Here is a 144179-nt window from a genome sequence, read left to right on the forward strand (position 1 = left end):
ACCGTGTTATCAACATTATTTCAAGAATAAATCCATCATCAGCCTATAAATGAAGATAGCTCATGTTTAGTTTTTTTGCTAAATGTAACTTTCGGGAACCTCAAATACTTTGGCTGCTAACTTTACTGCCCAATTATGCTAAACTTTATCCCGGTTATATGTCCATAAATTAGACTTTTTCTTGGGATCTTTGAAGCCCCTTAACATTCCTCCATCGTTAATGGGCTCTGTAGCTGTTGTCTTTTCGGACTCCTGAGGCCGGCTGTGAAGGGAGGGAGGGTGCCGTCCTTCTCGTTAGCACTGGGGCCATTTAGAGCTGATTATATGGAGCTGGCTGTCCCATAAAGCTTCCCTTCATGGTGGGACATCACTCGGACAAACCACACGTCCGACTGTCAATATGAGGGCTGTTGCCGGGCCCGGCCAAACACAGTTTGATGGAATGTGTGTGTTTAATCAGAAGACAAATGCCATATTTGGAGCGGTTTGTTTTCACGGCGCAGCAGGAGTGTGTGAGTGTGTGAAGTCGCATGAATGAGTGTGTATGCTCCGTTGAATTTGTACTAAGTTCATATAAACACGGTATGTCTCTTGTTTTTGTGCAATTACATTTCGCAAACGTGCAGACGTGTGTGTTGTCGCAAAGTGGTGTGGGAGACATTTTGTGTGTGCTTTTGTAGAAGTTGGAGAAAGTTAATTGTATATGTCAGAACGCAGGGAATTTGTGCTCATGCAAGACGATTATAATTGTGTGTGGGTGTGTTTCTATGTGTGTGTGTGTGTGTAAGAGAGAGAGATAGATTATATGTGCATTGGGCACATTGGGATTTATGTTTATATGCACTTTATGTCCATATACGCTGTGCCAAGGGCCCGGTGGGGCCCACCCATGATGATTGTGGGGCCTCAAACTAACACAGCTTGAATCAACAGCAAGACAAAACACATTTGAACCCCACTGAGATTCCCTGTAAGGAGCCAGTTAATGGTCCTGTCTTGGAAGTACTAACAGCAACAGCAACACAAACGCATGGCTCAACACACACAGTAGCAGCCATTGTGTGAGGCTGCCTTCATGCATCTATCCTGCTTTGACACTTGTGTCTTCCCCTCAGAAGAATGTTATTAATAATGAGAACTTGGGCATGAAGCAGGGCCTTAGAGGAACGTGTGGGAAACTGACTTGCTTCTGGAGTCAGATGAGCTTATGTTGCACTTCCCACAAAACTGGACCTGTAACTTTTAATATACCCCCCCCCACCAGGTTCATTTATAACATGTTCACCTTGATCTCCCATGGTTTTCTATGGTACATAAACAGCGAATAGAGTTGAAAATGTTAACTTTTTGCATATGAGGGCGAAAAATTCCACAACTCTGATTAGTTTGCAGCACGTTACCTCGTTTCTAAGCTGTAAAAAAAAAGTCTATATTAAACCTGTGTTATTGACCACAAGTTTCATACCTGCTGAGTTTTGTATGGAATTAATTAACTGTACATTACTGTCTGTATTAGCAATGCGCATTAGCACAAATAGCGAAATGCAGACCTGTTTAATATGGATGTGATCCCTCGAGATAGTGAGCTGTAGCATAAATACCACTAAACGCAATCCAATAAAAAACAGATGCAGCACAGTCAGAGACTCGAAGCTGCAATCAGTAACTTTCTAACTACAGTAAAGATGCGAGGCAGTAATATGACAAAGCTGAACTTAAGCTTATCACATTGCTTTAAATCACTGTATTTCATCTCTTAAAGTCAACATTGGTTCCAGTCGTGTTTTGTGGCTTCAAAATCTTTTTTGCTCTGCATCTGCACCAGGAAAAAATGGTAACTCTGAAATTATGTTTTCAATTTGTGGGGGATTACCTTTAACAAGGGACATCTGTCTTCAGCGAAATGAACAGGGCCGTTTGCACTCAAGTCTTTTACCGAACAAATAATAAATAAGGCAGATTTGCACTGGATTAAAATCATACACGACCGCAGCAATTACAAAATAATAGCAGGGGCTTCTGGCAGGGAGATTTACAGGAGAGTGTAGTTTTTGTTCCAGTGCTTATGTGTGATGGAGGATAAATAAATGTTAGAGGGTTTTTCATGGCAGTTTTTCCTTAAACACATTTGGGAGTCTGGGGCTGGTGGTGCCAGGCATCCTGCTAGCTTCTGTGGATCAGAGGGGGGCTTGTTATGTCTTCCATACTGTCATATTCAGACTGTGTAGCTACATTTTGTTCTGTAATTGATTGTTGATTAGTTTGATTTGAGACAGGCTTGGAATCAAGGCCTGCAGAAATAAATAAACTTGAATTCCAAGGAGAATTTCAACAACAGATGCAGCCAGGGACCTGGAGAAAATATGCATTTAAATCAGTTCCACGCTGAACATATAAACACTATTTAGCATGATTAGATGCACTAACCCAGGAATGGATGTGGATAACGCTTGGCTTCAACCACAGAGATTTTGTTCAGCGTTGTCCAAACCCTGAAGTGCACAGTTGATGTGTTTCTACACCCTGATAAGGGCTGATCCGCTCTCAGAGACGACTTTTACTCGAATATCTTCCCTGGAAATGATCCGGTTGAGTCCGTCTTTATCTGGGAACATGGCCCAACACACTCACTAACCACCACTCTGTCTCTAAAGCAGGAAAATAAATACCCATCTATCGGAAAGGTTGTGTCCTCTTTGTCAAAAAGTGCAAAGAGTTTACAGGAATGGTCTTTTCACTTCCCACTTGACATGAGTCCACTCTGATTGTGTGTATACTCGATGTGTGTGTGTGAGTTAGTGCATATTGGATGCGTCCAAACCCACAGCCCAAGGTCAGTGTTGCTCCAAGCCATGAAAAGCATGAATCACAAACCGCAGGAGATCAGTCACATACACAGTAATGCTGACCGTAAATATCAAGATGAGGACACGGCCCAGAAACACTTTGAATACCTCGTGCCTCATAGTGTTTTGAACAATAGATAATCCTGGTATTGTTCACAGATTTTTGTATTCTTCTGTCAGAAGAAGCCATTTGGCTCCTTTTGATTTTTGCCCACTTTGAAAAGAGAAGGATGTTCCATCCGTTCACCAGTGAGAACATAAAAGCATCGCTTCACTGTGCTGAGTTGACATTACACTCTGCTTCCTGCCACTAACCTGATGCCCTCAGGAAATGATCTCTCAGATTTTTTGCTTTATGGATTTTGGCACGTCAGAGATTTAGAATATCCTTACAAACTTTGTCAGGCCGTAAAAATGGGTCTCTGCCCAGATGCTGCGGAGACCAAACAGTTGGCTGTAGTTGGTTCTGTACTTGGTGGTGTGGCTAACGACTCTGAATGCAGTTATCAGCAGACTTATGTGTTGTGTTTACTGCCACTGTAAAGGAATAAATCGTGTGACGCACAGTGTTTCCACCAGCATCTATCAGGTTTGCCAATGCTAACACAACCAGAAGCTCTGTGAGAGAGGCGTAAAGTGGGGCTACAATGTTCTGCTGGAACGAAACAGCAGAGGCAGCCTTTTAATCTGAGTTTCTGTCGCTAACTGATTGAGCAGGATGGCGTTCGTTTCTCCAGTATTCCCACAAGAGGAACAATGTAGCGGTGGTTGTCACTTAGGCAGAAATCCTCTTCTCCGGAAGAGAATGGTAGGGTTGTCATTTGTGTTTACTCGCATAACCTGCACAAGTAATGCAAGTAAACACAAATGATCCTGCAGCCAAACACTTGGAGGCAACGTTACACGTTTGTTGTAAAAATTGCACAAGAGGCCACACTTTACCTTCATAGGCACATCTCTGTATAAATTCACTTTAAAGCATAGATGAGAATCATCTTCTACTTTTCTCTCTCAGTGATCATTTAACAACAACATATGTCTTTGACTAATGTGAAAGGTTTATTGTTTTGTCAGATGACGTCATGGCTACAAATTCAGAGTTTTGCAGTGCGGAGCAGCTCGCAACTGACTGTCAACATGCTGCTATAAGTCAATCTTTTATACTTGTTCCATTTTCTAGTGACTTTGGTTTTACCTACTTTTTCCATAGCTGCTATATTGTGGAGTGAACTTTTTTAGGGCCTATGTTTTACACTGAGCAGCCATATATGAACAATGTCAACACTATAGTATTGGATGTTTACTTTTTTCTAGTTTGGTCCCTGTTCCATCCACCAACATGGAGAAGATTGAATTGGTTGAATGTAATATTAATCAATGGCCTGTTTGTTTCACTTCCATTTAGTTTAAATTTTGTTACTGTGTTATAACAGAAGAATTAAACATTGTTAAAACATATTTTGACTAATGATTAAAAGAATCAACCCTTATATTTCTAAAGTTGTATCCACCATTATGCTTTATGTACATTTTTTAACGTCTCTATAGTAAGGGCAGCAAAATGATCATGGTGTGTTTAATTTCATTTTCAAAACCATGGAAATAATGTGAATGAACAAAACTATGTGTTCAAAAAAAGTGGGTCTAACGTAGAAAAGCAGAAGTACAGTAAATGGGCTGTAACCCTCACCGACTCACTGATTTCCTCCAGCAACGTAAAATGAATGCCTCCGCTATAATGTCTATTCAACATTTCTCTGCTGCATTTTCACAGAGCCAGGAAAACCACATGCACACTCTCTCCGAACTAGCTCATATCTAAAGACAATACAGGCCAGCCCTCTGACTCCAGCGCCAATAGGGCTTTTGAATGGCGGTCAAAAGAGATCATGTTTTGTATCCTATTTAGCGGTTTTGGGGAGGAAGGACGCTGGTGGAAATCAAAGAAACGTCTTTGTGGTAACAACGATCGTCTGTCTTTTCTCGCTCGACAGGGAAAAGAAGTTCTGAGGGGCTGTGATTGATGAAATTATGACGAGCGTGCAATAAGCCGGGGAACACGCTTGCACGTATATACACACACTCTCTAACACACACAGTCGAACAAAGCCCGGGCACCTGGAGGAGGCATGAATATAATATCCATCATGACACGTTTTTTAGGCTGTGTAATGTTAGCTCTCACCAGCCGGCTCAGCTGTGTGTCCCGAGGCATTTGTCTCTGGCAGGAAAACACACACACACACACACACACACACACACAGACACACACACGCTGGAGGAGCTTCAACTGTCATCAGAAGTCGAGGATGGAACCTCCGTTAGTGAGAAAAATTGTGTTATTACAGTGAGGTAATGGCAGATGGAGCAGCAACACACACTCTATGCCACTGTTCACCTGTTCACAGAGACATGGATACACGCACACAAGCAGAACTTTTTCCTGCCGCTCACGTTTTTTGTGGAACTTCCAAACGTCCAGAGAACAGAGCAGCAGCAGCTTCTGAGGGACGCTCGGTGAGGGTCTGCAGGAAATCTTCATTTCTCAGGAGCCAGAGGCTGAGTGTAAATCTGACAAAGTTCTACTCACCACTCTGTCATTACTCAAGACTAAATTGTGTTGATGTTGGAAGAATTCAAGGCCTAAACTCTTGTGTAGAGCCACAGATCTTCTCATTGTGGGTAGAACCACTGAACCACAGGCTGCTCTCTCCTTGTTGATGTTTCTAATGTTCCCTGGTGGTGAGATCAGGGAGTGGGCCACAGGTGGCATTTTGGACCTGTACCATCTGACGCCCAAACTAATTCATACAAGCTGTGCATTCAAGTCAACTTGTCATTTTAGACTGAAAGGATACTCCTGCTGGCTGCAGGTTTACACGCAGGCTTTCATTTCCCTTTGGAACCGAAGCCCTGACAGGAGTTTGGATCGGCCGACCAGCTTGTTTGAACCGCACGTCCACAAGATGAGATGTTGAAATTTGGGAAGCGTGCATGTCGGCTCCTCTTTGAACCTCGGCCACCTACGGTTACACACAACGCTCTCTACTGCGTAGGTCTGCAGACACGTCTGTGTGAGCATTCGGAGAGACGATCAAATTTTGATTTAACAATAACTCAGACCAAAGAGTAGAAGGTTTGGATTCTGAAGGTGATAATGTCGTATCTTAACCCTTTTGACTAAAAATATCATTTTGACAAACATGGAGCATCTATTTATCACCTTTTGTCCAAGATTCCAAGAGATGCTTATTCTTATATCATTTAGGAAGGAGGGAGAATCTCCCAAGATTGATCATCTAGAATCATCAATATCTGGACCAAATTTGTTGTGCCAAAGTTGCAATATCCCCCAAAACTAACGGGAATGATGATATGGGTGTAATAGAACTTTATTAGTGTGTCTTTATTCTTGTGAGCAGATGTCGTACTAGTCCCAGTCAGTAGACCAGGGAAACAGATTTAACTCTGTGGATACACACAATCACATCACTGCACTTATAATGGAGGTCTAATAAGAATGGCAGACTGTCTGTGTCTGCCACATCTGTCTGTGTACACACACACACACACACACACACACACACACACACACACACACACACACACACACACACACACACACACACACACACACACCACACACACACACGCACACACACAGACATGCACATTCTAGAAATCTGATGGTCTGTCTGCTTTGGTAATGGCCAAGTAGACACTGATGAGGTTAGATGGATAGCTTTCAGCATTTATCATTAATGGCTCACACACACACACACACACACACACACACACACACACACACACACACACACACAACCACACACACACACACACACATACATTTGGAGTTTTACTTTTTGTATATCTGGAGAAAACAATAAGTTTAGTTTGAGAGTAATTCCAAAGCCTAAAGAAATGTAAAAGCATTTATGATCAGATCATTTGCAGTTAGTACAAAAGCTAAAGTTCTGACTCCAGGCTGAAAACCACTGATCTATACTTGAAGCAGTGGAACATGACATTGACACCAATTGAAGCTCTGCGCTGCCATCTTCTGGTTTTACACATTCTATCATAAGAAATGGCATTTACATGTTATATGGAAGCACTTCATTCATGCAACGAAGTGTAAAAACTGTGAAAGTAAATAGAGAGACATCAGAGAAGCATAGAATGATCATGCACCATCCATCATCAAAGAGTGAATTTCAATCTCTCTGCAGTAGCGTAAACTGTTCTGGCTCCTACTCAGGGGTGGACTGGGACAAAAATTCAGCCCTGGCATTGTCTGTCCAGACCAGCCCACTACATTATCAGCGGACACTACATAGAAGTCCACAAATCTCGCGGCGTCTTCTCTCATGCATACTACTGTTACCACCTAGCTCAAAGATGGCAACAAGAAGGGAGGCCACACACAAACCTCTCAAGCCAAAAGTAAATTTATTTAACCCCAAATCAAGATAGCTCTAACTACGTAGTGGGATGTGTAAAATATGTTACGCGTCAGTGGTGTTAACAGTGTTTGGATGTGTGAAAATAAGGTGTGATGTATGTTGTAAGGTGCAGAAGCAAAGAAAAACAAAGGCTGAGGGCCCCATGCCCCTGGAAGCAGCCTTTAGATCTGCAGCTGAAGCCCAGCCCAAAAGGGCAGGCCCAGGGTGACGCCCCTGTTAGCTCTACCTGTGTCTGGAAAACAACTCCTCAGGCTCTCACATGTCAAGTGGTCAACCTGAGAAGGATATGGATACATTATAATATCTGAAAAATAAAGAAAATGTTTTCCTCTGTCCTGCACCTACAGTTGAGAACTTTTTGGATGTGTGTTTCTTTTAAAACCTTTTGAAAATTATTATAATTATGAAGTATGAACTTATACATTAAAAAATACATGATAAACTTACCAAATTATAACAGTGGTCCCAAATGTCCACATATAAAACAGAGGGAGAACGACTCCTCAAATATATCACAACAACCTGTAATGGAGAATGATTGATAATTTAGTGTACATGATCACACCATTAAGGATCAACACATAAGCACTCTCTTCTCTATTTACAGCTCAGAAAGTTTACTGTTGCTATGGGAACAGTAAACGACGTTAGCAGCTCTTAGCTAGCTTAGCTAAATCATCTGAACAATAATAACCCATAATATCACAATTCGGCATATTAAAACAAAATCAAAAACGTTTTCTACTTTGTTTTGGACATGTCTAAAAAATGTAGCCTAGCCAGCCCCAGGCCAGCGTTACTTCCCATGTCTGCCTCCACTCGCTCATCATTGTCGAGTCCTCCTCGCTCGTCTCCCGGCGCACCTGCTGCTGCTGGGCTGGTGAACCCGGCACCAAACAGCTCCGTCAGTTTGGCACATGTAGCAGCCTCCACCTCCAGAGACTTCAGCTTTTTTTCCGATGCTTCTCAGCGCCACCCGGGCGTTTTTAACTCTTATTATCCATTTTAAGTTTCTGTCTCAGCAGCAGCCCGTCCCGCGACTCCCCCCGCCAATGCCATGAGGTCCCGCCCCACCCTGGTTTGTGTTGTGATTGACAGCACTGTCAGGGCTCTCTGAGCCTGTCAGCCCATGATTGATTGACAATGACAAACAATAGACCAATAATATGTGTCAATGCTGGCAACACATTGCCAGCCCTCTGTAGCCAATTGGCCGGCCCAATTGGAGGGAATTTAGAGAGGAAGAAGAGAAAAAAAAAAAAAAAAACTGAGCGGACCGGACCGGCCCACATTGGGTCAACGGCCCACCGGGACGATGCCCGGTATGCCAGATGGCCAGTCCACCCCTGCTCCTCCTACTACTGTATTCAATATGGAGCATTCCTGATTGTGGGAATATATTCAAAAGTAAAACATAATGTGAAAAATGTCATGAGTTAAAGAGATGTTGAGAAGGAGAGAAGTCAAAGGTAGACTGCGTGGGTTCTCTCCGGGCATTCAATCTGCAGTCCTGCATGCCATCCCTTTCACATATTGTGTGTCATATTATAGTCAGTTATAAAACTTTATTTTATAGTTAAACATTGCATATATTACATGTAATGTTATTATATATTCCAGCTACTTTAATTTGAATCACAAATTGTCTATGACCTGACTGAAGCCAAAGTGTCTTTGCTGCCAAAACATAATAATGCGCAATATATTGTGATGTTAAGCCCACTCCCCATTTCCTTTTGGATACTTTACGATGGGCCACAATGTATATAAGTGTAATTTCTGCAGCTAGTTCCACTTCACCGACCCTGTTCCACCCCTGATCTCCCCAAAAGATAGATTTCCTACTCTTTCATCCAAGTTCCACTGTCAAGATTCATAAATGATTCACAACATGTTGAAAAGATTCATTGTAGCCCTAAATTTGTCAAAAAGGAAAAGCAACAGGAATGTCTGCAGGGACAGAATAACCGGTGGAGACAATTTGACCCCATAGGTCAAGATGCATTATGCAGACTCAATTCCTTCATACTTGCATGTGCGCATCCATCCTTGATTCAGGCTCCAGTCCACCTTGCAACAATCTGTGCACGCTGTGCATCGAATCATCCATTCCGAGCGGTGATTGAAACAAGATGGACATCGTGCTGGGAGGACGATTTGTAAAATACATGGCAACAAATTATTAACAGGGATCCTTGCCACCCAAAAACACATTTACAGGGAGAGAAGCCGGAGTTTTTACTGGGATGGAGAGGACTTTTATGAGATGTGATGGACAGATACAGAGCGGAGATTTATTGCTCTGGCATAAACCTGCTCGTCCACAGGGATGCATTAAGGAAAAGATGGGAAGAAGAGATAGACGAGGAGTAAAGGGTGAGTGTGGTGGAAAAAGGGAAACAGAGTGCAAAACTAGAACTGAAGTGAGATAAGTGCAGTTGGGAATTCCTCTCATTCACTGCCATTATCTCAACTTTAAGTAAAAGAGGCAGTGAGGAGGGCTCACGGTACATTCCTCTGCACAATAGAAACACCACCAACATCTTTAATTGGCCCTCCATCACTTGACACTGGTGTAGGAACTTGCACTGAAACACATCCCACATTGTACAGTTCCACACTCTGTGGAGTTATTGGACCCTCGCTCTCATTCTCTGCTACACATCTCTGCAGGGTCGAAACGCATTGTGATCACAAGGAATGTGGATATCCATCCGTTTTAAGAGGAAGTGAGAAGCACATGATTTTTATAGTTGTGAGTAAATGTGACTGTAGCAGAACTGCCGTTAAAAGCAGAAAATGCTCGTGTTGGCTCGGTTAGCGCTCAGTGGGCGATCACATCATTTTTTTTAAAGAGAGAAAAGAAATATATGAAGATAGTTGGGAATAGGGCGGCACGGTGGTGCTGGGATTAGCACTTTCATCTCACAGCGAGAAGGTTCTTGGTTTAAATCCTGGTTCAGCCGGGGTGTGCATGTGTTTTCTCCTGGTACTCCGGCTTCCTCCCAAAGGACAAATTGGGGCTTTCTGAAAAAGCAAAATACCAATTCTCTAAAACAGAGCCAGAAACTTAAAGCTTTTAGCAGCTTCAATTACAAATCATTGGCAGACACCTCATATTTATGATGTGGTCACCATTAGACCATAGTTCCTTCTTTGTTGGTTAAAATTTGAGGCTCGCCAACTTCCAAAATATTGCTGATCTTTGGCTCCTGCCCACTGCGATGATTGCTGCCCCTCTGCCCACAGGAACAATTTCCCAAAGTAAAACCTCAAGCTGCGAGTGTTAATGGGGCCCGGGGGAGTGGTTCGGGGGTGGGGAAACAGGGCCTTTGGGGGGGAAATGGCGGGCTGATTGAGGGGCAGCACAAGAGAACGAGCGGCTCGTAAAAGTTGCCTCGGGCCGATGCGGTCTCGCAGCGTTTCACAGAGGCTGATGTTAACTGCTGCAGCGAGGTGGAGGGTCCAGGCTCGGGGTGTTTATCCTGGACAAGGAGGGTAGCTGGGCGCATGAAGAGAGAGACGAGTATGGATGGTCCAGGCGCTCAGTGCAGATGGGTGGGCTTTACAGTGCGTGTGAACGTTATACCGTAATGTGTTCATGTGGCGGATGCTCATGCTACCCAACTCACAGAACGGTTATGGCCTTACGACTCAGTTGCACATCCATAAGAGACTTTTACATAGGACCTAAATCCACTCCTGCACTATATCAATCATTTGCTAAGTTTAATGCACTGCACATCATTCTTCATGCATCTCAGCTGGATGCAAACCCGAAGCCCAGCTCTGTTTTCCAGCTACAGCCGCCTGAATATGAGTAGGGACCCTAGAAGAGTGCTTTCTGGCATCTCTGTATTAAAGGGACACAATACAAGCTTTGCTATCGGCTCTACTCCCCCTACAGGTGGCATATGCCTAGTTCAATGTGGTAAATACCAGTGTTGCCACAGTTACTTTACAAGTTACTTGATTTTAAAAGTAACTAAGTTAGATTACAAGTTACTTTATTAGTTTCATTCAGCAGCTGCCGACAACACCCCCGCCGCCTCAACATAAAAATGACAACCGGTTTTGCGAACACTCACTTTATTAGAAACCGCCGGAGGGGGCCCCCCCGCGCGAGCGGAGGGTTCCCCCAGCGGGCGCCGTAGCTGAGGTGATCCGCGAGAAGGGCCCGACACGCGTCCAGAGTCGCCGCCGCCGACAAGTCACTTTAATCTGATTACTGGTTTGGAAATGGTAACGCGTTAGATTACTCGTTACTGAAAAAAGTGGGCGGATTAGAGTAACGCGTTACTGGCATCACTGGTAAATACAAGCTCAGTTTGAGCTTGACTACCCTAAGCCTCATGCGTAACAAAACAAATAGAAATGTTCTGCTAACTTGCCTTGAAATTGGTTTACCTGTCCTCTGATTATGAATAACAGAGTGTGCACAACTGCAACGTGAGAGGGAAAACACAACACCTTCCCCATCTTCGGATATTTTGGATATAATGTACGTGCCAACCACGAGCAGAAGTCAAAATCATCATAGTACTTGTAATATAAGGGTTATTTGATCACATTCAATTATTTGGCTAACTTGCTAATCCTTCTCATGATAAACTATGAAGCAGTTCCAGGCATCCAGGGTGTGCTGTGGCAATGACAGAGGTGCAATTCTCGCTATTTTAGTTTTTTTTTTAACATTAAAAATATTGTTGTAAAGAAAAAGAAAAAGAACCTACCTGCAGTACATACAGTGTCTTTTTTCTCCTACTGTAAAACAACAATCCTCACCTTGATCTAATTCCCTCGCTCATTTTCTCATGCATATCTGGGTGGTGCGTTACATCAGGTTTCGAACCATTAAGTTCCAATGGAGCTTGTTTCATTCAACAGCACAGCACATTTTGCCCCATTAACCCAGCCGGCTCAAGGTCCCTGTGTGGGGGTTCCTGATTTCCTGCTGAGAATAAACTTTTTAAATGCACCCTCGACTGAAACGTTTTAACAAGGGCAACCCTAACGCAGCCATCAGAGGCTGAGTGGTTTGTCTCTGCGTTAATTGTCCTGGGAGAGTTGACTGGTGCTCTCATAACCAGTTCTTCTTACATTAGATGGTATTAATACCCTGTCCACACTAATTAAGCAAAACAAACTTTTACTTCTGTTCGTCTGTTTCCCCTACGAAAACAACTTTAAGTCACACCAACAGAATTGTTTACAAATACGTTGGAAACTTCAGATTATTTGTGTGTGTAAAAAGTTAGTATATGGGAAACAATGACATCACAGCTTACTCTGCGTTTGCCTTCTGTTCCTTTGTGGAATGAGCATGAACCAGAAACAACAATGGCAACTATAACTCAGTTTCTCTACGCTTGATTACCACTGCTATGTGTCATTACAAGTTTGCAGCTAAATGAAGCATCACTGAACCATATTACCGACCTTCACAAGTGAAGTGTCTGCCTCTCCCAATATTAATGGGACCACAGGATTATTATTGGATATTAGATGGATATTTTATCTTTATCACCACCCACATGCTTGTTTGAGCGTTTTTAGTTTTTTTTTTGCGTCTCGTCTAGACGGAGATACAAGTCAAAGGTCACGAGGATGGATATTTTCTGGTGGAACAATAGAAGAGGGGCCAAGAAAGAATCCAATACATTTTTTCGTAGTAATTTATCTAAAAGTGTGGCACCTTCTACTGTGATTATAGTTTTTGTACTCTGAGCTCCTTCCCCTTACGTAATTCCTCATTAAGACTGTTGAAAATGGAGTCCTTCTGGTCTCATCATCACTGTAAAGGGATTCAGGGACATTAAAGTCTAATCACTCCTTTGTTCAGTTCAGTTACAAGTAAATTTCCTCTCTCATTTACGTCCATTACCAGTTTTTTTTGGCCTCGAACCATCCAGATTTTCAGGCCCTGGCCTAACCTCTGCTGCAGGGAGACCGTGACTCTTTCATTGTGGCCGTTTGATCCTTTGCACAGATGGTTTTCTTCAGGCAAAGGTGCTGAGTGAGAGATGAAAAACCACATTAATGCTATCGGAGGAACCCGAGAACGGCTCCAGCTAACAGGGGAGTGAGGAAACCAAACGATTCTAACTCAAGATCAGGATAATAGTTGTTTTTATTGAGGGACCTGAGCCATAGCAGCATATAAAATGTTTTTTTTATAGCTTGACATTTTCCAAATGACACTTGCATGAATGGCACTGATCGAGGGACATTTCATGATAATGTCACCACCTGTCACGATGTCATCACTTCTGTCTTTTATGACGTGATATGTGATTCATGATATTTGATGGTCCACTGGCCAACGAGTTTATGTAGATAACAAACGGCCGGACTCGTGACCAATCTTCTTATTCCAGGACTGGCCTTGGTTCAAAGCTGGAATTCTCTTTTTCAAATAAACTTTAGTAGCAATATAACGTCTTCACATGGCCTTCTACTCATATCCTGACAACACTCAACTGTTCATTTCCTTCCTCTAAAACTGACATCTGGACTTCATGGCTGGCAGAGGAGATCTTAATGACAGCTCAGCAGTTAAAGCTAGATCCAGTCAGAGTGCGTTTCATACCAACACGACTGAGCTCTTCATCTCAGAGCTACCACGACTGTTGATGTGATTATGAATGATCGCCCGCCACTCTCAAATCAGACATTAGGTCGTCCCAACACTCCCACCCAAAATGTGGCCCAGATGCTGGTGTAGGCAGCGGCCATCTTCACATCAAAGTGCTGACTGGCCTTGACCATGCTCACATCAGCCTCCCCCAGTTGACTCTTTGGAGGTTTCATAAGATGATGACGCTACCATATCATGACAAGAACGAAGAGACACCTGTCTGCTCCAGGCTATGGTAAAACCATGTGCTGTAACTAAATCTCTCTGATCCACTCTTCCAGTTTCCAGTACAGACAAGGGTCGGGTTGAGCTACAGACGTTCATATATACATCGCTGCTTTTTTAATTAAGTCCTTCCTTAGTAATGGCTTAAACGTGAAATAAACCTTTTTCTGTTTTTCTTTCCTCTAGTATGTCATAGTTTTTTTTGTATTTAAAAATTCTGCAAATTTAGAAAATAAAAGTTGTAAAGGGAGCTTCTCTCTTCCACAGAAAACTCTGCTGCTGAAACACAACAAAAGCTGCACCTGGCAGTTACCGATTTAAATTAATGCAAACTAATACTTATTTTCTAATCCTCCCCATCCATTTAAAATATTTTCTAATTTGCTTTTTAGGACTGACTCTCCTTTATCTCGATGGAAAGAATTTAAAGTTTAACAAACTTGCTTTTAAGTCAGATAGCTGACTACCCTCAGACAACAAGGGAAATAAATTAAGTTAAAGTGGTTGCTACTGTATTACAATATTTAGTAATAAATAAATGTCCTCAATTAAGGTTTCAACTTTGAGCGGCAAGCAGGAGAGGGACTATTAAAGCAGTGTGTGACTCCCAGATGTAAATGGGTGTAACCACGGGTGAAGAAGGGTGTTACTGAGAAACAGCATATGCATGAGACCCATTACAGCCACCCACCTTCACCTGGATAGTTGGAACCTGTCAATATGTCTTATATTGAAACTAATAAGTTCCTCTGGGTGGAACTGAGTGTTTATTTCACTGAGAGCAGGAGAGCTGTAAATCTCATTTAATGAAGTAATCACTAAACCTTTGGCGTCAATCAGAAAACTGTTCAGCCTCTGGCAGCCAGTCAGTATCCCAATGACTTTGTTCTTTGGGGGAGCAAACATGAGCCAATCTAACCGTGTAATAATTGTATCTGTTTCTCCTGTCTGACACGTTAAGTATCAGATTCCTGTCGTCTAAACGGGTAAATCTCTCAGCATCCTTTCCACCTCGTCGACTGAGACGACCACAGCTCTGGCCCCGGCTCAGGACTCCATGGTCCTTGTTTTGCTTTCGTAAAGCTGCAGCGAAGTATGATGAGGATTTCCGCTGACAGAGCTGTTGAATTTCTCCCTTGTGAGTTGGGCGGCGTGCCCCCGGGGGCGACCTCCCACGCCGCACAATGTTGACATATTCCCAGCTAGCTGTGCAACTCTCCCATTTCTTTTTGATTCTCACACTTCACCTTAAACTGTGTGTAGGTATGTGTGTTTGTGCGCACATGCGACTACACACACACTCACTCCTTCGACCTCTGTTCATCTATTCAACATATTGAACTTTTATTCTCAGTTGACTGCTGACTTTTCATTGACGCCCCTCAATTACCTTTTCAATCTCCCCTGCCTTTGCCTCTGCTCCCTCAGAAACCGGGAATTCTCTGGCTGCACTGCTCCCTTAAAATGTGCAATTACCACTGTTTTCATTTTTAAATATCGAGTCATTTTGGTCAGGATATAATTATAATTAGGATATCCTTTTTCACTTGCCAGTAATAAGTCCGACTTGACGAGTTCCCCTCCACGTTTCACACAGAGCTGGAAGGCTTTTTCCAAAGCCTGCAGTTTTGTGTCGGTGGATGCTTGGCGTCGCAGCCATGGTGATGGATTTGAGGCCCTTCTCAAAAACAACACGGCTTACCTTTAATCGCGGCCGTCCACTTTGCACATTAGCACAATCAATTTAATTGGGGAAATAGTTGAGCGAGAGGTGACATCAAAGACGCAGGCAAATAGCCCAACGCATGCAATCCCCCAGCATCCATAGCTGCCCCTTGACAGGGCTGGGCGTCACGGTGGCTGCAGTGGAAACTGTGAATCGTGCACAATACCTTGTAATGCACAGAGAGGTCTCTGAGGCCTGTCAAACTGCATCACTGTGCCCATTCGCTCTGCTGCTGTTTTGCATGCTACTTTGGGGGTCAGGGGACATCAGGAGCAGATTTGTTTGTCCAGCTCCACCTGTTAGAGATGCAGTATGAAATAATACTCAACTTGTATTGTTTTGGGAGCCAGATTCTCCTTGTTTACATCCAGGGATGGACACTGACAGACCTGACTACTGGTCCGAGCTCCATATACTGTACTCTTTGGGAGTTTTTACACTATACACCATGTCATGCCATGTCACACCAGTCTACGGACGGGAAGTTTTCACACTATGTGTGCTCTATATTTGCCTTCAGAACTTTCTGAGGTATAAGTGCAGGTACTTACACTTACACAAACTTCATATGTTTTCAGGAAGCGGAGTTGATCTGGAGTAAAATCGGTATGACACGTATTTGTTGGCTTCCTCAACAGAAAGGAAGCTCATTCACTTTGAATGGGGTGAGTTGCCGGACATAATTTTGGTCAATAACATTGTTCACTCTTCTTGTCCCTCCTGTTTTTCTCTTCACCAACTCCTGAGAAAAATATCGGGCACTTTAGCTGCAAGGTCTGCCCCATAGACTGCATGTGCAAAGGAGGGACGACATGCTAGCTCTAAAAGTGAAGCCAAAGCATTTCAATTCCCCCCCTGGTGGCTGGCTGCAGTATAGGCAGCGCTCGTATCCAGTATATTTTGGTGTCATTACTGGATAGTAGTAGGAAGAAGCGATCGGTTGTCCATCTTTATATACTCTTTGGTATCCACCGTCTTTATCAGATACTTAGCATACATTTGAGTTATTAGAACTAAGAACAACTGACTGTGCTGTCGAAAACAAAACTGGTGAGGGGGAAAGTTGCAGGCTGCAAAACCAAAGCAATGAGCTAAGAGGTGTTAAAACCATCTGTAGGGGTGAGGAAAACAAGTGACCTTTTGCAAAATAACAAGTCATACAGGACATCAAAAATATTTAATTTAACTGATTAATGCTGCTTTAGTAAGCGGCAATTTGTAATGCTAAGAAATGAGCTCAGCAGGTAAATAAAGATGAATAATGTCATGGCGTCTGGAGCAGGTAGCCAGAGCACTGCACCTTTTATTACCTGCATGGAAATTCAGAGAAAGTGTCCCAGAAAAAGAAAACTGTGATAAAAATGACTTAAGGCTCCACTTGATTGGCTGATTAACGTGTGCCTCAAAGAACAACAACGTTTTCTAAGTAGAGCAGGAAATGGCTAATGGCCTCCTTTCCTTTTTTAAAAGTCGTGCTTTTTGTTGCACGCCGTTACAGTCTCACACAACACTTGGCACCATTAACGATGGCTCGATTCCAGCATATATGCATCTATGAAAAAATCCCCCATAATGCTGTGTTAGCACTTAATGAAAGGTTCCCCAGCGAGTTCAGTCAAGCATCTGCAAGGTTGTTAGGACACAATGCAAGTGCAAAATCCTGTGCATGCTTTTTATGCTAAATCCAAACTGAAAACCGTTCCCTCCACTCCCTTCAACTTAAAATATTTACATGTATTAAACACGATGCAGGCCTAAGAAGAATCGAAAACACAGGACGTGGTTTTGTTTTTGATTCCTCATTCTTCTCACTGCTCGCCTTAAAATATGGAAATTGCTATGATTTCAACTGTGGTTACTCAAAAAAACTGCTTCAAAATCCCGATCCCACCTGTAGGGGAAACCTGTGTATAGCCGAGGGCGAATCTTGCATTGTCTCCCTTTAAAACCTCCCAACCCCTCACTTTAGTGAGACAGAGATGCCTGCAGAGACAACTGGTGGAGAAAATCCATCTCCCCTCTGTGTCTCACTCATCAGTCATCACCACATGCACTGACCCAAGCTGAGGCTGCAGAGGTCAAGACCACGCTGTCCATCTCTGTTACTCCCGGTCATGAATAAACAGAGGCCAGTGAATGGGTGTGCATGTCCGTCAGGGCGATCACATACACACAAAGACACACACACACACAAACACACGCACACACACAGCCTCGTGCCGACTCCCCTGACATAATTAGAAACATTTGGGATCATTTGCAAAGGGAACACAAGCTTTGATGGGATCCAGATGCACTACTGGGTTTCACCGAAATACAGGAACCCTTATTTACAAGGGGCCATTACAGGCTTCTCACCCAGGGAGGCGTGTGTTGTGTGTGTGTGTGTGTGTGTGTGTGTGTGTGTGTGTGTGTGTCTGTGAGAGAGTGTGCGTGTGTGTGTGTGTGTGTTTGTGTGTGCGTCTGAGTGTGTGTGTGTGTGTGTGTGTCCAGATACTAAATGAGTGTTTGGACGTGTGGATCATACATTTTCAGGTCAGACTCTGTTTAATTACATTTTTTGTAAGATGTCATTTCTAGATACAACTGAGGTGTTTGTGTGAATTCATGACTCTCTTGGTGGCGTTCTGCACATCTTTATTTTTATGTTTTTGTGTCTTTTCTTTTACAATTGTTTTCCTGTCTTCTCTTTTATTGTCATCCTTCTTTTGTTGTTCTGTGGAGGAAAAATAACGGAATATAGTTAAATGGCAGACAAAGAGCACTGAGCATTTCTGATTGCAAAACAGGGAGGACAAGGGTAGTAGCTTTTAGTGAAATGCTGCCACCTTGTGGTGAAGATAAAGAACAATTGATAGGGTTGAGGTTTAGGTTCACCTAAGTCGTTGGGTCAGTTAAACCTTGGCTGCATATCAAACTTAGGATTTGGTTTTGCTTATGTGACACAGGGTTCAACTTGTGATTGAAATCAAATTTAAGTGATATCTGTCAATATAGCAGATAAATTGGGCGTCGGTTTTATGCAGGATATTTTAATACTAATTTCCACATTAAACCAACACACAAATCCAAGAAAGATATAAGTAACACATCCGAACTAAGTCCGATACAAAGCAATATCATTAAATTGTCACTTCATCAAGTCACTCGCCTTTTTGTCCAGTTATCCTCTTCACAAATCTTCACTTTCAGCCCCCGACCTCTGTGCTTTCCTGCTCCATGTCGGGTTCTTCAGCGCGCCTGAAAAACAAACAAGACAAAACTCCCCCTGTTATTTAAAGCCTCCTGTGTGCTGCCCCACCCCTCATCTGAACACTGTGTTTCTCATGTGTGCTTGGCTGTGGTGTTTGGTTTGAGTCGACTGAAGACATCTCCGTGGTGCACTGAACACCACTAAACAGACGTCCCACTGTCTTTGTGACGTGAAGGTGAAATACGATCAGACACAGTGAAGAAGTGTCACTACAAATCACATCATGTCCCATTAGCGAACAGCACTGACCTTTCTGTAGTGTCCATGCTGATTGCTGAGATCAGTTGATAACGCCACTGTCCACTGATCAGAACAGCCTCCCCAGCCTTGTTTCATCAGTCCACCACTGTGGTGTCACTCATGTGCCAGTGAACTGATCGATGGAAGGAAGCATCCCTGCGGAAAAAACAACTACAGGTCAATTAAGTACTTTGGGTTTGTGTGTGTGTGTGTGTGTGTGTGTGTGTGCGTACGTGCGTGCGTGTGTGTGTGTGTACCGTGGGCAGGCCGATAGAGAGTCAGTCGAACCTCAGGTGGTGAAAGCTTGAACAGCCTCAGCACTTTCTACAAAAAAAGAAAAACTGTTATGTTAGTGAACCTGCAGTTACAGGAGCTGCTGTTCAGTGTAACTAAAATAAAATAGAAAATGATATAAGAAGAAGCAACTCCTGTTAGCTTAAAGTGTTTATATCATATATATAGTAAATAAATGTAAGTAAGAATCTTATATCTCCATTCATATTTGAGTACAATATTGGATATAATACTGAGCCAATTTATGGAAAAGGTACAAAGTCTACATGAGCTTATAAAACACTGCTTAATGGCTCGAGAAAAAAAATACACAATTGACTGTATATAAAGATGGACGACCCATCCGTGACGTTGTGTTTGACATCACAACATGTTCCGTTAATCAGACTCTGCATGTTCCCTTGCCAATGGATAATTATTTAATCCCAATGAAAGGTTTGTTTGTTGTAATCCTATTGTTAGGCCTGTTAATTCTAAACCTATTCTTCAATTACAGGATGTCGATCTCGTTCCTCACCCCACATGACTCCCTGCCATGCCACAGCATCACATACAGACAGTTTGTGGCCATTTAATGCTTCCCCCCTAACCAAGACCCTCACAAAGCTTCACTTTTTTTTAAACAGTCTCCAGAGCCCTAAAATCTAAAAGCTAGAATGATGCATACACCCACACCAAGGCCCATATTTTACGCTTTCTCGAAATATTAAAGAAATTGATAAAAAAAAAAACTGGACACACCCCTTGATCCGGATCTATACCTAAATGTAATGAGTTCTTCTCTGACCCACCAAGTTTTGTGGAAATCTCTCTTTTAGTTTTAACATAATCTTGCTTACAACCAAACAAACCAACCATCAAACAAACTGACAGAGGTGAAAAAATTTGTCAGGGTAAGAACAATCCAAAATGTTTAACCTTCAACTAAACAAATATGAAACATGAACTTATAGTAAAAGAATAGCATACATATCGATCACATTAGAGACACCATAAACCCTAAAATGAATAATGGTCCATAGAGAATTAAAGTACTAAATAAATGAAAGAGAGTTCTACACTGACTTGTGAAGAAACATGTCCAAACAGATGAGTCAATATGAATGAATAAAAATGGACTCAATTTGAATTTTGCTCATACTGGATAGGAGAGATCCTTGAGCGATTGTCCGTTGACGGCCAACAGGACGTCTCCTTCCTTGATCCTGCCGCTCTGCTCCGCCGGCTGACCGGGGAAAAGCTGCTTTATCCGCACCAGGCTGCCAAAGTCCGGCGTGGGTGGATCCAGCTCGCACATGACGAAGCTGAAACCCAGGCCTTTGGCGCTCTTGTTCAGCGTCACCTCCTGGGTGTTGTCTAAAGGGTTCAGAGGTGGGAGGGGATGGAAGAATGAGGAGGTGGAGATGTGTGGAGGTCGAGAGATAAGAGTAATAAGAGACAGGGGAGTGGAGGGGGGGAGTGGAAGACAGGGAAGAAAAAGCTGTTTGAGATTGTTTTAATTTCGTTTTGTCTTGTTGAGCTCTAAACACATATTTATGCTGAGCACAGCAGGACAAAGAGAGTCCCGACTCGGTTTTGTGGACGTCCTCCAGAGGTCATGTCCAAAAGCAGCCTTACTGTGACAGGATTTTGATGTACTTGAGCATGGCATTAGTTCAGGCAGGTCACAAAGCAAAGCTCAACCACAATCCAGTACGTCAGTTGACAGCAGCAGATCTCTACACCAGCCCACATCAGCTGATTAATGACTGATCTGTTCTGTGCAGGGATCTTTTGGATGTTGCTCTCCTTGCCTCACTTTCCAAGGAAGCTCATGGAACGACAGGAAAGTGTGCTCTCCCTACCTTAAAGGCATTATGCTTATGATGACCTCCACCCTTGCATCCACTTGTATGAGTTGAGGTTCTTGGGTGGGGAGATATTATCACAATGATTATCATGACTCCACAATCCGGGTGACATGACCTTGTTCCATTCTTGGAGGAGGTCTGTTTGTCCACTTTCCTTCAAATATGACCAAATCATGTTTGTTTTTTCCCTCGACAAAATTATAATTCCGTCATCAAATTCCAGGCCTTTTCTTTTACGATTAAAAATAAGAATTTAATTGTGATAATTTGCATGTGCTCTTCTATGGATGTGATGACACTGACCACAGGTGTGAACAAGTGTTCATGCGGGGTCATTCTGAATAATTAAATGGCAATGGGAAAACTGTCCATTGTTGCTTGATCCGCTGTGTGGGATCAAGCGAGTGTCAGCGACGAGGACAGAGGACAGACGTGGGATGACAGATATAGAAGGACAGGGTGAAGGATAAGGCCAGAGGGATAAGAAGAGGTAGGTCAGGGTCAAGAAGGAAGATCAGGATGAAGGGGAGGAAGTGTGTAAAAGTTCACCTTGAAGCAGTCCGACCCGCCTGCTCAGCTATTAACACACAAAACGGCTTAAAGTCGACAGGCTCTCTCACGAACGTTCTACCTCACATTGAGACCAGAGCTGCGTGTGTCAGCTGACTTAACACAGTAACGTTTCTACCCTCGCTCGTCACCAGCAGAAACAATTTGGTAATATAACATAGGGCTAGTCGTTTTTAGACATTTTGACAGTTAATCGTTACATATCATATCTTTAGAACTCCATTGGTGTGGCGTGCTACCATCAGTCAGGAAGCTGTAGTCTCTGGGCTGGTCGCTGACCGTCCTCGTAGGAGTGCTGTTGGACGAGCGGTCTTTGAGTCCCCGCCGACTTGTGGCTGGACTGAGGCTCTGATTGGACGCGCTGCTGCTGGTGTCTGCACTGAACGAAACCCTGGGCAGGTTCACCAGCTCCCGCTCCACAACCATGGTCACCACCTCGAGAGGAGACAAGGGTTTGATTGAGAGAAATACAAACATCAACATTAGCCATGGCCGGCATCCAGGTTTTTTTCCTAAGAAAAGTACTAAAATGAAGATCTCGTTTTCCCTATTAAAGCACATATGGCAGACAGAACATTCATTATAGATATAATTTTTAATTGAATTTGGGCAAAGATCATTAGCGACCACAGCAACCACGCTGCCACCATTCATAACAAAACCTCGTCCAATAAATATAATTATATTTATACTATTCGCATAACAAGGCAAATAGTATAAATGAAAATGGAGTGCAATGTGTCCGGGGAAAAAAGCTATCACAAAATCAGAAATTAAAGCAACTGTGCTCACACACTTTTAACATACCAGTAAACTGGTTATCATCACAAGTATATATCTTTTGGAGACAAGAATAACTTTCACCACTGACTATATTCAGACACACTGCGAGGCGTTGATTACAATGTTACAGAATTAATGTCCATCACAACCTCAGATGTAAATGAAAAATATCCACAGTGCACGCAGTCTTGGATCGGGTAGGGAGCGAGTAACTGTATGTTTATTAACTTTTATGTAGTCTTTATTATTTATTTATTCAAAAAAGTACACTACTAATATGCGAGGGGGCTTGACTGGGGCTGCATAGATTTGTCACATGACTATAGCCCACCCTATAGTTGTATTGTGTATTGCTTGAAAGAGCCATCACTTAAGAGAAGGGTCTTACCTCTCCAGTCTGACTCAGACGCTCCACAGCCTGCTGGTAGGTGAAGCCCTGGAAGCTAATCCCATCCACCTCCAACAGTCTGTCGCCTGTAACAGACAAATATACAAAGAAAAAGATGAATTACAGTTTAACTATCCTATGTGTTTTTCTCTATTCTTGTCTTAGTTTTATATTAAGTTTGTCTCAGCTTGGAACCTTCTGTTCGTTTCAACTTTGTCTTGTAAAATCCATCCATTCTGCTTTGAAATATACACACCAATATGAATGTTGTATTGTTGTATAGAAGTGTTGTATATCTGTGTCACAGTGTTAATCAGGATGTTGTTATTGTCAACTACCTGAAAATGTACCATATTAACCATTGTGGTCAATCCAATGTTGGATTTGTTGTTGAGCTGTCGTACCTGTATGGACACGTCCGTCCCTCTCTGCAGCCCCGCCTCCTATGAGACTCTTGATGTAGACTCCTCCGCTAGGAAGGTTAGTGTTGACGCCACCCTGAACAACCAGTGACAGAGGCTTTCAGTGTTATTATTGGTAAAGAGAGATCACAGAGTGTGATAAATGTAGCAAGCTCAGGGTGGTAACTTTACTTGATCGCGACAAAATAAAAGCATGGATAACACCAAAGAAAATTATCTAATTTTGGTTGGCCAAGTTAGGCCAAGGACCAAAAGATGCTGTAGAATAAAAAAACTCCTGTGTTAATAGACATAGACAACAACTACCCAAAGATAATGTTGTTAAAATCACTTCACACATCACTCTACTGCAACTTCAAAACTTTGGGTGCTTTTTTTTTAATAAGGGTTACTGCATGCGGGGTTTATAAATTGTACCTGATAGTTTAATGCATCTTAAACCAATTCTCCACTGTAAGACTTCAAACAATAATCATTTGACTGGTGACTTTTTCTTCCCAAAGACTTTAACTGTATAAAAAAGGAATGCTTTCAATAGTGGAGTATTAGAATACTTCTACCACCAATGGCTGCCGTGCAGCTACCATGCAGTGGTGATCAGTGAGGTGATCTCTCTCTCTCTCTCTCTCTTTTTCTCTCTCTCTAATCTTGTCAGACCGCAGATGTTAATTAGATTGAGAGGTGCAGACTCTCTGACCCACTGCTGAAGATGAGTCGCTGCACTAATACTTCGTCCTTCCTGACTGTTCATTCCTAATGATTTTAATCAAATCACTCCAGTGTAAATACATTGATCATATGAATACAAGAGTCCATAGACATACAGCTATTGTTAATTGAAGACTCTAAACTGCCTGTAGGTATGAATGTGTAAGTACTGCGATACTCTGGAGCATTTGCATATACAATTCAAATTTTATATGGGCAAAATGTCCATGACAACCTTAACAATGACTGAACTGTGGTTTGTTTCAGCTTTGCGTCTCAGTGGCGGATCAAGGATTTCTCCACACAATTCCTGATTCAGTAATGTGCGCATTTAAATCATTCCTTGTTTACTGTTTTCTGCAAAAATTTCATCTACAGTGTCACTGGAGTTTAAATGTTTTCCGAACTCACCGAGATGCTGATGCCCAGACTTCCTGCTATCTTCCTCAGCTCCACGGTGATCTCCTCCTGCCTCACAGAGTTCAGAGAGGTAGACAGAGATGAGCCGTCCTGAAAACCACACACACAGAGACAAACTGAGTGAGTTAACTGCCCTCTGGTTAAAAAACCATCCCAGTGCAGTGTATTTGTATGGGTTCTTTTAGGTTATCACTGTTTTTCCAAACCTTATATGTATTTGACATGCCACTATAATTTAATGACAATAGGACTTACTGGAGGTAGATGTTTTTACTGTTTTTATCAATTCGGACCTCCCCTATAGGCTGAAATGCTACTGATTTCTCGTTTTATTAAACCATCTGAACCATCACCACGATTCTACCTGTGCACTGAGGAGTCGTGGTCCACAGGGGACGTGCAGCCTGTTGCCGGTCTTTGGTGTCATCATGACCGAAACTATATCATCCAGGCCGCTGTCCTGTGATCGGCCGCCAGTCATCAGTGTGGTCTGGGATTCGTAATTCCTCAGCACAGGAGAGCGCAGGCTGTTGTGACTGAGGGACGCTGGAGACAAACAATAATAAAGTAGCTTAAATTGCTTATTGTCACCTCGGAATACTGAAAATGTTGATGCAGTATCCAACTTTTACTTTGGTAACAATTAGACATTGTAGAAGAATCTGTAACAGACATTCAGAACAGTTCATCCAGAGACCCAACAACCAAGTCAATGTTCATCACTAGGAAATGGAGGTTAGCAAAGATCTAATATTTACATTTTATTCATATGGAGCAGGTAACTCAATAGGCTAATTACTATGTCAGCCTATTTTGCTCATAAACAAAGAAGGGTAAAGGGTCACAGCCACACACACACACATACACACACACACACACACACACACACACACACACACACACACACACACACACACACACACACACACACACACACACACACACACACACAGAGAGAGAGAGCAAGCACCTTTTGGCTGTGAGATAATGAGCTGCACCTCCTCGGGGCTGCTCTGCATGACCTCTGCAGCTTCACTGAAGGTGACGCCCTCCAGGCTGATGTGGTTCAGAGAGATCATACGACCACCTGAGGGCAAAGGTCACAGTGAAATGACGCTGGTGTCCAGTAACAGTAAAGAAGAGAAAGGCCCCCCCCCCCACCACTTCTGAAACTCTATGTGACAGCCCCAAAGGTCCACAGATTCCCACCCAAACCTCCCATAGCCTCTCTGCCCTCATTTGCACAGTGACACATTTGCTGCATCCAGAGAGAGATGCTGGATGAAGTCAAGAGAAAATTTATCACCATTAAACTCAAAACAAATCTTTTAGCTTAAATTTTCTAAGGGAAAAAGGAGAAAGCAATAATGATCCACGTGATTATTTACCTGGTCTGATGCGTCCATCCTTGTCAACTGGTCCACCAGGAATAATGGAGGCAATGAAGATGCCCAAGTCATAACACCCCACTGTGTCCTCTCCCACTATCACTATACCTGGATGGACACAAACCACAGGTGTGTGAACAAGAGAAGAGAGAGCATTTCTTCAGTCGCCATCGTGGAGTGTGGTGGGCTTACCAAGGCCAAGCTTTGGGTCTTTCTTTAAGGAAACACAGATGACTTCTCTCTCTGATGACAATCCCAGCTTAGGCCGAGTTTCTTTGAGAAGTGAAGTGAAAGAACACATAAACATGAACATACACCGTATATATATGTAACAATGACAATCCCCAAAGCAGTAAAGCAGATTGTTTTAGAGACCTTTGGAGGGGGCAAAGCATCCCAGGCAACTTCTGATATTAAATACTTTCTAGTCCTAACTCAAGATTCAAGATTCAAAACAGTATTGTTCAATAATATAGGCATTAACAGTATCTAATCTGATTTTAAACAATGAGACTCAATAAATTACCCTGGAATAAAATGTATTCCAGCCCTGAACAGCTAAGATTATTTAAAGTTAGGGTTGGTAAACCTGAGGAAACAAGTAAGAGCAGGCTACAATATTCACCTGTTACATACCATCACCTCCCATCAGCCCACTGGTCAAAGCCCTACCCTCAAAACAAATGAACCGGAATTTTTTGTCATGTGTCATGTGTGGGTTATCAGTTATGCTTGGGTATTCTGTACCTCTGGCTGCTGGCGAACCAGAGGGGACCTCAGAGCCACTCCTCAGAGAGAATGCTGGGGAATGCATGCCAGTGCTGCTGGGCTGACTGCTGGAGCCGGTACTGCAGAAGAAACCCACAAAGAGAAAAGCTGAGAAAAACTTCTTCAGTTGTATTTTAAACACTTTTAAAAAATATTTCTTTTTAATATGGGGAAAAAAATACACAATGACAATGAACCTCTGCTCGTTGAGGCTCTGTTGCGGCTGTTTGACCCGAGCCTCGATCCTTGCTGTGACGTCATCACACAGCTTGGTTAGGGACTCCTCCTGAGGTGTGGTCAGACCGCTTTCATCCTGTGGCGTCTCGGAACAGGAGAAGGTCTTGAGCCGGCTGCTCTGGGCACGACAAACTGCTGCATACTGCACAATGTTAGCTTCTGGAGGTAAAAGCAGATACATATAAGTCTTCAGTTATCGGAAATAAGTTTTGTTGGTTTATCTTTTCGCCAGTGCTCTCTCTCTGTTGAGTCGAAAGGCTGACCTGAGTTCAGGCTGTGGGTGAGTTGGCGGGAGCTCATCTCGTTGTTGAACTTATGCTGGGCGGAGCACAGGTTACACAGATACTTGGCTACCTTCGACCTTTCTGTGATGAAGATGTTCTTCTTCTTGCTGCCACGGCTCTCCACTATAAACTTATGCCTCTGCAGGGACATGCAGGAAAAGTTTTAAGAAAATGGTTAAAAGGTAATTTAATTTCATACACGAAATGGGATTAAACTAGGCGTTTTTTTTTAGACATTTTAACGAAGAATTTTTACACATTACACAAATATCAACATTACACTCACATTTGAAGAGATGGTTGCGGTCTCCCTCCAGAAGAAATTCTTACTGGTGGACCTGCAGCCGTCTTTAACCTCATAGACGATGACTCCTTTGGCACAAACCCCGAGGATGATCTCTCCTTCTAAAGGCTTTTTTTCACGCGTCACACGATGGAACAACACACCGTATTCAGGCAACTGCTGACAGACCTAATGGGACAAACAGAAAGTAGCAACCATATTTCAGATGAAAGAAATGGTGCTGGACTTCCACAATCAACAGATATAGATTTCAAATTTTTCCCTACTTTGAGGAACTCAAGCTCTGATTCGTCAGTGAGCATCTGGGCGTTGTTGGTCTGAAGTCGGAGCAGCTCGTCTTTAATGTAAGGCAGGGCACGTTTCTCCATCACACTTTTGGGGATGTACTGGTCCGGGCGGTAGTAATTCCTACCATACACCTTAAACAACAAATCAAAACCTGGTATTTACACAATCCGTTACATGCTGTTAGTTCATGTAGATGGCATTGTTCAAATTATAAAGTTGAATTTTAATGCTAAATCATATCAAATAATTATCAAATCATAGTTAAAGAGAGAAGGAAAATTCACATTGGGAGGGATAGAAGCGCTTTAATCTCAATCTCAAACAGTAACAGATTCATAGGAAATATAGACTGAAAGCACAGTAGTAACACCATAGACTGTATATAAAGCATATCGAACGCTGCCATCTCAAGCCAGAGTCAGTGCAGTAGCAATCGGAGGATGATTGATATCGAGGTCCCTATGATACGTGCGCTAGACCAATTGGGAGTCAGTCTCAGCTGTCAATCATGATGTTTATACCCCATTGTTATTGAATCAAATTACTAATTAAAACCAAACTTAACAGGAAAATGAACAATCAAACCAACACCAGTGGGATAAGAACTACCAAAAGTAACAAAATAATTATTTGATGTTTACTATACTTTTTGGTCTGGTCCTTGTCCCACTACTAACATGGAGAAGGCAGGGTTAATGGCCATATTGCAGCCAACCACGATCGAGATGGTTTGGCTTCACTTCTGGGGAGCTTTCATTTCATCTGTGGTTATATACAGTCTATAGTTTTTCCTCTCAGAGAGCGACAGGCCTAAACTAAACTGCTGCTTTATCAGGCATATTGTGAATCACTCAACTATAATGGAAGTGCAGTACAACTATACTGGAGGGCCCCTTTAACAGCATCTGAGGAGACCACTGCCCCGACTAACCTCAGGCATGCAGTCTCCATACTCCGTCTGCAGGGCCAGAGCACCCAGGTACAGAGCAGTCTCCTCGTGGCAGGACAGCCGGTCATCCAAAAGGTCTCTCCTGAGCTGGAGGTAATACTGGTGGCGGGTCTGTTTGTGCCTGATAGAGAAGCCAAACACATCTGAACAATTAAACACTAACGTCCGTAGTAGGTATATTGCTTGAAAAAAGAAAGGAGGAGAAAGATACTTACAAAAGAAGAGACATGTCACTGACAAAGAATTTGACCCTGAAGAAAAGAACAAAGTTGGTTGTAGGCACTTTCTTCCAGCTATCTGGAGCAACTTTGGAAATCTTGGTATCGTTGTCCACAAAGAAAAACTCATTATCTGAAAAGAGAAGTGAAAAAATCCAAGTGGATACATCACGGGGAGAGACAGAGTATTTGATTCACTACCAGGGCAGTTAGTCATTTATCTGTTATCCTGTGCTGCTTTACCATCAAGGTAGGCGAGGCCAAAGTAGAAATGTTCCATCAGGTTGGAGTGAGCCACAATCATGTCAAAGACGTCTCCTCCTCGGGACTTCACCTCACACTTGACCAGGATGCTCTGACCATTTGGCATCACCACACTCAGCTCTCTCTGGGTGGTTGAAGATTTCCCTTTCTTTGACTATCAAAAAGAGAACATGCGTTCGAAGAGGGGATTTCTGTTGCATTATCTTTAAGAGCCTTAAAAGGGCAACGGGAGGGACCATTGAAACAGTTAGTGGTATGGTTTATAAAGTGTTGCATAAAATAGAAAAATCTGATTTTTAACAGATCACTAAGAACCACATTTTTATTCCTTGCAATTTCAAGCCTTTAGTCAATGAGGTGTTGTATTCTAGTCTTTTAGGACTTGCATCATTACAAGCAGGTTGTGCAACAGATTAATCACCAACACGGACCCTCCTCGGCTTAAACAGTCAGCTTATCATATATGAATGAATGACAGGTCACTTGGTTGAGTTTAATAGGAAAAATTTGTGTTAAAAGTGAATTGGTTTCAAAACAAATTTGATGGATCTCGCTTTGAATTTTAAAAGAATGAAATTTGAAATTTGAAAGGAAAGGGTGTGAGTCACATTATCTATATATGTATATCACTGGTCAGTACAACTTCCAGCTGCTGGTCTCACTGAGTGTCGTCCACACAAATTTTTTTGAGATATGTCATTTAAATACTTTTAGAAATAAAATAAAATATATGTACTGAATTTATTACATTTTTTCTACAACTCACCACAATGGATCCAGGCAGCTCCAAGACGACAAGAGGCTCATCTAAAATTCTCACAAACTCAGGACCAAGGTCCTGCAACAGACAAGGAAAGAGAAAGAAAACAGTTAAAGGGGACATATTATGCCCATTTTACCACAGTTGATATGGTTCCTTGTGGTCTTAATGAAGTGTCTATAACATATTTTGGTCAAAATACCACAAGGATCATTTAAAACCGGACCCATTTTACCCTGTCTAAAACAGCCCTCCTCAGAATGACCTGTTTTGAGTGCCCCGCCCTCCCTAGCGTTGGCTCACTCGTCCAAAGCCATGTAGCGAGACTCCCTACATGGGCATGGTGTGACTATGACGTTTATTTCGGTCGTAATCCCATTCGACGAACTCTAGCGTATCATTTCTGAAATAGAGGAACCACAACAAATCGCGGGAGTTGTTTTTTTCCAGAAGTTTTTGGACGGTAGACATGCCAGATACCCAAATTAACGTGTAGAAGCACTGCAAAAGTGGAATTTTCATAATATGTCCCCTTTAATCGGTTGTCGTCGTGTCAGTAACACAGATGATACCTCGGTGTGTCTGTGAGGTTCTAAATGCTGGAACCCAATGGGATGTATTAATGGATGTCATAGAAGAGTTGGCATCATTTGGCTCACCTTGGCTTTCTTGTCATTCAGACTCAGGGTGGAGTCAAACTGTGTCAGCGATCTTAAGTTGGCAGCTCGATTACCGTCCCTGTACGGACTACATGGGCTGCGGTCCAGCTGCTGCCAGTTGCCGTAACTCTCTCTGCGTCGACCTCCAGAGGGGATCCTGGAAAAATTTGAGTTTGCCATTCTCAGTCTGATGAGAGTCATGAAACCACCGCAGGTGTGTTTATGATTAATGTGCACATTTTATATATTGCATCTATATGCCTGTCACACCTTTTCTTTTTTCTTATTCAAAATTCAAAGGATATGAACACATCAAAGTAAGAATGACGACTTCAAAACTGTGGAAACCTGACTTTTTGACAAGCACGTGAACGCACGGATCATGCACACTTCATACCCTGTATGCTCGGATGGATAAGACGCTCCAGAGAATGTTCTGGAAATCTTCCTCTTCATCGCCCATGTTGAGTAACTGAAGGAGCCCACTGGAAAAAAGATGGTCCATGATACTTATACAAAGTTTACACAGTTTACGTCCCTTTTTCTTTGCTGAGAATTGGATGAGAAGATTGATGACATTTGTCCGTGTGCTGAACATGAAGCTACAAGCAGACGTTGGTTGGCTCACTAATACATTTGTTTTGTCCCGTCTTAAAGATTCCTACAAGTACCCAAATGTAGCTAACAAATACCTTAGCTGTTGCTAGGTGAGCGTCTCATTTTCGTTCGGATGAGGCGCCTCTAAATCTCACAATTTATGAATACAAAACAAAAACTTAAGTATATGCTTTGCTCTGAGCTTAAGATCTGCTACAAGTGGTTTTATTGGCTTATGCTAAGATAACCAGCTGCTGGCAGTAGCTTCATATTTAGTGTACCGACAAGAGAGTAGCATTTATCTACTCATGCAACTCACAGCAACAAAGTGAATATAACCAAAATATATTGTTTCAAATCTGACAAAAGGCATCACGTTCTTACTGTGTAATCTGTCCCTGACCATTTGACTGCGGTCTGTTAGCTGGGATCCATTTTCAGCTATGGACACATGATCAACCTGCAAAGACATCATTGTCCAGCTCAAGGAGCAAGCAGAAAGTGGGTGGTATCAGTAAATTCAAAAGAAAATTGAAGCAAGCTAAATGAAAACTTTTCAGAGCTAAGCAAGAGCTGAAACCACACAAGTCAACCACGCCCCACTTGCTTCACACTCACTGAGTTCCTGTAGACGTCTTCCACCAGCTGCCTTACGAGGCGCTCAGCAGGAGGCAGCATGGCGGCCTTGTGGTGAAGCTCACACGTCTCCAGCACCGTCAGGAGGTCGGTCCGCCTCACCACCAACTCTTCACACATACTGAGCAGTAAACCCTCCAGCCCTGCACTCAGCTGGACCGGCTGTGAGGAAACAGGTGACGGGAAAAGAGATGATGCTAAAAAACATTCAAGAGTACGTTTAAGCAAGAGAAAGTATGAGGGAGGAACGTACCTGGTTATGAGGTAGATGATAATCAACGCACCAGTAAAGAGTCATCCCCAGTGAGTACACAACCATCTGATAGAAGGCAGAACAGGCAAACACTTATTCCTGCTCATATAAAAACGATTTGTCTCAATTCCTTTCCTGGGAGAGTTATTGAATAATGACGCTAATTTTTATCAACTGATTACTAACCATTTTTGCATTGATTAAAGGGTCATGGTCACAAACAAAAACAATTTTAGAGCACATAGCCAATTACAGCTTTTCTTCTGTCCTAACCAACATGTTAAGTTAACCCTGGGTCAGTTATAGTTCTACATACATTTTGTATCAGATGTCATCAAAACAACTATATTAGTATTTTTCCAACCTTCTCAGCTGGATTCCTGGTTGAGGCAGCATAAGCCTGCTGGACCTCGGGAGCCGTGAAGGAGCTAATATCTTCATATCTCGCACAGCTCTTGAAGGCCAGACGCCCGGTGGCTGACAGTAGCACCGAGCCTGGGCTTAGCACGCTGCACATGTTGCTAGAACCTGAGCAGAGAGCAGAAGAGACTTGGAACACACATAGATGTGGGCCTCTTTAAGAAATTATACGGCACTGCAGGCCTTCTAGTGGCCCGAGCAAGATGGATCCAAGCCTAAATGTGTCCCTTATATCCACCAAAAAATGTATGTCTGTTTTGGAATAAGGTATAATCTGGATATGAACAGCTGGCCATGGCTTACTTGTGGCCTAGATCTGGCAAACAGGAGCAGACTGCCCATCATTACAAGCAGTATGTGGGCCAGGATGTGGGATATGAGCCATATCTGGGCAAAATTATATTTTGCAATGTGGAGAAACTCGTTATATTGACCAGCTCAAAGGATTTGATAGCCATCACTGGATCTATATTCTCTGTTTGTTTTATAAAAAGTCTCGGATAGAAAGGATGATGAGCTCAGTGCAAGCAAGGAGGATACTACTACAAAAAAATCTCCATGGTAACCAGCACCACATTCTATTTGAATGCATGCTACCTTAGAATAGGAGCCCTGTAGCCAGGTAACATGTGGATCTAGAAGGAAGTGTAACTCGTAGCTTTGGTTACTTTTGTTTGAGATGTCTAGTAGGGCCTCAGTGGTGGCGAGCAGCAGACACCACACCTCATCCTCGTCCAGCGGTGACCCCCGGGCCTCCAACACTTCTGCCAGGGTCACAAACGTACCCATCCTGACAAGGAAACACACATACACTGATTTTCTGGAAACCTTTTCTAACCTTAACCAGAGTAACTTGCCTTACCCTGAACCTAAACTTAACCTAAACCAAACCTAACCTTAATCTAACCTGTTTTACATTACCGGGACTTGTTTTTTGTCCACATAAAGAAGACAAGTCCCTTCAATGTGACTGTATTAACAGATTTAGGTCCCCACAACATTAGGAATACCTGCACCACACACACACACAAGCAGACACAAAACATAGTCATTTACCGCTAAAGATTGATCGTACTTTTATAAATTCCATAAATATTGTGCACTACATTTTGTTGCAGTATCCAAAGCTTATATTTTCTTTAAAGTTGCAATACAACTTTTGTGTGTACAACTATATACTGTATTTTTTTCAAGGTGAGAGTTGACAGCAAGGATATCCTGTTGAACCTTTGGAGGTGAGAGGTTAGCGTTTCAGACAGACAAGCTTAGGGGTTTAGTGGCATTAGATCTAATTGGAAACAAATCCCACACTTATGCTAACTGCAGTCATATTTTCTTGAATCCTCCAAAATAAATTGTATATATTGCCATCGTCAAGCTTCACCTAGAAACACACGGAATACAAAAATCTGACTGCTTCAATGGAACTTCTTTTAGTTTTTCTTGATTACAGTCTTGAACAAGAATATATGTTTAATATAATATAATATATTTGTGCAGTATGTGTCTTGTTTGTTTGTTAAATTGTATTTTAGATTGATTCAACTGTGCCAACCTGCTCCACCTTTGTTCAGTTGAGTCAGACTTTGAGCAATTTTGGAGTACTTGTGCTTCCGTTAAAGGTCTCATACCTTGAGAAGATTACAGTAATTGAAAATATCCAGTACACTGATGGCAACACGTCATTATATCCTGGGTAACTACACAGTGTAAGAGGCTTCCGGTTGGAAAGAAGAGGCGGGAATGCAAGTGGCAGTTAGATCTTACTCTGTAGTGAACAGCCTGTTCAATTCCGAATGTAAGATTTTAAGTAAAGCTTTAAAGGGACCTCATGTGAGTTTATGCTATTGCTACAGAGCCAATGTTAGCATTAACCACTGTTTACCTCCGAATCTAATAGAAACGGATAAAGGTCAGCATCAATGGTGTATTTAAGAATTGTAATCACCATGCAAGACAATGTAGTATGTTTGGCTACATGTACACCTGTGCAGATAAAATACAATTTTTGAAGAATCCATTTATGGTGTGTCAGCATCCAGGAAGTATCTTACTAAAATCACTTCATTCCTCCTCTTCTAATAAGAGAATGAATGGAAAACATTTTTAAGAAGATGTAGGAGGTTGCTGTTCTAACTCACTTGAATCTATTGCAATTTCACTGGACAGAACTGCTGTCATTATTTATGCTATTTAGACATTGCATTGATTTCATCACTGACAGAAACCAGACCACAGCTATTTGGGAGTTTGCCAACCGATCCTGCTCCGCTAATCAGGTTATGTTTATCCTGATTCAATTGCACCATGATAACCTCGGGTGAGGCGTCTGCACGGTTGTTGGAATAGTAAGTATTACGTCAGTGTGTTGATGATCACATAGGATCACAGGAGTGGGGATGGAAATCTAACGGATGGCAATATTGATGTCAAATACAGACTAACAACCAAATGAAACAATGATTATAATAAATTTACAATATTTTGTCTGCTTCACATTTGTGTTTGTTGTCTTTATATGGATAATTCCACTGCCACCTCCTTCACATTGAGCTTTTCACATTGATTTAAGTTGTAAATCACACGTCAACACAGTTGCATTGAAACAATTCAACACTCAAAAATACCATCCTTTACAATGCATCCAGGGAAATCTAGCCGAGGCTCTTTTTCATCAACACTCTGCTGTGTGAGTTTGAAGCCTTTCTCTGACCCTAACCCTGAACCATTTCAGTGTCGATTTCCTGAGCCGAATCGGGTCGTTACAGAAGCGCAAATGTAAACCAGAAAGGGAAAGGCATGGTGACCGTTTGTAGTATGTCTGCAAACAGACATTTCTAGGCCCACAGGTGGTCTGGTGAGTCATGTTGGAGGCAAACAATCATTATAACTTGGTTTTGAGACATTTGTACGGCCTACCTTATTTCATCTGGCATCTGAGGAGATTCTTCTTAAGGTCCTTCAGATATCCGCCACTCTAATCCTTTCTCTTATGCATCGCCTGCGGCCATTCTACCCACCTCTTCCTGTCCGGAGGGCATCTGTCCGTCATGGCAGTTGGTCAAACATGACAGATCAATCTACTCTGCAGGCAGGACACATCAGCTCCATAGTATAATTTCCTCTGTGCTATCAACTACTGACGTGCTGTTTCTGCGTTTTCCGTCATTTTCGACTATTTTTAGACTGGGCGCATAAGAACATAATTGGATTTGCAGGGCAAGCTAATGGCAGATGGGGCAGCAAAGGACCAAGCCCTTGTAGGAGGCACTGTGTTAATCTGATGTTTCAACACAAGTGACACAGTGTCCCACTTTCTTTCCGTGGCTTACACAGATTTACACACAGACTGACTAATACAAATGATTTTCGAAATTTAGGCAAAACATGCAACATGCTTTGAAACATTACGCCATTCTTGGTGATGGTAAAGCATGTGAAATCTTCCTTAAGAATAAACACTATGCAAATTTGATGGATATAAGAATAATTTATATTAAATCTCAAATATAAATGTTTAAATAAAAAAAAATACATGTCCTAATTTAACACTTATGCAAGTAGTGTATGAAGTATGTTTCCGGTCATATATCTCTTCAAAAACATGCAAAGTGATCTGTAATGGAATAGCCTGTTGAAGCTGCGGTGGCGAATAAGGTAGAGCAGGTGGTCCACTAGCCACACAGTACGTGGTTCGATCCTCAGTGTCCCTGGGCAAGATATCTGCATTCTGTGTGTGAATGGGTGCCTGTGACTTATTGTAAATCACATTGAAAGAAAGCAATATATGGATTGCACATATCACATATTTCAATAAGTTAAAAAGGACTGTAAGGGTAATGGGAGCTTGAGCCACCACAGGGAGGCTTCAGCAAATTTTTCCTCCATTAAGTCCATTTTCCTCCATTAAGTCCATTAATCACCGCCTGCACTCTCCAGCTCCTCCTGCCTGTTTGCACAGAGAAAACAGGAGACATACACACATGGAAACCACAGAGCCTGGTGTCAAAGCCGGGGCGTCACATTTGGCAAACATCTACCAAGAACCAGTATAGGTCCAATACATGGGAATTTAGAAATATCTAAATAAATGTGTTGCTACTTTACAAGAGTAATTTAAGGGAAATAACATTTTGTGTAAACTAACCCTAATAAAAATAATACAAATCTTAAAAATCCTAATCGTCATACAATTTATTTCACAGCATCTATCTAGACACCCAAGGAAGGACACCATATATTATAAAACATAAAAAAATATTATTATATCATTATTATTTCTCAATTTTCAATAATGATTCTGATATGTAAGAGATTAGTGTACCTATATTAATGGTGTTTGAAATAGCAGAATTCAAGTTATCTATGTCCTTTATTAGAGAGACACAATTTTTTTTTATATCTGACCAAACCTTCTTGGTATTCAATTCAATTCAAACTGTTTCGATTTACAGATCAGAAAAATAATACAAATCCCATTTACACAAACTATAACGCGGAATTAAACAGATAAACGACGCAATGAGTTATATAGAAAGCTCCACATGAACAAACACAAGGTGATTTAATAAGATCAAGTAGAATATAGATGATATAAACATGTATTTATCCTTTCAAAAACGTTGCGAAAACGTCGCTTCCGCTTTCCCGGCGCGGCTGCCGGGAACGCGCAGGCGGTCTTGAACGCGCCCCTGGTGCCTCATTGTGCAGCCGAGGGAAACATCGGCAGCTTCCGACGACGTCGCTGTGAAATGGCAGAAAGTGCTGGTGTCACGGAAGCGCAGAGATTAGGTTACGTGTGAGCCACACATGCAGATCTGCGGGTGATCCCGGCCTGTGAGTGCGAGGGTAAAGGGACTACATCCGGAGCAGGAGAGGGATTACTCGGCTGCTTCTACAGACTAACAAGCGGGTGGAAGACAGACGCGGCCCGGGTTGTGTCTCCAGCAGCGGACTGACGGCGGCTCGATACTGCTGGAATCCACCGGACAGAGGTGAGCACCACTCGTGTTTTTTTTCCTCCCCTCTTTCGCAACGGGACATGTTTTGGTGTTGTTAACCTTCGCCGGGGAGGAGGGTGGAACCAACACATTTTGCGGCCACACACGTCCCCGGGTGGAGGTGTTGCTGTTACCGCACACGGGGCTGCACAGGTCCCCGGCCTAACCCGACGGAGCAAGCGGCTACACCGGGGGGGGGGAGCTCGCCGCTGTTACCCCGTGTGCCACCCGCATTTGCCCCGCGTTGCACTGTCAATTGTGAACGGGGTGTTACCGGTCAATTCCCCGGGCTACGGTTCGACTGGAAAAAAACATCGTGACCTCGGTCTGCGTTCCGCTACAGCGCTTGTAAACAGAAACCACCGCGAATGCACCATGTTGTTTTTTCTAGCTAGCGTCTGTTTACTGCCCGGGTGCTGTAGCTAGCTCAGGAGGACAGTTCACTCCGTGTCTGCACCGTGAACGCACCACGGCTGGTTGTTGTTACCGAAGCAGCATCTCTGTGAATTCAGCAAAAGCACTGATCAGGTCTGATTTCAGCATTTGGCCGCACAGGAGGCTGCAGCCGTGTGTTTCATTTAGATGAATACGGATGCTCGTGTCTCACCAACCGGTTTTAGCTGTTGCACAATGTTGCACTCAAGATTGTCGTTGCTAGTTTAGTCGAAAGGACATTATGTTTGGACCATATGCCCAAATCTATACTATTATACAATTGTTCATATCAGTAGGTATTACTCATTGAAAGGAAGTTTCCCCATTTTCTCTCTCCATTGACTTTTAAAGAGTCTAAAGCAGGTCGAGCAAGTATGTAATTCTTGGAAGACTGAAGGAACTCCGTATCCCAGAAATCATTGCAAAGGATCCCTTCCCAATGATATCCAAATCCTCTTCTTGAATTTGACCTTGTTGTTGTTTTCATTCCCTTGGACTCTCTACAAACAAACTGCAGTGTGGGAAATCGTGGTTGTCTGTGGTGAACGCCATGCAACGCTGAACGGTCCGACTGCAGCCAACAGGATTTTTGCGATTGTGGTCAATCATTTCCACGGTAACAGCGAGCTCAACCAATCACAGCTGTTGTCTTGTGGATAGTGTAGTACGCAGTTGATATCATACAGACGTGCGGCTTCTACAGGAGCATACAAATATAATTTCACCATCTAGTAGCTTGTGGAAACTACTACCTCGGATGGTTAACATTTTATGGCTAATCAATATCTCTATACAGAAAATAAATGGGTTTTTTACCTCTGGAACCACGCGTTAGATCTCTTTTTCTTTCAAGTTTAAAGAGAGATTTTGTTTAAATACTCCTGAGTGAATGTTTATGAGCAGAGAATGACAAACACTTGATAAACTTCAAAATATTTTACAAATTTGAGGTAGATCAATAATGTGTTATACATACTCACCGTGCCTGCATTATACATAAGAATAATATCAATATACATTGGACTTATATTGCTATTGATGGAAATTATACTGAGATGATCATTGATATTTTTTTATTGCCCAGCCCTAATAGAGATGGCCACGAGTTGTAGCTTGTGTGTGTGTCTCACGACGTCCTCTTGGATCATACAATCTAACTACCTAACTTGTTCTTTTGGTCATATTTTGGTGATGAAGCTCCCAGAATTCATTGCGCATTGCTTTTACGGAGCAACCTGCCAAGAAAACATTAATGGTGGGCCAAAAGCACCAAGAAATCTGATTCCTGCACCAAACATAAAAGGTGGCCTGCAGGGAGAAGGGATTATGAGTCCTGGCTGAAGCGCGATGAAACCACATTCTTATCAGATGGTCTTATTGGTACGAATGAATTTTTTGGACAACTGGTTGTAAATATGAAATAACATTCATTTATTTACACAATCTCGGTTTCAGTTGATTTCTCACTCTATTCTTGAACAGGCAACATGACTCTGTGTCCAGATTCAATTAACTGGTCAAATTATTGTGGTGTATACTATAATTTGCCTTTGTAGTCGGGTTTATCACTTAATTTAAAAACAGGCTACACTGCAGGTCGCGCTGACCTGCTCGAACATCGCGGCCAAGATTGGCTGGAAAAAGGGAATCAGCACATCACAGGTCAAATGGTCATGGGTGAGAGTGGCTGAGAAAGAATCATCACTCTCTCTCATCTTTCCACTCTTGGATCACGATCAAAATCTATCCTGAGAGATGCAAAGTTCTAATTTCAATGTTGTCGTTTTTTCTATCGCAAATATGTGTTATGCTTACACCTCACAGAGCTGTTAAATAAATCTGCATTAACAAAGCCAGGCCGTTTTTGAGATTGTTTGCACTGTGAATTGGAATTCGTAAAAAAAATATGGCTCATCTCTTCACGTCTTCGTCGCTCTTTTATCCACAAAAGCCTATTGAATAGAAGGATGTTGTGATCGTTGACCTGACAATTGCGTTTGGCATGAAAAGGCTTCTTAAGGTGGATTGATCCCTGTTATTTGATGCCTATACAAAACCCCACTCCTGTCAACAATTCTGTAATTGTACATATGAATGTAAGGTAGCAACAATTATGTTGTCCTTTTAAATCTTCTGCTGTGATTAGCACATTAGCTGAGATTCTAGCCCTTGAGTATCCAACCAGACGATCACAAGAGAATGGTGGCTTACGGCCTTTACTGGTATTAAACATTTAGCACAGAATATGCCCTTGTGGGCTCTTTATCAGCAGCCATTACTTTGTCTGAATCCGAGGGGTGTCCTGATAAAATCTAACTGTCCTAAATAGCCAGTGTAGTGGAGCTGCCCAGATAATATAAATCAGTTTGGTATTGGCAGGAATGTGGCACAGTGGCTGAGCTCTGAGTGAAAGAGGAGCAGACCTGTAAAAGCCAGTAAGAGACAGATCGGCTCCCAACAGTGACCGTGTGATGGACAGCTGTGAGGGAGAGGGTAGAGGAAATCTGGACAGGACGGCCAAGTTTAATTTGTCTTTAGTTGTTTAAAAAAACAAGCACACACATTTGACACTTCGGGACACAGTAATCTATCTTCTGTCTTGTTGTCAGAGGCAATATTTACTTACACATGCTTTTCTGTCCCGTGGAAGGAACCGATCTGTGATGCAGCTGTTATACCTCCACACGCAAACATTAGAGCCCGACCAATCTATCAGATGATTTCAGCCTTTCACCGTCATGTATCTCGTTTTGTGTTTTGGACATTCTGGACACTGTCGTTAATAATGAGGTTTCAGTTATCGGGTATAGCTCAATGACGGTAAGAAAACAGCAGAGGCTACACACACATACACACACACACCCCTATAAACTCGAGAGCAAAGTATTGAACATTAAAACTGTTTTTTTTTAGCAGCATCGTTCAAAAAGTGATTCTGCTCCTCTGCTCTTTTATAAACCCTCGCACCTAGAACTGATCTTTATAAAAACCTGCTGAACTCAGATTTATGTTGCTGGATCAGCGGAGCAGAGCTTCTGCTGCAACAATTAAGTTATAACATTGTGTTATAATCTGCAGGTGTGTGTGTGAGATCTCTGTCGTGCTTCACACAGACAATCGCATTTATTTAATTATTGATCAATGATGTCGGATCATGAATCCGGATCGTTCTGGTCATTTTAACCCTGATGTCTTGTCCAGGAGCTGAATGACCTTTGACCCCTGGCTGTGTTGTTGCAGTTATATGTACAAACCGTAGACTCTATATAAAGATGGATGACACGACTGTTACCCAATAGTGAGGCCAAATATAACACAGCTTTCACACATCCAGTCATTTGTTTTTGTGCAGCTCGGCCTGTATAACATGGCGTGATGGAGAGTTCTCTGCCTCCCAACAGCTCAATTGGGTTGACATACTCTGTCATGCTGCTCAGCCCCATTTGTTCCTCCTCCCGTCTCACCCGGATATACGTCTTTTAACCAAATGGAAGAGGACGTGGAGTCGCCATACGCTGAAGCTCAACATTAGTTTAAACATATTCTAGATAGACATGCATGTATTTGGTATGCCGTGATTCAACACTCTCTCCTCCAGTGTGGCCTATATTCTTTTCACCAAGTGACATTCTCTGAAAAGCGTGTTAGCGGTGCTCAAATGTTATTCCTCATCTCTTTGCTGCATGGGGCTACGTGCAAAATCAAACTTATTGTGATAATACAGGATCATGAGAATTTTATTAATCAAGGTTATTTTAGCAAACATAACCCTGCGAATAAACTCTGCTAATGTGTTGTAACAACATGACATGACTTTGCTTTGTTTGATCTGAATTTACCCAATAAGATCTTTTGTGGCTCTCTGCCTTTAGCCCATTAAACCAGGTAACGATAGCAGCACAGCTTAGTTAAGGAGAAGTCTGTGGCCCATTTTTAGTTTGTTTATTTTTTACACTTATCGGTCCAAAGCCGTTTATGAGACACAACTCCAGAGGACATCGGGAGAATAAAGCCCAGACTTTCTCTGGAGGTTTCTTTTAACACATGAACAACGAAGCAGGAGATTTTTTTTTTGCTCATTTACAACAGACTAGAAATCTCTGGAGCGCTGCAGCAGGCAGATTCAGGACGTAGCATATTAATTCTGCTGTGGAGACCACATTTTGTTTACAGCCCATCGATGCTGACATCAGCCCATATCACCCAAAACTCTCTTGACATCTTTGTCGGTGTCTTCTATGTGTATGACACCACTTTGTCATCCTGAGATATGTGGTTTCTTTTTGTTTTTTATTTTTTGCGTCTGTCATGTGTTAGAATCATCTTCAACACACCCACTCGCTTGTGGTGGATCCTTTGGAGGACCCCCTACTGTGTTCTCACATCTGCTCTTACAAATATCCTAGCGAGAGTCTCCAGACTTTCTGAGGCTCTCGCTAGGACATTTGCATTCACACATGCAGCCCCTCAAAGAGAAGAGGGCAGGAGAAAGGAGGAGACAATAATGAGAACTAGGATGGACGGAGCGCAGGAGGAAGGGGGAAGGAAGAGAGATGAGCAAAATTGAGCCCAACATAAAGATTTGACTTTTCCTGTGCATATGAAAACAAACCTAACTCATAGCAGAGCAAACAACTGATACGTTTTTTTTATTTTATTCTACTCCCTTCTGGACCTGGTTTCTGAAATGAATGAGAATTAGCTCAGGCTGGTTTGAGCTAAGCCCTGCGAGGAGGAGTGGAAGAGGAGAGGCAGAGGAGGTGGAGACTAACTACTTCTGAACGGTTGGGGTGGGCTGGCAGTGTTCAGAGATGTCCATAGGATAGGTCATGGTCCGTGGAACGTGCAGCCATCATCACCACAATGCTCCAAATTCCACTAATGATTCGGTTGCCTTTATACCCAGCGTGAAACCCAGCATCCTTCTTCCTCTCGGTCCCTCTCTCTGCCTGAATCATCGCTCCATGGCTCTGACCTTTGGGATTTATATATACACAGCGTGCAAATCTCCTCCGGGCTATATGATGCAATTCAGAGCCTCATTACTCATTAGATCTCATGGCTGGTTAAAGTCGCTGATTCATGAAATGCTTTAGAGATGATTCAAGGCTGTGATTGATGATAACAGAAGCAGTGAGATGAGATCTAATGTAGCCCAAATTAGCTTTGACAAAGAAATGAAATGAGCTAGAAAACATGTATTTTATTCTTTAAACCGATTTTTGTCTGACACAAAATGGTCAACTTTTCTATATAATATTAAATGTCAAAATAATGAAAGAAATGTATTATTTGGCATTCAAAAGTTGCAAAGTCATGTTTCTTACTGATCATTTTGACAATCTTGATTCTTCAAATTGTTCAAATCCAAAGTTTTTTTAATGGCTTTTATTTAGGTAAATATTTAATGAATATGCCCCTTTGTTGCCCTTTGTTTGTTTGCTGTTATTCTGTCTCTGGAAATAAGCTCAATATCATAGTAAATGAGTCACCCCTCAATTATTTCTCAAGTATAAATAAAAGTAGTGCCCTACACTTAAAAGAAGAATGGTTCCCAACAATAATCCAAGAACACTTTGATGAAACGCCTGTATCTAAAGCTGTTGTCAGACACGCCTGAGCCAGCTCAGTTGCGCTGGAAATGTTCATGTTGTTGTGAACGTGTCTGACCCAGACAATCTCCTGTAAACTTGTACATGTTTGAAAACAGATTTAGTCCCGTGTTGTTGTTGTTTTGGCTGCTGCATGAAGGTTTAAAATTGGTGATGCATAAAAGACTAACTTCTCTGTCTCTTACTCTGCAGGTCGTGAGAGGAGAGCTCCACTTGGATGCCTAGTCAGTGTTTCTGCAAGGCTTCACCATGAACCGGAATAAGCGTGAAAAGGAGTACTACAGTATAGATGTTGGCGATTCAACATTTATGGTTTTAAAGCGCTACCAGAACCTCAGACCCATCGGATCTGGAGCCCAGGGAATCGTCTGGTGAGTCAAAGCACCTTCATCCAAAACCAAGTTCCACATTTAGCTCAGATAGACCAAATTAAAAACATTGCTCAGTTGTCATGGACCTGCTTAGGTCACCTGCCCTTGAACATTTTTAATGAATGTCTTAACGATGAAATCCAGAATAAGGGCAGCTGTATACATAAATACAAAAGCCTTGTACAGTGTAATTTCGACCTTATCGTGACAAGTGCTAAAATAATCTAAAGCAGCAGCTTCCATTATATGTACAGGTATGAACAGCATTATATTGTAAGATGTTTAACATTTTTCTTTTAGTTCAACATGTGAAGGGCCCCACAAATTATTTTGCTCTTGCAGCTCATAGAGGACAAATAAAAGCGTCCGTGGGTCTGAGAGTACAAATGGTTAAATGATCAGTGTTCAAGTGTGAATAAAAGCTGTGGTTTTTAAAGAAGTGTTGTTGGGACTGTTGACTGAGTTGTTGCCCCCCCTCCCCCCCTCTCCCACCCAACAGCTCGGCGTACGATCACAACTTTGAGAGGAACGTCGCAATTAAGAAGCTGAGTCGGCCCTTTCAGAATCAGACCCATGCCAAACGGGCCTACAGAGAACTGGTGCTCATGAAATGTGTCAACCACAAGAACGTAAGAGATCAACTTTTCTGTCCTCTTTGCGCTTTTTTCTTGTATGTTAATATTGTATTGGGGTTGTATATTTGCAGCTGTGATACCTTAACTGGCCCGCTATGGGTTTTTCCCGATCTTCATTCAAGAGTGGATGTATGTATGGTTATGTAAGATTTCCCAGCTCCAGCTCCAGTTTTCATCTGCGCTTGGATTTTTATGTTTAACAAATTCTGTCAACTAATAAATAGCCAGGAGTGTTGACAAATGTCATTTTATGTAAGGACGGTTACTTTAACCAGGTTCTTGCAGTCCAGCCCTCCACGGCTTTATTATTACGCCAGCTTCCCATTGGTGTGCTTGAAGAAAAACTACGAGGATAAGAACTTATGCTTGAGCTCAGGAAATCTGTCCAAGCAAAAAATAACTGATTGCAAGTGCAGAGTTTGAGCAGAAGCAGAGCACATTTAGGCACAAGCAGTGGCTATTTGAGTGCAAGCAAAGGGTCTTGACTGGGAGCATTCAAAAACCTGAACATGAGACAATTAAGTTCAGCCCTCATCTAAAAGACCACCCTCTTGAATAAAGATTGGAAAAAATAACATATCTCACAGGCTTTATTCATTCATTAGGGTTTCAGAAAGCTGCCCACTGTGTTTGATTGGCAGTTCTTTAAACCAGGAATCCTGAGGATTACCACAATGCTTCTCTGCTGTGTCATGTTTTTTTTAAGTGGTGCTGTGAAGTAGAGAATATTCTGTTGTTATTCATTATTGATGCTCGTGTTGCTGCAGTATGAATCTTGTCTAAAATACACTTCGCCCTGCTGGTTCAGTAATGCAGAGGCAGCGATATAGTCCTTCATTACAACCTGTTTGTCTCTCCTCTGGACCGGAACATTGACGACCTTGTGTGTTTGTTTCTGCAGATTATCGGCCTATTAAACGTTTTCACACCACAGAAGACACTGGAAGAATTCCAAGATGTGTGAGTATACCTGAGCCAAAAAACATCTGCTCACTGCATGTTGGGAAAATCAATACAGGATGTGGCATGCCGGGGGGCTTAGACCACCTTCTGACTTAAAGGGGGCTTGTGCAGCTTAGCTGAGTCTCTGCTGAGTGTGTTATCCTGCTTTACTCCAAATACATAATGCAGAAAGTCAGAGATGTATTTTAAGGAATACATACAGTATATTTATAACACACTGCATCACAGAAAGGGACTTTAAAAAATAAATTCAATGAGTTCAATGTGAGGTAGATTGTAAAAAAAAAGACAGTAAATCATCACAATTAATATGATGGTTGGGTGTCATCACACACGTCCACAATTTACAAAAACTAACTCTGATGGTCCTGGTGCAGTGCTGATCCCCTAATCTCTCCACACATTCACAAATTCTGTAATCTCGCCTTTAACACGAACATCAACAACATATAAACATCGAGGTATATTTAGCGGTGTCCTGGATGTATTGTAAGGTCGACTTCCATGTGAACGTAAACTGGCTGTTGAATCGCAGAGATGGGAAGAGGAGCCCCAAATGTGGGGGAAGTGATGGTTTCACTGAGTATGATGGGAACAAATATGATTAATGCCATCCTCTCGAAGAAGCTCTGTGTGTGTGTCTGTGTCTGTGTGCGCGCATGTGTGTATGTCTGCAGTGCTGTGTCTGCTTGATTGGAGCTAAAAAGGAAACTGGACAAATCATTGCCTGAGGGCTGCAGAGCAAACACACAGTTGGAGGAGGAAGGAGAACACTCCATTTTCCATTTATGTTTGAGTACTTGGATGCATACTTGGTGCACAAATAAAAAATTAAATGCGAAATTTATTTTATAGTGTATAAATGTGTACTTACTCAGTCTGCAGTCAGTGAGTATAAACAAATACTTCCCTACCTCTTACAGTGTAACCTGCACACTGTGACACCAAGCTGTGATGGCTTTTTATTACATAAATAACTTAATGAAATAAAATCAGTCACAATTTCCTTTCTCGATAGTAGATGTGATGATGTAACCGCTGCCAGAAAACATCATCACTGTTTATAGAAGGAGAATCCTCACTGTCACTTTCTAAATGTCATGCAAAGCAAGTGCTGTGTGGTTAACATAGTATAATAAAAAAAAAAACATTACTGATCCAGCCAAGTAACTAGAGTGTGGTTTTATTGATACTACCAACCCCCTTTAATCTTATCTGGAATTATTTATTCATGTCAGTAGCATTACACTCTCATATAAGTCATAAACATATGTTGCATTCCCTGGTACTGCATATCAGCCTGCCTAGACGTTTTACCCTCTGTGGTTTCCCTGCAGGTATATTGTGATGGAGCTGATGGACGCCAACCTCTGCCAGGTGATCCAGATGGAGCTGGACCACGAGAGGCTGTCCTACCTGCTCTACCAGATGCTGTGTGGAATCAAGCACCTACATGCCGCAGGCATCATTCACAGGGTGAGGCTTCCTGAGATACTGCAGTGGTTTCTCATTAATATCCTGACTGCTCAGAACTCAGCAGCTTAGAATTTCTTGGAAATGCACTCATTTGCTTAGAGGACAAGATTGGATAAGAAGTCAGACCCGTCGCACTATAAAACCACCACCACCTCTCATTTTTAACTCCTTTAATGACTTAATTAAGGGCACATTTATCTAGGGTGGTAACCAAATATTTTGATTAATGATTAAAGTTCTTCTTTGATTAATCTTCAAAGATTTCCCGAGGTCTCATCCTCACGTCTCCTTGTTTTCAACCAACAACTCAATCATCTATCATGTGCGTCAAAGAAAACCATAAAATCCTCAGGTTAGAGAAGCTAGGAGCAGCATATATTGCACGCGCACACAAACACACAGGCACACACTGGCAGCACTTTGTCAATCACCCTCAGTGGATGAAGCAGCAGTAGATCAGCGGAGCTCCTCCTGCTCTGCCAAGCAGAACTAATTTAGCTACGGGCAGAGCTAACCAGCCTCCCTTGCTCTGCCGTCACTTGGCACGCGAAGCTCTCATAAGGTGAACAGATGCAACATGAGTCATTGTCACCAAAGATTCACTTCTCTTGTTTTTTGGGACTTTATCTCTGTGATGAAACCTTTTCAGTATGTTAAAGATGCTCACAACTGCAAAGCTCATACATTATAATATGTGTCTTTGTGTGATCAATCACACGATCGACTGTTAGATCTATTGGATCATCGTCAGTCTCATAAGTGCAGCATAAAATGCATTTGCTTCAAAACACAGAAGTCTGGGAATAGATAATTAAAATAAAGTAAAAGGTTGGATTAGCTAAATAGAGATGAATAAATGTGGGAAACTCTGTTGGAGACAAAAAAATTCTGTCAAAACAAGTAAAATAAATGGAAATGTTTGTTACATAAAATCCGGTTTGTAACTGTTGTTTTTGTCTTCCAGGACTTGAAGCCCAGTAACATTGTGGTGAAGTCTGACTGTACTCTCAAGATCCTGGATTTTGGCCTGGCCAGAACGGCCGCCACAGGCCTCCTCATGACGCCCTACGTGGTCACCCGCTACTACCGTGCTCCTGAGGTCATCCTGGGCATGGGCTACCAGGCCAATGGTGAGTGGAGGACGCGGCTTCATGACAGCGATTGGCCAATGAGGAGCTGCTGCCTGGCCTGCTGCATGTCCCTCCCCTTTTTGAGATGTTTCAGCGGCACCTCCCAAACACACTCTCTTTCTCTCTGTTACACACACACACACACACACACACACACACACACACACACACTCACACTCACACTCACAGTCTCACAATCCCTGTTCCTGTAAAGGTCACACTTGGGGGAGGCTGGCATGACAGGCATCAGTGCTGTGTGTGATATGTCTTGTCAGGAGGCTCCAGCCGTGCTTTAGCATGCGTCTGATGTTTTATTAAGAGGTTGCCTGTCCTGAGTTCGATACAGCCTGGCTATAAAAACAAAACAAAAAGCACCAGTGTGTATTCATGCACATGCTTCTTCAGTTTCCCTAGGTGTTGCTGCTTTGAACGGATTATAGACTACGCAAGATTGTCTTAAAGGGATATTTCAGCATTTTGGGAAAAATGCATATTCACTGAATGTTGTATGGGAAGATTGATACCACTCTCATATCTGACTTTTAGAACCCAGAGCCAGAATATATCGTTAGCTTAGTTTAGCATAACAATCAATAGCTTTGTTTCTCTTTAAGCTAAGCTAAGCTAACCAGTTCCCGGTTCTAGATTTTTTTAATTAAATGTATAGACACAAGAGTGGTATCAATTCACCCATTTAAGTATTGACTAGGAAGCTAACAATTCTTATTGATAGAAATATATAACTGGAGCGCCATTAGCGTAGCAAATAATTCGACTTTCATCTGGTAAATTCATGTCCATAACAGCCGCTGAAGCTAATGACAATCCTTTTACATGATTATCTTCCCTTCATGAGGTGGATTCCAAAAAATGATGATTCTCTGTTCAAACAAAACTTAAAAAATAATATTTTCTCATCTTTAGCCTTTTGACCAAAATACTAACTTTTCCTGCTGACTTGTTGCCTTTTTTTGCTTATTCTCTTCTCCCTCCTTTTATGCTGCGCATTTGTAGTGGATATTTGGGCTGTGGGCTGCATAATGGCAGAAATGGTTCGCCACAAAATCCTTTTTCCAGGAAGGGATTGTATCCTTGAGCTGCTTGCAGCAGTGCCTGGCATTCCTTGTGAAACAAACGGCACAAAAAAGTCTCTTCAAATTATTATTTTTCATCAAAGGGCGCCTGCATGGAAATCATAACCTGTGAGCAACTGTATAAATTCTATTTCTTGCATTCGCATGACAACCTCCTCTTTGCATCCACCCACCTGCTGTTCTTATAAATACAAACTCACACAGCTCCCTCCTTTCTCACCTAAGCAGCAGCACTGCTGCGTCAAGCTCCATTAATTAAAGAAAAACCCCAAATAGAAGTTATGAGTGAGTACTTCTATAGCAGAGAATTGATCTGCATAAATAACAGTGTCTATCCTCAAACTGTTTTCTATACGTCTGTATAGATGTGATGGCGTCAGTCACACAAAAAGATGGAAGTTGTTATCCAGATGAAATTGCTGCTGAATATTTATGAGGCTCTCAGTGTGTGACAAGAAAACGCAAAACTAATTATTTCAGACCTTATTGATCAGAATATTCTTGTTTAACACACACCAGGTATTGCAGTGAGGATATAGTGTTAACGTTATGCAAAAAAGCAATTTCCAGAAGATATTGCAAGTCTCTCTTTTCTAAACTAATACTTCACATTTGTCATGTGGATAATGTTATTGCTGATCCTGCAGAAATATGCAGTAAACGCAGTTATTTCTGGCTAAAAAGAATAGTAATAATAGTAATAATTTCCCGTAGCTTTGTGGGACGCTGACTCAGGTTTGTTAGTGCCTTCGACTGCATGCAATTCATTTTTGCCATGTTTCACACATCACCTGGCATGTACATCATGTTTTATTTTATACCCTTTTGTTCTTTTGATTTGTTTATTTTTGTGTGTTTTCAGTCCTGCATGTTAATGCGGGGGTTGTCATTTCATTTTTCAGTTGATGTCTGGTCTGTTGGATGCATCATGGCTGAAATGGTCCGGGGTAGTGTGTTGTTTCCTGGCACTGATCGTATCCTTGAGTTGAACCTCCATCAAACCCCCAAAAGATCATGTCTTGTCCTTTGTCTGACATCTTGTTCATATCTTTGAGAGACTTTTTTAAAAGCTACATTTGGTGTTTAATCAACAATGTCATAATCTTCTTAAGTGTCAACATTAGTTTTTCGTTCATGTAGTGAGCAGAGTGAGAAAATCTGGCAGAAATCAGAACGCTTTCAGGGCTTGACTGTGAAACCAATTTACTTTGTCTTTGTCCCGAAATTTTTTTTGTATTTTGAAATAAATTTGAAATAAATTTAGGAGCATGTGTCCGAAAAACATGCGTTACAAAATTCAACAAAAAGATTGATAAATCATGTTCCAATATTGGGTAGAACTAAGAAGATATACTTTATTGTAGAGGTCTTCATAAAGTTCAAACTGTTAATACTCTCCAGTGATATGCTAGTGAGAAGAAGTGGATTTTACTGTCTACGGTAAGCTATGCTAGGATGAGCTAGCTTAATGTTAAGGGTTGGGCTTTGCATCTCCTTGTTGCTCATTCATGCTAAACCATGAACAAAGATGTGAACAAGAATTTCTGCGTGTCCCCCATGTTGATGTATACATGTTACATCTGTGTTATGTTTGTTATTGTCCTCCAGAAATAATGTTGCATATACATTTGAGCTATTTAAGTTGAAGATCAACTGCCTCCCCTTACATGCAGTAATGTGTTTTTGAAAGTTTTGAAACCCAGTTCATAGTGTATGTGTCCCACACTGTCCATCCTGACTTATTTTCCACAGGTTTTAGTTTGATATAAATCTGTACGAACCTTTTCCTTCAAGTGCCCCCAGACTATCTGTAAAATATGGTCTATAATCTTAATCCATCAGAGGTTACTGTCTTCTGTGCAAAGTAACAGATTTGACATTTTCTTTTTCAGCAAACTTGCACAAGTCTCTTAGGATCAGTCAGAACAGTGCAGTACAAGACATAGCAGCTCCCGACAGTTCTCTTTATACTTCATCAGTTTCAAATAATCCTCAAAACGACGCAGAACAACTTCAAATCCAGCCGAGAGCTTTTCTTAACTCTTAAACTACTAGATATCGACCAGTGGAACAAGGTCATCGAGCAGCTGGGGACGCCAGCTCAGGAGTTCTTGTTGAAGCTCAACCAGTCTGTGAGGACGTATGTGGAGAACCGGCCACGGTACACCGGCTACAGCTTCGAGAAGCTCTTCCCCGACGTCCTGTTCCCTGCAGACTCTGAACACAACAAACTCAAAGGTGAAGATGGGGTCATTTCTCTAAACACCCATGTAATATAAATAGCCGTGTAAAGGCTTGCTGAAGCACAAGAAATCTTGTTTTGAGGTTGTTAATGTATTTTCCTCTTAAGAGTCAAAACTATTTAGGTTGTTTGGCTGATTGTCCAGCCTCCAGGCAACCATTTAGAAAATTCAAATAACTTTTATCGCATGCGAGAAGGTGGCAGGAATAATGATGCAATCAGCGTTTTTACAGCCACAAGTTCAATGCCAAACGACACTTCTATTTATCTTCCTGACTTTTTAATTTTTTTAGAGCTGGTTCTTTTTCATCTGCGACTTTTCAAATGACTGTTTTTGTAATTCAAGGATTAATATAATGAGTCCACGGTGGTTAAGCGTGTGTGCATCCAAACACTTACAAAGCAGAAATTTCAACATTGTCTCCATATATCATCCGCTTGTGTTGTACCATGTGTGACAATCATATGCTCCCAGCAAAGTGACAGCTGCAGTTTCAGTGGCTGCGTTAGATTAAGCACTTATTAGCGAAGCTGACAGTTCAGGGACCAACTTGTTTACTGCCGAAGAGAGAATGTACCTTGAGCGTGTGCTAACGTGTAAGTGGAGGGAAAATGACAGGAACACTCGAAGCAAGCTCCTGCCGAGCTGTTGCAAGATGTCGCAGGAATAAAGTACCTCATCCTTCTCTGCCCTCCCTAATTCACACAGGCTGGAGCATGAAGCAAACTGGTTAACTACATGTGTTAGTGCTGTCAGGGCTTTCCTACAGAATGTGACAATCAGTCAGATCACGATTTGCCTAATGGGTTTTAACAATCTGTGCAAGGTGGAACATCCTATGTCCTTAACCCTCGACAAGAAGGAGGAAACTACCCCCAAAAAACGATTATACAAGAAAAGAACGCATGTGAATGTTCGTATGTCAAAGGCAAACTCTGGAGCAATGTATCATTTACAAGGCAGGGATGGTCAAATCAAGAGATCCCATTGAGTTGTATTATTGGAAATGTAGATTCATGTCTGAAATCAGCTTTAGTGCGATACCCTGAATGTAAATAATCTATTTCTACAATAATAACCCACAGACTACCTGTAAACAAACGTGGGATCCTTTATTAATGACATCATCCTGTACCAACCAATGGAACTATTTGATTGTTGAAACATCCTGATTAAACAGGAAATGCGTCACATATATGAAGCAAGACTCTCACAACTGGAACAAATTGCAGAGGGAAAATCGTTGTTTTTAAATTTTTTAATTTACCTTTATTATTTTCTGCCACAATTGTTTTCACAGCGAGCCAAGCCCGAGATCTATTAGCCAAGATGCTGGTAATTGATGCGTCCAAACGGATCTCAGTGGACGAGGCTCTCAAGCACCCCTACATCAATGTGTGGTACGACCCGACTGAAGTGGAGGCGGTAAGTACTATTTTTATTTTTCCATTCAGTTTTTGGTCAAAATCCCAAGAGCTTAATTTAATTGCATTGCCATGAATTTTAGGGTCCGGTTGATTTAATAGATTAGTCACATCTAAATTATAATAAACTAGTTTAGATGCTTAAAATGAAAAGTAACCTTAGCCTTCCGCAGATTCACATGTTCATGGAAAAGGAAACGCAAACAGGAATTCCTGATCATTCCTTTTAGAGTAAAAGACCATCTTTTCAAAACAAACCTTTTGTATCCATTTTAGAGAGATTTAGATACATTTCTCTATGCAATAGAGGGTTAGTGGCAATTACTTGGATAATTTACTTATCGTTTTAAATCACTTTATATATTATATATATAAACTGATGAAGTTATTTTTCAACTCCTTTGTTTTGGTTAATTGGTTATGGAATTTTCCAAATTTTTCTAGCATGTAATAACATCTTATTAATGAATCATTAAATAGTACATAGTGAAAGTTATTTTCCGCTGCAGATTTGATCGACAATTTATTTTCTGAGCGAATAATCCCTCATTGTCAAATTTAGATTTTTTGGTAGAAGAAGGAAGAAGTAGAAAGGAAAGAGTTGTTTTTTTATATATGACGAGAGCCCATTTGTCAAAGCTAAAAACTAAATTTTAGCTCTGAAGGCTACAAATTGTAAAACTCTGCTGCTCTTGAAAACGTGTTTGTGCTGGGATGTCCTCAGAAAGTCTGAACATGTCGAGACATCATGTTTGGTGACAATCCCGTGTGCTCTGCTTGGAAACACAATGACTCAGCCAGTGCAAATTGATTCTGCCTGTGATCGCACTGACAGGGAGATGAAGTGAATTGTTGCATTCAGTATGAAAGGATTCGTCAGAACTGAGAGTTCATCTTTGAAGGGCTGTGCACAGATTCGAGCCCTGACACTGCACAAACACATCATGTATAAGTTTGACTGCGGGGGTTGATGGTTCATCTCTCAGCCGGCTTTGAGGTAGTTTGTTCCAACTCTGCCAGCGATCCAAATTTTAAGTGCGTAGTTTGGTGCTGGAAATGATTGTGCAGCATTAAGATGGGTCTGGTGGAAGTTTAAAACAGCAGTTTTCTATCCATCATCATTAGTTGAGTGTGTAGGTTTTCAGTTCAACCTGGGAGCTGCAGCAGATGAGTTTTAATGCCGTAAGTTAACAGTGTTCAGCTCCTTTACTGTTTGGTCAAAGGAGTTTTATCCTCAATACTAATGATGGTTTGGTAAAAATGATTCGCTGATTAAAGGAGGTGATTGATACCAAATTTTCTGCGGTTACTTTAATAATTGAATGATAGATTAAGATCCTATTAAAGCAAAAATCCCAAACATTTGCTGGTTATATACATTTAAATATGATGTTCTTTTTTGTACATGTATGTTGAAATTGTCCTTGATCCCCTGGAACTGTTGCTGGTGAATGTGTGAGAGAGAATGAGTGAACTTTAAAGTTCTTTAATTTTTATACATGTTTTTATAAATGCATCCTATTTTATTGGAATGTGTGATATTATAACAGCTAATTATTTTACCGTTTTCTGATCTTTTACAGACAAAACGAATAATAGATTAATTAATAATAAAATAAGTTGTTAGTTGTGGACCTAGTAAAACAGGCTTTGTGTTGGGTCGTAAAATGTGATCATCTGAATTCTAGGCCATAAAAAGTCTTGAATACATTAATTTCTATTTTAGATTTTTAACTACTTGTAGTGCATTGCAGTTTGGTATTGGAAACAAAAAGACACAGCACAAAAGAAGAAGGGAAACTAAACTAATAAAGATTAAACTAATACATTTTGTCTGATTGTTTGTTTACAGCCACCACCAGCGATCACAGACAAGCAGCTGGATGAACGAGAGCACACAGTGGAGGAGTGGAAAGGTATTAAAGATCCTCTCCTCTCTTCTCTTCTCTTCTCCTCTCTGATCAGCTGTCATAAGTGCTTAGCTTTATGCAGCGTGTTGCATAAGGTCTTTCTATCTTTATGCTTTTGCAGCCTGTGGGACTTTTAATCTTTTAATGTTCCTCTGCAGAGTCTGTCTGAATTCATAAATCCTGTTCTACTGTAACTCTCCTCTTGGTTTCCTGTTCTCACTGACTTAAACGTGTATGAAATATTATGCACATATGCATACAAATACAATTGAATTTACACTGCAACAAGTTCACGCTGTAGAATATCAATCTGTGTTATTGTTATATTAATAAACCACCCAACTTTGAAGAAGTAAACCTGGAAGAAAATTGGCAAAACGAAAGAAATGAAGTAAAAACTCGAGACAATCTAAGGAAAGAGAAAGAAGATGTGATGCTTCCTTCACGTAGCTGCTCCTTCCTGTGGTGATGGAGCGATAATAACTGCAGGGAATTCACACCTGAAGTGTGACATGTTGGTGTTACCGCTCCTGGAGGACACATCACCTCACGTCTCACTCCAGATAATCCTGTAAAAATGCCTTATGAAAGTAACACGTTTTTTTAACGTGCTTAATTTGAGATTTATTTGAATTTTTTATTGGAAACTGTTTTGTCTGTCTCCCTCAAATTTTTTAGAGAACGTCATAATAAATTTATTTTCCTACTAAACACTCAGATTTCACAGATTTGATTGGAAAATGAGATGATTTACAAACACGTGCACTGTGAGTTTCCTGGACAGCGAAACCAGTGCCTTTAGAGGCTAGAGAGTTGCAACGGCTTAAACATAAATCTTTCTCGAAATTTGAAAAATATAGGATTGTGTCAGGATAGGAAGGAGTTTCAGTCTGGATCCCTGCTCCGCCTGTTAGACAGCATCTCTTTGCTCCAAAATTCAGAGAAACGATTGTGAAATGATCTAGTGTTTGTGACCTAAGAACAAGTAGACTAAAAACTTAGATATAGAATGCACCTTCCTGTATTATTGCACATCATCATTTCTACCATTTTACGCTTTCTCTTACAACTCAAGATTTTCACAACTAGATTTTACAGTACCGATTCCTCTGCTTTTCTCTCGCCTCCTCACTGACTCAAACCATCGCATTTGTTTGCTGCAGATTTGATATACAAAGAGGTGTTCGACTGTGAGGAGAGGACAAAGAACGGCATCATCAGGGGACAGCCAGCGTCCATAGGTGAGTGGATTTTATCATTTGTGTGAGACTGCATGTTCAAATGAGCTTTTACCACGTCAGAGAAGGACAATGGACCACAACATAGGCCCATAGAGCACTATGCTAAAACTGGGTACTTTTCTTTGACATTCTGAAAGAGCTCCATCCCTCTAGCATGACCCATACAGCCCCTCTCTTGTTTCTCACAGCACAGGTGAAACAGTGAGCAGCAGCCCCAAGCCTTCCTCCTCGTAGACACACCCCCCTCCTCCATGTCCACCCACCTGACCCTAACCGATGCTGACGGCAGCCTGGAGATTGGCCCGCACCGCCACCGTCGTCGCCACCGCTGCTGCTATGACCACCGGCCTCCTGGGCTGCTGCAGATGACTATCGTCTCCTCCTGCCCCTGGTCCCGGCCTGGGCCACGCCCCCCTGGTCTCCTCTGACCGCTCAGCCTGACGCAGGCTTGAGGCCCCGCCCCCTTCACCTGAGTCCTCCCACCTCCTCTCTGTGCTCGTCTCCAGTAGTGTAGTGATTAGCCAGCTAGCTGTTTGAGAAATATATCTGAAAGGACAGATCATTTTTCTTTTATTTTTATGAGTTATAGTCCTTTATTTTTAAATTAGGATCTTTTTTTTTGTTTGTCCTAGCTGTAATTTATTGTGGCATTTCTTAATTTTTCAGAAACCTAAGATGATGATAAGAGAATTTTTATGATTTTACTACGTTCCGGTTTGTATTAACCGACAGTGAGAGTTTAAAGAAATATCTGTAAACTGTTTAATGTGATTTATTTTTTTGTTGAAAGTCGTTTTCTTCACTTGCTTTTACAACATGCCATATAAATGTAGACAGAGTTTGTACAGAATTTATGGTAGATGTAGTTGTATCTATGAGTTTGCAGTGAGCCATTGAGACATCATTTTATTGACAAATGTACGGTCTAAGTACTCCCCTGACCTTATGTCGCGTCATATGGAAATTGTTTTAAATGCATATGACGTATGCTTTTATTTGAGTAACTGAGGTCACTTGGATTTATTTGTAAAACTATTTCTTCTTGTGAGTCACTACTACAGCCTACATTGTAAATTTCAACTAAACGAAATCTTCTTAATTTTGTTCCTTCTTCACTACTTGATTAGTCCAAATTTGAAAAATCTGGAGATATTCTTTCAGCAAGTGATCACACTTGAGCTATGGGATCGATGATGGCAAGCTACTTTGGAAGATTTTGACAACTGTGTTGCGAGTTTTTAAGTGCTTTAAAGTACCTCCTTTCTTGTCTGCAACAGGCAGTGGGATGTTATGGAAGTGTAGTGGTGGTGTTGCTTTGGAGAACTGGCTGCACGGAGCTGCCTCACGTTCTCCTCCGGCTTGCTTTGGCAGTGAGGGATTTTGGAATGTTTTATTTTTTTGTCGTGCTTCGGGAGGTTTGTTTGAGAGGTTTGAGTTGTGCGTTGGATTTCAAATCGGTGACGGTGTTGAGTAGAATGTGCTTCAGTCAAGTAGGGAATTGTGATATTGAGAACGCGTGTGAACATGTGGGTATTAAGTGTCTCGGCGGAATTAGCGATTATGCAGCCTGGTGGTGTGAAAAGATGTCTGCTTCCTACTACCACATCCTGTTATTAGTAATGTACTTTTGTGAATTTGAAAAATCAAAAAGTGATCCTTTTTGTTTTTTCTTCCAGAAATTGGCCAAACACTTAGCTTACCAGACTTGCCTGCAATTGTGAATTAAAGAACCTAAAACTTTGCATGTTAAATCAGCAGGACAAACGAGCCGAGTAGAAGGAAACGTTATTCTTACTGTATGCAATAATAGTGCCCTTGTTAAGTGTTTTTGATTTGTTTTGAAAGGAAAAGTGCCTGTTTGTCATTCATTCCTGAGTAGGTGGGAGGAAGTGTTTCATCACGTGTAGGTTTTAATGGCATTTGGATAATAACAGGAGTAGTAGTGTCCATATCAAACCAATAATGGATGATGGGGTTGTAGTTCTCACAAATGTATTGTATATTTTTCTACTTGTTTTGCTTTTGACCCTTGGGCAGGGAAACTGTTGTCTCGCAGGGTAAAGAAAGTGGCGATGTATGCGGCGGGATGCTTAAGCATGTGTTTGATTCATTTCAGAAGAAAGGGCAGTTTTATCAAGGTCTTTCATCAAAGTAATAAAAATAACAATTTCCTCGCAGGGACAGCAACTGAAATTCATTTTAATTGTACTTTTTCGGCTCCTTTTGATGACTAATTAAATGTGGTGATTGTAAAAGAGAAAACGAACCGAAAAGTTCAGATTTGACGTTTAACTACTGCAGCAAATGAAAATGAGAGAATTCTTATCTATTGTCAGTATTTTGTGGATGTTTATCGTTAAAGGAGAGATTTATATTCTCTCCTTTGAAGATCGTGATCGTTTTGGTCATAAATGAGTAAATCAAAGGAGTTGACGATATTTAGTAATTCGCTCTGTGCGCCATCTATCGAGACGTTACGTAGCCGTTCCGCCTGCTCAAAATGTTTGCGCATTTGTCACGGATCGTGAGCTTGTGTGATGGATTTTTGACAGAAGAGGCATAAGAGTCACTATGCTAAGATTATCTTAACATGTAACACAGAGTACATCCGTCTAGAACCTGTCTTGGTCCCTGACATGGACATGTACCCACTGAACTCTAAGTTAACTATGGGTTTTCTGTAGCTTTGTGCTGTGCTCAGCGTTGATGACTTGTTATTTCATGACGGCTGTCGGGCTTAACACAGACGTAACCATTCACATACATCTGGACTTGCACCAGCTTTTTGGGAATCCGTTACCAAATGGGAGAATGCTTTATTTCTTGTAATTTACTAAATCGGGTTGCACCTCTTAAAACTGGCGCCAAAAGTACTTTGTCACACTGTAGCAAAATCAGTGGAAACATTACAAAGCTTAACTCATTCTAACATAATTAATGTAATAACATTGTTATTACCTAATAATTATAAACATCCTGGCATTTATAGTAGCTACAACAGTTAATCCTTACTTTATTGGCAAGCTTATGTTATATTTAATAGTTACTGTAGCTACACAATAGTTCATATTTAATTATTAGCCAACTATTGTTAGCTTTAAAAGCAGTTACTGGGTGTAAATATTTAATAAAAACTACATGAGAGCTAGTTTTTGTGGTGCAACCCATTTTAATTCTTCACTGCATCTCGACTTTCTTAACACTATATATTATATAACTCCGATAATTTTAAACTTACAAAGAGCTGGTGCAACGGCTCCTTCTTTCTTTTCAGTGACCAGAACTGAAAACAAATCACATCATCAACGGTCCGTTAGCTAAGTTAGCATTAGCACAGCACAATGCTTCATTTATTCCAGACTACAACAGCAAAAAATGTCAAATTGTTAATGCGCTGCAGGAATCTTGACAGACGAGGAGTAAAACCTAGGACAGGGTCACATCCTTACGAAAGGCAGCAATAGCAGGGATAAAATTTACGTATCCGTTTGTCTTATTAGCACATTTGTCAAATTTGTGAAAAATAATCATCAGAAAAAAACACTTTGTTGTCTAAAGTGCTCTTAATTTTCTACCCCAACATTAGGAGCTTTTTGCTTTTTTTTTTTTTTTTTCATCCTCTTCTTAGGTCGTTGTTGCTTTTTGATATGATTACTGCATCTCTCCAAACAATGTCATTCTGATTTAAGTCGGCTTTGATGAACTACCTCACACTGAATTTCTGCCAGTTCTTGCATATATTTAGTCGCCTGCAGAATTAGCTATCGAAGACGTGTGAATAACAGATTCCATTATTTATTTATTTGAAAGTGTACTATTTGTCGGTTTCAGCAGACTTCTAGTTTTGTACATTATGTATACTTCACCTAGAAGTAAGAGAATTGTTATATGTTTTTTTTTTTCTTTTCCTTTTTTCTTTTCTTTTGTTTTTAAACTAAATGTGCAATACCTTCAGCAAACTGTGCTAGTAGTATGTGATGGGCCTAGCCTTTGTTAGCTGTCTCCTGAAGGTAAAGAAAATGTTTGGTACTGTCAATCCATGTTTTTCCTTTTTTTTATGAATAAGATCAATTTTTATTTCTGTGACTTGTTTATAGTCATACTATTATGTAATCAGTCTTACCCACCGAACAAATCTGTAAACCAGGGTTTGATTTAGGGACAGAGGGTTCTTTGAGTCAGAACATGGCAGACAGATTCATTTTATGGGATGTGGTAAGGACAATAATGTTAGTGAACACAAAAAAAAAAAAAGATGCGTAAAATACCTACAATAAATCATTAAATGTGTGGTGCTGGTTTGTAATGTTTGCTAGTGAATCCAGCCATGCAAGTAGTTTTAAGAATTCCTGGATCTGCGCGTCCCCAAAAACCGCAGCCAACGAAGAAGTGCACTACTAGAATACACGCACTGGGATCTGATGATGCCACATCTTTAAAAAATATTACAAAATAAAAAAACATATACTGCAAATAAAAAAAAAAATACACTTTGATGTGTGCTTGTATGACTTCCTCTTTCTTTCTAAACGTTCATGCATACTGTACAATCGTCCCAATCTTTGGTTTGAAATGTTTATCGATAAAAGTATGTGTATCTGTCCAGTTTAAAAATAACTAGATGTAAAACAAATTATAATCTAATTCAGAATTTGTGGAAAACTGCAGCCTCCTTTAGCTCCTAGTGGATTTTTGACTTGCCCTCTTCAGTGAGTAGACCACAGACCAAGCCTTTTACTGAATCTGATAACAGGTCAGTCTTCTATTCATCTATTTGCTTCTGATTTGTAAAATCTTCGGGTAAATGGTAGAACCACCAAGTTGGACAGATGAGGGTTTTGGTTTTGAGCTTTTCCTCTTTTTTTCATTTTGACAGAGGTTGATTTTGGTTCCATCTTCTTTCTAGGTGTTCCAGGAGATTTATATGTTGTGGTCAATCATCTAATGTTATTGCAGTGAAATTATTTTGATCAGTGACAAGGAATCATATCCGCCTACGTCCTGGGGAGCATTTTTGACTCAGGAAAGTTGTTTCTCACAATGTAGATCAAATCGTCCGCATAAAACTCTTCGGTGTGTTGGTTCTTTTGCATTCACCAGCTGAAATAATAAACAAGATGGGATGATCAGCTCTTTAAACAAATATGCCAAGGTCACGAATGATCTTTGTCACTTTTATTCCCATACATGTCCATTCATTACAATAGTGGAAATCCATAATAAATAAGCACCATAGATGACCAGCAGAAAAGTAAAAAGCACCTTCAGTCGTGAGACGTATATAAGAGGAAAATTATTGTCTCTTTTGGAATCAACGAACCTGCTTTAGACTTTGTGGTGTGGACGCTAGTGGTGGTCGTACATAGGCCTCAATGGAAACAAATGCCTTGTCAGCCTGTGCAATTAACTAGGGTAGTGTAATTTCACTGGTGTCTTTATGTAAAAAAGTCACATTATCCAACTAAAAGCACACTTTCACTTTTAATAATATATACTGTTTGTGGCGCCTTTAAAGGAATAAGTGTAAATTGAACCACTTGCGGACATTCTTCTGATTCGTGATAAGTTGCTAAAAGACATTTTCAGCAAAGTAACAACATGCAATTCTCCGAAAACCAATATCTGCAACCTTTTCATTGTGGAAATATCAAATAATAATCCCAAGGACTAGATCTATAAAGCACATCACAGCCACCTGGATCTGTTTAATGCATCCCATAATACATCACATGTTCAGTATTACAGAGAGTTTATCCGATTTTTTCCCCCTCTGTTTATCGTTTCCTTTTTTCTTTTTACATCGGGCTGGTTTCATCGACAACACGTTACATTCACTACAAGTTTACATTCTCGATTCAAAACTTCCATTCAATTCACAATTCACTTTCACAAGAATTGGCACCTTCTGGGGAGATCAAGGTATTCGTCTTCAGCAGTTTGTCGCCATATATATATATATAAAAAAAGAAACAACAATGCAGCCACTGTGTGTACTATGGGCCAATATATGCACTACATCTCTGGACAAGCAAGCAACACTCAACTTTTTTCCTATTTCAAAACACTTCCCTGAAGGCACAACCAGGAAATTCCATTGTTTTTTTGAGGGCAGTGTTCAGCTTCATGTGCCAAAATCAACACGTCTTCCAGGCAGGCCATCCTAATGTTTAGTGAGCGAACAGCTGAGAGGCGCTCCAGCTTTGGTATTTACTGGGCACCGGTAATGGTCTCCACCAACTGGGCCACACTGAGGCAGCGTGAGCTTAGTGGAACATTCTTGAGGAAAATGTGTTCATCATCCCTGTTGTGTTTGTCTGCACATTAAAGGTATATTGACATCTGTGAGGATCGGAGTCAACCGACGACTGAGGCTTAGCCATCAAAGGGACATGGAAACCATGTAGATGGTGACGAGAGGCACTGGAAGAGGCGACTGCAGAGGTTCCACTGGCTACTGCTTCTGATTGGTTGTGTGACCATACAGAATAACTTGGAAAAACCTGGATTTCTGAACCCGCTCCACAGTAAAACAGCATCATGCGTTTGCAGCACAAATACAGGACAGCAGGAGAAAAAACCTCTGCTAAAGCTGTTGTTCGAGAGTCTGTTCACTCAAATCACGCAAACACATGAACCCTAATGGTCTCTAGCCAAGCTAATAGCTTTAGAGAGATCAGCCCGACAAATGTGGATCCTTTAACTTTCATTTCTGCTGCTTATTCCAACTATAGGTCCAGAAACAGTAAACCTTTTGTTACTCTGTATAATATACAGCAACAAACACTTCTGTGTCTTCATATCAAGCCAAAGAGAGTTTGATTTACTGGTTAGCTACCACTTCAGGCTGAGGGAAAAATATGTGAATAAAACCAAAATTGTGATGGGTAATGTGGGCCACCTAAAGGGAAATTAAAACATACAGATATCTTAAGAAAAATGAAGGCATAATATTACAAGGATAAATGTGAAATATGACATGAAAAAGGTTGTACTAATACGAGAATAACTTCGTAATTTCAGGCTTTTACAGGAGGAATATCAGAAGATCAGCTGTGTTAAAGTGAGGAACGTGGAGCATTTTGTTAACTTACAGTTTAGTAAAGGCTTCATAATTAACTAAATTAATCACAAGTTCTAAGACTTAATAATCAATAAACGCTGTTTGTTCTGAAGAAAGAACCACACGTTCCTCTTGTGGAGGAGGAGATGTTCGGTGGTTGTTGTTGGTTACATCTGTGTTTCATAGTTTGTCAACAAACAATGAGATTGATAATCCTGATGTTGGATCCAGAGGAACTGCAGCGACCATGAGTTTAACCTGACTAAATAATGTCTTTCTCTTTATTCTCATAATATTATGCCTTTTTCCAAATAAAGTATGATTTTTTCGTGTTAAATAGCGACTTTCCTCTCAATTACTAATTCATTCTTAAAACTACAACTTGATTCTCAAAATCTCAGATTTTCTTTTTCTTCAGTTTGGCCAAAATACATCTTACAAAACATCTCATTCAAGATAAGTATCAGATTGAGACAAATTTCAATCAGACTGAGCATCTCCAACATAATTCACTTGTGTCTATGTCATGTAGTGGTGTCAGAGGTCAGTGCTCTACAGGTCAGAGAGTGTCAGAGAACAGGAAGTTCCACCAGTTACATGTGATCATCCAAACTGTTAAAATGCTGCTTCACATTTCCCTGGAGTGTGATCCCAGGAGCCCCAGCTTAACGTGAAACAAAGTCACAACTGCCTGATGCTTGATAGAGATGATTCTGAAACGGACTGCACAGTCAGTCCCGGTTTGATTTTTACTTCCTTCACGATGTCCTCTTCCATCTGAGTTTGTCCTGAATGTATTCAAATATGGCCAGTTCCATTATTCCCTTGCTGTGTTCTTCTTCTAAAGGAACGTCCTGACGCACAGAGGAAGGCTTGAAAAAAACAGCCCCCAAAATATAAACCCTGATGACAGCCACAGTTTTGGAGACAAGACGAACGAGTGGCCCGGACGTATCAAATGTCGCTAGTCCTCGCGCCCAGGGCCAGATCTCCCAGCGTGGAAAAGAAATCCTCCATCTCCTTCTCCAGGAGCCGGTTGCGGTTATCTGCATCCTCTCTTGCCCGTTCGGAGTTTCGCAGTTTGATCTCCAGCATGCGTTGCTTCTTCCTTTCCTGCTCCATCTCTTGTTCCAAACGCTCCATCTGCGCACACAGAGCAGTGCTGGACTCTTCCAGTCTGAGGAGATGCAAAACAACAAAGGCAAAACACAAAGGTCATTGAAATTCACCTTTTCTCCCCAGTAATGTAAAAGACCAGTTAGAAAATATGTTTTTTTGTATATTTGTACATAGTGTAACAGAAATGGTCTGTATCAATACCACAAAATACCAACTTAGCAGTTGACTCCATTGTGTTGTAGTCAGCACTGCCAAGGACCCTTGATAGTGAACTAATTATTTGACAAGCAAAGTGTACACACCTATTGAAGAAGTTTCAGAAATGCTAGCGTACAGACTTACTTTTCTATCCTTGCCTCGTAGGAAGTCTTCTGTTTCATCAGCTCGTCCTTCAGTCCTTCCACCAGACTGCTCAGCGTTGAATTGACCTCGTCTCCATCCTCGGACATGATAATGGACGGCACGCCAGCTGCCGCGACCGTGTTTCCATTCTCGCTGCAGGCCGCACTGCTGCTGCACAGCTCCATCGCCTCGCAACTGTCCTGCTCAGAGCTCGGGTCCGTCATCATCCCTCCATCCCTTCCTCTGTCGATCTCCCTCTGGCTCTCCATCCAATCCCCCTTCTCCCCACTCTCTCCACAGTTCTGGTTTACTGAAGGCTCGCTCGCCGAGTCTGGAACGGAGATCTCGCAGGAGGAGGTGGACCACGGGGTGCTGGACACGCTCGGTACGCTCCCCATGCTGGAGGAGGAGGTGACATTGTCATAGGTGGACAGTCTTTGCGAGGAGCCGGTGGAGTCGCGGTCACGGGCGGACCGCTCGCCTGAGGATGTGCGCCGGTGTCCCCTCAAGGAGGACAAACCATTCATGAGCCAGTTACCCCCACCACCACCTCCACCTCCTCCCCCACCAGGAGATACACTAGTTGTATCGGCCACGGAGCCTGCGCCGCCACTGCTTTGCTTGGCTTGTGGCTGAGAACGTGGCGCTGAGGAGCTTTTGAACGAGTACTTCCAGGAAGGAATGGTCTTGGATTGTTTGCTGGGGCTGACCACTGTCTCGCCCTTCCCAGACGAAGACCCCAGTTTTGGTCCAGCGTTCGGGCTTTGGGTGGGTGTGACCGCCGCACACAGTTTGGCGTCCAGGGACGAGGCACTGCTGTCTAACTCTTGGTCGGGGATGGAGACTGGGCCGCTCTGAAGGTCCTCCTCAGAGATCCAGGCTCCCAGGCTGCGATGTTGCAGCTGATGCCCCTGGATGGGGAGCTCTGTTTGAGGTACCGTGAGTCCCTCCTGGTCCCTCCCTGAGTACAAACGGTTGTGTTCCCTAATGAGGATTGTCATCAGGTGCTGGACCAGAGAGGTACCTGGATGATATGAAACACATTCAGACAGGACAATGAAAGATTGATGTATTTAGTATGTTTAATTGTCAGTACGTCCAGCTTCATTGCAGCATGGGATTTTACGGTAGTTCGTGGTGATCCTCCATACCTTCCATGATGGTGACTGGGTCCTCCATCTTGGGTCGAAGGATATTTGGTCCAAATACTGTGGCGAGATTCTGGACACTCATTTTGTTGTGAATGCAGTGGGACTGGACCTCATCAAGGAATCTAGACAGATTAAGAGTTAATTACTGAAGTTGTATTGTTGTATTGTTGTGTTATGACGAAAAGAAGGCAGTGCACTTACTTGCATATGTACTTGAGGAGATTGAAGTTAGGTAGAGGTAGAGTGCTAACTTGATTTCCAAGCTCCTGGACCCCCTGATTAAAGAGAGATCAGTTTTAGGTACAACATTATACACACACACACAAACACAATCATTTACTTATTCTATCATAGCGTTGACACTCATTGCTCTGTTAAGTCATGGCAAATCATTTTCTTTACTGTGTGTGTGGCTATAGGCTCTAAGAAGACCAAGACTCAGGGAGTAGAGGCGGTTGGCAGTTTGATCCCTGTCTCAACCCTTTCCACACACCGAGTTGTCCTTGGGCAAGACACTGAATACCAAGTTGCCCCTGACGGCTGTGACAGCAGTTTGTGATTGATGTTTGATTGAGAAAGTGCAACACATAGATGCACTGTATGAATGTGTTTGGATGATTGGAAAAACTGTATATTGCACCACAGTCCTCGGGCAAGAGAGGACTGTGCCTTTCCCAAAATTTCATCACTCTGTAAGGTCTATACTCAAAGTCAATAGTCCTATAATATATAAGTACCATTACACAAACAAACACACACTTCCACATACCTCCTCCTCGTCTTTGGCCAACAGCTGTGCACAGGTTAGAAAGTCTTCATATTTGGAGAAGGGAATGACTGGTTCAGGCAGCTCCCGCAGGTACAACTTCAGCAAGGATGCCACCGTGTGGATGTCTGTGTTACTACAAGAGAGCACAGAAAAATAATGCTCACTCTCCTGGATGTTGAGAGTTCAATGATAACTCTTAAAAAGCTGCAGCACCCCCACAGCACCCCATTTTGCCTACCTGTCAAACAGAGGCTTGTCACCGCAGTCGAAGGCCTCTTGCAGATCTTTGACCAGGTTGGCCTGTCCCGGCATCCTGAAGAGACCCTCCTCATCCAGACCCCGCTCCCTGAGGAAGTCCACACACTGCTCCACCAGCAGGGGGGCCAGCCGGGGGCCAAACTTCCTCTCATACTGCACTGTGTCTTCTAGACGCTGGCCAAATATCCCTGGGGACAGATAGAGGAAACATGAAATATCCATGCATATGAATGATTTTTTTGTACTCTCCTCGACAATCGAAGGTTATAAATATTTTGTAACTGTATCTATCTTAAATCTGAGTTTGTCTCGTAGCAACAGTTACTGATTGTTTCATGTCATGGCCCATGACAGGCTTTAAGGACCCCGAGCCACAGCATGGCCAACATCAACCTATTGTCCTGTCCTCTGCAGGCACGTAACTTGGTGCAGAATTTAAAGCAACACTATGTCACTTTTACTGAGCAACAGCACCCCCTGCAGCCGCCTCAATTGTGTCAGTGAACAGAAACACAACTCAACCGTGGATATTTCTTGTGATCCCCGTCTTCCTGAACCTGAAGAGCTGCAGGTGTAACAAATACAACTATATTTAAAATTATTTAAATGACTTCTAAGTCTTTTGGACTGATGTTCAGTTCAGCATTACCTGAACTTGCTGGTCCTCATTCTAAAAATGCATATTTCGACTATCAAGCTTCTCTCAAACATGCACTGGACAGAACTGTGTGAATGCAAATTTCAGAGTTAGACGCTTCATAGTTTCTGCAGAATTTTTCCGCTTGACCTCCTGGTATAAAGTCTGTAGATATCCAGGAAAAGTGAATGGGTGAACACAGCAGGGGATCCCACGCTGGATTTACCGCGATCGAGTGGGGGCAATTGATAGCGCTTCTAACACTCGACAGACGCAAAAAAAAAAAAAAAGAAAAGAAAACACATGTCTCCCTGTGAAAAAGCAACGTCCTACACATAGAAGACACCGACGAAGATGTCAAGAGAGTTAGTGGTGAGTAGAGCTGACCACGGTTTTTGGGTGCATCACGGTTCTTTCTGCCTCTGGCTGCTCCACCTCTCATCTGAATAAGGTGGAAGGTAAACTAAATTTGGCCTGTAGGTCATGTCCTATAAAAAGGCTTCAGTCAGTTCCACACAAAGTCACAAATTTACAAGGAGTAAGAACAGACGTTCACGGTGAGGAGTGGAGATGAGGAAACTTTCTCCATATTCGAAGTCAGCGAACCATCAAATTAAATTTGAAGCTGCTGTTTGAAGGAAAAAAGTTGCACAACGTTGCTTTGAACTGGTTGAGGAGAGTTTCAAAGAATGAAAAGTGTTAAACTGTTGATCTTTGTTTAACACATTTAGGATGGAAAATGGAAATTATTAGCCAAAATAAACAATATGCAAGAAAGATCAAGGTCATTTTCAACACATTAGTAACACATGGTTAAACCAACTAAATATTATTCCTTACTGTTTGTTACCTGTTGACTGACTGCAGCCGTCGCAGCTGGTCGACAGTTCGCAGTAATCGTAGTAGTTCACCGAGCAGCGGCTGCACAGCAGCAGAGAATGCTTCTCATACACTCCAAACCCACATTTCACCAAGTTCATCCATTCCAGTTCAGGCATTTGACTGCTCCGGTAGATTAACCTCGCATTTACAAAGTCCTGTGCCTCTGAAGCGAGCTACAGTCGAGGAGTAGCACGGACGAGCAGCAGCAGACAGCAGCTGATGGAGCAGAGAAATGTGGCCAGCAGACGGGGGTCAGTCTGCCGTGACCATAGTCCTGCCATTAACGACAGGTCTATGAGTTGGCGACAGATCTATTCTGGACCGTGAACTGAGAGACAAGACCGCCCCCCCCCCCCCCCCCCCACCATGATAATGTGAGAGGGCTGAGAGAAATGTGACCGAGCCAACATGGATTCACAGATTACCACTACACTTTATAGATAAATGTGATGTTTCTTTCTCCATGTGACAGCATTTTTATATGTATAACATATCTGGGGGGGGGGGGGGGGGGGGGGGGTATGATTTAGGGGTCCTAAGCCCCGTCACAACCATAGACTGTATATAAAGATGGACGATATGACGGCTCCCCAAAAGTGAAGCCAATGCGTCTTGATCGCCCCCTGGAGGAGGGGTAAGGCATAAGTCTTAAACCTGCCTCTACAATGTTGGTCGATGGAAGATGGACAATACTAAAAAGTCAAAGTACATGTCCAAAAATTATTCAACAATGTAAATTTGATTTTAATTACTTATTTAATGCTATAAAAAGTTGTGTTTGAAATCTGAGGCATTTACACCGTGTGTTAAGCCTAAAAGTCCGCTACCGGAAGTGGCGATGCTAACTTGCAAACCGCACTTGCCCTTGGGCAACGAGAATGTTTGAGTTGAATTTGAATGTCGGGGCTTTGATGAGACTTGGATGACACCACAGGAGCAGCATGGAGGCGTTTTAAGAATCAACCCCCAGTTTATGTATTTATAATTACACGTATAATATGTAAGTTTAAATTATATTGGATTTGGCTGCAACGCTGTTTTACCCTTGAAACTCCAAAATTGTTTTGTTGACTCAAACTCAAAACACTTTTTCCATCGGCATAGTGGTGATTAGATAATAAGTGAATTTTCCTTTTTCTGTGAACTATGAATTTTTGTAGTTTTTGCTTAATCTTGGTAACTAACAAAAAGCAAAGTCAGCAGACAATTCTCAAGAATGAAAATTTGATGCCTTTTATGTTTTATGTATTTGTAGACATTTTGATTAAATGCAATAACATTTTAAATCCTTTTAAGCCAATCATCATTCGAGTCTAGCCAGCAGGGGTTAAACCTAGCTGCTGAAAATGTAATTTTAAAAAGAGAGCACTGAGATCATACACTAAATCATCGGTGTGTTATTCGACATATATCACCCTATTAATACACAGCCCCTTTGTAACACAACACCGTGCTCTTCAGCTGCTCCTTATGGCCCAGTTTACATCCAGAACGGCCTGCGTATATTTCTGGCCTCCTGTTTAGTAACACTGGTCAGACGTCCAGTCCGGAGCAGACAAGCTGAGAATTAACCGCAGGCTCACCGCTGCACTTAGAGAAGACGCGGCAAACCACTCCACAGGCTGAACTGCAATCACAATTGTACATTTACTTTAATGAAGCCTCAACAGGTGCCACCACCAAGCAGAAACCCCAAGAGACAGTTCTCTATTTTTGAATTCAATCTCACACTCGACTTGAGGAGATGACAGCGAACTGTGATCACATTTCTCCTGTCAGGTACGGCAGTATAATAGTGACATCGGGGTGAGAATTAACTGCTGGCATAGGAAATGAGACACAGTGGAGGGGTAGGTGATACTTTGCATGGCTGGGCTCATGTCTGTAACTCATACAGCATAACATGGACACACCAGGGTCTTTTTCCGTTTGAGCAGCGATATCTGTTCCATGTAGCAATGTAAATATGTCGCAGCTAAGCATTGAAATCAACAGCCTCAGTCCAAGTTAAAGAGTTGTTGTAACTATCACAGATGAGGACAAATGAGGAATGTTTCTTCAGAACGGCTGGTGGTTGTTTTCAAACTCAATGAGGAAATCTGGATTTTGTTGAATTATACTTGCTGCTCATTGTTATGAGGTTGGATCATAGACTGTATATAAAGATGGACGACATGACAGCTCCCCAAAAGTGAAGCCAAAGTGTCTTGATCGCCCCCTGATGGCTGGCTGCAGTAAAGGTCATAAACCCCTCCTCCTCCACATAAGGGCCAGGATATACTTGCTATTAAATACGCATTGGAAAAATCTTGCATCAGTTTAGTATGTAGGTTGTGCACACTCTCAGAAATGAAAGTGCAACATGTATGTACATGTATGTAGAGAAGCTCTTCCATGAGAGAGAGATTTGCAGCTACGAGCACACAGCAGACTGCTATACAATCACAGCAGATCTTATGTTATTATGAGACGTGTCAATGTTTTTTGGTTGATTATCAAACCGATTTGACTTTACCTCCTCCAAACGGCGCCCAGATGACTCGCCGTATGGCCTTGACCCAGTCATCCATGTCTGTCTGGGAGTTCGCCATGAGCAGGAAGGATTCATGACTGATAGGTGCCCGGTCCTTCTCTCCTGTTCCACCTACAGGGGCAAACAGAAGGGACAAGCAGACGGAAAGTAAAGGTTAGTACAGAACAGGCTGCAAATGGTATTTACTGACTTTATCCCATAAGTGGTTGTTGATTACTTGATATAAAATGTACTTTTTCCTTATTATATTATTTAAATGTATGCAATATCCCATATTAATTACTTATTTTATTATTTATACTTATTGCCCCTTATTAGTTTCAATGTCTTTTTTTTAAATCTCAGTTCTATTCTATTATTAGCTATAAGGCACTAGTTCGGTCTGTGTCTTTATACTTTTATTTTAGTTTTGACTCACATTTTTTAACTTAAAAACATTGTTTTATTCAGTATACTCTATTCTGTATATTGTTGATACTTTAATCTGAGAGCAAGCTGGCAAAGGAATTATTTCTCTTATCTTATTTATCATATCAGAAAAGCGTTTTGTCTGGGATTGACAGTCTAATGTGCTATATGGGCTTTTCACCACTAGGTGGCACATTTGCTGCACTTTGAGTGTATTTGATTTTTTGCTATGACCCTCCCTTACCGTAATTATTGTACCAGTCACTTCAGTTCCCTTTTCATTATGAACAGAGACATTTAAAAAGAGGATTGTTCTCGACACATCTTCAACATTTTAGCTTTTCCATGATTTCAGAGACACTAAATGTCTAAATACTTAAACATGTATTGAAATACAGCAGAGAGGAGTTCAGCTGCTACAAATAGAAACCACATTTACACAATACACAGTATTGCTTTCTTTCTGCTACACATTTACATAAATCGGGAGAGAAGGTTGTGTGTTTTCTGTTTGGCCCGAGCCGTTAGTGTTGAAAGATGTTGTTGCCACAGTCACAGTCATTGTTGTCGCAGTCATTTAGCCGTGAGGAGGGAATCCAAATACAAACAGTGGTGCCATAAAGCTAAGTGCCATTGTCACCCAGCTCTGCAAACTCACACTGTCCTGATGAACAACACACCACAGCCTATCTTCACATGTGCTCAGTGTGTGTGTGTGTCTGCCTGTGTGTGTTTGTGTGTGTGTGAATATGTACAATAGAATTTAAATTAGTCCTTTCATTTGTCCACAGGAAAAAAGTCGCACTTATCGGCTGAATAAAGATACAGAGAAAAAGTATTAGACGTTACGGAGCCTGCGGGCACGTCCAATACTTAAGTCGTCAGTGAATCATGACCTGATAAGACACACACACACACACACGCAGAGCCACTTAAAATCAATCCCGAAAACCATTGGAACATCCAAGGCTGAAGGGATGAGAGCCCCAAAAGGTCCCTTTTCTAGAGCCAATGAAGATAACACTAGCTACAGACTTTACAGAGACACGCGCAAAACTGAGTTGTTCTCTCAAAGTCCCGGTTCTGAATTTGATATTAGCCCTTCCACACGCCGATCAGACAGAGGATGACATTTGAGTCTGAATGTTCAATAAGCTCCTGCTGCGTTTTCAGCGTCTGAGAATGGAAGATATATCCTTAACAATTATAGCTGCGGTTCTCAAATGTCAGGCGGCTCATAGACACCGTTGAATGGTAGATAAGTGGACAGGAGTGAGGAAGGGAGACAGGCGGTTTTGTCACTGCAAAGGAAAAGCCATTATCTCGCTGGTGCCACTGTTTGAACTTATTAAATTGACAATACGGGGTGTGATACTCAGCAGGAGAGAGTGGAGGGGCTGCACCGTCAAAGCATCAATAGTCTTCACAGGCCAGTCTGGGTAATGTGTTTCTCCAAGAGGTGGTGATTGTGTGTCAGTCATTGCTGCTGTAAACCTTGTTACTTTTAAAAAAGATGAACACTGTTAGTTAGCTTCCAAAATAATGAGACGTCGCTCTTGTGTGAGTGTTAAAGAACATTATCGTGCAAGAAAAACGTCATTGCATCTATTAAGCGTCGAAAAAAAAAATCACATTACTCCAAGTCATTGAAAAGCAAATTTGTTAAATTATAGATAGATAATCCTAGACCGTATATAAAGATGGACGACAGCTATCCACTTCCCCACCATATCCAGAAGCGAAGCCAAAACATCCCAGATACAACCACGGCCATGTTGCAGTGCAGAACCAACCAGGGGATGGAGCTGCAGGAACAAGGTCCCACCAAAACATTTGCTCGGCAAATGATGAGTCGTTTCTTAATGCATCAAATAACTAATCAAAACCAATCTTAACAGGAGTAATAGCGCTAGCACAAACACCAGTGTGATTAGAACTGCCCAAATGACAGAAACCATCTTTGAGAAGAATGTATTTGACGTGTGTACTTGGACTTTTTATTTTGTCTGTATCCCATCCACTAACATGGAGGAGGCAGGATTTATGACCTGTGCTGCAGCCAGCCACTAGGTGGTGATCAAGACACAAGGAGACTTTTCTTCTTTAGCTAACACAGTTGGCTAGTAGCCACTTAAGTTGATGCTAAGCTAATGTTTTTCCCATAGCCACTTGCTAAAAGGAATAACTCGTGTGTCACACACTCTGTGTAAGTATGAACGATATGACAGCTCCTTAAAAGTGAAGCCGAAGCTTCTTGATTGACACCTCCAGCCTAGTGGCTGCTTGCATTGTTAGTCATAAACCCCGCCTCCTCCATGTTAGTGGATGGAACATGGGCCGATCAAATTTTAAACTTTGATTACTTGCCTGATGCTATACAAATGGGGTGAAAAGTCATGATTGACAGCTGAGACTGACTCAGGATTGGTGAAGAATGTGCGTTGTCGAGACCTTGATCGATACTGCAGATTATATTCAACACTATTAAATGTGTTGATGTTACTTGTCCCTCAGGCTACATCCTCTATTGATAATGTGACTGATGACTGGTTGGGTATTTCTACAGCTTATTGTTGGCATGAATGAGAGAATAAGAGAAAGATGGAGAGGGTACATGACTGAGGACCAGTGCAGGTAGAATTGCATCTTAGATCAGTAATTCTGCTTGAACCTGATAATGGAGTCATGGTGATGATACATGTTCAGTCTCATACTCCAGCAGCTTTCCTTTGTGTGTATTAAAAAATCAATTCTTCGACTGTGTTTCATGATTTCCGCTCGGCATGCTAAACGTCTCATTAATCAGGTCAACTGAAGACCAATGTTTCATTATTCAGTTATTTTGTGCGAGTGGCATCAAAAAGCTATTTCATCAGGTGCGGTAGAGCATTGTTTAGCTGAGCAGGAAAGTGATGGGGATACAAAGAGCTGAGATAAACATTGAAAAATAAATGAACAATATTTATCAGGTGCTCTTGAACAAACGGCAATTAAGAACAGGGATAATCAACTACAACCACACACACACATTTAACATCTACCCTCATGTTATTTCATCAACCACTGCTGTTGTTCCCACCGCAACATTTCTACTGTGAGTTACAGTTACAGTACATTATACTAGAAATGTTTTGTGTTTGAACTGTCAGTTGTGGAAGAAACTGCCCAGCAATGTAAATAATGGAAGTTTGAAAAGATTTGGCCAGATGACCTTAATCTCCACGTCAGGATACACAGAGATCAGAAGAAAGGGGAGAAGGAGAGATAGAAAAAGAGGAACAAAGCAGATTATCGTAAAAGTTTGTGCATGGCTACACTTAGAAACTCTCCACCTTAAGTCCCCGCTGCCGTCTGTCTGATCCATAGCAAATTTGAAAGACACAGGAATATATTCAATTCCAAAGTGTAACAATCTCAACAAGTGATGCATCTTGTGTAAAAGCTCCCAGCAAACAGGGTGAGAACAGGAGTGGGCACCGCCACACTGTGCGAAAAAGAAAAGCCATAAAGAGGAGATTGTTCTAAGCATACTGTAAATCCCATCAGTCTCACAGCTACCCCAGCGCTCCGCTCCAGTCTCCACCACACTTGTAAAAAAAAATCTCCAGCATCTGTTTCCCGTTACCTTGGAGATGTTGTTTCTTCAGTCTGTCCGGCTTGCAGCAGACCGGCCCCATGTCTGAGTGAGCGGCACAGGCTGAGGCTGGGACTGGCTCGGGCCTAAAGCTGTGGCGTGAAGAGGCGACCGCTCCACCAGCACCCAGTCCGTTTGGAAGCAGACCAGTACGCAGGTACCACTGACAGCCAGAACCTGCCAGTGAGGCATGCTCGGTGCCAGCGGGAACCAAACCCGTCAAACGAGTCCCACTTCTTGCTGCTCACTCGCTCATTCTGCCCATTCATTCCCCATTCTCTCTCCTGTCTCTCTCATTCAGCAGTGTGGGCAGCAGGTCCGTTCCCTGAGCCCCCCTGGAGGGAAGCAAATCCCTGAGGAGGAGTGTAACAAGGCTCTCTCTCTCTTTGTCTGTCTCTCTCTCTCTCTCTCTCTCTCTTTGAGCATGTGTGTGTGAGTGTGAGTGCAGTAACTGGGAGATGGGCTGTACTCCAGTCTTTGCCAAACAAACTTGTACATACACACACACACACACACGCACACACACACGCACACACACACACACACACACACACACACACACACACACACACACACACACGCAGGGAAAGCAGACAATGACCATCAATCTCTGTGAGATACGGGTCGTACAGGCTTTGGATTGTTCTAGCTTCACTCAGACAGGATTTAGCCTCATTGTGCAACAATCTGTGACTTTTCATGCTTTTTATCCAGTGTCTACAGTATAACACAAAACGTTTGAAGGTTCAGGAAACGCAGTGACAGTCTTATCAGAGCCCAGGTGCAATTGGTTACCTATGGGTGCTTTAGGAATGAGTGTTTTCACTGAAAATAATCTTAAGTCCTTCAAGAGGAACAGGTTTCCCCCTGCACAACAAAAAAACTCTGACCACAAAGTAGAAAGGCTTGTGTTTTGGGTATAGCATGCATGAGGCAGGAAATGATGCATAAATCATCCCCCTCATTGCTAAAAGCTCTAAAACCTTGTTGTGTTTTTAAGTTAACATCTTCGTTGGCGTCCTCTACGTGTCGGCCATCTCTTTTTCATTTTGCGATATTTGTATTGTTCCAGTTTATCGAATACGGAATAACACCTCCCAAACATCAATCAACAAAGCCATTTGCTCGCTGTGACATTTTCCTGCTGTATTCTCACACAAACTCACGCAGACATTTTTCAGACATAAGGGCAGTTAAAGAAAAGTCTGGGAAAATGTCCAGAGCAACTGACTTAAACACTTTTAGGGGAAATTTTATGGACGTCAATGAACGTCTGGAAGAGGCTTTAGACCTGTCAATTTTGTGAATGGTGTAATTTTGTTTAAAAGCCATAGATCAAAATTGGCAAAACAAATATCAGTTGAGATGAACACAATGGCCAAGATGCACAGTTGTGTTAAAGTTAGAGGTCAAATACTATAAGCTATTTCTGTGTTTCAAATCATGACCCTGAACACTCACTTGGATTTGTTGGTGTATCTAGGAAAAACCTGCATTTCGGTGTCATGCACAGATGGGATACAAGTGAGTGGGCCAGCTCTTAATAATAAATTAGCAGAAGCTGTCACGTTTTCACAGGCACAAGTGTGTTTTGTGTGTGTGCTGTTTTTCCAGATGGCTTAATTGCTTCACACAACTACAACAGAGGGCTTATAGCCTTAAGTCAGTCATTAAATACAGGAATATTTAAAACATATCCAATTATTTGCCCATTTTCTTCGTGCCTACGGGCTTTGAGACAAGCTCGATTCACACTCTGGCACATGACTGTGGAATCAGCTTTGTTTGGGTGTCCCGCTCGCTGCAGCACACACTGATAAGGAAAACATGGTGGGAGTCCAACTTTTAATTGCTTGCACGCTGAGCCGCCGCTGTTATTTCGCTCTGAGGATAAGAGGAAATTACAAGTGGTAGCTGGTCGGGTTCTGTGTTCCACGGAGCAGGACTCAAGACGGATCCTGCAGGATGAATGTGTTCCAGGAGATTTTAATAGCGGCTCTGACCTTGAGAGGGTCGGCCTGTGTGACACGTGCTGAATAATGATGATAATGATGATGATAATGCTGATGATAATGATGATGATAATGATGATGATAATATTTTTCAACTTCAGCTTAAGAGAGTGTTACCCGTCTGGTTTAATAGTTTGTAATCCACAGGCAGGGATGAAAAAAAGCACAGTGCATTGGAGTTGTTTAACACTACAGTGTGTATGTTTGTGTTTGTGTGGGTGTGTGTGTGTGTGTGTGTGTCAAGGTTTTAGCCTCTTGTGGCTACTATCTGTCTTGTATCTACCTTTTGCAACAGGCCTGATTACTCTATATCTCCACAGTAAACATGACCCATGGACTTGCCCTGTGGCTGAATTCAGGCACGCACACATACACTCTCTCTTTCACACACTCACTCTCAGACACACACACACACACAAACACACACACACACAGTCTCAGAAAAGCAAAGTCCATTAGTCAGTGACATGACCCATATGAGCAGCCAGGGTCCCTGGGCTCCTCTGAAGGACATGCTACTGTTACAGTGGACAAAGGTCTGCTGAAAGTGAGTGAAAGCCGGCAGCTGATTTATCAGCACGGATAGGAAAAACCCACCTTCACTTCTGAGCTGTCTTGACCTCAAGTTAAAGGTTTATCAGTCTCTAAATACATGTCCTCAGGTTTTTCTAGCATTTGTATGGTAGCAAAGGCAAAGCCACTTTAGGCCTTTGCAGTGCACTAATGGCACATTATTTAAAAATCACTCATTCAACAATCAGTTTCTCAGATCTTCTTAGCTTAACCTAATATTACAGTCAACAGAGCCAACTGCTAAAAGAACACAATAACTAGTTCTTTGATTATAGTCAAGGTGTCAGTGATAAAATGAGATGGTATTTGGGCTGCAAATTATGATTTTCATTGTCGACTAATGTGCACATTATTTTCCGATGGGTGTGAGCCTTAAGTGGCCCAAATATCCTAAAACAAATATGTGCCTTTTTGGCAAACATGCGGTGCTCTAGACGAGGTGTGATCCGGATGTGAAGCTAAAGTGGTCCGTGTGGCAAATGGTGAAAATGGCCCAATTAGCACAAAACACATTGGGGCCACCTTTGGCTCCCTTGGGTGATATAGAGTATTGCTATAGCTTACTCGTGGCCCAGATTTGGCAAACAGGAGCGGTGTGCCCAAGTACCATCATTCTTTGCTGGATGTGGGCCAGATGGCAGAGTGGATGTGAAACACTGTGGACCAAATCTGGGCCAAAAAAATGCAGCTTTGTGGATTCGATCTTTAAAACATCAGGAAACAGTGAAAAATGGCCCGGTGTCCAAGGTGACACAGGTCACATGGAGTACAATGCTATGCTTGGTTTTCCATTACAATCTATTCACACACTGCTGGCATGGATATAAAGTGCAAAGGAAACTTCAGCATTTGCACTAGAGGAGCCAGGGATCGAACCATCGACCTTCTGGTTAGTGGACGACCCACTCTAAATCCATTCTTATGAAACTATTGCTGTTGATCGACTAATTGCTGCATCTCTAGGGACAATCCCGACAAAGATGAGAGAGAGAGAGAGAGAGAGAGATTGCTTGATTCTTGTATTTGTATACAGGTAAGAATCTTGGAGTTAAGGTCTCAGATACTTGTGTACTCTGATCAGTGAAGCCTGAGGTGTCCCACAGTGACACTGATGAGTTAAAGGTGGTACGAAAGACTGGAAGGTATTTGTGTAAAAGAGCATTAGAATTCATTGAGCTACTTGCTGATCAGAGTTTTGCCAGATTCTCCAAACAGTTGCCACATGGTGAAACCGCGAGGTCTCTCCGCTTGAAGCTTTATCGCAATCATGTCTGTTTGCACATGGAGAAGAAGCACTACTTCTTACACAGTATGGAGTCTAAGGGAAATCTTCGAGCCTAATCATGTCATACAACAGCAGAGAATAAAGCCTCTGTAAGCCGATTATAAGGTGCAGAGAGAGAGAGAGCAACTCATGTGTTTCTCCCCCCAGGAACCAACACATCTAATGTGCTGTAAACACGGGGACTGAAAAGAGGAAAAATGTAATTAGGATCACAATGAAATACACTGAGGCTACATCCACACTGCCACATTTTCATTTGAAAGAGCTATTCTACGTATGCCCCACTCGACTCCCAAGTTTTAAAGACGCTAAAACGGAGAAGTTTGGAAACTGCTGCTGAAAACACTGTGGATGGGTAAAAACTGAGACGTTTGGAAATGTTGCCATAGCCACTCGCAACCACTTACTGATTGGGTCACAACCTTTTCAGTTTGAAAACAAATGAATGTTTGCAGCCTCATACTTCTGCTGGATTATCCACAATGAAAAGAGACACTTTACAAAATTTCCCAATTTATCTAATGCAACACCTAAAGCGACACTTTTAGCAATCTCTCCTCATGAGAAGAGGTTCTGCCTCGATCCTCCGAGCCGCTGCTTACTCGCCATGCTTCTTGTCTCTTTACCCACCTGACCACTGCCCTTTCTCTGCCTTTCCCTCCCTGCCCTGATTTGCTCCTGCAGGGCGCAAGAAGCTATAAGTCAAATGCTCATTGGAGGCTTCGCACCCCTCTGCGACGTTGACAGGCCATAAAGAAAACACACAAGCCTGGCAGCCACTCCAAACACAGAGCGAGACCTGCCAAGCAAACACTGACAGAATGACAGAGTGATGCAGACAAAACAGAGGGATTCTACAGCAGGGCACCGTATGGTTCTTACAATTTATATTTTCATTATATATATAAGGGTCAAATACACACAGCAAAAAATCCACGCTTCAAAACAAAAAGAAACGTACTACCGATTGAGTAAAGCCATGAAAGGCCACGTAAAGTCAATCTAAGTAACATGCTCCAGTTTCTGTGAGGCTGCGACAAGTGGAGCAACCAACAAGTCCTGCAGGCACGGCCATGATGGACACGCCATTTTGTTTTTCAATTTATTTGATGCTTGTGGCCAGAGTTTGACTTTCCCAATTCAGGAGCTGGAAATGAAAATACCGGTTGTTGGTGTCAGCAGCTCTGAGGTCAAGTGAGATTAGGAGATTGACCACCGGAGCAGCTAATCCTTGGCGAACACTTCCCCCTGCTGGCAAAATGCTGAATAGCGACCAGAGAGTGGACGTACTTTCCTGCAGCTTTTCCTGTATTTTCTTCCTTTAAATTTTTTTTTTCTTATTGAATCTTATTGTTGATTTATTGTTTTTTAAGCCTTTCTTGAAGTACTTTCTTGAAAGGAGTGCTATACAAATAAAGCTTGTTATTATATTATCATAATTACCTGCTTGCATATCAGTACTTTTGGCTGCTTCAGAGACTTGTCAAGTTAAAGGAAGAGCAATTTTACAAACAGGGCAATAATGGCAAGTCAGTAAAATTTAACCTCATTGGTGGAGGTAACAGAATGATACCTCCAAGGTAAATTAACTGAACGATACAACTGATCGGTACTTCTGTAAAAGGGTACTGTGAAGGTTGCAAAAAAAATGCACTATGACTGAAACGCATACACAATGTACACACAGGAAATGTTCCTCAGTGGAGAGTAATGAAACAATAACAGGACCAAGGGTGTAAAGGTTACTTACAGAGCTCACTTACAGCAACATGTGCACAAAAAGTCACAGTGTATGAAATAACTCAGATGAAATATTAGCTCCAGCGCGGCTCGAGCAGTGACCAGGGGGGATAGTGAAAGTGAAATCTGTGTCTGTGTGAGACGGCAGTGTATTTAGACAGAGCTGTGGTGAATGTGGGAGGAAGAGGAGAAAGAAGAGGAGGAGGAAGAGGAGGAGCTCTTGGATCCCTCACCTGGTACGATCTCGAAGAGGTGTCTTCCTGGTTCGTCCGGGTTCGCTGTGAGTTCATTCACCTGGCAGCCCTGCAGAGGAATACAGCCCTGGAACGCACACACACACACACACACATGTTCAAATTTAATTGCATACACATTTCAAATTATTCAAACACTTAAATGGGATGAATGGCTTTTTCTTCTTCCTTCAAGGCCATCCTTGTTCACTTGTTCCTTCCTTCCCTTTACACCCTCGTTATTCATTCACATGCTCCATCACCTCTTCCTTATAGTTTTGCCTTCTTCCTTACTTTTTTCTTTCCTCCCTTCATCCTTCCTTCACTTCCTTGTTTTTCACCCGCTTACACGCTCCATCTCTTCTGTCTTAAAAACTATCCTATGGGTAACCCTAACCCTAACCCTTCCTTAACCCCTCTAAAACCGAACGGGAACCCTTCCTTCCTTCCTTCCTTCCTTCCTTCCTTCCTTCCTTCCTTCCTTCCTTCCTTCCTTCCTTCCTTCCACTCATTAGCCCCTCTAAAACAAAAATGGGTACCCTTCCTTCCTTCCTTCCTTCTTTCCTTCCTTCCTTACTCTCAATAACTCCTCTAAAACAAAACGGGTACCCTTCCTTCCTTCCTTCCTTCCTTTCTTTCTTTCCTTCCTTCCTTCCTTCCTTCCTTCCTTCCTTCCTTCCTTCCTTCCTTCCTTCCTTCCTTCCACTCATTGAGCCCTCTAACACTGAACAGGCACACAGACAGATTATCAGAATACATTATCCAGATCAATACCTATTTAGCCCTGAGAACTGAGGCCAAGTGAGCTGCGTGGAGATGCCAGCGTCTGTAGTTCGGCGCCGTTAATCTGCGCACTGGCATCCTCCATCAAACTGGGAGCGGAGTTCTGCCAAAAGCCGCCTCAACCGGAGGGCCGGGCTGTCGCCACTATTAGTCGCCATGGTAACAAATGGAAGGGGTGGGAGCTGTAGATGGAAAGAGCCACAGGGGCAGGGCAGCAACCAGGGGGGGAGGAGAGCTCCCAAGGGTGCTATGTGCTCAGAATCACACGAGTAGCTGGCGAGCGATGAATGAATCAGAAAAGGCAAACACGTAACCCGAGAACACAAATCACACGGGCCAGCTGCAGGGGGACCAAAGTGTGGGTTAGTTTGTGCTCTTCAGTGTCGTAGACTCGAAGCGCGATGACACAGTGACTCTGAAGTACAGCAGTCACTATAAAGGAGAGGTTGCATACATGAGCTGTCAACCAGCCAATTACAGGCCAGGGCCAGATCTGTGTATTGCTATACAAACATACATTACACACTTGTTATCGAAGGGTACCATGTGCACAGGCCCCTGAATCCAGCTGTCCAATGTTAAATACATGCCACAGAGCTCTGACCCCCTCTTTCAACAGCCGATAGTGGACCCCACGCTGCAGCAGCTGCAACTCTTCTCCCTTATCACCAAGATTTCCCTTGACATCTTAGTTGCTGTCTTTTTCAACCTGAGTTCAGCTTTTTCTTTTCGGGTTTTTACATTTTTGCATTTTTTCGCTAGAAACTTCATCAACATGCCTGAGTCTTGTGGAGGATCTCCTGCTGTATTCTCATACGGCTTCTTCGGAAATTCTACTAGTGGAATGAAACAATTCTCTCACTCAGACATACTCCACATGTACAGCCCCTCTGGTGAATGTCTGGAGGATCCCTGGAGTGTCTCATATCTCCACCACCACCCATGTGTTTGTTTTGGTGCAAAATAATCTGTCGTCCCAATATCTGAAGTCCATTTCTTTCAGCAGCGGTTTTATCTTCTCGGGCTGAAAAGGAAAATAAAACCTGTAGGGGCCCTGTGTCGGTTTCGCCCTTTTCCTCCACCATTTTTTCTTCTTGGCAATGCAGGGGGGAGGGGGGGGCATCTCGTTCTGTTATAATGACTTGCCCACACCCCCCCTTAAACCCCCACCACCACTCCCAGCCTCCAATTTCCAATCGATTAGAAGATGAGAGGGAGAAAAAGGGGCCAGAATGACACTTTCACACACATCCGGCTCTCAGAGGGGGAGGGTGTGTGTGTGTGTTTACACAGAAGTGTGCATTTCTCTGAGTGTGTGTGCATTTAGCCATGTGTTGAATCTCCTGGGAGTTGCAAATCGATGTGGGCTGGATGAGTATTGGCAAGGTCTGATTAAAGACAGTCTGTCGAAGCCTTCAGTCATTTGTTCCCCACAGAATGGAGACTGTGTGGAGGAGAACACGTCACTTTGTGTGTGTGTGTGTGTGTGTGTGTGTCCATGATGACAAGGAGTAAAAGACAGTGATGGCAGACGGCTGGTGTCTTTTTCTCTGCTCAGTGAAAACAGCAGGATATCAATGAAAGCGTCAAAATTCCTGTCACGATGATTAATGTATGTTTTAATAATGTGTAATAACATGTGTGTGTGTGTGAGTGTGTGTGTGTGTGTGTGTCAGAAATGTGAACCAGCACCTGGGAAAAAGATATGTGCACGTCTCAACAAAGAATGAGTGGGATTGATTTGTTCTGTGAATATCTTTATGATATTGTTCTACTGGAAGAGGAAACCAGGTGTCTCATGTTGCAGTACAGTGTCCTGAGCTCGGGGTGGTTCACCATTAGTACTGACAAGAAATGAATGAAGGCCCTGTTGCAGTCTGCAGCTGGAGGATATCCAATGTGGACTCCACCACCGACTGACATGTTTGTGTAGCGATGCTGGTCCAGCTGTCAACATCATCTTGTGCATCTGAGAGTGACTTTTATGAACTCTACAATATTTGTTTCAGTATTCAGGTAAGATTTGGTCTGTTACTCTTTCTAAGGCCAGAGGATGCCGCAACTTGGTAAACCCAATGAGGCAAATTGTGATTTGTGAATATGGGCTATACAAACCAAATTAGATTGATTGATTAATTGGTTTATAGACTGGTGTGAATCTGACATTGTTGTGTTGATAGTTCAGCAGGAAGTAGCCTTTTCCTTTTCAATGAAGAAAATGACTGAAAATGTTCCTTTTAAACATTAAGCTATAGCTGCTTTTTATTAGCACATCACAATATGATCCCTCAGGCCAAAGGGCGACTCAGAGTTTCACTGACAGTGTATCTCACTGTGTTAAAAAAAGTCAGGGGCATCACCTGTGGTTTGGTCTCTTCCTCGTCTTTGTAGAAGTACAGCTGATCCGAGCGCAGCACAAACCATCGCAGCTGCCAGTTCTTCATGATGCTGCGCTGCTTCTTCAGCCAGCCAGCCTTCAGGGCCCCCTCCTGGAGGCTGGGGGAGGCAGGCCGGCACGGGCCCCGCGACACCTCGCCCATCACCATGCTCTTGGACCTGGCTACAAACACACACACATAAGGCATTTTAATTCAGTGTATATACAAGCAGTCAGAAAGCAAAGGGCTGGGTAGGTCAGAGGGGGTCGAATTGGTTGTTGCTGGCTCGTGTCTTTTCATTTTCTCTGTAATTGGAGCTTGTGCTCTCCCTCACTCTGTATGCTGCACACACACACACACGCTCTGCCAGGCGCCTCAGCCATGAACACACACACACGCTGCCTTCTGCCCCGGGAGGCTACGCCTTTAGATGAAGGGGGAGAGGGACTGCAGAGAGGCTGGGATGATAGCACAGAGCAGATAAAATACAGACTGTGGGGGGGGGGGGGGGGGGGGGTGTACACACACACACACACACACGTGCACACACGTACACAAACACACCCACCTACACACATAGCCTCAGGTGACAGGGAATCCCCCATCAATTTCGGAAGGTCCTTGACAGAGACTTATTGTGTGTTGCCAGTAGAACAGCAGAGGCTTTTGAGCTGAAATAATAGGACCACATGGGATTGGCTGACTGGCTGCCTGAATCACTCTCAACAAACCGGTGTAGCCTGAACTCAGACAAGGACACATTTGAAAGGGAAGGGATGGTTCGTCCCCATAGAGCCTCTCACATCCTCCTGGTATCAGATCAGCTTTGTGGGAAAATCGATTGCAGTGATAACGTGTATCATTTCAGACTCCTTTATAACAGCTGACTTTGGAAAACACACAAGACCATCATGGATGTTGAGGGTGAAACGAATGAAAATGGCCAGAGGGCTCAATCCTGGTCAGTCAAATAAGACAATTCTATTTGATGATCATGTATAATTTATAAAAAATCAATTGTGCAGACATCCTCCCTGCTGGTGCACATTTTGTGCAACACGCACACACACACGATCAATGCTCAGATGGCGCAGAGGGAGTAAGGGGATGGATAAATGGGGAGGGGGGGTAGAAAATCAATCTCTATTCTGTTTTATTGTCTCATCTCTGTGCCTCATACATACATATAGTTTTAAGCACATGGCTCATGTCATTTTTATTCCATCTCACAATCTGTCTTGTCAGTCAGCAGAGCCTGTTGATCCTCAGAGACGCGCTGAATGAAGAAGAAGTTCTGTTGTTTTGGGCAGTTTAATGAGTGTGATACTTCAATTTTAAAGCAAGTCGTGTGCCTGGTCTTCGTAGGTGAAACGTTTTCTTAGCTGTGAATTGGCTTTTAATATATGAACATAAATTGTTCATGTTTGCCAGGGATATTAGGAACATGATTCAAATATCCTAAGTCAAAACTGTCACCTCAGAAAAAAGAGTAGGCCACAGCAGCAGCTTTAATTAAACACAGATGTTAGATACTTTACCCATTTGTTGGCGAATTACTTAGTATTTTTCGTCGACCAAATATATTTTATCATTTCAGGTCCAATGTTTACTTTAAAAAATCTGTGTGGATTCTGTGAAAAAAAATCTGGTTGTTTCCTACATAACAAAATAGTTTTGGTCCAGATTTGGCCCATTCCCCACATCTGACCCACAACCGACCCACATGGAATGATGGCACATGGGCGGTCCGCTCCGGTTTGCCAGATCTGGGCCACAAGTAAGCCATCGCAATATCGCATGTCAACCAAAGGTGCCAAAGGTTGCTTGAATATTCAGGCATTGTTTGGTGCTATTTGGATCATATTCACCGTTTCACATGTTTGCCAAAAAACTCCCACACATGAGTTGGGATGTTTGAGCCACGTTTGCTGCTTTGCTTTAGTCTACTGGGGAATTTTAAGCTCACATCCATTTTGTTCAGGCTCCTATTGACCTTGGCTTTTTCTAATTTTCTCATCCATCTTGTGCTGATTCCAGTCTTTTCCAGCTTTCTATTTTCACTACCCTACTCTGTCTCCCTCCATTTCTCTTACTTTGACTCGCTCTAATTCTTCCCTCTCTCTTTACGTTAAGCACTGCCGGCACACACACACACACACATACACACACATACACACACAGACAAAGATAAATGCTTTCATTACTGGCACCTAATTAAAGCAGTTTTTGTCCAGTAAATTCCTTTATGGATTAGAGGCACAGGCTAATTATTTTTAATGTTTTTGAGAACTAGGTTAATTTTAAGTATTCAAAAGGGCTCCTCCAAGAAAGCCATTTAAACAGTCTTTGAGGAGAGCATTGTGAACAGGTTGTTGACATGTATCATATTTTTTGCTAACAACGCTATTTTCAGGTTACTGCTCAAACTCAGCGGCTATCGCAGGTCATACGTCATGGATAGTGACTTTACTAATAATTGGAGTATACTTGTTCTCTCCTTATAATAATAACAACTGAATCCAAATACACGAGGTAGTTTTGTTTACAAACTGCAAACAGCAATCACTGATACAGAATATGTTCAAATCGGTGTTAATTAAAGATGTTGTATTTACCCCAAACACCAATCTCTTTTTTTCTGAAAAGTCATTTTAAAATCGTGGTTTCTGAGCTCTTAAAATGGCTCAATACCTCCAGGACCCCTCGAGGGTTAATATTCTACTTGTTTGGTCACCAACAACATCTTAGAAAACCAGTACCTCTGCCTTTCACCTTTCTATTTATCTCCATCATGGGGGAACTGGTCCAGTGGCAGTGATGATTTGGAAAAGCAAACCTAAACCAAAAAGTGTTACATTAAACCCTGATGGGCACTGGGCTGCAGTCTTTCAGTCTCCTTCCTTGTCCTTTTTCTTCACCCCATCAAATCCCTCCATGAGTCTCTGTCCTTGTCTGAACCCGTGTTTGCATAAAAGAGCACCGTTGTTCGACACATCAGCTGCCTGGATCACAGACAGTGGAACGTACAGTGGCTGATGATTCATGCCTGAGTCACAACAACTGATATTTGAGCCTGTGTGTGTTCCAAGCACGACTACCAACTACACGCTGCGCCAATTTGGACCTTCTGCTCAGAGTGATTCAGACCTTCCTTTGCGTGGGTGGAGCTGCTCTGGGATCACTTCTCCCTCCATCAGCCACAGGGCTGAAAATACGCTGTTTTACTGTAAATGTGCCCTTTATGTATAATCACTGCAATCCACTGAGACAGAGAGGGTAATTGTGGCTCATCCATTTACAGTAGCTACCAGTTGAAGAAAGGCAGAGTCTAATTATAGGGGTCAACGTCATGCCTGATGGTGTGTGGCGATGTAGCCTGTCCACAGTATTTATCATGATGAACCCCAATGATAATAGATGTAAATAGACCCCATGTGTCATGTTATTTCAGGGTGGTCGATGAATAACTTAGCTGAATGTCCAGGAATAGCATGAGCACACAGGCTACATGACATAATATTAGGAACAAGCATGTTGGTGGACAGGGGGCGCTAGGTGGCCTGTAAACACTTCATCAAACCTAAACTCCACTTACAATCTGCAGCCAAACAGACTTCAGTAACTAAACTAACAGTTAGGAGACAGGAGTCTGTTGTGCAAAGGTGTTTTTTGAATAAAATGAGAGACTAGTCTGTTGATTAGAGAGCTAGCTGACCTGCATCTGTTTACATGTTCAAGCCTCTAGCGCCACCTGTTTCACTGTGCTCAATGTGGTAGGACTGCGACTTGGACCATTACAAGCTCATGGTGACAAAAGTCAACACAGAACATGTTTATGAAAATCGACTTTCTTTTATCACATGAGTTGAAAGTTTCTTCACACACAACACAAACAGTGATGGGTTTTGTAGGTGTCTTAAATCGATTTTGACTTATCTCTATTGACAGTTATCTGCATATGACCAGATATGACTAAGATATTAACTAATGATTGGATGGCAAATGCAGATGGCACTTTAGCAGATACAGGATAGAGCCAATAACCAATGACTTTGGTCAATGTTTTGGCTATCGACAGCTTTTTGATTTAATTCATACCCATTGTATTTGGTGAATAAAATCCCAGAAGAAAATGTTTCAAAGCCTGAGCTGACCCTCTGCGGAGAAAGATATAAGACACTAACTGATTCAGTTTACCCGAAATACAATTAGGTAAATAGTGATAGGTTATGTTCTAACCTGGTCTGTCATTGACAGATCAAATGAGAAATGCAAGAACTGAAAATGACAATCCTGAACGAGTGCTCTGTCCGTATGAAGCTGGACTCACCAGTGTCAAGTCTAAGAATGCAAGTTATGTTACAATGTGAACAAATGGTTGTCTAAAGACTCATATCAAAACACAAGTGGTAGAACACATGAAGGGACATTTGATGCCCTATTCACACACACACACACACACACACACACACACGCACACTCTCTCTCTCTCTCTCTCTCTCTCTTTCTCTCTCTCTCTCTCTCCCCCACTCGCTGAGGCTTCTGTGATGTCACTTAATGCAGTTTGGAGTCTTATATTTATCACAAGCAGGAAATGGATGTACGGCTCTCGTGCACATCACAGAGGAGCCCTTCCATTAGGATGGCGAGGCAGGTTTTCCACAATAGGTATAGACAACGCTACACATATGGTTAAATCACTTACACACACACGCACACGTGCACAAGCACACAGGCATTCCAGAGGAATTCAATTTCATTAATTTGGTTGTTGTATAGTGATTTATGGCTGGTCGAAAATGGCCGAGTTACAGGTGCATCAGGGTGTAACTTCCAGTTAGCCTATCACTCTTGATTAATGTGTTAACTATCATTTGTGTGTGTGTGTGGGTGTATGTGTGTGTGGTGTGTGTGTGTGTGTGTGTGGCCAATAATGTGCAGCCTGTGCGTGAAAGCTGCGGTGAAGCGGAACTGATCTGCAGTAGCGGGCGGGTGTGTGCATAGCTGTGCATTACCGTGCACGTTATCTCCCTGTGCACGTTATCTGCGTGTGTCAGTGTGCACATTCATTTCTTATCCACGCTGACTGCTCCTGCTCACAGCTTCTAGTCGTGAGGGAGTTCGTTCGTACATGCTTCAAACAGGCAGAGTGTCAGGGTGTCGCTACACTGCAGGACTTTGATCATAAAAACCATGGTAACGCAGATCAAGAAGACGCAGCATGAGAATGAAGCAGCTGATATGTGGGCAATTAAAGCTGCTACTAGATGTCTGATGCCAGCCATAGCAAATGTAGCTCTATTGCAGCTTAGTGTGTGGATGCCTTTTTGCAGGTCAGATTGTTCTTTCATTAAGCAGAACTGATGAATTGATTTCTAGCACTACCCGACTGATCGGCAGGTAGAAGACGAGCTAACCTTCAAAAATCAAACACATCCTCATTCCGCTGATCCCCCTCCTATCCACGTGTCCTCTACCAGGGTCCTAAATGTACCCAAGGTCTTATCATCATATACAGTGCCTTGCATAAGTATTCACCCCCCTTGGACTTTTTCCCATTATGTACTGTTACTAACTGGAATTCAAATAGACTTAAATAAACTTTTTCCCGTTTGATCAACAAAACATGCATAGTACTTTGGAGGTGCAAAATAAATTTTATTGTGACACAAACAATAATGAGAACAAAAAAGTTGACATCTGTTGGGTGCATAAGTATTCACCCCCCTGTGTCCATACTTGGTAGAACCCCCTTTCGCTGCAATTACAGCTGCAAGTCTTTTGGGGTGTGTCTCTACCAGCTTTGCACATCTAGAGATGGAAAGGTTTGTCCATTCTTCTTGGCAAAAAAGATGAAGCTCAGTCAGATTGGATGGAGACCGTCTGTGAACCGCAATCTTCAAGTCTTGCCATAGATTCTCTATTGGATTGAGGTCTGGGCTTTGACTGGGCCATTTTAAGACATTAACATTCTTTAATCCAAACCATTCCTTTGTAGCTCTGGCTGTATGTTTAGGGTCATTGTCCTGCTGGAAGATGAACCTCCGCCCCAGTCTCAAGTCTTTTGCAGACTGCATCAGATTTTCTTCAAGGATTTCCCTGTATTTGGCTCCATCCATCTTTCCCTCTATTCTGACCAGTTTCCCTGTACCTGCTGAAGAGAAGCATCCCCACAGCATGATGCTACCACCACCATGTTTCACTGTTGGGATGGTGTGCTCAGGGTGATGGGCAGTGTTGGGTTTTCGCCACACATAGCGTTTTGCATTGAGGCCAAAAAGTTCAATTTTGGTCTCATCTGACCAGAGCACCTTCTTCCACATGTTTGCTGTGTCTCCCACATGGCTTCTGGCAAACTCCAAACGGGATTTTTTATGGATCCCTTTCAACAATGGCTTTCTTCTTGCCACTCTTCCATAAAGGCCAGATTGGTGGAGTAGACGACTAATAGTTGTCCTGTGGACAGATTCTCCCACCTCAGCTGTGGATCTCTGCAACTCCTCCAGAGTAACCATGGGCCTCCTGGTTGCTTCTCTGATTAATTTTCTCCTTGTCCGACTCTTCAGTTTGGGTGGACGGCCTCCTCTTGGTAGGTTTGCGGTTGTGCCATATTCTTTCCATTTTCTTATGATGGATTTTATGGTGCTCAGAGAGATGTTCAAAGCTCTGGATATTTTTTTATAACCTAACCCTGCTTCATATTTCTCCACAACTTTATCCCTGACCTGTTTGGTGAGCTCCTTGGTCTTCATGATGCTGTTTGTTCAGTAATGATCTCCAACAAACTCTGAGTCCGTCACTGAACAGGTGTATTTATACTGAGATTAAATTGCAGACAGGTGGACCCTATTTACTAATTATGTGACTTGCAAATGTGACTTGTGAATGCAATTGGTCGCACCAGATCTTTGTTAGGGGTTTCACAGTAAAGGGGGTGAATACATATGCACTCAACACTTTTCAGATTTTTATTTGTAAATAATTGTGAAATCCATGTAATATTTCCCCCCACTTCCAAATGATGCACTATTTTGTGTTGGTCCATTACATAAACTCACGATGAAATAAATTTTAATCTGTGGTTATACCATGACAAAATGTAGAAAAGTCCAAAGGGGGTGAATACTTATGCAAGGCACTGTATGTCAGGGCTTATTGTGGGAACTCGTCAGCATTGCTGTTTGATTCTCAGCTAGTATAGGCCAACACCTGAGTGAGCTTATCAGCGTATCAGGTTAAGGTGTAAGGGGTATGGTTCCAATATTTATCAAATGGTGAACTGGGGAACATAAAATCTTGGGTACGTAGGGCATTAGCGATAAAGGACCTTGGTAATGATCGGAACATAGGACTTTGGGCATTAGGAATATGTGAACTTGGAAACGTAAGGTTTTGGGATATAGGACCTTGGAAATATTGGGTGTTGGAAATGTGGGCCAATAGGATGAAAGGACCATTGGAACAAAAGGAACATAGGACTTAAGAACATGGGATGGTGGAAACATTATAAAACAGTCCTTTCTATACAGTAAAGCTAAGCTAGTTATCTTTTCTCTAGGATCATGAATGCTGCAGCTATGAAAGATCAATAAAAGGCTCAATGACATTTATATCATCAATTTCATACTTTGAGGGTGTTCATTGACATTCCACTTATCCAGTTCCCTACATTGTCACATATACACTGGTTAGTGTTGCATCCCCTTTATATGCTGCTCTGATCCTAAATGAGTACATACTACATATTTCACATATGTCACATCACTCTTTATCCGTGGGCTTCATGCAACAATTGTGACACCCTCAGCAGGGAAGCATCAATTTGCAGAACGTATGCTTAGAATGCTTCTCACACAGATGCATCCATCTCTCTCCTTTCCTCTTTCCCAACAGAAATGCAGGGTGAGTGTCTTTTTTTCCCATCTTGATTTTCTCATTCACACAATGAGCTGAAAATGGGACCTTAATTCTGATAATACTGAAACCATCAGGCTTTTAAACGTTACTTCACGCAGCCTAATTGTGACATTGTAATCAATTGAGCGATAATTTACAAATGTACACAGCGCATCAGTCCTATTAATAAAGCCAGTCGAATCTGCTCTGCCATCGTAATGTATGCAAATGCAGATTTAATCCACTTTGCCTCCAATTTCATGCCCCTCCAGCAGAGGATCTGCACATCACTCTCCCATTGTTGGGAACTATTCATTTCATTTTAATCAGCTCAAGCTATATAATTGTCGGCATGGAGATTAGCGCCAGGGAAGGAACACACACATGCTCACATGCACAAATTAATACGTCCATGCACACACAGCAGCTGACGGCAGTCTGTGAGTGTCGCAGTGATGAAACTAGAGATGCTGCTCGCTCCTCTTAATAGAATTCACGCTGGCAGCGTTGACCAGTCGTAGTAGAATGCTAATGTACACAAGAGAGGTTCCTTGCGTGGGCAGAGCAGCCGCCTCATTCAGAAATACATGACTTCACTGCAGTAGGAAAATAGACTGGAGATGAGGTAAAGAGGGAAAAAAGTGTTTCTGTAGACATAGTCTTGTGTAAAAATCATCTGAATTACAGCAGAGATGGCACTTCAAATAAATGGCATGTCAGGCTGGAGTCAGAGCATCACTGAAACATCCTGTGATCTGATACAGTCTCATCCCAGCTCCTGTCATCAGGGATGAGGAGGCAGCTCCTGCAGCCGGCAGGTACAGTGTACAGTAGGTGTGAAGGCAGAGCAAGCATGTCCTACCTCTCCTGGTCTGTCTGATCTTTGGGCTCAGCATTGCTGTCATCGCTCGTCCGCACACTCTCCTGTCGGCATGTTCATGTACATCCACACGCACCCCACCCCTGCCTCTGCCTCTCTGCTGTCTGTGCCTCTCTCCTCTTCCTCCTCCTCCTCTCTCTCTCTCTCTCTCTGACCTTCTGCAGTGCAGCCAGCCACTCGGGGGTTGGGCGAGCAGGGGAGGAGAATGGAAAGAGAAGGGGGTGGTGAAGGAGAGGCAGGAGGAGGAACTACCCCCACCTTTTTTTTCACTATGTGCACACACGCCCAGTGGCCTCCACCCCTCCCTGTTACATTATTCATGGTGGTACATCCGCCTGGGGTTGATGGAGGAGGAGCTGGGGAGGGGTCTTCCACCAGCGGAGCGCAGGTCTGACCAGGGAACAGATGCTTGGTTTGAAGTGGTCTTACCTATTTGCAACAGCTGCTTTTTTTTTCAACTGTAAAGATTTGCATATGTGTGATGGGGAGAGAAAGAGAGGAGGAGGGGTGTTCATCTGGCGCGTCTCCTCCTTCTGCACCTAATTAAGCTTTGGAGGTCCTCAGCTTGTCTCGGCCTCCTTCCCTTAATCACTCATTTCCACACCCCTTCTTCTCTCTCTCTCTCATTTTCTTTTCACCTCTTTCTATCTTTGTCTCTATCTTTATCTAGCTTTACCTCTCTATATATATTTACTCCATCTCTGTGTTTATCTCTATCTCTATTTTTTTAATCTAGATTTATCTCAATCTATTGTTGTCTCAACTCTATTTTTCTGCCTTTAACTTCATTTGTGTCTTTATTTCTATATTTATCTTTAACTCTATTTTTGTGTTTATCTCTATCTTTACCTATGTCTCTGTCTTCTGTCTCTATCTTAACTCTATCTCTCTCAATCTTTGCCTCTGTCTTCTAGATTGATCTTAACTCTATCTCTTTCTCAGACTTGTCTTTAGCTCTATCTATGTCTCTATCTTATTTCGGTCTCTATCATAACTCTATCTCTGTCTCCGTCTTTATCTTCATCTCTATCTTTACCTCTATCTCTGTCTCAGTCTCTATCGTTATCTGTATCTCTAATTGCCCATGTATTGTATGATCTCCTTCTCTCCCCAATGCCTCATTTCATCTAAACCACTCTCATTAACTCTTTTTGTCTCCATCACTTTTAGCTCTCTAAGAATAATGCTGCCTTCGATTCAGACTCAGTCGTGGGAAATTCCCAACTTGTACAGTAGGTCGTAATTACCTCCTCCAGGCATTCCAGTGGCACAACTCACAGAAACCATGGGAGAAAAAAATGAATACAATTCCCCCTCTAACGAACAATGTCCTGTCGCCTCGAGCTGCAGCAGCCTGTAATTTACATGAAAGTGTTTAGGAGTGTGGCACTGGTAGGGAGAGAACTTTATATCTGACAGGGAAAATGTCACCAGTGTATTTTGGAACTTTTTGGTTTTTGACTGTCTTTTGACACACATTTACAGTAATGATATTTGAGTTTACGTTTCATCAGTACAATTTCTGTCTTTTTTGTCACCTGTTCTACTCGCGATTCCAGCTGTCGTTCCTGAACAAGCCCCAGTGTAGTTCCTACTCACTCATTACTGCAGCTCAATGCTCCACATGTTAAATCCTCAGATATCATTTGCCTTCCAATGGAACTCGTGAGGTCATGGTTACATGGCACTGGGGCCGGTCGGCACCTGTTTGTCCGATCTGGGCCTCAAGTAAGCTAAAGCGAGCAATACTGCATGTAAACCAAAGGTTGCCTGAATTAGTTTTGTGCTACTCAGGCCTTTTAATACATCGGCCACTTTAGGTTCTTATCTAGAATTATACCTTGTCGAGAGCATGATTGACAAAAAAGACCAACCCATGTTTATGAACTTTTGTGCCACATTTGCTTTTTTACAAATGGGCCACTTTAGGCTCACATCCATTTTGTTCAGGAAGGACAGAAGTGACGCATCATTACCTAAGGTGGCAAAATCTGTATGCTATCTTGGGTCTATAGAAGCTACGGAGGTTACCAGACATTATTCAACAAGTAGCATAAATTAGTGTAAGACAGGCATGGGCAAAGTGACAAATTGTTAAGATTAGGCTGTTGTTCCAGCGAAAAAACTCCCATAGCCTGCGCCATTTCTAAAATGTCAGAAAAAATGTCATAACCCGTTATAACTCTGCCCTCTCAGAAAAGTCTGAGGTAAACACCACAAGAGGGGGCAGAACTGATTGATCAAGTGGTTGACAGCCCTAAAGAGCGTGCTCCGCTTTCAAGGAGTTTCTTTGCATCGTCTCCCTACTTTCCTACTCTCAGTCTCCCCCTGAAGGCCGCCCCTTGTCGTTGCTGTAGCAGCTGTGCTACAGCAGCCGGGCTTCCCTCCTCCCAGTGTACAGAGGATAATGGCCTTAAGCCCTGCATGCAATTGAATCAGAGGGTCGGCCTCACGTCAACCACAGCTGCTCTTATTACAGAGCAAAGAGGGAGGGCGAGGCGAAGGGGGCGGAGGTGGGTGTGAGTGTGTGTGACATACAAACACATACACACAACCCAACATGCAGCTAAAATGAAGGAGCAAATGCTCAGATAGATCTGAGACACCCACTCAGAGCCATTCCAAATGAGGCTGACCGAAACAGAGATTGGGGTCGCGTGAGCGGTAATGAAACACTGAACGATGAGGGACACGCCGACAAGAAACCAAGATGAAGCAGAGCGAGGGAGGAGTGATGCACACACACACACACGCACACACAGAAACACACACACACACACACACACACACACACACACACACACACACACACACACACACACACACACACACACACACACACACAGACACACACACACACACACATATACAGATGCACAAACACACCAAGAAGCCAAAATGAGACAGCAATAAAAAAGCCTAAGCTGCCAGTGTTTGGTTAAAGCCTGGGGTTGGAAGACAGCGGTGAGGCCACACTGTGCTACTGGGTGTGGCCCTGGGTGTTGTTTCACTCTGACTTTATCATCCTCTCTTTGTTATGTTATCACAGAGCGGGCTGTCGAACTATGGAAGTAGAAAAGCAGCGTGAATGTTTGAAGCCACACAGCAAGACATGGCGGCACTCGACCATAGCTTTCCTCTTTTGGTTTTGCCATACACACTGCTCTCTGTTCCTCCCCGTGTACACTTGGCTGGCACCATGACTCCTCTATACACAAGCTGTATATCAGAGGTCGATCGGTATTCAGGCTGCCCCCAAGCTTAATGTGAAGGACAATCTGAATAAGTCCCTGTTAAGGTGGAGACCTGTGACCCAGACAAAAAAATCTGGGACTTCTATCAGTAAAGACCAGCACCACAAATTTAAATAAAGCAACATCCCTTTTAAATTAATTTGACAAAGAAAACAACATCATACTAATAATAGCGTTTCTTTTTCACCAAAATATGTGTGCCTCCGCTAACCAGTGCAGTTTACATGTACATATTTCTACATACACAAATGTGAAATAATTCTCTCACTTTGTTTTCCGGAGATATCACATACACAAGGCAAACAATTTGCTTTTACCTTTGACAACAAAATTCCGTCCAGGTCATCCTTGAGTCTAGGTTTATCCCACTTGGCCGTCATTGGCTGTACTGATCCAAAGTGGAGGAGACTATGTTGAACCGGTCTGTACTTTAAGAGCTACAGTCAAATACAACCTGACTGAGCGTCACTCAGAAAGCTTATATTCAATTATTGTTTTTTTTCAGTTTGGTTTTAATTAGGTATTTGATGCTATGAAAACGGGATGAACGCCATGATTGACAGCGGAGACTGACTCTCGATTGGTCAATGTTATGTATAGGCTGGGCTGCGCTACTCTGGCTCCCAATGACCTCATTGGTGCAAGATGGCATGCCTTCTTATGTTCACAATATTTTGGCTTCATTTCTAGTGGGAGAAAGTGGAGACATCTTTGGTCTATGGTTGCACAATGCTGCTCTGCTGGAAGTCACGCGTCAATGTACTTGTGTCTAGACTCCAGGAAGTAACTGAACTAACCATGACCCACAAACAGTTACCAGGGCGGCTAGCTCGGAGCATGCTCCTGGCTACAGAGGTGCATCTGATTCCCTGAATACGTCATGAACCTTTAAGCACAACCTGAATTCAAGGTCACACAGACGGCTTGTGCGGTGCCTCCTGAGGGGCGACCCGGGTCTGAGGCTGCAGAGACACTTTATGTTGAATATGAAATCAGTATCACTGATGGTGTTTATATTTCCTCTGTCACCACTGAGATCAAATACTGTCTCTGAGGATGAACCCTGCTCTGAATGCTAACAAGTGCTAACAGGATCCAATGTTTAGAAAAACCCTTTAAAATATTGATACAGACGATGATCAAAATTTCATACTGGCGGGGATGGGCTGCACTAAAACAGACCCGTGGGTGGCTGGTGAAGGTGTGACTGTGGACTTAGCATTATTTATTGATCGCCAGCCACTGACTGTGATGAGCCACATCAGCTAGAGATTGTATTGAAGTTGAACATCTAAGCCCAATTCAGCAGCTCGCTTCCATTATATTCTCTCCAACATTTAACTCATGTAAACTGTCCCACTCGCAGCCACAAAATAACCCGTTGTTAGCAGGGAAATACTGAAACAGAGATGTTTTCTTTCAGCAACACTGCAGCGGCTGCAGCCCTCGTCCTTTAATCAGGAGAGAGACAATTACGTTTGTGTTCACAAGGAGAGGATTGTGACTGACTGAGGAGACATAGAGCAGACAGGTGTTTCCCATGTGTCTGCCTCTGTCTGTCTCCGTCTCCCTGCCCCCTTAGCCCGCCCTTACCACTCTGTCACTGACAATTACCACAGGGCCATGATGTCATCCACTAATGGTTATGCGAGGAGCTGACAGGACTGTGGCGTATGCAATATGGATGGTGACCCAGACTGTGGTCTGTCTCTTTGTCTGAATTCTCTCAGTCAGTGTTTTTGTCAGTTGTTGAGTCAAAGCAGTTTTCAGAAGACGAGCTGCTCTGAAGATGCAAACAAAATGATCAAATTTTATTAATATTATTATTATTATATTCAGGAAGCATCTTTTGGCCTTTTCTCACACATCTGACAGAAACTATACACTTGTATTTGAGTCAATCCAGCTAGACTGTATAAAAAGATGGACGACGTGTCTCCACATCTCCACTATCTACAAATGAAGTTAAAATATCCTGAATACGAACGCTGCCATTGATCGATTGAAGCCAGCATTGGTGATCGGGGGATGGAGTTGCAGTACTGTGGCCATGTTGATACAGATACTCGACAAATCATGAGTCACTGTAAGCTGTCAATTACGTTGTTTAACCAAGTATTTCATTTCATCTCGGCCCCAAAACCTTGGTGTCCCATCTCACGATGTAAAAAATTTGATCTGCTCCTAAATTTTCTGGGGGTTTTCGTGTTTGATGCCCTACGTGTCCTCAATAATTTGTAATCCTGGTAGCTATAAAACAGCAAACACTGATGAAAATTGTACGCAATAAAAATGAACCTACGAGAAAACCTAACACAAAAATTATTATTTCACATGTACTTTTTGGAGGTTAGCCTAACATTTCGGCAGAAAAAACGCAATAGTTACCACATCTACACTTCCCCTACTGTTTGTTTGCATATTGCATCTTGTGGACAGGTAAACAGGATACGTGATTCAGTCAGGATATATATGTATACAAATAAATCTTTAATTTTAAGAAGGAAATATTCCCGAATATGAAATAATGTAGTGTAAATATTTCTTCAACTGTGACAAAAAAGTAAATTCCATAATGTTGATGCATATATATATATTAGATTACAGAGGTCACAGAAAGAACTAATATATATATATATATATATATTAGATTACAGAGGTCACAGAAAAAACTTACTTTAACTTCTTAATTGCAGAAGCATGTGTTGCATGTTGTGCATGGTTGAAGTGTCACATCCATCATACTCTCAACTCCCAGAGGTTCATCATTAAGCTGGAGCAATTTATAGGCCTCTGCTCTCTGTCCTTCCCGTTTTCACTGTAACACTGCTTCCTCACAACAAGCCGAGTCAATACCAGGCACTTGTCCCTTTAATGAGTCTATCTACCGAGATCTTTATCCAGTCCACTCAGCTCTCTTCGGCTCAGCCAAGTGGTGAAAACCAAATGACACGGACCTCCGGGGTTATTCCCTGTTAAGACTGTATCGAGTGTTCGTACGAAGGCAGATGACAGCAGAGTGTAAAGGCATTGATTGTGATCTGGAGGTAAAGGGGATTAAACTGCGAGCAGACGCTGTGGCCTTCATCCGCTTAGCAAACAATGTCTTCTAAGACAATAGCGCAGCCTCAGTAAAACAGAAAGCACAAGAGCTACTAAAGCTCCAGTGCTTTCACACTCTATGAACCTAGTGCTGGTTTGACTGTAGCTAACAGAACTGCATACATTATCATATGGCACCGCAGTTTTGCATTCTATAATATAATTCATTTCATAATGCCTTCAATGAAAAGCCAGCAGCTTAGTTATTATTTTTATATAGTTGGTGCCTACAACATATTGAATAACACTATACACATATTTACGGAAATTCAAATGTAACTTGATGGAATCTAGTTACTTTTCAATGTTATTTTTTGAGTGAGCAATTGATGCTTTTTCTGTGAAGTATATAAGTTAGTAAGTATGTACGTAACAGTATATAAACATAATTCATGATGAATAACTCCCCCCCACAGAACCAGAATATGCCTTATCTGCTATCTTTGATGATGGATAACAGTCTTTTTTGCCATAAGTTCTTCATTAGAGTGTCTCACTCAGACATTTATGTTCACACATGCACCTCCTCTGGAAGAAAATATGGAGGAACTGCAGAGTCCAGTGCATGTCTGAAAGCAGCTTTACATACATTTATCAAATTGTTTAAAACTATCCAACACTGTAACATTATATATACATCTGATAATTACATAAAGCTAGTTAATTAACAAATATTTATATGAGTGATGTGGGTGGGCCAGTGGCTTCCAGAACCATTCCCGGCTACTCATCTGCTGCATCATCCATCTTTTTCCTCTCAGTTCGGCATTTATTCACACAATCCTCACACAGGAAGATATTTCTAACCAGGCAGAGCGTCTCTGTCATGTACGACTCAAGGCTCTGCGTTGGCTCAGTGGGGATGGGGTTCCTCTCCAGGTTGATCTTCTCCAGTTTTTTCAGCTTCAAGAGACAGTGGGGCACGCGGGTGAACTGGTTGTCAGAGAGGCCGATGTGGCGAAGCGCCTTCAACTCTCCGAAGGAAGCGGGAAGAGCCTTCAGCTGGTTCAGACCCAGGTGCAGGGTGTGGAGCTTCTTTAGCAGGCCAAGTTCACTGGGGAGCTCCGTCAGACGGTTGTTACACAGGTTCAAAAGCTCCAGGTTCTCGAGGTGGCAGATCGTCACAGGGAGCTCCTCCAGCTGCAACACAAACAGGGACAATGCGGTTTAAGTGGCCAGCAGTCAGTCCGCAGACACAGTTCCATTTTTTTTTTTGCGTTATAGGATTAATTACAGTTCAGTCAGACAACTCACGTTCAAACATTTATTGCAGCATTACAACAGATTTAGTGTATGATGTCTAGGCTCTAACTTAATCACTCCCCCATATGATTACACAGGAATGATGGCAGTGATGAGCAAATACTTGTAACCCCCCCGTTGGAGCCTGCAGGTGGATGCTGGGGTGGTGGAGGGGCTGAAGCAAATGTTGACAATACTGCAGCAGCAGTGCGAGCAAGAGGGGATGATGGGAAATGTCTCTCTGGTTAAATAGACCACCTGATAAGGTGGGCGTGTAATATAGATGGTTGTGGAGAGTGAGGTATGTCACATGATGTATGTCACATGATGTATGTCACATGATTGGCGCAGTGCAGCTCGAGTTGCCTAACAGAGCTAGCTCGCCGGCGTCACCACAGCTGTGGTCAGTAGCTAGGTCAAATGGCTAAATCACAACCAGACAATTTTGCTAAATTTCTTTCACCACATCGTGCTGAGACAGTCACAGGTGGTGCAGGCGCTGATCTCCATCATGGCAGCAACATTCATAGAATCACTTACTGTTTGGCAATTTGCCTTCAAAGTGGAAGCACAACGCATTAACATAGGCCAAGCAAACAGCCCATTCCAAATAGACGCGTTAAGAGCTGACACTGCATTTGATTGATAAATTGCAAATTAGTTTGTTCATCCTGTGTGCACCACCCAAAATCACAATATAAATAAAACTGGTTCTGTATCAGAAGCAAAGTAGTAGAATCACATAGGTGTGTGTCCTTAGCTCACTGTAGTACTCACAATGTTGCTGTGCAGATCCAAGACGGTGATGTTTGGCATGTCATCTAAATCTGGAAGCTTTCTGATCAGGTTCCTGCTCAGGTTCACCTCATCCCTACCATACACCTTCAGGATTTTCTTTGGCACACTGGTGATCCCCTGGAAACTTAGGTTCAGGCGCCCTCTGTCGCTCATAATCATCTCCTGGCCTTGCTGAGCCATTTTCAAGGTGACTGATTTACCTTTTTTAGACCGTTTTTTTTTCTTTCCTTTGGCCATTCCGCTGCAGGAAGACAAAATGGTCTCTAGGTGACAGTGTTCAATTATGTATGTGACAGAGGAGTGGACAGTTCAACATGGCTACAAGATTATGTCAACACAACGGTTGAATCTTTTATTTTTTTACCCCTAACCCTAACCCTTTTCTTAGTACATACATTTTTTTCCATGGCTTTTGTGAAGCACTTTGTAACCTTGCTTCAGATAAGCGCTATACAAAATGAAGTTATTATTATTATTACCATCAAAGACAAGAAGCATCTCAATCATCAAAGGTAAAATGTGAAATCATAGTTACTACTTCAAACAGGAACACATTCCAAAAAATATGTGAGATGCCTTTAATATGGGTAACATAGTGTGAATAGGCACAGAGGCGCCTGGTTTCCGAGTTAAAAAAAGGTATCTTTAAAAAATATAATTTTCTGGGTGAAGTAGACCTTTAATGAGTTGATAACCAGCTTTGTGTGACCATTTAGCCTGACTGGTGGTTTGCAACGTAATTAGTGCGGGAGACCTTGTACTATGTTCTAAAATAAAATTACTCGACCTTGTACAGCCAAGATTGAGTAACATTATCATTCTTTGTACCTTGACAAAGTAAATTTACCGACACTTTACAATCAGTAACACCACAGGAAAACGAGGAATTAACACAAATACAAAAAAACACTATAAAAGTAAAAATAGATTCTTCCTTACCTATTAGAGTTTGCAGTAACTTCAACCTGCACTTCTCTGTTGTGTGGTAGCTCTCTGTTAGGAGGCTTTGCTGTTGTGGCCTGGACTCACTTCACCAGCAATTGGACATTTGTGTTAATGTGTTGCCAGGCGACTGTTGTTTGGTTTGCATGTACTTAAAGCCTGGGAGCAGCTAGAGCAGGGAAGTCTGTTCCTCTGTGTTTGTAACTGGAAGAAGTGATATTTCCTTTCATTGGCTTTGCTGGGTCTCTAAACTGAAAAGCAACAACTGTGCCTGAATGTTGTGGTGGGACTTCTTGTTGTGTTTAACGACTTTATCCATGTTGTCGTCCTTTTTATTTTTTTTATTCAGTTTTGCATACTTTTAGTTACTTACTGTATTTTTTTTTTACTTCACTTTATTCTCATTTCACTGCACTTCATTTCCTGTCTCAGTCTGGTTCCCCTCCTTCATTTATTACTATCCCTGCCATCATTAGTTGCATGTGTCTTGTCTTGTCAAGTTTGTGTTGCCCTTTATTTCCTTCCCTCTCTCTGTGTATGTTCCAGCATTTGGTAAGAGCAAAACGACACAATATTAGAGAGTGGTTATTTTAAAAGAAAAGTAGAGAAAAGTGGTGCCCAAAAAGTATGGAGGAAAATCAGGGCCAATTGATTTGTTTGTTAAAAGAAAATTGTTGAACTAGAAATACTGCACTGCGGTTGTTGGCCTCTGAAATCCAGTGCAGTTTCCATCATTAATACTTCTTTTCTAGGTTCACATGAGGTCACATTGAACTTTGACCACTGAAATCTGATAAGTTAATCTTCTGAGTCCAAGTGACAACTGGTCAAAGCTTTTTTTGACCAACACATATTTTGTAAGGCCTCTGTGTCCTTCTCCTTTCACCACCAAGATCTAATCAGGTCATCCGTGAGGACAAGTGAATGTAACACAAATATGAAGAAATTCCCTCCAGGCGTTACGGAAATATTGCATCCACAAAAATTGGACAAACTGACGGATGGACAACTCAACAACATAACTCCTTCGGTCTCTGGCTGTTGGCCGTGCAGAGCCCTAAAAACTATATTTTTAAACTGAAAATTATTGTTTTGATCTTGAACAGTGTATCTAAACTAAAAAACAAATTCTAACTTTAAAGAATTTTAGAATTGAATACAAAATTATATTCAAACCGCAACGTAACTTACACAAGTCAAACAGGGATTCAACCTTTGCCCTTTTATTCCAGCTTCTGTGATCGTAAATAGTTTCCAGTGTGACCCATTTCAAAATCTTTGATTTGATACAGCAGTTACACAACTGCAATGCACGCACAAACACAGATACACACTTGTGTCAACAGTGAGTATAAGATATCACTTCACCTAAGACATTACTCAGCGGGGACCTGAATTAGTCTGATGCCTTTCATATGCTGCACTTTCTCTTAAATATGAACGCAGTGACACAGTAACTCCAACCTGCCAGCAGGTGGTGGTGACTCTTTAGAAATCATGTTACTCTAACTTGAAATCAAAAAAGTTCATAAGTCTGGGGGGATTTTTTTATGAGCGGATTTTAGTTTTCACTCTTATTTAGAAGAGTTGGAAATCAATTTTGTGAATTATTAATAAGTAGACTCTATTTTAGGCCAAGCATTTATTTTCAAACATTTGTAAAATTAAGTACTCAAAATGAAAGTACTTGCAGAGTGAAGTGTATGCCATCAATAATGTGTTGATTATAATTTGTGTTAGGTACAAGAATAATGCAGACTCTCTCATATTAGTACCAGTAGTGCTGCAGGAGGCAGGGTTCTAATGTAACCCGTCTGCTCTGAACGAGTTCCCCTTTCGTTATTGATTACTTTAAAAAATATAATATATGTGAACCTGTATTATAAGGCATTGTAAAAAGGCAGTAGAGTCTAAAGTACGGACATTTGCTTAGTACAGATACATGAAGTACATGGTTTGATTCTCTATTTCCGTCTGCACCTACTTCAAGGGCTTACTTCTCACCAAGATTGCAGGTAATGTCAATGTTTAGTTATTGCTCAACAAAGTAAAAAGATACATAACATATTCCAAAAAAGACAACCAGTTTCGACCTACACTAGGTCATAGGGTCAGGGCAGGACTGGGCAGACAAAAGGAACAATTACCTAAAAGGCTGAGATGCACAATTACCATCATTTCCCTTGAGTTGTAAATGTAAGTATATCAGTTGTTAGAGCTTTGCTAGCTCAAACATTATAAATATTCTAATCTTTGTAATGATTACGTTAATGTAAAGACTGACTTGTAACATATAAAGACAAAAGTAAAGACAGAAAGAAGAAAGTCTGCTTGGGTGAGTGAGCACTTCGATTTAAAGGCAGCCATGGTGATGTACCGTCTGGAATAAGTGTGGCCACAAAATCCCATAATCTTTTGTAATATTAAACGACAGACAAACCCAAAGTCCTATCGCGACATAGCCCTGTCTGTTTATTTCTTCCCTTTCGTGTGTGTTTCAGGATAATATGGCTTGTTGGCCTGAGTCATTTCCCTCAGCAGTGTGACTTACAGGTCGGCAGGTATGCAGGTCACACTGGAGGAAACGGCGCTGACCTATAAATGAGTGAGGTACTGGACACACACTGCAGTTCAGATTACATCTCATGATAAGAAATGTGAGCAGAGAGTGTGTGTATGTGAGAGAGAGAGAGAGAGAGGGAGAAAGAGAGAGAGAGAGAAAAGCAAAGAAATAAAGAAAAAAGGAAGAAAAATATTCATTTCAAAATGTGTATGACATTTTTTTTATTTCTTCAGCCCTTCTCTTTTCTCTAACCAGGTTTAACTGTAACAGCATACAAAATGAAAACTGGGTTAGCAAAACTAAATGATGTTATGTTTTTTTTTAATGTTTTTATCTTTGGTGTGCATTTCTTTTGGATGCAATCAAAAGTGAGTTTCTTAAAAAACGCTGTTCAAATTAAGTATTATTAATATTACTATTATTACAAAACTGCGTTAGCGAGGGTAAATCTAAGTTGTTAACAAGTTAGCTAAATAAAGGTGAGTTGAGGCTCACCATGGTTGCTAACAAGCTAAAGCATAAATGGAGGATTTGTCTGAAATGACACCTTCACTCTCGCACATGAGTAAGATGGATTTATCATTGTCAACTTGCCCATGTCTACATTTGAACTGTTGTTTTCACTCATCTGCTAAACAATGACTAAAGGTGACTTTTGTCGACAATAAGTGTCTTTTCAGGCTTACTTATCCAGCTATAACAGCTTATAAACATGTAATAACCCAAATATGGCAGCTCAAAATACAGATAATATTAAAGAGTAGTAAAACACATTTGTAATAACATGAATAAGTTGACAAATTGTGCATGTCCATGGCTGTTTGAAACTATGATACAATGCATTGATAAATGCTGAATAAGGGGGTTAGAGTAAAGTGATACCAGTTTGGACACACCGTGACTGTGAAGGGAGGCCAGTGACAAAGAATCAAATATTTAGGGACAGAAATAGCAGCAGATAGTTATATGAATATAGAAATAATAACAACAGCTCCAGCACTGATGTCATTTGTCCTCATTTTTACTATAAAGGATTTCCTGTCTTTCTTTCAGTCACTCATTTCCTTCCTTCCTGTCTTCTTTCCCAGCTGCTCCACAGTATTTCCCAACGTTTTCCTTCTGGCTACCACCATGTTATTGTACACAAACATCCCCCATGTGTCTTGTTCACTCTGTATTATTTATACTAATAATGAAAGAATCAAGTTTCTTGCTCAGATTTATGACTCGAGACTGTTTAATCCACACAGCTCATGATATAAGTAGACTTAAAAACATTGAAAAGCTTTCACGTAATTCCATAAAATATGGCTTCAAACTCAATGTTGCACATTTACGTGTAGGATGATTATGTTTCCGATGTTTGACCTCAGCATCAATAACATGTTTGTGTTCATCTTGCCTGCAAAAGACTGACACCATAGGCTGTATATTAAGATGGATGACATATCCCCTCGATCACCAGCTGGTGCCTGGCTGGAGTAAAGATCATAAATCCTGCCTCCTCCATGTTAGTAAAAGGGACATAAATCAAACAGTATATATTTTACTTACATTTAGGATATAAAAAAGTACTTCATCCCTCTCAGGGTCATGGGACTTACCACAGCGCTGGGTGCAGGCTCCAGCATTTAGTCATGATGGGGACTTTGTGATTCTCCCTCCCCAGCATGCTACTGCACACTGTCTCTTCTTTATGCTCTATTGTTGCCTTTCTAATTCAATACAGTGATGAGTGATAGCTTGTTGGACATGTTTAGGAAAGCTGGCACCACGGAGGCAAAGGCATTTAGGTGTTTACCTAAGCTTCGGGTGGATGTGGCTTTCCTTTTTTTTCACCTAGAGACTGTTGTGTTGTCTTTTCTTCATGACTGGATCATTCAAAAGTTTGGTTGTTGGAATTATAAATTACCTGAGCAAGTGTTTTTGGGTGCTGTTCAATTGTTTTGCAGCAGTTTTGTGTCTCCTGACTTTCCATTGTGTTAGCTATTAGTAAAAGTGTTGTGCTGTTTTAGGAAAGTCCAGACAACGGTTCATGTCTTCGCAACATTGTTTACATTTTATCAGGTTAGTTTTGGTTTCACGTTGCAATTTAGGGAGCGCACTAAAGAATTGATCCTCGGACACACCCTCGCATGGCTTCGTCTGCTAGTTTAGCCACAACTAGTGGGCTTTAAGGCTCGTTATTGTTTTTAGTTTTTTTGACTAAACTGAAAGGTCTGAAGATCTGGACCAAACAAGGATGTTCCGAAAACCCTGGAGCAGTTCTACAAAGAGTTATAGTTCCTCAAAAGAATATTATCTGTCACAATGTAAACAAAAGCTAACTCCATAGTTAAGGGAAACCTCATTCTGACTTCATCACTGAAAGCTTTGCACCATCGCCACTCGCCTCAGTGACTGTCAACTGTCTTGAAAATCACAGTAAAATGATGTCACCATTCAGAGGAGCCAACAGGGGCGCGAGGCATCCATCCGGTGAACCTCAGTCAGGCTGTTTCTCATTAGTTCTGCTTGGCCTCTAGCTCCATATGACAGTGGAGTGAAACGTAGCACAGTCAGGTTGTCTACAGACTAATAATGAAAAGCCTCATCAGTGCCTGCATGTCTGTCAAACACATATAAGTGCTACACTGAGATGAAAAAGCTGTTGGATTCAAAGCAAGAGCCAGGCTCTCAGAGTTTGCAATAAGCTGCGACGAGCTATTATGTACTTTACTTTTTTCTTGAACTCTTTATTGTCACAAATCTCAGAAGGGGGAATTGATTGCTTCTTTTGAGGCAGCAGTTTTTTCCCCAACAGGAGTTCTTCTGTACATGTGAGGACCAAACAGCTGAAAGCCTATTGGGTTCGGAGGCCAGCAGGCACTGTCCCAATGGGCCTGGTTCGGGACATGGCCAGCAGTGGTATATACTTACAGGAGGGATCACAGAGGACAAGGTCAACTTTCCAACAGGGACTGACGGTTCCACTCTGGACATTGGATATGAGTTGCTTAGAAAGACATTCGGTTCGGTGCCTGACTCTCATCCCTACTTCCTGTGATTTCCACTTGCTGAGGTCTTTCATTACGTTCTTTTTTCAGGCCAGTGTAGCTATGGATTACTGTAACCACATAGGATATGTTTGTTGTAGACTGTGTTCATTGTATTTCTATGGACTAACATGATGGCATGCATTGGAGAGAACAAGCACAGACACACACAAGGGCATTAACTTTAACAACAGGTTTTGTTCGGCTGTTTTGCTGGTGACATCACTTGTTTTTTTTTATTTTTTACAGGAGCAGCTGCTTCTGTGCTCACAGACAGACGACTAAAGCATTGTCTCATCCCACACCTCTGAAGTCTATCTGCCTTCCTTTCCCCACTGTAGGTCCCTCCCACCTTCCGAGTTGAAATTTCGACTTGAGGGGCTTGATAATTCAGAGATGTGGCAATAGACTCTATATAAAGATGGCTGCTATGACAGAAGGGGACAAAAGTGAAGATGGGACATAGACCAAACTAAAACTTCCATGTACATGTCACATTAACTTATCTCTAAAATTGTTTCTGTCATTTTAGGCAATTCTTCGGTAATTTGGCTTTATTCTTTGATGCTATAAAAAAGGGGTGAAATGTGAAAATTGACAGCTGAGACAATGTAAATGCATGTGTATCGACAGGACCTTGCTCCTCAATCGCTCCTTTGCAGAGAAGTTGGCAGTATCTAGGATATTTTGGCTTCATAGATAGTAGGTCCATCTTTGGACTTCACTTGCTCCTGTGATCTGAGCTAAATACTTTCACTTTGGTAAGCATGTTCACTCAAAGTCAGACAAAAGTTTCTGCCATCTATGCAGAACAACAATAGAGCTGCAGCCATATCACTGCTAAAAAAACTCTCTGGCAGCATTATGCTTCCATCAACTTTCATATTTATTTGATTTGCTGATACAAACACATCAGAAATGTACAAAATGGACAAGAGCCAAAACGCTGGAATGTTCATAGGTCAGTGTTGGGCAGAGAGGAAGAGGGGAACATAGAGAGGGAGAGCGGAGAGGCACCATTCATACATATGGTTCTCGTTAGCGAACTCCCATTAAGGACAATGTGGTCTGGAAGAAACTTTACATTTCACAGTTTGAGGGCATTTTTAAGACGCTTCTACCCACCACTGAAGGGTCAGTTTCAGTCATGTTATACAGGGATAATAAACACTGTGCAACTGAACAGAAGAGAACAATGAAAAACCCCCAAAATGCAGGGGTCAGCAGTGGTTTGCATTGTAACATAATATAAAGTTAGAGGAAAAAAGAAAAGTCCAAGCACATTGGGGCTTTTGTCCCGGTTAAATGGTCGATACGTGGGTAAAGAAAGATAATTCGGTTCAAGCAATTTCTCATTGGTCGGACAAGTCGTCCATCCTGATGAGGACTGCTTGGCTTAAATTATTTAACGATAGAACACTATGTAGGTTCGAACCTGATGAACACCATGTCAAAAAACGAATTATCGGAAACTGTATGCTAACCTATCGGTGTCAGGATCTTGCATCAACTTTCATGCTTCAAGCTTACGACTTTTGAATTTAAACATCAGAATTAGCATATTTAAATATGTTTGGTTTAATATTTGGGTTAAATTTATTATGCTGCAAGTACTGGCTTTTTATTTTTATTTATAATTTCACTTAGGCTAACATGGCTACCAAGTGCTCTTGAAAGTTTCACAGAGGAGTGACTGCATACTAGTAGTAACCAGATAATTAGCTGGTTTGAAAGCAGGAAAAAAGAATTGGAGTTCAGAGTCTTATTCAAGCATTACCAAGAAAGTGCTACTTCATCTCCATCGGAAGGGATAACTTCTCATAAGATAGTGGAAGTCTTTGGGGAAGCTCGAATCCGGTGCCTTTGTGTCTGGGTATCAAGTTTACTTTCCTTTGGTTCTTCCATGCATGAATCCAGAGGATCATTAAATGGAAAAAGACTCCTATGCACTTTAACACAGAAAGTGAGAAAGCAAGTAAACTGTAGCGAAGGTATGTGCGAATACAACCAATGTGGCCTCTGGCTCTAATCTAAACAAAATCAACTTATATGTGAGTTACATTAATGTGAAATAGTCCAAACACAGGTCTCAGTTTTGTCCCTGTTACCAGTCACAGCTGTTTATTTGGATTTACAGTAGGCACCTTTTTGTGTTAGTCTACAAGGGTGTTTTTCCTGCATGCAACTCCACCCTTGCATGTGTGTAAACATACATTTGTCGCTAACAGCCAGTTAAGTTGATTTTGGCACCAGATGAAAGGCTCTCACATAAACTTGCCTGTGAGGCAGAGGTCGAGGGCTAATCGCTACTTTAATATCAACTCTGTGGAGTCGTGGTCATTATAAACTGTCGCCTGACCCACAAAAACAGAATGAACACAGATGTTGTGAGACAGATAATGCTGGGAACACACTAGAAGTAAATCACATTTGAAAATGCACTAGTTCACATTCATAACAATGGAGGTCTCTAATTCATTTTGTCCCTTGATCTTCTTACTCATAGTGACCAGGATATAACTATGTCACTACATGAAGTTCAACCATAGGCTGTATATATAAAGATGGATAACATGACTGCTCCCCAAAAGTGAAGCCAAAACGTCCTGATCGGAACATGGTGGCGGGTTGCGGTATAGGTCATGAATTCCGCCTCCTCCTGACAGTTTGTTGCCATCATAGAGCCGTCATGTATTTTGGTTTATTAAAATAACAGCATTTGTTATTTTAAAGAAACAGTTTGATGGTTTGGGTAATAGTTAAGATGAGAAGATTGATGCCTCTCTGATGTATCAAGTATGAAGCTAAATTAGCTTAGCTTAGGAAAGTGCGAGAAGCAGGGAAAGACAGCCTGGTATCCCTTGAGTTTAAACATATGACCAATGCCTCTAAAGCTTACTAACTATGTAAGTAAACACATTGTATCTTGTCTGTTTTATCTGTACACTTATAGAAATGAAAAACAAATTGTTGTGGTTGCACAGGTAGTTATTTATTTACTTTTTGTGATAAATAAACAGGGGCCTTTTGTCAAAAATCTAAAGGCACATAACCTATACTGGCCATGTTGAGTTTTAGCTTCAGGCTGACTGGTTGTGTTCCCCTGCTTCCCCTTTGTATGCAAAGCTAAGCTAATTACCTCCTGGCCCTAGCTCCATACATATACGTAATGCACAGACAAAAGCGTGGTATCAACACCCTTATCATTCGGACTCATTCAGCATTGTAGTGTTCTATTGTGTTCCCAGTTTGAGCTACACAGGATCCAAACACGCGTGCAAAAGAAAAACATCAGCATACAAAATAGTTCTCTTTTGCATCTTGGTCTCAAAAAAGAAAATTATATCAGAGTTTGTATAAAATCATATGTACAACTTTGTACAGTCTTGCACATTATAACCTTCACAAACCATTTCAGTACAAAATACAGGCTATAAATAGACAATACTTTTTACATGAGGCACAGTTACTAGTGGTGTGTGTGTGTTTGAATCATAGCTCCTGCTCCCCAAACAGTATCTGAGCGTACACAGTGCTGCCATGTGACGCCTTGGCTTCTGGAATCGACCTCACCAGATCCAACTCTGCGTAGGTCAGATTCTCCTCCACTATCTTTGGCTAAAGATGTGGAAACAGATGGGGGGGGGTTGGAAGTGGCAAAGGAATAAAGTGGCATCAATGGTGAGATGAGGCGAGAACTCCATTATGATAATTACAGGGTTGGAAATGCAGTAGATTTCGGAAGTTTGCTCAAATGTCATTGCAGTGTTAGATATGAATACTGACAAGAAATTCGATAAATTGGCTTTGATTCTGTAAATTCAAACAGGATTCTGGGTTTGAGGCTGCAGCATTTAGTGTCTCTTTCTGCCTGTCTAGACTAAAATTTCCAAACTTCTTCATTTAAGCGGCTCTAAAACTCACCAGATGTATCCCTGAAGGTGTTGATGCATTTTCTAACTCTAACCTGATGTAGCCTTAATTTGATGTACATAGAACAGTTACTTAAACATAAAAACAGGAGTGATTACTGGATATATTCTAGATAACTGGACAACAACAAAAGACAAATATCTTGCAAAAAAAAGTCATGGGTGGTGCTTACCAACACTAGTTTCCTTGGCTGTGGTTTTAAAAGTTTGGGTTTCCTTTTGTCTCCAATGGGAACTGCAAAGACAAAACAAGATTTAGTCTGGTAGAGATATGTTTAGTTAATATAATACACATGCTGGATAACTCACTAATTTATCACAACCAGTGTGACAGACGTGCCCCTTCACATGGTGGTTATATCAAAGCATAATAGGACATATTTCAAAGCCCTTAGTGTCACCCTCTTCTAAAGTGACATGTCTGTCGACTACACAATAACAAGTCAGACCTTTAGCTTAAAGCTGCACTTGTCTTGGTTTTATATTAACCATGGAACTGATAACTACGTGTAATAAGAGACAGGTCGCCTCTACAGTTTAACTTTAGTCCGTTTTACCTTTTAAAAAGCCTTTTAGCATCTTTCATGAAATATAAACTTGTCGTCTTGGCCTAGCATGAAAGTTAAAAACAGCAGGAAACAGCTGGAATGGCTGTTCAAGGATATTCTGCACTGAATGCAAATGTTGCATCAAGAAATTGCTTTGTTCGTTTTTTTGGGGGGTTTACAAGAAAAGAAAAACAAATAACAAGCAAATATACTTGTACAAAGCGTGAGTCCATAATTGCTTGAAAACCACGAAGCAGCAGGATTTCCTTGTCAGCACAGTTCTCACTTCAATTTGAACCAGCAGTGATTTGGGAGGATATTTAGTGATTGACCATAACACAATGATGGTAATTAACTCACTGTAGAATCATTGCTTCCATTAAAAAGCCTCCATTACACATGCTAATTAGGAAGGAGACTTGCTGTGACTGAGCTGTGGTTCGTTAAGGGGGAGAACGTTTTCCCTGTCGACTTCAGGAGACAACCCCGTAACTCAAGAGCTAATGTGGCATTCGCATGCCAGGGTGTATTCATGTTTGAAAAGCCACACAGAAGAATTTGAAGAGGGTATAAAACTCAGTTTGGACTGGTGATCATATTTTGCTACATCTGCTGTTGTTCTTTGTGGAGAATAACATGCAAACACACTTAAATGCAAGTTATAGGATAGCCTGATTTTGTTTGAGACAACATTTACAACACATATCAAACATTATAAGGTTACCTTTGGCTGGTATCTCAGGTGGTAAGTCCTCCTGATGGTCTCTTCTCCTTTTCTTCCGGTACCTCCTCGACTTTTCAGGCAGTGCAGGAGACAAACTGACGACACTGGTCACTGTCTCTCCAGAGCTGCAGTAATAACAGATTAGGTTATCTTTTTTTTTTTAGAACAAAAATAATTACACTTAAGTATGAGGTAAAATCTTACCTGTTTTGTTGGCTTTTGACCAGATGATAGTTATCTGCATAGATATAGCACAATTTAGAAACTGGTGCAGAGACAACGACCCCTTCAGACCAGGTATTAACATCTGTCCACAGTGTTCACAAACATCCCAAGTTTGAGCAGACACACACAGAGCTGTCCACTGTGATCGGATCCATCAGGACATATGTCAATTGTGTTTCTGAACACAACAATATTGATGCCGCTGCTCACCTTTTAACCTCTGCTTCCTCTGTATGTACTGGCAGGTCACCGTCACTGTGAACATGCACATGCACAGCAGGCCCACTGAGCAGATCAGCACCGCACACAGGTACACATCTAAAACATACAAACATGTCGACACACATTAGTCCACCGGCACGGCGGCCACATGCCACGGCTTCACTGCACACAAAAAATCTTGAGGAAGAATAAAAAAGAAGTCTGTGTTTTGCTGAGCTATTTAAAGCACTGTAGTACATCCTTTGGTCTGGCTTATTTTTGCCTGCCAAGGACGGTCCAGAGCCAGCATGTCCACCACACACACACGCACACACACAAACACACTCAAAATATTACGACTTACCTTCAAATAGGCTCCACAGGCTTTCTTTGGCCTTGGTTGCCGGTAGGACATGCACTACATGGAGAAAGAAAGACAGAAGAGAAACACGTGAAGGTCGCAGTCGTCACTGTGGCTTCCCTGCCTCCTGATTACACACTAGGCAGAGTTTAAATAAACCAAACTGCAGAAAGACAACGAGCCGAGGTGGGCCTCCTCCCAGCCTGATCGTCTCTGATTCACTGTCCAGAGAGCTCAACCTTAAACTTTACTGGATGAAAAGGAATAAATAGCTCATTAACTCAGACAATAATGCAAACAGTGGGTTTGGAGGTGTATACATCACTTTAAACTCTCACGTGCTGGGCCCAACCATCTCTTTCACCTTCATAAAAGATGTGGTAAAACAAATTAAACAACTTTTGCCTATTTTGGTTCACAGACTGGCTGAGAATGTTTCACCCCAGACATATTTTTCTCTTTCTGTGACGTCAACAACATGATCATTAAAATGTTTCCAAGAACATTCGGATCCCGGTCAAATAGATTTACGGTTATACGAGCTTCCCTGTTTGCCATGACATACCGGCTAGGCTAAATCAGGGCAGCTTAGCTCAACAACAATATGGAGAAATAAGGCTGCACTCGTGCAGTTTACAGTGAGTTTCATTTATCATTTACTTTTATTTTATAGTCGCAGTGTGAAGGTGGAGGAGGCTGGAAGTAGTGTGAGACGTTCAATGATCCCCAGCTGGGCCTTGAACTGTGAAATTAGCTGTTACTGCATGTTTTAAGGACCTATAGGGCACAGCAACAAAATGTGATGTCTGCTTCTGTCTTCACCATCCCTGCATTTCATTTTATCAAGTGTAGTTAGGAAATGAGAACTTGATTAGCTAGCTAGCTAGTTGATCAGTTAGAAACTCAGTTGATGGAAACCTACTTGATATTTTTTGACCCAAGTTAAAGGTTGGCTGCTATAGATAGACTGGACATTCCCAATGTGGGGTGTGATTCCAGAACTGTAGATATAGGCAAAACTTTAAAATACATAAAGTTACGAGAACTAGGGGTTTATTAACTCAATGCTGCTTAAGCAGTTCAGGATTCCAATATAGTGGGTATGACTTTACATCCCTGTACACAGTAGATGATAACCAAGCCTCCAAATTAAATCTCATATGAGCACCAGTGGTGGATCGAAACTCTAAATCCGGAATGAGAATCCTAGCTATGTGCTGGTTGTGTCCAAAATGACAGAGAGTATGTTTACCGTACTCAACATGTCACCTCACTCGCTCATTTGTCCAGCTCATGTGACCACAGTCGTCTTAACGACGACATGCTATTGCTGAGCTGCTGTGGTAGGAAGCGTGTGAGGCGACACCCATCAGGGCCATCTTGGAATACTCCAAACCTCCAGTACCGACAAGCAGGCTCGCCACCACGTCGGCTGGAGAATTTCCCACAAGCAGACTGGCTGCACAGCATGTTGACTGACAAACACGCAAGCAGGCCTTAAATAATCCAAACAAACATTTACCCACATAAAAGAGAAACCTTTACAACAACTGTAGGTGAATGAAAGGTAGAAAAGCTATTTTATTCTGTGGAGAAAAATAGATTTATTTAAAGCTTATTCCATTAAAGGTTCGGTTTGTAGAATTAAATCTAGACATCTAGAGTTGAAGTTTCATGTTGCAGCTGAACGCCCCTCACCTCACCCTCCCCTTCCCAACATGAAAGAGAACATGTGGTAGCCTTCAGTTATCATACATACTCAGAAGGTGTTTAGTTTCTCCAGTTTGGACGACTGTAAAAAGCATGGCCATGCCCAAAGCCTTTTCAATTTATTTTACTCTCATATTCATGTTGTCAACCAGGCATAGGTTGAAAATGTCATAGTTTTGAATTAAGCTCCATTGGTAGTTGGCTCTCAGTGGGCAGGAGTTTTCAAACAGTGAAAACAAGTTGATTGACATATTTCAATACTTTCTCTGATCTGTCATAGGCTGCATTTTGATGTTAAAATTTTTGCAGGCGACCTATTAAACTGTCTAACGCCATGCTAGGGGAATATATTAAATAGATTTCCAAAATATGGACACCATTCTCAAATTCCTTTGTGTCCAAAATCACCCATTCAATCACTGACCCTAACTTTACTATAGAGTCTTCTACGTAAAGGACTATAAAGTTAATTTATTGGTAAAAGAAAAAATTCGGACACTACACAACAGATTTTCTCTGCACCGGTGATTACGTGAAAACATTTTTTATGTTTATTTTACACGTAGAATCAATACCTCTTGGTAAAAGCATGTTGAACGACCATATTAAAATGTAAAAACAAACTTGTTATGCTGTAAAGAGCTGTTCTGCTCATATTTACATTTGTACATCCGGCTGCCCTCTCTCTTATTCTCTCTCCGCCATTAGCTCAATGCATGATGGTATATATTGTTCGGTTGTACACTATTTTTCACTATGCATTGTGGTAAACAATGAGTGCATCAAATAAATGGCATATAAACAAAATTTTTGGTTCATAGTGAAAATTCTAAATGCATGGATGTGTACTACACACTGTCATATCTGTGGTAAGACTATGACGCATGAATCCAAACACTATTTAAAACAGACTTTCTCAGTTGTTTCAAATTGCAGATGATTCAATTTAAAGCCCTACGCTGCCTCCACAGTAAATTACTCACGGTGTAAATCTTGATAGCATCCATGACGTTTATGTGGCGGGTTTTTGCCTCAGGTTCGGTGTAGCTCTGTCAGCGAGGGAGCTGTACATGTTGGAATAATCAGAAATTGAACACTGTCTGCCATAAATCTGCTTTTCATCCCCATCTACAAAACGTCTTTTTTTTTTTAAAGCTACTTCTGAATGGATGAAGACTTCATCGGATTAAGTGGAAACATTCAACAAGGACTTTTTGTCTGTCAGACCCACAGAGTTGCACTCAGTTGCTGACTCTGTGTCAGATTTGTGGCTCGTTTTTGTGCTGCAACAAACCCAACACTGTAAACATCAATACACAGACTTGGACTAGAGTGAATAGGGATCCTCTGTGACTTCATTATCCACTGACTCAGTCAATGCTCTATGCTGTGTATGCTGTGCTGTATTATAAAAGGCTGGAGATGAATGTACGTACAGTCTTCTATGTCCGGCTTCAGCTTAAAATAAGGCACCCTTTAACTTCCTGTTGTGTCCCTGCAAGAATTAGCATCTCTGTGTAAATAGGCTGATTTTGTTGGTATCATATTCTTATTTTCTTACAGAAAAAGCTCTTGAGAAATGTTTGTGACGTTAGAATTAGGATATTTCTTATTTTCATGTAGCAGTTGAGTACCCTGTGTTCTTACTATACTTAGACCCACGCCACATCCGTGTGCTGTGCACTTCTAAAAAACACTTTTTTACTCACCCACATGTGTTATAGAAAAACCTAAACATTTCTGTATGTTTATGTCGAGAGGAGGTTGTGCTCTACCTTCAGTCTTTTTAACAGACCCTCTGACCTATTGTGGAAAAACCCGGTCACCTAATGTTATCCGGCCGCAGGAATTCCATCAGTTTAACTTAACGCACACCCACACACACCCACGTGCCCCATCTGAAGTGGAAACCAGTGGTAATGGTCCCAAAGGGGCTTTTCACCCCTCATATAGTTAACTGATGTTTATCATAGCTGACAGCTGTTAGTGTGGACACAAACACCACTACCTGCTGGTCCAATGATCAGAAATAGAACAGCTTTCCTGTGTTGTTCGAGTTTTACAATCTTTACAATCACTCAACCTACATCCTGGAGAGTCTAATTTTACAGATTCATAACCCAAAACTCAAATGTTCCAGATCAGTTTACTCATTAGAGAGTACAAGTCAACATGTGAAAGTAATTGTCTGAAATTAATATAACAGTTATTTAGCTCAGACGAGGGACAACAAGTTTACATGTGAATGGCCAGAGAGGAAAGATCTGGGAAAAGTTAATTTGGAAATGTAGGATACAGTCCTTTTGATGCTTCACTCATAAAAGCAACTTATGCACTAATTTTAACCATTAACCATTTCTCCTCCAATTTAATGGAAGTCGGATATTAAAGGGCTAAGGTAAACTCATATTGACCTAGAGTCTAGGTTTGTTCATTATAACTAGGTATGAGTATGAAAATTCACTTTACCCATCCAGATTAAAAAATAAATTGACAAAAATCTGAAGATAATTAGCTATTACTAGCCATAACTCATATGTAAACGCGCAGGTGCAGGTGGAGAAAATAATCTCTGCTTCAGCTTCTTGTCACCTGGACTGTAATAAGAAATAAGTTGTGGAGTTGTATTTTCTACATCTATTGCCATTCATGACATTATTGCAGTTGTCCTCCAACAATGTTGCAGCGGACTTTGTGATCATCACTGAAACTATAATGGGCCACCTCTTCTCTGGATGGAAATACAGTAGCTCACCACATCCTAGACCACGAAAGGGTAAGAGCCGGAAACGAGCCATGCAGCTGCCCACTCGGCTGTCACTGCAGACAAACGTGCGAACTTCACCTTCCTCAGCACAATTATCTCTTGTAGAGTTTCTCTGGAGATTCTGTCTGGGAGGGGAAACTCCTCATCTGGGCCAACGTCAACAGCTCCTGGTCGGGACTGTGTGTCTGCCTGAGCCCAGACTTGGCTGTGGCCACACCGAAAGTCACAGCCTCTAGAAACGCCTCCATGGAAAATGTGGTGAGCGATGTCTGCAGTTGTTCAAAGACGGGAGGAACACTAGCAGTAAGATGTGAATACATTTTGAGATTTGGATTTGCACTCGAGATAAGATCACCCACCAAACACCTCACCTAGACAGCGTGGTCGGAGCATCTTTGAGCAATAGGCCTATTGGGCATTTTAAAGCGTTTGACATTTCCAGTCTTTCCAAAGATGAACACACACCTGTTTCCTCCATCTCAGACAAGCGTAAGAAATGGATTACACAGATCCTTCATCTCCGCTATAAACTGCAAATGTCAAGATGTCTGTTTAATGATCTTACTAACCCAGTGGTAGCCAAGTGTTATTTCCAAAGCCTCCATCAATAAATCATTGGGGTAAAGGTCATGTTAAAGGGGAAACTGGTCAGGGATGCTGTCAGAGTTTAGCCTTACATCTGCTGGTGTAGCTGGTGATTGATTAGGGTTGGGTGATTGGACCAATATATATTGTTTATTGGCAGGAAGCTGAGTCCACCATTGTTTTTTTTTTTTTTTTGGGGGGGGGGGGGGGGGGGGATTTGTTTATTTTCATAATAACTGATCTGTCTCCTCGAAAAGTCATTCAACTGTATACATGAACCCATGAGCTGTCACTCATATATTATATTAAATTACAGTCCATCTTGACTCACTTTTCACTGACTCACTCTCTCTCTGTTACAATGTCACGCAGACACACACCGACTCAGCTGACTTCACTGCCCCGCGACAGGTTAAATCTTGATTTGTGTGTAACCACCTCCACATTATCGACACTTTCACCACTTTCTTTAAAGCAGCTCACAATCATTCCTTTATTCAGCCATCCTCCTTACTCTGCTTGCTCTGATTCTTTCTAACTCAAGCAGTGACACACAGACAAACACATACACACACACACAAAGTGTCAACTGACACATGTGTAAACCCAGACTGAGTAAAAACAACATAATTTGGTTCTCACTAACAAAAATGACGGTCGTGTTTATTTGCACACAGAGCGGTGAAGAGAGATCCGATCACATGTGCTCACAGCTCCTCCATTTTGCGCACACAAAAGCAAATATAGTGTCAATCATCAGTTGTTGGGCTATGTATCCCGTGTGTATTTCTCTTTAGCATTGCATTGAAAGCTAACATGACAACACATGTGAATCCTGCGTGAGGGAATGGCACCAACATCTGCTCCTCAAATCAAAAAAAGTTAGGGTGTGATTTCATGAAAGATTAGGGACACCAGTGGATGTCTCATCCATTTCACAGAGGGAACCTCACACCCTCTCTGCGCTTACTCCAAGATCATCTTCTCAGTCAAAGCTGCAACTTATTGCGATGGAGGATCGATTAATCTCAAGGCGTGTTCCTAACCAATGACATTTCCCCTCTGAAATCAAAAGCAGGTCGATGCCTTTGCTCAGTAAACCACTTCAAGAACTCCTCAGACAGATGAATTACATCATTCATCTGTGGTCAGAGAAACTGCTACTACAAGAGAAGCAGCACTGCTCTGTCTTCTCTTCCATCTGCCATGAGCTGTTAGCACATTGTAATTTGACCTACAAAAACTTTGATTTAAACAGTGATATACTTTTTTGGAATTCATAGAATTTCCTACAAATGAGTGGTGGCACAAAAGGTTAATAAGCCTTTAGGTTTAATACTGTCATTGATGTAACAGGGCATCTATGCTCCTTTAAAAACATTCAACTAAAACCTCAAACAGTTTGTAGTGCGCTGCTCAGAAAGAGTCACACTTTCTGCTGCTAGCCATGGAACATATGTGTAGTCCAACCGCTCATCTGCTTTAAACTATCTGTGGTCTCACTTTTATCAAAACAGCATTTGTCATTGCTTCTGTTGTGGTTGCAAAAATAGTTTGTCGACCCTCCGCCCTGCACTATTAACAGCAGTGATGTCATTATGTTAAAAACTAGGCTACAGCTACTGGTGCCTTCTGCAAAATAGAAATGGTAGCAGCCTAATGCAGGGGTTCTTTGACCTCGGTTTTAGTTGTGAGAATTCTTAATCCCAGTTTTTCAAAACAAATATATTTTTCTGCTATTGGATACTTTTCAGAATACGTACAGGAATTAATAATTAGTAAAATAAATAGTTATGAAAGCGTGTCTAAAAATGCAAAAAGCTCAGCTTCACCAGTCCAGATGAGAGAAGAAACACGACTCTGAGATAAAGAAGTACATTATTGTATACATTATTTGTATACAAAGTTTCTTGCATCCTCTTTTGTCCAACAACCTTAGGTAAATCTTTACACTGTCCTGATATTCCATTGGTCTGACCCTCCATAGTCTGGCTTAGTCATTTGGCCAAATAGTCTTGGAACAAACTGAACACAGCTTGTGTTTGGTCAGTGGTCAATGGTTTGAGGAGGTTCTTTAGAGGTTTTTGATATTTTTGTCTGATATCATAACTCATCACTATCCATGGGTGAGTAATCCATGAAATTAAAGCTGACTATACCGTCTGCCTTAAAATAGCTTATGGCTACCAGACGAGTGTTCGATACTACAGAGACATTGGGTGCAGCATACATTTGAGACACTGCCTAGCTTCAGTGTGGCCATAATCTTGGATCTGACTCCATCAAGGTGTCTTCGTCTGAATACCTTGTGTGCTCAACCAATACATTCTTTGAAAATTCCTAGGAACAGGACATAACTGAATAATAAATGTATCCCTCACCTCTGAGATCAGTAGCGGCCGTACAGTTGGACGAGGCCTTCCAGCGGTTCTGCTGCTTTTTAAACTCCTGCACCCGGCACATGTAGAGCCCCTGGTCCCCCTCAGAAACATTCAAGATCAGCAAGTCAAAGATTTTCCCCTGCTTCACCACCGTCAGCTTCAGCTTGGGCCATGGGAAGCTTTTGGTGTAGTTGCTGTAGAACCGGGCCTTCCTCATGTTGACGCGGGCAATTAAGAGTTCGTCCACCGACCGCTGTGTGCCCGCTGGTAGGAAGGTCCATTTCACGACCGGTAAAGCGGCATTTCGGCGCCGCTGGGACACAACACAGGTGAGAGTGACGTTTTCACCCTCCTGGGCCACTGTGAAGGGGGATGGGGTGATGGTGACGTTGATAGCCAGACACAAATCTGGAAAAGCAACATTTAGACAAGTCATTGTAGAAAGCTTGAAATCTGTTTGAAGTACGCTGAGTGAATGACCTGTGTCTATAGTCCACGCCCACTCTTCGCCAGGTGGTGGCTGCGATGCATTAACTTTCTGTCCGACAGAGATTTTTCTGCCCGAAACTCGAAATCAGAGGAAAGAAGGGTTACAGGGAAGTTTTAACACAAAAACAATTGATGCTTCGATATTTGTGTAAACATCTTGTTTCATAAATACTCATATTTGGGTTGCAAGTTGAAGTTTTCATATTCCTCAGAATTTATTAATATCGTTCAGAGAAAGCATTACTTTCCTCATACTGTCCATTGCACCTCTACTCAGCATCTGTCTGAAACTCTTGGTTTAATCTCTTGTTTCAACTCCAGATAAAGCCTAGTCTGCTCTGATTGGCCAGCTGGCCCACTCTGTTGGGATTGGACAACCCCTTACAGCAGATGTGGTAAATGTTGACCTCCGCTCCCACTCTCCCTGTCTTCGATAGGGGGCGTATGAGACTATCCATTAGATGTTCATTTTGCAAATGTGGGCCATCGGGATCTCACGTGACAACACAATGGTGTAGAAGTATCGGCTGGACTATCAACGAGGTGTTTCAAGAGCTTCGGGAACAATTGTTTTCTTTTGAGGAGAGGAGTTCCCTTTATTTCGGGAGTTTAGGGTTAGATTAACCCCTTACCCTAGGTTAACCCAAACCCCAAGCATTTGTGTGCCACATGAAATAATATCTGAAAATATCTCTACTCAATCTCTCCAGAACTTCTGACTGTAATAAGCAGCATTAATATTTTATTTCATTCTCAGTTTCGCCATTACAGAGCAGAATAATTATCATCATCACGTTTTCATAAGTTTATGATCACATGGAAGTAATAATTGTCACCATAGAATGAGCCCTCTATATCTACATCCATAGTAGATCCTCTTTCATGAAGTCTGACAAGTTGTTTCTACCGTAGCCAAGAATGGACAAGCTAAAAAGTGATAAGTTCTCCCACATGGTTGCAGTATGCAACTTATCCACCTGATGTCACTACAGCCTACACATTGGACCTTTAAAAACAGTACTTTTAAACTATTAATTACTGCCTAACTTTCAAATTCACTTGGGAAATAGGAACAGCTTTCCAGTTATGGGCTCCAGTTTAGAAATCAGCACATACTCATGGAGTTTAGATCCATTTTCTATGTGTATTTCTTTCTGTGTGAAATATGAGGGGAAAAACTCACACGTAAGGAAAAGTTCCACGTAAATGTTTTCCTAAAATGAAGGTTTGTATGGACACAGTTAATAACACTTCTCAGCCTACTTCCAATTGGCCCCTGAAGATCAGAGTGAAGTTAAATGCAGCCTAATGGTTTAAAGATGGTGAGTGTCACCAGAAGAAGCAGCTGATGCCTCGCTGAGCAACCCGAACTCTCTAGCTCAACCAAACAGCATGAAAGAACAATAACCAGTGCGACTAATGTATCGGAGGTTTGTTCCCGGAGTGGAAGCTATACGTCTTCTGAGCGCGGGGGCTGGCAGGGAGTGTTGTTTCTCAACAGGCCTCTTTCCTCTCACGCTGACAGCCTTGTTGTCTTTGGCTTGTGACGCCATACGTGGGGCGAATACCGAGGGAACAAGCTTTATAGCCGAATGTGTTGTGTGACAATATATCAAACATCTGTTTCTCCAGCATTGAGCAATTTCTTACTCCACATTTTCCACGAAATGGAGGCATCTCACTGTCAAGTAAGACGTTTTTGTCTTTCATTTGGGTGAAATAAAGGGTTGCAAAGTGTTATTCTGCTGGTGAAATGTGGTTGTTAAATTGCTGTTTTGACAGCACATCATTGGAATCACTGTAAATGAATACAGATGAGACACTCAAAGCAGTTTTACTTACAAACACTCAGAGGAAAACCACCAATTTTCACTTTGGAATTCCCTCTCATCTCTGCAAACACATGCAACTCTGGAAAACGTTCCATTTTCTCTTGCCATCACGCCCTGCGATCTCCAAAATGTAAAGCATATTTATTCTAGAAGTTACTGAAGACCTTTACAGCAGTTAAAAGATCGTCCTATCAAGCAGCAAAGTTTTTCTCCATCTCCTCAGCCATGACCCCAACATCCTCCCTGATTGTCAGATCCTTTCTGCAAAGTTTTGTCTGACATCATTTTCTCTCCACCCCTTCCACTCAGGTACTGTATGATGCAAAAAATAAACTTGTTTCTCCTACCTCCAAAAAGTGCTTGAGTCAGAAGAGCAAACACCACAGAGGAGATCTTCATTTTCCACGGCTGCTGCCTCAATAAACTCCAACTTAAATGCCACTGAAGAAAAGAAGCCCCAGGGTTCCTCCTCCTCCTCCTCCTCCTCTTCTTCTCTTTTTTCCTCACTCCTAGCTGAGGAGTGTAATATGAAACATTTGACACTCCTCCTCGTTCCACCCCCCTCCTGTCACAGTGAAAACACATTTGGCAGACTCACGTGCACACACACACAAACATATGCTCATGAACTCGGAGCAGACAGAAACAAAAGAAGAGTGGGCATGGGGGAGGGTGCACGCACGCACACACACACACACACACACACAGTCGGGACTCCATGACTTCAGAGGACATTACATTGACTTACATTGATTTCCTGTATATCCCCTAACCGTATAGTTATTACTCGCCTAACCCTCACCCTAACCTTAAACTAAACTTAGCCTTATCAAACCTAAACCTAACCTTAACCTAAACTTTATACTAACCTAAACTTCAAGTCTTCACCTTAAAATGTAAGGATTTATGTTACAGAGACTTGACAATGAGACTGTGTAAACAGATTCAGGTCCCCACAACATGAGTAATACCTGGACCACACACAAACACACACACACACACACACACACACACACACCTCTACTTCCGGCGAGTGAGTGTGAAATGTAATTTCCTGTGCAAGACGGAGGGGAGGAGTGTGTCGTTGAGATAGACGCCGTGCAAATCACACTTCCAGCTGTGGAGGTGAGTGGGCGCAGACCTCAGCCAGGGGTTTTATTTTGAAACACACACACACACACACACACACGCTGACACAGTAGGGGGATGGGGGATAGCAGTGTGTGTGGTTAAAACAGTTGTCAATGAAAGTGATGGAGAGCCTGTTTTCATGTGTCTGAAAACAGGCTCAATTAGAGAGTTTTTCTCCGGAGTAAATCGCATAACTCTCGATGAGATACAAAACTTCAAGCAGTTTCTTGCTAAATTGTAATACATGTATATGGACATGATTTATCCTGCAGCTTGGACACAGTTAGAAGAAGGTTACTTGCCACGTTTGAAGAAAAATGGTGAACAGATTGTGTTTAAACCAAAATTACAAGAATCTCATGTTATAGTAAACTTAAAGAGGAGTCAAGGGCGTTAAGTTGAACAGCTAATTACAGTTATCCTTCGGAGGTACGATTTAAAAACATCCCAGCTAATGTTAACTGTGTGAATTGAGAAGAGAAGTTGACAATTTTGTGATGAGTTAAGATTATTTTTATTAAAGGAAATACCTGTTAAAAATCCACAAATGTTCTGGTGCACTCAAGATGCCAGAGTGGTTGCTTGATTAGAAGTTTCTACCTTTGTTTCTGAATCTTGGAAAAAAAGTCAGGATGGTTTATTTATTTATTTGTTTGTTGACGATTCTATTTCTTTCTTTCTTGATTTGTACCCTTTCTGAATAATGCAGCCTGTTTTAGGCAGGGCACATTAATACAATGATTATGTAGATCAAATTTGGCAGTTAAAGTGAGTCATTTTCAGGATACCAGAGTTTCCGCAAGTGCTAAACCAATGTGGTTGCTCGTAGTAATGAAAACTGGCCCTTGCAACCAGGGGTTAATGTTGTGTGTATGTGTGTGTGTGTGTGTGTGTGTGTTTCTACATCTATCCCCCATCATCTTTGCTCTCATGTAACTGGATCCCACAGTGAATCTCTCAGCTCTGTTTTTTTTGGGACACTTCTTCTGGCTTTTATCAAACCTCAGAAAGCAGCGCTGTGGGGGCCTTGGACACTTTTGATTTGCAGATAATAGCCGAGGCGGCTCGCTGGGCCTCGTAAGTGCCCCCAGTCTGGTGACAGTCCGAAAAATGAAGCTGATCTATTCAGAAAGAAGTCCACACTTTACCAAAGCTGTGTGACATACAGCATCCAGTGCAAAACGTGGTGGGATTTAAAAAATGACTTCTCTAGATACAGTGCAGAATAGCTTGCTCATTTATCCTGCTTATTATTCAGAGGATAAAACCTTGGGGCGAAAAGGATCTTGTGTCTTAAAGCTAAATCACATTTCTGGACGTTTAGTTGAGTGGAAATACAAAGCTGAAAACATAACGCTGGACAAATCACTGCAGTTTCTATAGCTACACATTTACACATCCTGCAAACACAAAAAATAAATAAGCATTCAGTTGCATTCAGACGTTCACTGAAGTCCAGAGGGACTGTATGTGAAAACGGTAAATGTCCAGGTGGGTGGAAGTCAGGTGGAAAATATATCTTTTCAAATTTTTCAAATTTCGGTATCTAGGCTTTAAAATGAGCCCACTGGGTTTTCATCCTCCTGCACTGTGTATCATTATTTGTGATTTTTCTCAGCATGTTTGTTTTTAAATCTTTCCTAAATAAAATTTTCAAAAGTCTCCTGCTGTCCTGTTATTTTCTTACTTTTCTGCCACATGTGCTTTTGTATAAGTTCACAGTGAACGTCTCCATCTCTTGTGATGCAAGTAATAAACATGTAATGTTCAATGGTAAGAAACACACTAACAGGTGAAATAAGAGAACGAGCAGAAACATTGGAAAGAATGTTTAGATGTTCAGGATCCGGTACCAGGAAACATAGCACACTGACACTGTCATTCATATGTTATCAACTCTCAATCAGACATGTTCTGTTCAGGATCTGACGTAAAAACACGTAAACAAAGCACAAAGAATCATTGAAAAGCTTTATCTTACTTTGAGGTAATGTTGCCCCCTTGTGGCTTCTGTTTGAAATGCTAGTTAGTCCTGAGGTGCCCTGCTGAGTGGTGCTAAATCATCTCTGTGCTGCATGTGAGTCAGTGGAGGAGAAAAAATTTAAAATAAACAGATCGACACAGTCAGGCTCCTCAGTGACTAGAGATTGTTTATTGAGCTTTTCAAAACATCACAAATTTAAACAACAATCCATTGGGACTAGTTATTTTCAGCCATTAATTATGTAAAGTTTAAACCATAACCATATTTTGATGTTTGTCGGACAAAAAGAGGGGTAAACGGGGCTGCCTGGTTGACCTTTCACCCAGAGGCCTCCTCAGCAGGGTCCACATCGTCCTGACGCTCACTTTTCCTTGACCTTTAACATCCAGTGACTGTGGAATTCGCCGGGCACAGGATTCTCTGATTAGCAGCAAAGGCTCAATTTCTTTGTTGAGAGAAAATAAAGTCAAGGTAATGTTTGTGTTCAGATACAGGAAAGTTAGAAATGTGATTTTTGTCATTGTCATTATTAAATATTGAGGATCATCAGATGTCAAGGACAAAATAGACAAAAGATCAGAAGGGATTCATCTTTTTTTGCTTTGAATGTATTGTCATGTGAGTATCATAATCAGAACCTTTGGAAGGTTATCATCTTACCTCTTTGGGTCTTTTCATAGTAGCATCTGTATGAAGCACACGGGACGACATCGACATGAGTAAAAGTACTGTCTTTTTACTGTGATTTACACACATAGAAATAAACAAGAATCTAACAAGAACAATCCAAGAGGCAGAATTAAGAAATATTGACTTGTGGCTGGCCTCACCTGTACTGTTGTCCCGCACATGTTTCCTGATCATGCAGACCTTGTTGATAATGAATCCAGCAGACAAGAACAGGCCGATCCCAGCGCCGATCAAAATGAACTCAATGTCTGGAAGGAAAAAGAAAAGGACCAAAATATACAAAATATCAGGGGACAGGAAATGGTCAACAACAAAACTAGATGGAAAACAACATTGGTTTGGCCAACGCACGCTTGTGTTCAGTCCTCCTGAGCAGCACATGTGTGTCTGTGTATGACAAGCATGTGGAGGAGTGGGATTGGAAAAAAAAAGAGCAAGACATGTTTGATTGCAAAACTTGTTTACTCGCGGAAAGATAAAGGTGTCAGCCGGGGTCTCACGCTACTTTCAACATGTCAAATTGCTTCACTCGTGTTTGCAATCTGAATCCCGGACATCCAGGAAGCGTCTGGGGGGGTGGGGGGGGGGGGGGGGGTGCAGAGCTACTGCTGATCAACGACACAGTGTTGACATGAGTCTGCATATCATCGCCCGCTTTACACGTCACGACATTTCACGCTGCAAGCACAAACACACTGGACGTGGCCCCGCTGGGTTGGAAGCCGTCACAACACAAATATGCCAAAGCATGACAGTAATTATTTACCGCCATAAAGTTTTGGTAAGTGTTTTGAATTGCTGCAGTGTGTTTTGATGCCTCCACCAACCAGTGAATTCTCCACCTACAATTTGTTTCAGGTGTTCCTGTTACATCTTAACTCAGTTACTGAATGGAAACCGATTTCCTTTCAGCTGAATACAAATCAATATTTGACCTGTGTTTAATGTAAACAATTTGCAGCAAACCTCTGTGTACATAATATATGTATCTGATCCATTACATGAATATCTCTCCGTGTGCATACTTCTAGAACGCCCCATGACTTCTCAGCATGAATATTCAAATTGATTAAATTGATCAACAACAAATACAAATATCATCAACTGTGGCTGAAGTCATTAAATGTATTTTTGTTCTTTCTCCCTTCCAGCTTTTGCTCTGTTTTGCAAAAACTTAACTGAAGGAAACAAGAAATTGACTGTTGCATGACAGAAGTATTATTGTTGAACAAGCGTTTCAACAGGAAGTCACTGATCTGATATGCAAGTGATGACGTCACCTGGAATCAGGGTTTTGTTCGGTGCTTCCTCTTTCGACTCACCTCGTCCTTCTTCAGAATCTGCTTCATCTCCTCTCACGCTCGTCAGCAGAACCGCTGAAACACACAGTTTGTTGACTTCAGGCCACAGAAACCAGATATTCAGAGCAACAGGAAGGAGGCAACACCACAGATGAGAGCAGCTCACTCTACCTACATTACTACTTGCCCTTGCATCTGTAGTTTGGCAAGAAAATGTCTAATAAAATACAATATTGCTTTAAACCTGTTGTGATGAGTTACAACAGAAGCACAACAAACATGCAACTTTCACATAGAGCAGCACTTACAGAAGCAGTGCATCAGGCAAAATGTAATTTTATTTCTTTCTAGACTATGGCCTAAATTATATTTGGTGAAAATATGTATTCTAAACGGGAGTTTAACTTGATTATGTGGAGAACAAAGTAAATTACCAAGACATCAGTTCATCAAAACATCTTTGAATTTTCTCAGGAACATAACTCGAGAAAAATTAAGTTTGGTATTTTTTTTAGGTTAAATTACAGTTATGGCAATTACTCAAATAAGTTGATCTGTTTCGTTGATACTGTTGTTGTAACTGTAGATGGAGCGATTCTTGCGAGCTAGTTCAGTTCAGTTCTGCGCTGCTCCACTCATGTGACATGCCTCACTCCACAATCCTCTGTCATACACAGCCTCCCTATTTGGTCGATGCCTCTGCTGTGTCAGTATCACTGGCGGTTAACTCAGCCCCTCCACCATCCCAGCATCCACCTGCACACTTTGGAGGTTGAAGATATTTGGTCATCATCCCCCCATTATATTAATGTAATCATATCAGAGCCGAGCCTCCAAACTCTACAACTTTGTTCTGCTGCTGCAATAAATATTTAAAATCTCTGAGCTGTAGTTGTAGCCTGCAAATTCCTGTAAGCCATCAGATAAATAAAAGTGAACTCAAACTGCTCACTGCAAAAACTGCTGCACCAGCAGAATAAGAAAAGTCCCCCAGCCTTGACCGTTTTGACCACTGGAGATATGAAGCATGCAGTAAAAGGTGGAGAGTGGTTGACCCCTGACCTCTGACCTCTGACCTCTGGCTCCCATCTCACATAACAGTAAATGTCACGTGTGCTGACGGAGGCATTATACCAGTTCACTTATAGATTTCTTTCAGTTAATGCACTTTCAGTGTGAAGTTGTAAAAAGAAAACAATCAATTCACAAAATGTACAGAAACACATTAGGTCACAAATACCTTTAAAGGCTTTGACCATGTGTGACAAACACATTCAGACTTATTTGCACAACTAGGTAGAGCACATATAGCTCTAACAATTATAACTTATAACGTGTTCCCAGTTTGGAGCCGCTGTGGCCTCTCATTTCTTATCCAGACACATGCCTCTTGAATGCAGGTTAACATGCTTCAATATTCCTTCAACGAAAAGACTCACGGGACAAATAGATAATATAAGACTGATGGATATAAACAAGAATGAGGCTCAGAGGAGCTGGAACACCTGAGGAAATATACGGCAGGCTATGTCAGTAGCTTCCTTGGAAATAAAGCTTAAAACATACATTTATCATACAATTTAGCTCATTGTAGTTTTTATTTATGTAATGTGATTTCATGCTTAATTTTTGTGACACATTTATTCTTACATTCTTTAATGATTGTTTTCTTATTTGTATATGTTCTTTTTATATACTTTTAGTCATGTGTTTTATTTGTATAGGATATAACATATGAATTCCACTTCTGTTATCACCTGTTTTTGTTTACGGAAATACCGTCACTCACACCTGTACGTAGAGCTCTTACCTTTTTTGGCATATTGTAAACAAATAAATTAAGACCAGGTCTGAACAGGGCCACATAAAATTATGAATCCAAATAACTGAGTTATTGCCAAGGGCCCTTTGAGCCAGGCACTCAGCTGTTCCTGTTCAGAAGCCAAAACTTAGGGTAGTGGAAGTGTGGGAGGTGAGGTATGACTGAGAGTGGAGCAGGGTGTTGTTGAGACAGAGCATATGCTCAGTAAGTACATTCCTCCGGCAGCTCTGCCCTGTTGTTACAGCGAAATGAGATCGGAAGTAAAATGCAGCGTCAGCAGAAAACAGCTGATCAATAAACAATGAAAATCACATAAACCTGTGACCTTTTCAGGCGTCATATTTGTCTTGATATGATTTGATTTTCTTTGTTTTATTTTTTACTTTTGGAGGCAGAATCATGCATCTCAGCTCCAGGCCCAGAGCATGAGCAGGTTAAGTGTCTTGCTGAAGGACGCAAGCAGGAGTTTGATCATCGCAGTATTTTCCTGTGGAGGGCTTGAACCTGTGATAAGTCATGGTGGGTTTTTTAATCTATCTATTATTCTCTGGTCGTTTCAGCTGAAAGCCTCCTGAGTGCGCAGAGATAAAGTTTACAGCGACCTGAAAGTGACCTCTTACATAATGTGCCTTGTCCGGTCACTGGGGCTTGAACTCAAAGTCAGAGTTAAAAAGGACCAGGTCAAAAAATAGTATGAGACTGGATATGTGAAGGATTCACGATGTCATCGTGTTGTATATCATTCCCTGTAGTATCAGCCACTTCGTCTCTTTGATTCTCACCCATGTATCCACGTGTACAATATTTGAAACAGCTGAATTCCCAATAAAGCTCTTCTCTTTTACATATTTTTCAGTTTCTTGCAGCTGTTCTGCTCTGTTATAATAATTCACACAAGTTAAAGACAACTGCTCTGCTGTTATTTGGCTGTTCACTTGAAAACTATTTGCCTTCTAAAGCAAATCCGTGCATTATCCTCGCATTAGTGTTATTATTAGACTGCGAATTCGAGAATCAACTCAAAAAGCTCACAGGCAACTGTTATCACAATATCCAATTCATGTGTTGCTTTGATCACTTCATTACATCTTAAGTCATCGTGTCATGTTCAGGAGCATCATCAACTATTAAATGATCAACAGAAAAACGGTTTTACTCACCAGGGATGAGGACGGCCCTGATCACGGCTGACAAACACCCACACGGCTGAAATGCTTTCATGACTTTTTGCCGACGTCTTCAAGTGCAGAGTCTTTTCTCATGAATAAAAACACCAAGCCGTTTCCTGAGGTTGTGGGTTTCAAAGTTGCTGCCAACTGAGAGGTTGGCATCTCTCTGACTGTCGTTGAATGTCAAGTTTCTTATGATGTAAAAAAAAATTCTAATTATCTCCTCTGATACAAAATCCGTCTTTCCAACATAAATACAATCACATTGGATGTATAAAGTGCTAAAAAACTCATCAAGCTATCATGAGCTGTGGTGCTCAAGAAAATGTATGAATTAAAGTCCTGACAAACAGAGGAAGAATGAAAATCTTAATTGTGGCCATAACAAGCAAAAATATGAAAACTGCAGCGTCCTACTCTCTTCCTTATTGATCACTGACTGGCATTTAATCTTCTCCTACTCACTCACTCATTGGCTCATACCTCCTGCTCAGGTAGGTATGGGGCTATGGAAATCCAAGGCTTTTTAAATATACAGGATACAACTCAACAGACGCATCCAGAACTTTGGAGATCCTGCAGACATTCTGAGAACCACCAGACTTGCTGCAGCCAGTCACCTTGTGAAAAGTCTGCAGAGTGTAAGGCAAAATACACAGCACTTTTTGCAGAAGAGAAGGCCAAACTTGGTGTAGTTGTGGGAAATCACGGAGGTTTCATACGTTTGATGTTACAGTCTCTGCTCTATCTGACTTGACTAACTGCTTTCAGCATCTTTAATTGATGTGAACAAAAAGCACTAACGACCACATTTGTGGAGAGCTTCAGAATTCATTGCGTGTAAACTCGTCGCTGCTGATTGGGCAACATCTCCAACACACCCACCAAACAAAAGAAAACATACCTTGAAGTCACTGTTTTATTCAAACATGTCGTTGGAAACCAGGAACAAATGGTGCACACCTTTTAAAGATTGAAGGCCCATGTGTCACTCAATCACACTTGAGACAGAGGAGGACCTAAATGCAGATGCACACCAGAGCTCTGTCTCAATTCAAGGGCTGCATCCCTCATAGGTTGCATTTGAAGACTGTTTAGCCACAGCGGCACGACAAGGATGTGCATTTTCGGAGGCTCCTTCCAATGCGGCAGATAATTGCTGGGATCCTTCCCAGCCAAATCAATCCCAGGATTCATTGCACCTCAGTGATCAACCGTTTTTCAAAGAAATAATGACACCAGCACGAGAAGAGAAAGCTTGAATGTCACGCTTCAACTCAACCGAACAGCTAATGGTACAATTATTAAAAATCCAAAGGGCATAAAAACTGTCTTGTGTCCAACTTCAGCTCGGTTGCTAGGTAACAGCAGTAAAGGACAAGCTGGTGATACCTAATAGAAATCATCTATAGACCAGACCCTCTCATTTCTGTTCTTTTTCTACAGTTTATGTGGCCCCTTAATTGAGACACAGCTCAACAATGAGACAGGAAGTGAAGGTCAAAATAAAACAGGAAATGAGGGATAACTCAAGGTAACTTAACAGAGTTAGAGATACGCAAGGGTGATAACATAACTTAACTTACGGAACCTGCAACAGAATCCAAAAACCAAACAGAAAAAGATAAAAGTCGATTCCAGATCCCAGAGGTTAAATAAAAAGTTCTCAACGACCTTAAACTGAAGCAGAATCATGACACTCACAGCTCAGAGAACCAAATCATTCTAACATGTCTCCACTCAGTCACCATGGAGCAGCTGATCCACCCTAAAGAAGTCCCACAGAGCAAGTAAAACACACAGAGTGCTGAGCTCTGCAACTGATTCCAACACAAAGAGAAATCAAATCACAAAGAACTTTAAAACCCTGATTAATCACGGACATTTGCAAAGGAAATTTAACCCAGATGTGATCATGTGGGGATCAGGGCCTAGAGAAAAGGGATTGAAATGATTGTTTCACAAGGATGAAACCCAGGAGTTTAAAAATAACTAAAGAAAAAATGAAAATATATTTACAGTTTAGGTTTTCAGTGTATTAGTACTGTAGGATAAATGCTACTCGATTATCAATAAAAGTTACATAGGTTTATTGGCTGTAATCTGAAGTGTTGCCTGAAAGCATTTACTTACTGGTTGGTCTCTAGTGGGAGAGTGCTCTGTTGCAAAAGACATGGTGTCTTTCACAGTTGTTCCTTCAGCTTCTTTGAAAGTTAACACGTCTTCCAGGAACGACTTGGACTTTTGCAATAAGTTTTTGCGTCTCTTGTTGTTGTTGAATCAAGATCAAGAAGCTTCTCCTACGCTTTACATGCACGGACTGTTTACTGATCGCTGCGGCGAGCACTTGGCACTGAATCTGGCTGAAACTCTTAGGTACATGTTGCCAGTGTTGACGTTTGAGTGTTCACGTATCGAAACAGAGAACATGACACTCCATAGATTTATTACTGTCGTAGAATATCATGGGTCAACCACTCCATTCAAACTAAGCTGGATCCAATGCAATGAAATACTTTGAAGCTGATAGTGTTTTCATTTGCAACTGATTTTCCTCCATGGCTAACATCTTGACTAATCGTTAAAATTTTGCAAAAATCGATATTGATCATTTCAACAAGAAAAGAAAGTTTAATGTGAAATGTACTGTTAAAAAGTTTCCATTGATTAGGAATCTATAAGATATATTTACAAGGACAACAATGTTCCAATATTAACCCCATTAAGACATGTTTTATTCAGACAGGTCTGAATAAAACACTCCCATGTAAATAGCAAGTTCTGATGACTGTAATGTGAATAAGTCATAATTAGACAATGCTTTGTAAATAGGGGGGGGGGGGGGGGGTAATGAATGAAACCTTCGTTTAGCTACTCATGTAAACATCATAATCAAAATAATATCTTATCAAAATAAGGTCAATAGTCAGACTATTGCTTTCCATGTAAACACAGTCATGGAGTCCCAGAGTTCCCATACCTGGGTTTACTGGCCTGTCAGTGCTTGAGGCCAGTCATCTGCCTCTGCCTGCTTGTCCCCATTTCTCAGTGGTTATGGGGGGGGCATGAGCCAGCCTGCTCGCTCGCTCCCCGCGGCTCCGCAGCCAAACAAAACACATGTGGGTGTCAGTCATAGCGGCACAGACAAATGTTGGGTATTGTGCCTGCTGTGCTTGGCTTCATTCTTGGGTGTCTGTTGTGGGTCAACTGTCCAAACATGTCTTCTCACAGATAATTATAAATCAGTTTTTTTCCATTTCTATTTCTGTATGTATTTACAGGCCAAGGCTAGACTGATGGACATAGTGGACAATGACACATGTTTAATTTATTACGCTGTAAACTGATATATTTGAGGTTTGAGTGAATGAGCCATGATGCACAGGACACCTGTGATTTGTCATTTAACCCTGAGCTCTACTGAAAAGACAGATAGTTGTGTCCGATGAAAAGCTCAGAGCTGAGAGTCCAAACTCAAAAGAAACTCCGAAAGGAACAAAACCGGAACGATACAGAACAACAGGAAGTTATTCATCTACACAACCTTACTTTTCCTAAATATTTCCATCCAGACGACATAAATGATAACAACAAAGGCTCAAATAAGCATGTCGGACCAGTAGGTGGAGATAAATTCTACATCAATGATCCGTCAAAAACCAGAGAAGTACATTGGGAGAATGCTTCATAAAAAACCCAAACAATAGTAGATCATCCAACTAAATTTATATCATTGCTTTTATCTGGTGAGGCAGATGTATGTGACTGCAAACTTGTAATTACACCTAGCACTGCTAACCAAATGTAGAGAAACATTGCTTAACTCTCCAGATTCACAGATCTCACTATTCCAAGTTCAGAATCCTTTCAAGTAGGAAAGCCATTGGTGTGTTTGCGGATGAACATCCCAGAACACAATAATACAGCCTTGTATGCTGTCCCCTGAGCTGTCATCATTCGAAAATGCAACATTGACTCCCGTCGCTCACTCTCTTCATGTTCATGCACTTCATGTTCTTCTAACACACACATACCTTCTCCCTCTTCTTAAACAGCCAGGTCACATGTCCTTGGTCACAGGTCTCACACAGCCGGCAACCTTAAAGATATTTTCAGCGCAATCAGGTGCACTAAAAAAAAAGTCGAGGCTTAAACAATGGACTTTTTTTACAGGAGCTAGAGCGGTTCGTCCACTAACCACAATGTTGGAGGTTCAATCCACGTCTACCCCATTCCACATGCTTTGGGACAAGACACTGAACCCTACATTGCCTGGCAGTTTGTGAGTGATGTATGGCAGGGAAAGTGCTACACATACAGTAGATGCATTGTAAGAACGTGTGACCGGTTTGATGACTCTCTACCTTGGGTCGGTGCCATAATTGAGTCCGCTGAGTTTCATTCTCAGCACTGATTGGATGACGCGACATCGCATCGCACGAATTTGAGGCCTGAGTATAAATATTTCGCATCAGACGCGTTGGGTCAAACACGACGCCCGTGGCTCTCCACACAAATTCCCATCTAGTCGTGTCTTGCATTGACTTTGTATGTAATCTCAACGCACCTCATATTTGTGTTGCGTTTGGTGTGAAGACACCATTACAGTACAGATAGCTACTGCTCACCTAACAAACCGCAAATCACAAGCTGAAAATAGTTCTGCTGTTAACTTGGCATCTACTGCAAAAGAAGTTGAAGCACTATTTTAGACAAGCTCATCCTCAAAATGTATAATTGTTTATATGGCTCTACTCTTTATACAGCACTCTACATGTGTATCCAGTTTGAGACACTATTAGAGTTGCTGTTGGGGCCAGGATGTCTCAACAGAACAATTGAATACAAAAAAAAACAGCCTGATGAAGTCTGTTGATCATATAAGTTACAAATAAAGAACAAATGAACTAAGACCTCATTTAATGAAAGAGGTTGCAGGATAAGTGATGGTAAATAAGCACCTTCTCTCTTATGATGGGTATAAAAACAAGCTGAGCCCACACAGGGTTTCTTAATCACTCCACTTTCTCCATTGAGGGAAAGCACAGGATCATCCTTCACATGTGACCTCATCCACTGACTTCCTATGCCCTCTCCATTTCAACTCAATCTCACGGCAACAACAGCTGCATTGGTCCTAAAACTAGACATCCCCAGTCACGCCTTTCATGTCCGCTACTTGACCTTGTCAACAGAGCTGGAACAACAATAATCATCCCAGCCCCACCAAAGTCATATCAGTCCACTGACGTCCGCCTCCAGCTCCCAAGTAGAGCTTCGGGGACTCTCCCACCAGTTTGGTGATGGGTGATGCAATGGGCTATTATCAGAGACCTTGTTTCCCCGGGTGACAAAGGCTAAATGTGTCAGGAGCTAAATGTGAGCCAGTAGTCTTGGAAACCAGGTGAGTACCCAACCCTGTCTGCGCTGTATCCACCAACATTCAACTGATAGACGCCTCACCGTCACTGACATGAAGATCCACTGTCGTCAAAGATGCCAAACACTAAAGAGAGGGTCCGTGTGGGAACCTATCAGCCCTCGCTGCTTAGATACAGAAATAACCAATGACAGTGTCCATTTCATCCTGCTGCCCTGCCACTCGACACCCGCTGCTTCTTCCAATGTGAACGAACCACCAGCGTCCAGTGTTGCTGCTCAGTTTGGCCACAGCGGCTTGTGCGTCTATTTTGGTATCTTCTGAGTTTGCTATCAGGAGCCTGCACACACCAGTGCATTTTAAACATGGATCTGAGGGCTTGACTCACTTTGGTGAGTTTTCTTTGTTCAATAACTTCAACAGAAAAACTTTGTTCACCGTGAAAGACAGCCGCTAATTGGGATTTCTTCATGCTCGGCAGGTGGTACTGTACTGGATTTTTCGATTCTACGCTGAGGATTTGTTTGATACCCGAGTCTAGATAAGACCCTCACCCTCAGAATGAGCGAGACCCATCACCAAGGTGAGGGAGCAGTGTGTTGCTATCAATGTTTACAAAGACAAGGAAAGTACTGAAGGCCACTGGACAGAGTATTATATAGTTAAAGTTTTGTGTTTTGCACTTACAGGAATTATTAAATCATTATCCATGAATACTGCCATACAATTTACTTTACAGTAATAATCCAAGAAATATTTGGGGAAATTATATACTTATGTTCAAATAGGTGGCCTTCATACAGTAAAGTTAACTGGGGTGCTTCATTCCTTGGGTATAAATACACGAGCAGATGCTGGGAAAGTACCGTGGTTGCTAACTGATCTGTGGTTATAAGAGCTGGGAGATTGTTGGCAAACAAAGTCGAATGGAAAGCCAAAATACTGTAAGTTAGTCGAAAGATACAGTAAAGACACTAGGTTCTAGCCATTTAAACTGGGTTGTTGGGTTTTATTGATAATAATAATTATAATGATGATAGCGAGTGGTTGCTAACTTATCTCTGGTTATGAGAGTTGGAAGACTAATGGCGACCAGATTCGGATGGGAAGCCAGAGCATTCTGTACTTTAGTCTTGTGATACAATAACATGGCTAGGTTCGAGCAATTCAACCTGCCTTGTTAGGTTTCAATAATAATAACAATGATAATAATAATATGTTTATGAAAGCTGGAAAGTTGTTGCTGACCACTCTAATAGAGCGTAAAAGCATATTGTATATTAGTCTTAACATACGGTAAAGCCACAAGGTTCAAATAATTTAACCTTGGTGGCTAGTTTTGATCTGTGGTCTAAAGTTTGATGGAAAGCCTAAGCCTTCTGTAAGTTAAGAGCAAGATACAGTAAAGTCAAAAGGTCTCATCAATTTTAAATAATAATTAACAATAATTATTATTATAACATACAACATGTTTTTGCTGCTTCAAATCATTCTTGACCGTGAGCATGAGGGCAAATGGAGGGCCTGGCTACTTTTACTGTACTGAACAAACTTTATCAAAGAAAAATATAATGCTAACAATCAAATATGCCTCCAAATCATGTAACGTCTATATTTATATTTGTCTCAGTCAATGCCATCCGCTTATAAGGAGAGTCGTGGTTGTGTGGATTGTTGAAAGGATGAGTTATATGCCAGTGGCTATGCTCCCAGGTCAGAACATATAAATGGGTTAATGAGCTATTCTAGGCCGTCACCCAGATAGCTGAAGAGAGCTACAGTAGAGCAGCTGCTGTTGAGGTACACTATGACGAATGTGACGATTTACTTACATTTCCTGCACTTCAGTTAACCTTCATGAATGTTGCTCAAGAGTTTTGCAGTAGAGTGGTCTCTATAATAACCACACAATTCTATTGGATGTGAAAAAGGTACAAAAGGCATTTGAAGGGGACCAGCATGAATTTTGGGCCCTGCACAGGACGTAAACAATGGAAATGTCTACTTAATTTTCATAAAGTTTTTTCCTGTAAATGGAGTCAGGATTGTTCTCATAGCTAAAAAACAGAGCTCACGGCTCAAGGTACCACACAGTGTTAAAAATAGACAAGTGCATGGTATGAAGTGTTTGTCTGTTGCATGCATACTGACACCACGGCTGAAGTCGGCACATGTCATGTACATAAAGGTCATCAGGGCAACCACAGAGTTCAAAACCATTTATAGTAATCAATCCAAAAACCGTTTGCATGCCATTAAACCATTGAGGTGTTCTTTTAATCATAGCTTATATTGTGCACCTCAGTGAGTATGTTTGAGCCAAAGCCTTTGACAGCTGTTACTGATTTCACTCTTTATTTTTCTCTTCAGGAGGTTTACATGCGGCACGACTTCCCTGACATCAACCTGAGCTGCAAAACCACCAAAAGACCTACAGAGCTGCAGAGCTGCAGACCAGCAGATGTAGAGGAGACAAGACTGGTGATGCACAAGACAGAAACACACTTGTTGCCATCATGAGCTGTGTGGAAAAGCGACATGTGAGCCATCGGGGGGGGAGCATGCTCCACCATCGCTTCCCCAATGGCTTCACTGACTTGTTCATGGATGAGACGGACCGGGAGGTCAGCACTCTCACTGACCGAGCCTTCCGAAGTCTCTGCGTTGGAGATGACGCAGTTTATAATGATGAGGTGTTGTATGGATTTTCACCTTTCAGCTGCCATAAACCCTTGGCAGGGGAGCCTCTTAAAAAGACTCATCATAAGGAATCTAAAAAGCACGGGCAAAAGAAATGTGACAAAAACAATGCCCAGCCGTGGAAACAGCAGCAGCAAAAGAATATGTCCAACATGACATCTTTCCTTAAGGCATTGAGTGCCACAGAGGAAAGCTGTGAGGGGATGTTAATCAAAAATGGAGGTACTATGGATTCTAATGGGGAATCATGGGATAAGTCAGCACTTCGCAGCATCCAAAAGGAGTTATCGGAATTCTCCACGGATTATCACCCCAATCTGAGGGAGGGACATTACAAGAACCATCATCGACATCCCTCTGGTGGTGGTTCATCCAACAAAACAGGCAAGGATGCTGCCCTGCCCTCAGGGAAATCCTCAAAGATCAAAAACGGGAAAACCACTGTCAAATTAAAGAAACTTAACATCAAAAACTTTTTCCTCCATAGTGAGTTAAGCCCTTTCCAGACTTGGAGAGATTTTAAACACTTCCCCTTTGGCCAAGAGGAGACAGTAACATCTATTCGTCCCACAGATAATATCCCTAAATGGTTCGACCTGCCATTTTACAAGGAACTGACAGATGCACACAGAAAAGAGACTCTGCACACAGTGGAGGCGCAGTCATGCCAGAAAGCAGCAGTAGAGCCCCCTCCTCCCACTGCTCCTAAACCCATCCCTCCTCCTCCTCCACCAAAGGTCCTGCCAAAACCCTCAACTACTCCGGCGGAGAAGAGGTGCTCTTCAGAGGGAGGAGATGGGATTACTGCCCCCTGGAGGCGCAACAGGTCAAGGGCAAGAAGTGCAATTCCGGTCAATCAGCCAGAAACACCAAGTCAGGAAAATTATTCAAAGACAATGGATGAAACTCTTTTGTTGGTCAAAAAGGAACCTAAATCTGTGGAGGTGAAAGCTATAGAGGAGGTCAGCTCTTTGGCCTCTACTCCATTCAGCATCTGCCAACTGATGACTCCTCTCATTCCCTCCAGACAACCAACGGAAACATCAGAGATCCTCTCAGTCTTCTCGCCCTCTGCCCTTGACCTTCCACTTAGACCACACTCTGAGGTCAAAGTGACCCCCGAACCTCCAGTCAAGCGGGAGAGCTACAAATCACTAGCCTCTAGCATCCTCTTCAACCTCAAGGACAACAGGAAAAGGGTTAAAAGCCGTTACAGCCCGCCTAAATTCAAAACTATAGAGTTGCCTGATGGTGGCATCCAGTCCCCACAATCTGATCATTATAAGCATCCACAAGCAGGCTCTGAGGGCAATGCATCTGGCTTTAGCACCCCTGCCATCTTTAGAGGTGGACAGACAGTTTGCAGTCCAATCTTGGAACCTGACAGCAGCCCAACTGCTGGTGTTACAAACAACGATACTAACAGGCCCCTATCAGTTGACTACTTGTTATCAAATCTACTGCAAACCAAAAGGGAGGCTGGTAATGGTGAGGATAATTCGATGTCCCCCTTTACACGCTCAAAAAAGAACAGGAGCCCAATGGGTAAGAAGCAAAACTACCCCTCTCTGAATTTGTACAAGAAAACCAACCCTGTTGATAGTGATATGAAATATGTTCAAGTTCCTGCGAGCAGTGGTGCTCCTGCAAACACAGACCAACTAACTGTGACAGATGAACTTTCACCACTAATGCTCAACAAAGTCTCCCCAACAGCACTGCCAATAAACACAAGGCCTTTACCAAATACTTTAAATGTCAGCAAAGATCTATCACCCGTAATTTCACCCCTGGCCATTGAGAACGAGAGGTTGTCATCAAATTTATCGGTAGGGAAAAGACTCACAAATTTACCAGACAAAGCAAAACAGCTGGTGAAAGACACAAAAGAAATAGACTCTGGAGCTCAGGCTGCTTTTAAGGAAAAAGAGGCTAGTGGCCAAACCACGAGTACAATGGATGTGATCAGAGCAGCGAGGGAAGCAATCAATGCAGCGAAAAACAAAGCTCTTTCTGCGACTCAGCCAGAGAGCATCAATAAGTCAATTTCAGACAGAGAAGAAATGAAAGAGAGAGAAGTAGATGAGAAGGTTGCTTATTCAAAGGATAAGGTTAGCAACAAGAGGGAGGGTTCATTATCAGAAAACAACAATATTTTCTCTCAAAGTAGAAATGAATCAACTGGTACAACACTGGTTGGCAAACATCTTGTCAAGAAAGAGCCACCGCCAGTTCCAAAGAGAAATTTTGCCAAATATGATGTTGAATTTGCTTTTGACAAACATCAGACAGATAATTTTGGAAAATACAGTAGGTGTAATTCAGTGGATGCGAAACTAGATTTACCAGAGAAAGAAATTGATTCTCTCCCAAAACAAGCAAAGAGCAAACATGTCTTCTCAGCCAGACAGAACAATTACATAAAAAATCAGAGATGTGCAGTGATGGATGATGATCAAGGACAGGAATATGAGGAACTTGATCCGAATGAGAGTACGAGGTCAGAGAAGGATGAGAATGTGACGTCACTAAGACAAACGAAAGACAGCGAGCACATTATGAATGATTTGCATGCTCTGAAAGAGCTGCAGAGGGCAAAGCTTGGCGATCGCATACTTGAAAACACCAGGAACAAATTTGGGATCATTAACATTGATGAGGAGGCCAGGGCGAAGAATGATTTGATCTCAAGGGAGCTTCGTAATATAAAGAAGGGCATGCTATCTATGAGAGGGAACACATCAGCTAAGAAAGATGTGTTTTCAAAGACAGAGAAGGAACAGAGAAAGCAGGAGGCTTTCACAAAGAAAGTCACTAACGTCATGGTAAACAAAGCACTTCTAAATGACAATTATGACAAAGCCAAAATGGCACTTGAGGAGATAATTTCAGAGAGGGAGAAAAGAAAGAATACATTTGACGACAAAGACGATAATTCAACATTTGATGAGAACGCTAGCGATGAATGTTATGTAACAAGGGAACAGCAATGTAAAAATGCAATGAATGATTCAATGATGGAGGGCAAGGAAAGACAAAATGGAAGCATTTCTGCATTAAATGAGAGAGATCTAAAGGAGAGGTTAAGCGATCTGAGAGACCGCAATCACGTGAGGCAGATTCTGTCACTAACCGAGCCTAGGCATGGTGAGACTCACAGACCGGGTGGTAGGAAAGCTCTACCTGTTATGGAAAAAGCTTTAAATGGGCTAGACTCACTCCTTAAAGCTAAACATGGTATTGATAAACAAACTGATACTCCTAGCTATGAATCAGAGGTGGGGAATTTCAGCCATGTAGCGAGACAGATGTCTGAAGACAGTGGTGAAAGTCTGAGTAATGAAATCGGAAGCACAAAGTTAGATGCTCCACCTGTTCCTCCGAGGAGTAAAAAAGGAGGCATTACTAAGGAAATAAATATTTCAAATGATGCAGTAGATGAGGATGCCTCGGACGAAGTTGTGAAATATGAAAATGGTGAAGTGTTCTTGGATGAGAGGAGGAGGACAGGCTCAGGAAAACAAGAAGAAGACAGTGACCAGTTCACAAAAGAAACTCTGCCCATTCAAAATGAACAATTTTCTGATGAAGACATGTGGGATTTGGTAATTAACGCAAATTCAAAATCCATCAAAGCTCCTCATGCAGTTGTCTGTGAGCCCATCTCATCTTCAAATTACCTACAATCTGAAAATAGCTTGCACTTGTCACCAAAGTTCAAGGGAGATGAAAACGAGCCAACTGATTTACAGACAGTGAGGGCCAAAGGGGAAACCGCATTTGAAAACAGCAATGAAAGGTCACAGGAAGCACGCAAGGTAAAGAGAAAGGCCCCTTTAAGACCAGACCATCTGCCAATCACACCAGATGACAAAGTAACCAGGAATATAGTTGCTGAAGAGGAATCGGACAAAACATATAGACATACTGAGGAAGTAAATGGAGATACAGTGGCCGTCAGTGAAACGCCAAGAGACATAATATCACCTTCACTACTGGTGAATGGTGTTAGTGTCAATCAGAGCCCACCTGATCAAGCTAGCTTGTCCTCAAAATCCTCGTACTTCTCTGCAGACAGTGCACAGCACAGAAACATTGAGACGGAGTCCAACATCTACCACTCACTGGAGAACTTGATGGGAGAGGTTGAGGGAATGCTGAATGTTCCACAAAACACGAAACACGATTTGGACAGGACTGAGATGGAATATTATTCTTTGAGCGATCATGAAAGTGAGTCAGAGGCTATGAAGCGAGCGATAGCAGTGCTTCAAAAAGAGGCAGAAGTGCCCGACTACGACAGCAAGGAGAAGTACAATATCACAGCAGATGAAAGTTTAACTCAAGATGAAAA

General features: G+C 41.9%; 5 protein-coding genes and 1 long non-coding RNA gene across 9 annotated transcripts; 2 read left to right on the forward strand and 4 right to left on the reverse strand.

Moving 5' to 3' along the window:
- Positions 1–19057: 19057 nt before the first annotated feature.
- Positions 19058–33639, reverse strand: frmpd2 (FERM and PDZ domain containing 2). The gene is made up of 28 exons (XM_053414124.1): positions 33519–33639; positions 32795–32958; positions 32431–32496; positions 32160–32339; positions 31926–32001; positions 31312–31429; positions 30945–31131; positions 30292–30363; positions 29505–29679; positions 29259–29394; positions 29026–29164; positions 28073–28225; positions 27789–27974; positions 27482–27641; positions 27179–27353; positions 26961–27061; positions 26406–26486; positions 26214–26321; positions 25796–25912; positions 25190–25371; positions 24817–24915; positions 23680–23773; positions 23276–23361; positions 22344–22539; positions 20826–21040; positions 19648–19714; positions 19400–19546; positions 19058–19137 (listed from the first exon to the last, which is right to left on the reverse strand). Exons 1-27 carry the CDS (start codon positions 33637–33639, stop codon positions 19509–19511), a joined length of 3492 nt encoding a protein of 1163 aa, XP_053270099.1. The 3' UTR covers positions 19058–19137; positions 19400–19508.
- A 3907-nt stretch (positions 33640–37546) lies between these two features.
- mapk8b (mitogen-activated protein kinase 8b) lies at positions 37547–60880 on the forward strand. 2 transcript variants are annotated; one of them, XM_053413325.1, is made up of 12 exons: positions 37547–37844; positions 44090–44268; positions 44768–44897; positions 45805–45863; positions 47204–47342; positions 48307–48472; positions 50469–50540; positions 51622–51804; positions 53110–53234; positions 55086–55149; positions 56307–56384; positions 56573–60880. In XM_053413325.1, exons 2-12 carry the CDS (start codon positions 44147–44149, stop codon positions 56587–56589), a joined length of 1155 nt encoding a protein of 384 aa, XP_053269300.1. In that variant the 5' UTR covers positions 37547–37844; positions 44090–44146; the 3' UTR covers positions 56590–60880. The 2 variants fall into 2 exon arrangements, with proteins under 2 accessions (XP_053269300.1, XP_053269299.1); XM_053413324.1 differs by having other exon boundaries at positions 56578–60880.
- A 664-nt stretch (positions 60881–61544) lies between these two features.
- Positions 61545–92973, reverse strand: si:dkey-191m6.4 (rho GTPase-activating protein 22). 3 transcript variants are annotated; one of them, XM_053413321.1, is made up of 11 exons: positions 92940–92973; positions 84164–84363; positions 81021–81108; positions 71129–71246; positions 67641–67648; positions 67064–67271; positions 66826–66958; positions 66258–66331; positions 66057–66178; positions 64906–65929; positions 61545–64621 (listed from the first exon to the last, which is right to left on the reverse strand). In XM_053413321.1, exons 1-11 carry the CDS (start codon positions 92971–92973, stop codon positions 64399–64401), a joined length of 2232 nt encoding a protein of 743 aa, XP_053269296.1. In that variant the 3' UTR covers positions 61545–64398. The 3 variants fall into 3 exon arrangements, with proteins under 3 accessions (XP_053269296.1, XP_053269298.1, XP_053269297.1); XM_053413323.1 differs by lacking the exons at positions 67641–67648; positions 81021–81108; positions 84164–84363; positions 92940–92973 and adding an exon at positions 80811–80955 and having other exon boundaries at positions 71118–71246; XM_053413322.1 differs by lacking the exons at positions 67641–67648; positions 81021–81108; positions 84164–84363; positions 92940–92973 and adding an exon at positions 80798–80955 and having other exon boundaries at positions 71118–71246.
- A 7063-nt stretch (positions 92974–100036) lies between these two features.
- lrrc18b (leucine rich repeat containing 18b) lies at positions 100037–101590 on the reverse strand. The gene is made up of 2 exons (XM_053414267.1): positions 101333–101590; positions 100037–100453 (listed from the first exon to the last, which is right to left on the reverse strand). Exons 1-2 carry the CDS (start codon positions 101588–101590, stop codon positions 100037–100039), a joined length of 675 nt encoding a protein of 224 aa, XP_053270242.1.
- Positions 101591–108761: 7171 nt separating this feature from the next.
- vstm4b (V-set and transmembrane domain containing 4b) lies at positions 108762–124231 on the reverse strand. Its single transcript, XM_053414268.1, has 8 exons — positions 123996–124231; positions 121328–121735; positions 113888–113941; positions 113533–113640; positions 113302–113335; positions 113098–113222; positions 111999–112060; positions 108762–111511 (listed from the first exon to the last, which is right to left on the reverse strand). The coding sequence occupies exons 1-8, from the start codon at positions 124045–124047 to the stop codon at positions 111386–111388; spliced, it is 969 nt and encodes a 322-aa protein (XP_053270243.1). The 5' UTR covers positions 124048–124231; the 3' UTR covers positions 108762–111385.
- Positions 124232–128084: 3853 nt separating this feature from the next.
- Positions 128085–129236, forward strand: LOC128427415 (uncharacterized). Its single transcript, XR_008333334.1, has 2 exons — positions 128085–128234; positions 128605–129236. It is a non-coding gene; the product is annotated as an uncharacterized LOC128427415 (long non-coding RNA).
- Positions 129237–144179: the final 14943 nt, after the last annotated feature.

This window comes from Pleuronectes platessa, chromosome 21 (assembly GCF_947347685.1).
Source record: "Pleuronectes platessa chromosome 21, fPlePla1.1, whole genome shotgun sequence".
NCBI lineage: Eukaryota > Metazoa > Chordata > Actinopteri > Pleuronectiformes > Pleuronectidae > Pleuronectes > Pleuronectes platessa.

Excerpts from the sequence above, each read along its gene's own strand:
- frmpd2 (XM_053414124.1), bottom strand. The coding sequence starts at position 33,639 with ATGGGTACGTTTGTGACCCTGGCAGAAGTGTTGGAGGCCCGGGGGTCA. Across the intron at positions 32,959-33,518 it reads ACTAGACATCTCAAACAAAA|GTTCTAGCAACATGTGCAGC; the intron begins GTAACCAAAGCT and ends CTCTCTGCTCAG. Across the intron at positions 27,642-27,788 it reads CCGCAACCATCTCTTCAAAT|AGGCATAAGTTTATAGTGGA; the intron begins GTGAGTGTAATG and ends ATGTCCCTGCAG.
- mapk8b (XM_053413324.1), top strand. The coding sequence starts at position 44,147 with ATGAACCGGAATAAGCGTGAAAAGGAGTACTACAGTATAGATGTTGGC. Across the intron at positions 45,864-47,203 it reads CTGGAAGAATTCCAAGATGT|GTATATTGTGATGGAGCTGA; the intron begins GTGAGTATACCT and ends GTTTCCCTGCAG. Across the intron at positions 55,150-56,306 it reads CACAGTGGAGGAGTGGAAAG|ATTTGATATACAAAGAGGTG; the intron begins GTATTAAAGATC and ends TGTTTGCTGCAG.
- si:dkey-191m6.4 (XM_053413321.1), bottom strand. The coding sequence starts at position 92,973 with ATGCTGAGCCCAAAGATCAGACAGACCAGGAGAG. Across the intron at positions 71,247-81,020 it reads CCTCTTCGAGATCGTACCAG|GTGGAACAGGAGAGAAGGAC; the intron begins GTGAGGGATCCA and ends TTGCCCCTGTAG. Across the intron at positions 66,179-66,257 it reads CTCCTCAAGTACATATGCAA|ATTCCTTGATGAGGTCCAGT; the intron begins GTAAGTGCACTG and ends TAATCTGTCTAG.
- lrrc18b (XM_053414267.1), bottom strand. The coding sequence starts at position 101,590 with ATGGCCAAAGGAAAGAAAAAAAAACGGTCTAAAAAAGGTAAATCAGTC. Across the intron at positions 100,454-101,332 it reads TGGATCTGCACAGCAACATT|CTGGAGGAGCTCCCTGTGAC; the intron begins GTGAGTACTACA and ends TTTGTGTTGCAG.
- vstm4b (XM_053414268.1), bottom strand. The coding sequence starts at position 124,047 with ATGAAGATCTCCTCTGTGGTGTTTGCTCTTCTGACTCAAGCACTTTTT. Across the intron at positions 113,942-121,327 it reads GGCCGCTACTGATCTCAGAG|TGCATGTCCTACCGGCAACC; the intron begins GTGAGGGATACA and ends TTCTCCATGTAG. Across the intron at positions 113,641-113,887 it reads CCTGTGGAGCCTATTTGAAG|ATGTGTACCTGTGTGCGGTG; the intron begins GTAAGTCGTAAT and ends TGTATGTTTTAG.